Consider the following 144,179-nt stretch of genomic DNA (forward strand, 5'->3'; position numbering starts at 1 on the left):
CGTTTCCAAGGCGTTGAATAATATTTAATTTGTGAGAAATACTCAGACGTGAACGTGTTTGTGACATGATACTTTACCTGTATGCCATATGGATTCTCGTCACAACAAACCACGTTGTACTGTATTGCTGCTTTTTTTAGACTCAAATGCATTCTACTAAGTCAGCGGAGCAATGTACAATATCGGCATGGCATTGTACACGTGCTTCTCACTAGATGTCATTGTAATGCACTTTCGAATCTTTGAAAACTGGATAGAAGTTTCGTGTGCTGGCAGGAAATACGCAGCTGATGAATACATGAGACAGATTTCAGCACTTAATTTTTGTAAATTAGGTCATAAAAACATAGTAACCAATTTAACATGACATTCTTCCTCTCACGCAGTAAAAAATGGCTAAAATATTAACTTTTATTTGTGTTTTAGTTTTTAAATAGTTACAATAATAACCACACTATAATTGCATAAATAGTAAAGAAGATATAGCTTATATATTTATTTTTATTCTACCATACTGTAATACGCTAATTACATGTGACATAACTTTATTTTAATGACGTACATTAAAGTACTGCTATTCATTATTCTATTCAAACTATGATTTCCAATTAAGCATATGAAGGGCACACGGGATAAAGGGGCTCATTGCATTTTTTTTTTTTTCAGATATTGCGATATTGTCACCATATGGACATTATCATGAGGCCTTTCATTTGAGCAAGGCAATCTAGAAAGAGAATGGTTGTGAGAAATAAATCGCATCTGAAATCTTCCCGTACAAGCGAGAATATGTTTATATCACTGATTAAAAAGCTCTTTCCTAAAATTTAGAAAGTGTTGATGAGCCCCTTTTTCCGTGTACCCTTCATATGCGATATTGATTAATATCGTACGAGCAATAACCCGCAAGCCTTGAAAGCAGCAATCCAAAACGGCAGGTGAATGAATGAAATGAATGAATGAAAGAGGGGGGAAGTGGGAGGACAAACTTTAAAGGTACGTGAAAACACGTCCTTGCAAGAGGGGGGAGTAGGGGCTGTGAAAAACTGAATATGTGAGCTCCAAGCCTCTTGGCCACTTGTCTCACTTCGGGTTTCGCCGCCCCAGTCAAGGAGCGCTAGAAATTTCCAGTGGATAAGCCGAAAATGGACGTAACTGATTAGCTACAACATACGGGGGGAGGAGGGGCAGAAGTACAGCGACCTGATCCGGAGGAGAGACGCGATGGTACCAACTAGGAGGAAGAGTCATAGAAGTCTAGGCACAAAACGGTAATAGCCAGTTTGGCTGTTTGAAGAATCGAACGCATAGGGATTAATCTTAACGGCAATAGCCAATTGGCTCTTTGTTGATTTTTCTCAGATCAGGAGACCAGCCAATTGGCTCTTTGATGACTCCATTGATCTGTACAAGGGGACGATTGAATTCTGTTAGGGCCCGAGTTCGATGTGGATAATCATTAATTTTGAGCCGTCACCAATATCTGGGGAAGTGAATGCAGGTCCGTGGCCCATTTCTTTTAGGGCTCATCCCGACATTTGTCTTAACGCCTTAGGAAAACCACGGAAAAACCTTAGGCAGGATGTTCCTGTGGCTGAATGAATGAATGAGTGGGGAGAAGTGGGAGGAGAAACTTTAAAGGTACGAGAAAACACGTCCTTGCAAGGGGGGAGTTGGGGCTGTGAAAAACTGAATATGTGAGCTCCAAGCCTCTTGGCCACTTGTCTCACTTCGGGTTTCGCCGCCCCAGTGAAGGAGCGCTAGAAATTTCCAGTGGGTAAGCCGAAAATGGACGTAACTGATTAGCTACAACATACGGGGGGGGGGAGGAGGGGCAGAAGTACAGCGACCTGATCCGGAGGAGAGACGCAATGGAGGAGAAGTCTAGGCACGAAACGGTAATAGCCAGTTTGGCTGTTTGAAGATTCGAACGCGTAGGGATTAATCTTACAATAGCCAATTGGCTCTTTGATGATTTTTCTCAGATCAGGAGACCAGCCAATTGGCTCTTTGATAACTCCAGTGATCTGTACAAGGGGACGATTGAATTCTGTTAGGGCCCGAGTTCGATGTGAATAATCATTAATTTTGAGCCGTCACCAATGTCTGGGGAAGTGAATGCAGGTCCGCGGCCCATTTCTTTTAGGGCTCATCCCGACATTTGTCTTAACGCCTTAGGAAAACCACGGAAAAACCTTAGGCAGGATGAAAAACGGCAGGTGCGAGTTTTGAGAGTGACATTGATTTCTAAATGAACATTGACCCAACTTCAAACAATCCACTGGGCGCCATTTCCCAGATAAATTCCACAAACTGCACAATCAATAACATGCATTTAAAATAAAATAAATTCTTTTCATATTAATTGTAATGTTCTAATAAATTTAGTTCTTTTCCTGTGTTTTAATGTGTGTTGCTTTGAGGTTAAAAATCTCCAAACCAAAGCCCTTTTTATTTAGTTTTAAGATGTTTTTATTAAAAGTACCAGGTCTCTTGGACCCTTGCCTTTTACAAAAATATGATTATACAAATTGAAATATAAATAGCCCTAGGTTATATTAAAGAAAATTGATTAATAAGACCGTCAAAGATGGAGGTATTTGCTTGAATTTATGTTTTGCACCAAAGCCCTGCAAAAAATCAAATACTGCGTAGACGCAAAAGTATTCTATGCCTGCCATCTGTTGCACTAGTCGAGAACACGCTGAAAATACACTCATGGTCACCGTTTAATTATCAGTAAAGCAACAAGGTAAGATATTTGTTAAAGATCAAAACTTAGACATTTAATTATAGTCGAACAAAAAGAATCGTATGCATCTTGCCTGCAATGGTAATTAAGATTAATGTATGCTCGTTTCATAAACATACTCGCACCTTAATTACTATCATTATAGGCTCGTTGCATAATATACTATTATTGGCAGTACTGAAACCAGAAACCTCACACTGTGTTAGTAAAATGTCAGAAACGCGTCTGAAGTAAAGTTTAATTTAAACTCCACATATCATTGCGCATGGCCAAACTGACAAGATGTGCTAGCGTGGTACTCATTGATGTACAGCTCTGGGAGTTGTGACCGAGTAATGATTATGAGCAACGAACGATTATGAAGCATATTGTGTGATGTAAGTTGCTTTGCCTTGACTAGAGAAGGGAGTGAATTGTGATGCATCACTAGAGCGAGCGAAGAGCCACACCAGAGCAGGAGTCGTTCGTTTGAATCGATTCGCTCATATGTAAACCAACACTAATCATGGAAGTTTGGGTCTAATACTTCGCTGACTCAAAGAGATTTATTATTATCAAATGAACAAAGAAATTTTACATGTAATAAAATTACAAATGATTCCAAAGAGTACTACAGTGTCCAATGGCGTACGCAGAATTTTGTCTCTATTAAAATTGTTTACAATTTGCATTATAGGTATTTTAAATTTTGTGTATTATTATTATTTTATTACGGTATATTTATTAATATTATACTATGTTCTAATAGAACATATTAATGAATATCTCTAAAAAATCTTTGAAACGTAATGTTTTCACAGTCGTCCAATTATTAACAAATAACAAGTTAAATTTCACAAAATAGTGTTGGCTTCATTTTATTACAAGGCCGGTACTAGACGGTGGGTCTCTCTATAATAAAGATAGCATTGTTATAAATTACTCTTCAAGAAACAACCAGTCACATAATTTGAGGGAAAGAAGACAGAGAACGGACACTGGAAAGTTTTCTTTTCTCATTCGTGCTATCAGGGACTGGAATGCTCTATCTGCAGACTTACTAAAGATTTTACCAATAACCAAAAAGTATTTAAAATAGGCTTAAGGACTTTACTAATAGACGGTAGTATATTTTGTGCGAGATCGTGCGTATTTGCTTGTTTTCCGCACAGAACCAATACGCGGTAAGTGTGAAATAACACATTCAGTATTCCCAACCTAACACACATAACAATTTCCCTCTTCTTACCGCTTAAGCGCCACATTCATTTTACTGCTTTAGGCTTTTAACGTATTATTTTTAGAGACGTTTAACATAGTAATAATTATAAATTGGAAACTTACCACTACAATTTCACCTAAATTGCAATGTTAATTATTGTTTTTAAACATTTGCAAAAATTAAATAAAGTCTACTACTCCACGAAACTTATTGCATTCCTGCTACAAGTAACATTAAGGAAGCCGTGAAAAAATCAACAAGATTCCAGATGCCGATGTTATTACTGCAATATGTTATATAAATAATATTGTTAAAATATTAAAATGAAAAATAAATCATTACATAACCTTACCGTTTGTTTTAAGTTCGCATTTATAGACTGGGGGGAAAAAGACAGATGTATATCACGGCCTGCTGGAGTATAGTAAAGACAGAAAACATTTTATAGCAACAATGTTGAAGAAAGATATTTTGGTTTTCCGAAGTTGCCGTCATTAAACAGAAACCAACATGGAGATTTCATTGCAAGTAATTAGAAATTCGTCTTTCAGGTATGTAATAAACGATCTTCGCACAAAATAATGTACGGTACACGAGCGGTATGTTTGTTTTCATGTTCTCGGAAATTAAAAAAGCTCAACTACGTTTCGCTTTTTCAATCTTTTCCTCGAACATGAAAACGTCAACATACCGCTCTTGTAACGTATATTACTAATGCATACTATTTTGTTGTTTTACAAGTATAATGTGTAAGCAGAGAAACATTGCGAATCTCCAGTAATTTATTATTGGGTATGCAGTGTATTGTAGTGAAAGTGCAGTGAGCTTAAAGCAAATTCTGAGCGTTATAGTGGCAGAGACAAGAGATTGATTTATAGTAAAACATTCCTAGGAAACCTGTTACATAGTATCTTTCATCAACACAATAAATCAACATTCCAGGATCTACTGTGGATGTTTTCTGTGAAGTTTTCTATTGAAGTATGTTATCAGCATAACGTAGTACACATACGTCTCAGTAGATGACATTGCATTACACTTCTGAATCGGTTTGTATTTTTTTGGAAACTAGCTGTAAAGAGATGCTTTATGTGCAGTAAATATACAGCTACTGAACACAAGGGAGAGAATGCAATACTTAGTTTCGTAAATAAATTTATAAAGATACGGTAAATAATTTACAATTTGTAACGTAACTTTTTTAAAAATTTAATTTAATGTGATCAAAAGCATGCAAGTAATAGTGTACCTTTACATTGTTGTATACAAGTACCGGTATTACTGCTGTCGAAGTATAGGCTAGCTTTAAATGTTATTGAAGTCCTGACGCATTTAAACCTTCAGATACTCTTTTAAGTATAGCTAAATCATTACATATTGTATTAATTCACAGAGGTAATAGATCAAAGCAATGCGAACAAGTTTTGTCGGATAAGTTTTTCGATACGTCCAATAGTTTTGAGAGTACGAAATGCAAAGTTTTTCAACACTACAAAGAGTACCAGTGCTCCTTAAAGTCATGCTCTGCAGTGAGGGTGAGTGTAACTCCACACCGCAAGATTTGCGAGAGGAGAATGTAAACAATATCGTCTCATCAGATATATTTCGATTAAATTACTGTTCATACGTAACACTTAACACAGTACTTAACAATAGTGTAAACTAAATATCTTTTCCAAATTAATTTTTAATTCCTTCAAAGATAGTAACTTAAATGAAGATTGAGTTACAGAATGTGTATTCGTAGTAATGTTATTTTGAGTTTACATTTTACATTTTCCTCTCGCAAGTCTTGCGGAGGAAATGATTGGAGTTACACTCACCCCCACTGCGGAGCAATGAACTCAAGCACTCTTTGCAGCGTTACAGTACATTGCATTTCGCATTCCCAAAACTATTGGACGTATCAAAAAACTTATTTGAAAAAAGTTGTTCTCATAGACTTGATCTATTATCTCTTTGAATATTAATGTAGGCCTAATAGGTTCCCTTCCACTCTGTATATAGGTCTATATATAATTTTATTATTAGTAGTAGTAGTAGTAGTAGTATTTATTATTAATTGTATTTAATATTAATTGTGTTTATTATTAATACAAAATAATATTCATAAAAAGTTAATTTCATATGCAACAGCTGTTAAGCTTACTACAGTGAAGATTTAAAGGACATAAAGCTTATATAAAATAATTAAAATACAAAGTGCGAAATTCGGATATTTGAAAGAATTCTTAAATCACAAATTATGATATATGCAATACCAGTACTACTTAATTCGACTACGAAATATAAGTATTTCAACTCATAGCTGGTTAATTCTTATAGTAACACAACTTCCTTCACTACTAGAACCTTTGGATTTGAATGTTAACAGATGTTAAAACATTAAAAATAATTTTAGGAGTCTGGAAAGATTCTTGCCGTGAGTGGAGTTTTATCTTCATCCTATGGGGCTTCGTACTTCACCCTTGTCTTGCTTTCAGACATTCAAATAAAGAAAATCTCATCCAGAGAATTGTCATTATTGGGTGTAATTAGTTACTACTGCCACCGGGTATTTACCCATTTGCAGTATGAATAAATACATACATAGCAGAATTTGTAGTTCCCATTATTGCTTGCATTCGCTATGCCTACAAACAAAGCTCAAAGGCAGTTCACGAGAATAATTGAAGAGGTGGATTTCAACGTGTCCTAAGTCCTTCTTTTAAATTTTAACTTGCTTTATTCACGTTTTAAGCTCGAAATATGGGAAAGAAAGGGAGATGATGATGAAAGACGGGAAGTGTAATTATGATGGCGAAATGAATTGGAGGTCCAATGCCGAAAGTTACCCAGCAATTAGTTCGGAAAAAATCTCAACCAGGTAACTTGTCCCAACTAGGATTTGAACAGAGGCCCGCTCGTTTCACGGTCAAACATGACCATTGCTCCTCAACGATGGACCACTTTAAGTCTGATTCTATCTTGTTTTTAAATATTTGTGATTAGAGTCTCACCAACATATAAAGTCTGAAGTACAATTAAAATGGCCAATATTGTTCTGGAAATCACGTCACTTTGCCTACAAATATTTTAATAATACCTCAGGAGCATCACATAACGTTGGACATATTACTGATTGACGCTATCATATTTACAATGCATGTATTGAAAACGAGAATCAAGTAAAGAAGAAGTAAAGAGTTAGTGATATGCAGTAGGCCTAGTTGTAACATTAGAAACCAGCCGACATTTTCTCCGAGAACTTGTCAACCTAAATTGCCCCCATATAGTAGTTTCATCGGCTTTAATAACAGAGTAAGTCACCGGGGTAACTCAGTCGGCTAAGGCGCTTGCCTGCCAATCCGGAGTTGCGCTCGGACGCAGTTCGATTCCCGCTTGGGCAGATTACTACGTTGATTTTTTCCGAAGTTTTCCTCTGACATAAGGCTAAAATCAGGCAATGTATGGCGAATTATCAGCCTCATCTCACCAAATACCAGCTCGCTATCACCAATCCTATCGACAATAAATAACCTAGTAGTTGATACAGCGTCGTTAAATAACCAAGTAAAAATAAAATAACATCGTAGTTTAAATAAAGAGATAAACTAGAGGAGTGACTAGTTTCGTCTGTTAGCAAATGAACGACATCTCCGGGACTAATAGGCTACCTCACAATCCACGTCGTGTGCCCTTTTACACCCCTGTTCCAAGGCAGAGCAAGTCCCTTACAATGAGTATAAATTTATGAATCCCTTATTCGTAATGTAGGGATTAACCCTCCTGTAAAGCTTAGGTAGGGATAGCATGAGCCTTGTGGGACCGTTTCTAATCTTGACATATCTTACGAGCGAGCAATTTGCCATAGCGAAATGATAGATAATACAAGAGGATAAGGTGCGATTACTTCGGTGTTCAATAATCAACTCCATCTTAAATCTAAAATATCAACAAACAACCTATTAAGCCCGTGGATTACAAGTTGTTCCCGCAGGCGAGGACCATGCAAATTCGTTTAAGTAATGGAGCGACGAAGCGAACTCGAAACAGACAATAGCTTTTACGTAAAAGTTAGCATTAAAACAAAGTCTACTTCTCGAACACTGTTATCTTCTTTTTGCATTTACATGTGAGATTACGGTGACGACGAAATTGGAATCTTTCTAAAATTGTGGCAACATGCTCTATTTTGTTGAAACAGACTCGGGTTCGATTCTCGGCACTGATTTGGGAATTTATTTCCCTCTATAGGAATTGTGAATGTATTTCGAACATTGTACTTTATTGTATTCTAATAAGCGAAGTTCTTTATACTGGTCTGACCACATTACCCAGAAGTTCCGTTACTTGTGAATGGCTATTATTCGTTCATAAATAATAATCATAACAGTAAGGGTAAAACGGCACAAACTCAATGCTTGAAGAGAGATATGTAAGTAAATAGGTAGATGAGGATGCTGTTGGGTAGATTGGTAAACAGGTAGGTAGACGGGCAGAAAATAAATTACGTCTACTGGCAGATAAAAGATAGGTCAGTAGCCTACAGGAAAACAGAGAGGTAGATAGATAGGAGTAAAACAGATATGTAGATAGACAGGTAAACCTGAAATTGTAGATAGATAAATATATATGTAGATAGGTAAAAGTTAGAAAATAGGTAGATAAATAAACATATAAGAAGGTAGATAGATAAAGAAGTAGATAGATAGACAGATAAAGATATAAGTAGATAGACAAATAAAGAGGTAATATAGCTGGTAGGTAAACAGATGAAATGTTAGGTAGGTAGCTAGATTAAAAGGTAGGTAGGTATAAGAACAGGAAGGTAGGTACCTACATAAGTAAGTAGGTACAAAGATAAACAGGAAAGGGTAGAACATTAAATATGTAGGTAGATAGATAAAGGGGGGGGCAAAGGTTAATTGGGATTCCCAGGTCTATCGTCATACGAGCACAAATGTTTGATTAATTGATTGATTGATGAGGACTTAACATTATAGGCTTATACTCAACCTACTGAGCTAGGGTTTACTTTATATTCAAGATGCTTGCTGGCACTCCCACATGCCTCTCGTCCAGCCTCCTTCGCACGACGCTTACCGGTAACCATTGATCAGAAAACGCTATTGAATATGGCAATGGAATGAAGACATGTTGGCGGAATGATTTCAGTGTTTATGTTGAGAAGAAGGAATAAACCCAATTAAAACTCCAACTGAGACCTCCTCCGCCTCAAGTGTCATTATGGATTTTTCAATTTAAAATCCTAGGCCTGACCTAGACTCGAATCCGAAACCGTTGGCAGGTTGGTGGTCTAGACCACGCAGCTTCCGCACGGAATAATACAACCATTAGCTACGTCAATAAATTCGTTTAGTAGAAATCCCATTACAGAAATTACGATATGTACTGATATTTAGATTAATCCGATCAACTGATCAAATAACGAAAATAACTTATTGAAATCTGCTGATCTTTAGGTTAGGATAGGTCACGGTGGCTACGGGCGGGTTAGGACGTCCCTTTGCACGTCGACCATACTGAGGCCTATTGTGCACCCCGAAGTGTATGAGATGAATGAGGATGAGGGTGTACCAGCCCCACGGCCGCATGCGACCCCTCATCAGCTCACCCAATGGAGTCCTCCTATCCTCCCCCGCTCTAAGTTCACACCGCCAAGATGACCAAGCAGCACAGGATTAATTCCAACGGTCCTTCCAAGGTGTCGAAGCGCCCTTGGAAGTGCTCTTAAGGAATGAATCCTGACAGAGATATTGCGGAAGGGTGGGAACTCAGGAATGGTTGTAGAGAGGACGCCCTCTCCCGTAAGCGGTCGAAGACATGCGTCTTGACCTGAATATGGCTATTGAATGAGATGAGGAAGATGAATGATATGATATGAAAATCTAAATTCTTTTTCTACACGGAAAGGGAAGGGAAAATGGACCGTGGCAATGAAAAGTCCAACCCGGCATTTGCCTAAGTAACTGTGGAAAACCACGGAAAAGTCACCACAGTCAGGTTGGTCGGTCCGGGAATGTTGATCTTTAAGGGCCGTATTCATAGACATTCTTAGCGCGGACTTCCGTTGGATGATCAGCGAACTAGCGTTTTTCGTATTCATAAACCAGTGTTAGCGATATGATATGATATGATATGATATGATATGATATGATATGATATGATATGATATGATATGATATGATATGATATGATATGAATACCGTACAAGTAACCAGTCGATAGCCGGGGCTAGTTTAGCACGCTCGTAGCACGGGCTAGCAAAATGTCTATGAATAGCACCCTAAGGTGCTTGTCATTAAGACTTTCGCCAGACGGTGGAGTTGAGTCTGGCTTATATGAGACAGTAGTTCGAAGTTCGACAGGATAAATGAAATATTGCTGTCATGAAAATATACGAGTAGGCCTATATTATCTTAGCTAGAAATATGGGTGTTTTAAAATATCAATTTTAAGTAAGATACATTGGATAAATAAAAAAATGTATTAGACTTTTTGTACCCCAAATAGTATTTTCTATCACTCTTTAACGTGAAGCTATTCATTGCCTTTGTACCATGTACACCCCTGAATATAAAGGAGCTAACCGCTCACTTCCAATCCGTTCATATTGCATATTAATCTGTTTTAGTTTCGCTCGAGACTTCTGTAACAAAATGGAAATAAATTTGACAAGAACAGTATACATAAGAAGTTACACACACACCGACCACTTCTGTTAGCAAGCTGTGTATATTATTTTAACATTCCAAAGCACTGATAATGATTTTATTTAGCAAAACAGCGTTTAACGCGAGGGAACTATGAATCAGAATACCGAACGTCGAAGGAAATAAGGGTACACTTCCCTTTATCGCAGATTCAAATTTCAGCGATAATTTATTGTTGTTTGTTTCTTTTATACATTTTTTCGTTGTTACTGCGGCGGAAACAAATGGCTGTCACACGCTGGGATTGGGTTTTGGGTCGGGAGGAAAATAAAGGTCTTGTATTTGAGCTAGAGATAAAGTAGTTGTCCCTGGGGAGGATCCTCGAGAAAAGCGTACATACACTGAGACACACACACACATACACACTTGTCCTCGACTCATACTGGATTTATATCTCTACCATTATTGGCAAACTCCCTGGCCTCCGTAGGATCCCGTGACAGTTGAGTGTTAGAATCTGCATGAAATAGTGTCTGAATACTGTACCGTTAGAAATATACCCCGTCACGAATCCCAAACTTCAGTTCATGTTAAATTGACCCGTGGATTTATGTTATTCTCAATTTCAGTCTCACCCCTTAAACTTGGCAATAAATCATTTTACAGTACTTAGACCTATATCTGAAATGAATGCTTCACGTATAGGCACAGTCCACCTATTTAAAACTGAATTTTGTTAGTGAAACTAGATAAGATTCGTTATAACTTAATCACGTTAAATGTATCAAACGTATTAATACAATTTTTGCTCTATGTGTGTTTATATATGATGAACTGTAAGTAATATCATTAATTTTAAGGAGCTATTCTTTGAGACACTTCAAACAAAAATGTTTAATGCAATTTTGCTCGATTTCGCTTTCTGTTAGAGAAAAAAATTATTTTATACGAAACGGTTCATGGCGTATTATGTGAAATATACCAATATACCTTATTCAGTAAATTTAAGAGAGCAGTGCATTATGATAATAACTGATTGAAAGAATTTCAGTTTTGTCCTTCAAATGATCAGAAATTTAATCCGAATAAATGTAGGCCTAAGTTTTCGTTCTGCAAAGAAATTTTTTAATGAGCCGTTCAGAGCAGAAATGGCGTAAGTCAAAATTGGGTGACGAGGTGTAAAGTAAAAATTCTGTACAATATAGCTCAAAGTAGCAATTAATATGTCCTTCGTGCTATCCACTGACTATTAATAGTTTAAATAAATTGAATATTAATTGCCACTTTGCGCTGTATTTTACAAAATGTTTACTTCAACCCTCATTACCCATTTTTGACTTATACCACTTCTGCTCTCAATGGATCAAATGTACTACGGTGTGGTAACTCTGTAAAGGTTATTGCTTCTAGGAGAGACAGATATACGTATATTACATAGGCCAGGTACCCTGAACAGCTGGCGTGCTCGAGACGACGCGTGAGAAAACGAAAAATGTAAACATAACACACACGATTGATTTTTAAAGACGTCTCGGAAAATTTGATTTCTTGTAAGTTTATCGGTTACCACTTTGAAAATGAAAGTGGGAGGGAACTATTTCTAATTGCCTGAAGAAAATGCTTGCAGTACGACAAACGAAGTTGTTTTAAATTATTAAATTGATTTGTATAATATGAAATAAGCTTAACTTATTGTCTGTGTTCACCGAATATTTAATTGAAATTAAATCGAAAAAGTTTAAAAATATCATTATTAATTTTGTTCGTTTAACATAAAATAATGTACCGTCAACCGGGTATACTTTACACAAGGGGGGTAACTTTACACATTTCTAGAAAAAATGTTTAGATGGCCATACATTACAGATAATGTGTAGCAACTCCGTGGAACTGATTTTGTGTGACAACAGCACATGTGTGTAGTAGTCTGAAGTGTGTGTCATTATTAAAGCTGTTATACACCATTGTTGCTGGTGAATTTCACGAGGCAAGTATTTTTACTCTTTTTTCTATGTGTAAAAACTTTGTATTGTACTGAATAGTTCAGTTCATACATTCAATTGTGACTAGTATTGTATGAAATTATGAAGCTTTCGGACGCGGGAAATGACTGCCTGACCAGTTTTTCGTTACATGTGCTACCCTGCGAGAGGGAAAACAAGAATGATAACCTAATGTACCTCTGAACGGGGCAACTTTACACAGATGGACACTAATTAAAAATAACAACTCTTTTTAATGTGATGTATAATGTCACTATTAATGGTGGTAGGATCAATTCCCGTTAATGATAGGGGAAAATAAATGACTTTCAAACAGACAAGTCGTTATTTGTAGATTATTATTATCAGTACTATTATCATTATTATTATTTTAAATAATCCGTGGCACGTCAGCTCTGAAGGATCAATGCCAGTTGAATCGGTTACTGCAACTAGTAGGTAGCAGTATAGTCATGTGGTTAGCATGACGCTGTCCCTCAACCTTTGGACCGTCACCAGGTTCTGAAAAGGCTTCCTATAGCACCTCCCCAGGAAAATCACAATGTAGCAGCACATTCATGAACAGCATATAACCATTTATTGTACTGTTATTACATTTCTTTACTTTTATATAAAATATTTCATTTTCAGGAATTTACCAATATATTTTGTTCTCACTGTGCTAACTGTAGTGGGCTAATAAATTGCGAAACACATTATATTGTTCAGAAATGTTTTACCTTTCCAATCCCAGTACTTAAAACAGTTCAATGTTGGACCACATTGAACAGAATACTCGATTATAAGGCAAAGTAAATATGTGTGTAAAATAACCCCGTAAACGGGGCATCTTTACACACGTGATTATTTATTTACAAGTGTGTCATAATGCATATGTACAACCACTAGATTTTCAAATTTACTCAAATTATCCAAGAACATTCATATAAAAATTAATTTGTGTATCTAACTTGATAATCTTCAATTATTTTTACGAATAAGCAAAAAAAGTGTGTAAAGTAACCCCGGTTGACGGTACCTTATTTTTATGTTTGCCTGTAGAGTTATAAATGTTTTAAAATTTTGTTTTTATAACGTGAAATAAGTATTATTGTTGTTTTAGTTCTCTAGAACATTCAATTAAAATGGTAGTGTAGAAATATTTCTTAATCTTTTAAATTTATTTTAAGATACGCGTATCTTAGTGTCTGTGTTCTCTGAACATTTAATTAAAATTAGGTTGTAGAGTTTATTTTCAATTTCCCAAGATTCTGTATAACGTGAAATCATCAGTGTTCATTCTCCCTTTTCTAATACAGCTTAAACGCAAAAATATTAAATAATGTACAAGGAGGGACATAATAGTTTGAGGGATTCGAGTTTTTCTAAGTCAAAAAATGCCACACTACGCATGCTACGAGCCGAAACTTTTCAGTCATATCCTGAGCAGGTATTCGCTTCGATTTCGATTTTCTGTTTAAATATTACACATCTACGACGAGAATAAATTAAAACTATAGCCTCTTATGAACCGCGATGCAGATATTGAAACATTTTCGCTCCCTCAACAGTTCATGTCCCTTCCTGTTCATGGCAATGACCTTGCACGTACCTATTCAGAGCAAGTCAGGTGAAGGGTTTGTTCAGAGGAACGTAATCTTGACTTGTACTCGCTCCTGCACGATGTCATAATTTACGTATTTTAAAATGTACGTTTTTCAGGAAAACTATCCAAAATAGGCCTATAGTAAAATGGTATTTGACTTTTTTTTGTTGGTCTTTACTAAAAGAATTATCCACCAGAATTAATGACATTACTTGCGAATATATATTCCTTTAAGGGTGATGTCGTTATCTAATTTACTGTATTACTACATACTTTAGTGTTATTTTTAGCAAAAGTGGTAAAGGAGAATTAAAACCAGGGATACACTCATCATTTCCTTCATTTCAAGTAGAAACACCAATAAATTTTGCAGTAATATACTGAATTAGATCATTATCTCACCCTTAATGGAAATGTGACATTGTTTGTTTTTCCCGTATATCCTTCATATATATGCATACATACATACATTAGTGAACTAGCTTATTGTAGATTTCTACCAAAAACTATTCTGTTAGAAGTCAGATCACACCCCAACACTGTCGAATTGTATTCATGAAACTGTTTCTCTTAGTTCTATAGCCGTTATTTTAATGTACGCACGTCCCTAAGTTCAATACTGTATATAATATTTAGCAATACTGCCCATTCGACTGTCGCTGGCATATTTTCTCGTACCGACTCTGTTCAGAGTCGAATAATTTCGATGGAAAAATTGTTCCGGGACCGGGTATCGATCCCGAAACCCTTCGCTTAGCGCACGAATGCTCTACCAAGTGAGCTACCCCAGGAACTATATACGATTCTTCCCTTTATATCCACACGACTGAAATGGGCTGACAAGACGCCAGAAACCAACTTTTGAGTGCACACAGTTTTTGTGTGACTTAAATTGTGGCTTTCTGTTAACGTACCTACAGTAACATTCAAAGTATCTTAAAAGACTGCCTTGCTGCTGTTAAACAATGTTTTCAGACTGTGATTTGCCATATCGTTCCCCCTTAAGTGGTAATCATTAGATTTCGCCCATTTTCGGCTTTCCTTTCAAAATTTCCTTAGGTCCTTCATTAGAATGGCGACAAATAGAGCGAGACAAGTGACCTATCGGCTTGGATTTCACATACATTCTTTTCCATAGCCCTAAATTCCTTTACAATGACGAGCACTCGCGTGTCTTTTAGTCACTTTTCCTCTCTTTATCCTCATTCGTTTTGATTTGACTTTGGTTGGTAAGAAAAAGAGCGAAATAACAGTAATCTTTGCGTATGCTCCAGATTCGCTGTTTAAACAACTTTATTCACTACCATGACAAAAATTAATGTTTTTCTGAACAGTTTTGCATGTAAAATTTGGGCCTTTCCTGAAAGCCGTGAAATAAACTTTATCGCACACTTCATGGGCTACTATACTATATCCAGTAACATTAATAGTAATAATAGCATTCTTTTCCTATGATAAGTATTTTTGTTACGGTAAGTACAGAAATTTATGCTACAAGAAAGTAAATAATAATTTCTACGATTGGGTAAAATCTGTTTACTGTCATGTGGCATACAATATTTTATCCAATACGGCGTTTAATAAATCGTTATCACAAATATTATAATAATGAATTATTTAATATAATGTAAAGTTATCTCTTATATTCATATTACTGTTGCTAGGAATGAGTGAATAAATGTTTACAAAAGCCACTCGTCGCTATGACGTTGAGTAACTAAAACAACAAAAATACAGTGCATATATTTTATCTTTCCACGTTCCATATGTGCAGCTGCGCTGTGCATTGCCGCTTCCGCTCTACATCCGCGAGCGTGGAAAGATAAAATGTATGCACTATAATTATCCACTCCTTGTTCCTAGTGACTGTAACATAGAAGGATAACTTAATGCATTAAATATCAACATAACAACGGGATATTTTATTGGAAAGTGTTGCATAATAGTATATCATATTAGTTTGTAATATTATACTTTACTCCATGAGTCAATGTTTAGGAAAAGAGTAAAGCTCGCGTCATATTATTGACGAGTGCAATAACTTACAACATTATATACGTCTTTCATACGTTATTTTTGTATGACAGCATTATAAAACAATTAATAAAGAAGTAGGCCTACATGTCGGATTTGTAACGATGGATATATGTTTAGGAAACATTCAGTGATAACTTTATTGAATGATTGGCTAGAAATGTACTCGTTGGAAATAAATATTAAAAATTTTCCTTAAGAACTGATGAACCACTCTCTCATCTGAAAAATTCAAGGACGCAACTTTCATAATTCACTGTTTTGTAGTGATGAATTATTGTTAGTAACTATACTTCGGCATTTTGTGACTCGCGAGCCAGCCCCTGGAAAAAGATGCAAATGACAGGGAGTAGTTGATACAATACTCCCATTTACAATGGACTTGCAGTTCACTATTATGACTGAGGCCTGGCTTCATAGCATCATGCTCAAGATCACTAAAAAATCCACGCAAACATGCATTTCAGCCAGAATATAGATCCTTGTAAAAGTTTTATCAATTATTATAATTATTATGTTAAAACTTGTAACTTTCTTTTCCGTAATTTCACAATTACAGTAAACATTTATAACGATATAAATTTCGTCCGATATATCATTCACGAAGGGACACTATGAAGCAAAACAATAAATATGAAAAATGTTACGGAGCAGATTGTTGACACCACAAACCAAATAAAATTGACAGTTCCGAAAACTGTACAAGATACGGAGAAATAATACCAAGATTTACCATATTATATAATGGGTAGCTGTGATGCGGCTTAGATTTAGCAAAATGCTTCGTCGGTTTTTAGACACGCAGAAAATAATTTTATTGCTGCTTTTATGAAGAAACAAGTAATATGTTTTCCTTACAATATATTTTAAATATTTCTCGCCTATGTTCGAAATATATTACGCTGTCCCAGGATTTCAACATGTTAATAAATAATTATCTGTTATTGGGCGCAGAAATTCCCAAGTTGGCTGCTATATTTGACATTCCTTGCCGACTTTCAGAACTTCTCAACAAGTTAAATCGACAGCTTCAAGGATATAATAAAAATGTAGTTCATAATAATATTAATAATAAGCCTATATGTACGACAGCATCAATTATTTTCATACATGATACTGACATTTGGTAAAAAATTAGATATATAGCGCATAACCTTTCGTAAGCTGACCTGAAATGCACACGCTATAAGCTAAGTTGGTATGGGGTACAGCTTCCCGAGGGATAATAATATGGTATATTACATTTGAATCGTATAGATTAAAAATTCCCTATTTCCACTTTCACAAATTAAAGGATTTTGACAGTAACTGGTGGCAAATAGAGGAAATTTTCAATCTAACAGTGACTTTTAACTAATCTTTTGATTTAAATTCAATGGCATTTTGAGTTAAGCCTATATAAATAATTAGAATTCATTCTTAGCCTGCAATATTTAGGCATAACTCAATATGAACAATGGTCTTTAGGGGATTTTAAATCTATATTCAAGAGGATTAATTTTGCTTCTAAACGTCTTTGGTCTTCTGCAGTAGTTAGTTTTCCAACACCTCAACAGATGGCAGAAGTATACAGATTTTACTTTCCTGGTAACTATATAACTAATTTTTGCATGTTAATTCTTATTTTGCACAGATACAGTGATAGTAAGGCCTGAATTACAAGAAGAGATTGCGTATTTCTTAAACGACGCGTGTTTGAAAACCCACCTATAAATGTATGAAAAGTGTTAATATTTTCAAATTGTAAAACAAATTAAAATACGCTATTTGAGGTCTTTTGCAGTCAAAATCACAGTCATGTATGGCTCCATACACTGTAACGTGCAAATTAATCCGAAGAAGCCATACTGAATATATTAAACTACAAGTTGTACAGAACATTATGAATGTTCAATGTATGTGGCCTCCCTTTGTTTGCAATTACATCATTGACACGACCTGGAATGTATTCCACTAAATTTCCACAAATCTTAATTTCTTCATCGCGAAACCGAACTTGAATGAGGATCTCAGGATACAAATCATTTTTTCTTTTGTAGAACAACCTAGTTCTGCTATTTTCATTTTGCAAATTGACAAGTTCTCAATCGGATTGATGTCGCGTGAGTTGTTTGGTCAGGGGAGTACCTGGTTACAGGAACTCAAAATATTTCAGGAACGTTGAAACTGTCTTAAAAATATATAATAGTTTAATACGAAGTAAATTAGAGTACGCATCTATAGTTTGGAACCCTCACTATCACTCGCACTCGGTCATTCTAGAGAGAGTACAGAATAAAATCCTAAAACTCCTATATATGAAAAAAACATTCATGTTACAACATATTCCAATCATATGAATCCATGCTGGTTGAATTTAATGTTCCATCTCTCAGTAGTCGCAGGATAAGAGCACAACAAATGTATTTGTTCAAAACCATAAATGGCTTAATAGACAACCCTGATCTTCTACAGCTAATTAGTTTCAATATTGGTAAATCAAATTTGAGAAAGCGATCTCTCTTTTATTTACAGACAACAAAAATACTATCTCATAAAATGTCTCCACTTTTATTAATGCTTCAAACTTACAATCATCTATCAAATAAACAGGATTTAGATTTTTCGTTATCGTACAATATGTACAAGAAAAAGTTATCTAAAGCATTACTTGAAACACATGTTCTGTGTTGGTGAGTTTTTTAAATAAATTAATTGAGCCTATTGGGCCTGCTGTGTAGTGCTGTATATTGAATTTATTAACATGGTGTTGTATTTGCTCTGCAATTTGCCAATTATAGCTATGCCTACATCTTGCATTTTTGGCTGTGATGTCTGTACTTGGCTCTTTTTGATTTGTTTTTATTTGGTGTTTTTCATTTATGTCTGTATCTGTCTTTTTTATTTAGGTGGTATCTATTTGTTTTTTGTTTCCTTCTCTTTTCCATTTTTCATTTGTAATTACACTTGTATCTGTTTTACCTCTTTTTCGTGTTGTATGCAATATGTTTTTTTTATCTGTACTGTCTATTGTAATTGGGGCTTTGCCTTGCTATGGACATAAATAGATAGATAAATAAATAAATATTATTCTGGCTGGAGAACTAAGTAGTCTTTCGAGATGCATGATATTTCGCCAGGTCTTGTTGTTCCATCCGGAAATTATTTCTGCGGTAAGACTTTAGTTTCTAATATGCTAATATTCTTGGCACTATTCATCATTCCCTTGTTAGGAATTAATGATCCAGCCATTCGTGTGTAAAAATAAAACCCTAGAACATTATTTTTGGGGATCGTTTCGATGTTTGTTGGAAATGAGCTGATGAAACCTTTTCGGATCCTTTGCGGACGTAACACGGTGGCCATGATCTTCGCAATGAGATTCATCGGAAAAAATTGCCTTCTTCCAGTCATTCACTGTTTAGTTTGTATGTAATTTTGGTCATATTACATTAAGCGTTTTTTTTTTTTTTTTTTTTGCACATATCAGGGGTTAGCAGTTGCGTTTTTAATGGCTTACGAGCTTATCGCCCAACTTCCAAAAGTTTACTACGCACTGTTGTAACGTGGAATATCTATCCCAGTTGTAGCTATTGACTCGGGAGTTAAGTCGTCAGTAGATACTCTAGAATTTATTTTACTTTTCCTAACAATTAAACGGTCATCTTGCGGTGAAGTTTTCCTTTTCCTGCCATATTTACCCTTTTTTTGGGGGCATGATGAATTCCAGTCTCTCGTTATCGTTTCAATATGGAATTAACTGTAGCTAAGCCGACACCACATTCTGCAGGAATTTGCCTTTGCGTTATGGAAGTGTGTGGCTCTTCTATTATTACAACTTTGGAGCTTATTCGTGGAGGTGTAGGCCTATCCATTTCTGAAGACGTCAGAACGAACACATTGCAAAAGATATGAACTTAATACCTTCAACAATGAAAGTCTGCACGATATTGTACGATGTGAATAATTCTTTACAAAAAAAATGAACACACTAAAATAAAAAAGGACCCGCATTACAGATGAACATCTCTCTTCATAGTGAAAATTAGCCACATGTAATTTTACTCCTGATTTTGATCAGTTAATCAAACAAGCATTTTTCTTTGAATTACTGTTCAGTTTTTGTTTTGTTATACTTCATTGAGTATTGTTTTACGAACTTTGTGAAAAGAGACGAAGAAAACAAAATGAAAACAATTTAAACAATATATCAACAATAACCCCGGTGTTGAACGTTGCATTTCTTAGTTTACAGACCGCAACTAAACTACACATCACAATAATGATAAGGGGAAGCGTACCCTCCCCATTTCACCCCTTCCATTTGTGTGCTAAGCTTGTTGCATTTTGTTAGCTGTATTCGGAACGTAAATTTTGCTGATGTATGACTAATGTACGAAGTTCATAGCCAGCGGTAATTTGTGTGAGAGAAATCAGGTATGAATACAGCATCGAGCGTACCATCGAAGTCGGTTACTTTTGACGTCAATAAATGTTCAGTGTAGCCAATATATTAAACTTAAGAAAGACAAAAATTATGATTTAGTGGCAAAGAGTAATTTATAATGACTAGATCACAGTAACCGTTAAAATCTATTTAAAATAATTATGTATTTCTGGCTGATATAGAATATAACTATGCAAATAATTTGAGTATAGTTTAAATCAAATGTTGCCTAACCTGACATTCAACTTTCTTTAGACAAATGGCTGCCTCGTGTGAGTAACATGTGGAGTAGGAGTATATGCCGATGTGGGTATTTCGTCATACTTTGAGAGGATTTTATTAATTATTAATTCACAATGGGTAAGGCCAAGCGTAATAGAGTGAAGTCAAAAACTTCAAATCCTACTGGTATACCTAGTGTCCGCGATATTGAGCGTGAAGAGGATGAATTTGGTGCTGATGGAGAAGGCAATCACATGTCCAAACAAGAGTCTACCATACAGACCCTTCTTGAAATGGTATGTATTAATGACAGTGTCATATGCTTTCTATTTGTGGAGCTCGAATTCAATATGGTGCTGAATCTCATTTACTATCAATGTAGTGATGTCTTTAACATGAGCGTAAAATTACCGCTGAGCATATTCGAGGGTAACCTATCTAGGAAACTGATATTTTTTAACACCTAATTATTATGTGTTGTAATTGCATGCCAGTCTTATTTGTTATCACAGTTGTTTTCATATTAAGGGGAAATTTAAGTATACGGATTCCTCACTGACATGTATGGCATGTAAAAGTTGAAAATTATCACCTTCAGTTTTAACCTTTTTTTTCTTATGTGTGCATGTGCGTGCGTGTCAGATTAACATTTCTGACCGTTATTAGGCTATAACTTATGTATGCTTATCTAATTAAATTGTGCCGAAATTTTACTCCTCAGATTTCAGAATTGTGAATGTTAATGTAGCCTATAGTGCTGAAGGTACCAGTAAAGGACAGTATGGGTTGTTTTGAATTAGTGTAATGGAAAAATTTAGTTTTCATATTACAATTTTGTTATTATAGCCTTTATTATTGTTTGCAGTTGCAGTCTCCAAACATAGAAGAGAAAGTGATTGGACTCCAAACACTTGCTACAGCATTTGATGTCCCTGAATCAATAGAAGATGTAATGAAGCATAAAGTTGTGAAAGTTGCTGCTCCTCTGCTCTTCGATAAGAGTACCGCTGTCAGGAATGCAGCAGCAGGAGCCCTCAGGTTAGAGTTATTTTGTTTACTGTCATTAAGTACAGTCCCAGAAAAAGAAAATGGCCCGACTCTTGAAGCTCCTTACAGAGCACGATTCACACTACAACGATTTAACAACTATTTTCAACTCTGTATTATTTGAATAATATTATAGGAAGGTATTTCTTAACTAACGCAAAAAGTACGAAATTAATCAGAAAATAAGATCAAAATAATGCCTAAGAGTTATTATTAAACAAACACAATGCATACGATAATCCCGATTATGACAATTCATCGCAAACACTCTGATAGCTCTGTGCTAGCTTGCAGACTGCAAAGTTCAGGGTTCAGATACTGTTGAGGAAAGAGTTTTTTTAATTAATTATGCAGATCGGTAATTTCCAACTGGCTAGTCTGTGACATTGGAGCACGTTTCCCTTCTAGGAGCAGCATTAGTACAGCATGTGAGGGATGATAATGTTGTGTCTTTGCTATTTAAACATGTCCATCCCTTCCACAGCCACTTTCCCAACTTTGCTCGTATAGCTATACTTCCCCTCCAAAAGAGCTCGAGAGCAGAGATGTGTGATGTCACAGAACCAGCAGTTGGAAATGCCTGGTGCAGATTAATTTAGTTTACTATTCATCTACTATTAAGAATAGATCAATTTTCATCGCTTTTCAAATACCTTTCGAGTTAAGACATCAATTGATGTGAAATGAATTTTGATAACTGTCAAAGCGATCTAATGTGTATCACTGCTTTGGAGCACTGAGCATGCACAGTGCGTTGAATCTGGAACTTAAAAATTTCAGGTAGGCCATTTTTTTTTTCTGTAACTGTACTTGTAATGTATATAGATGTTATCCCTTTAGGCCTCTGTCCCAGGAATCTATAGAGTGATTTGGCGCATATGGGAGCGGAGTCTATCTGTGTTGGAGTGTATTGCAGGCAGCATCAGCTCGAGGCCATAAGGGGTAAGAAGCTCGTGGTAGAGAGTTCGGATAGAAATGATCCCCTCCCTGCAAGTGATTGGTAGCTTCGTTCAACCAGTGCTTTCCCCCGAGCGATCATTGGGCCTAGCTCTTCCTCATACCACTTGCGCAGAGTTCTTATTTCGTCTTTCTACTCTACAGATTCCGGGGACGGATCACAGTCTTTAGCACCTATTTAAATCTAATAGCAAGAAAATCTTAATTTTAGTGTACATTGCATGAATAGATTGGTTTGCAAATACGAAATTATGCAGTCTTTACAAGAATAAGGACAACTTTAATATTGGTTGCAGAAAGTTGGGTATTTTTTTCGACTGTTGGTAGAGTACAGTCACATGGCAAAAAATGTTTCATTTGTTAATGGCACCTACCATGTTAATATTACCCTAGATCATATATGTAACAGATAACGTATCACTATGTTAAACTCGCTAGCACTTTGAAGAGAACAACTGCCAGAATCGCCACTCGTCCGCCGTAAAAGAACACGAGATAGCAGTACAGTCGCTAATGCAATTCAAATGGGAATTATGACGTGACTCCTTATGTCACAACTAGATGGCAGCATAGTAAACCTGACAAAAGTTGTTAACATCAAAGCCTATAAGGCCGACCTATCTGTTACATATATGATCTAAGATATTACATACATCTTCAGACTGCTGAAAGCACAAATTCTAATAGCAGAGAAAGGACTGATTTTTAGAAAAGCTACTTACATGTTACTATCCAATATGAAGAGAAGCATGTAAAATCAGCTGTGGCTAGCCTATTATCGTGAATCGAAGTTAGAATAGCAATGGATTCCGTATCTCAAAACTTAATTACAGTATATATTTTTCCAAACATTTCCCCAAAAGGGGTAATGGAACATGTAGTGCATTGTGGGATCTACTTTTAATTCTTGTAATACATCCTCATTCTTTTTATGGTCCAGTGTCAGTTAATTTTTTACAAGTTTACATAAAATATGCCATTCATATATTGCATCACTTCTGATATAATTATGCTGTTTATAGCAGAGAATTTTCTGTCTGTTCTTTGGACGACATAATGATCTTCCATTTGGTCGGTTGTAAAATTGATGGAAATATTAAAAGGAAAAGATTTGTAATGAGAGACTAATAATTACACTCATTAGGCCTAGTACTGATCTGGGTGAAGTTGTAAAACAAATGTCAGTTTCCGCAAAAATCTCTAAATCTACATTTGGATTCTTGGAATTTTAAAAAAGCAGATTGGTTCAATTTCCAAAATGAGATAGAAGGGAGGTGTAATATACTGCTAGAATCAGAGTTCAAGTCAACAGATGAAATGAATAAAAAAAATTTGTGAAATATTATTGACAGCAGCCAAAACACATATTCCCAAAGGAAATTTAAAGAAATATAGCTACTTTTGGTCTCCATCTCTAAGTTAAAGCATGAAAGAAATATAGCAAGAGTCAAAGCCGAAAGAACCAAGTTTCCAGAAGATGTACAAGACTGGAGAAGAAAAGCAGCCGCTTAATTACAGCAAAGAAGACCAGTTTCACAAATTTTGTAGAACATATGGACTATAGGAAAGACGGAAATAAAATCTACAAATTTCTTAATAAAACAAAATGATCAAAAACTACAACAGAACCATTAAAATATAATAACAAAAGCCTAACTACAGATAGGGAAATAGCAGAATCCGTTAACAAATTTTATGCTCAGTCTCAAAGAATACCCCAAGCATACAAGAAAGAAGATAAAACTATCCAAAAAACTATCAGAGAATCTAATAAACCAAAAGATATACAAAATGATATTTTCAATCAAGATTTTAACGACACAGAACTGGATCTAGCAATAGAATAATTACAGAACAAAAAATCTCCAGGACCTGACAAGATCCACCCAGAGTTTATTAAACACCTTGGCAGGAAAGGAAAAGAAATCCTACTTAAACTGTATAACACATGTTGGAAAATGATTGTACCATCCGACTGCAAAAAAGCAATTATCATCCCGATTTTAAAGAAAAATAAACCTTAAAACAATATTAATAGCTTCAGACCAATATCTTTAACCAGCATTATTGCAAAAGTGATGGAAAGAATGGTAGCATCTAGACTTAACTGGTTCCTAGAATACTACAACCTACTTAACAGTTCACAGACCGGCTTCAGACAGAATCATAGTACAAGTGAAAATGTACTTCTACTAAGCCAAGACATCAAGGAAGCTTTCAATAGACAAGAGGATACCTTAGCAGTATTCATTGATTTTCAGTCAGCATATGGCTCAGTCTGGAGAAATAAATTAATTGAGAAGTTGCAATCAATAGGTGTGAAAAGTAACATGCTGAAATGGATAACCCAGTTTATTTCACAAAGATTTTATGCTACAAAATATAATACATACATTTCTAAATATAAAAAAACACACCTAGGACTTCAACAAGGTGCTGTTTTGAGCACAACACTCTTTAATATTTATATAAACGACCTTCCATCAATAATAAAAACTTTAGAAACCAAAATTGCTTTATTTGCTGATGACGTAGTCATTTGGACTCCAGGCTCTCCGAAACAACCTAAATTAATTAAAGACAGAATAGAAAAAGCCCTAAACAAAGTACATGAATGGAGCTCCAAAAACCTCATGACTATTAATGTAGAAAAAACAACTTATGAATTATTTACACTAAAATATAAACCAGTGACTATTAACATAAATTATAATGATAAACCACTCAAAGCAGTTGATGATGCCAAATACTTGGGCATCACTTTCGACAGAAAACTTAATTGGAAAAAACATATAACAAACATCTCAGAAAAGGTTGAAAAGAAACTGCAAATCCTGAAAAGGTTAGCTGGTGCTAAATGGGGCTGCTCAAGGAGAGTCCTTAATACAACATACAAAATTTATATTAAACCAAACCTCTTGTACTGTTCTGAAGCATTAATAACAACAGCAAATGCTAACATCAATAAACTTGAACAACTACAAAATCAGGCTCTTCGTCTAATCACTGGAGCAGTTAAATCCACACCTGTTGATGCCATGCTTGCCTTAACACGGATCCCATCAATAACAACAAAAATAGAAGAACAAGCACTGCTCCAACATGAGAAAATGTTACGACTGCTAAACTCTCAATGGACAGAAAAGAACCACCCTTCTTCAATCCTTAAAACTCATAGTAGTTTCCTAGAAAAGGTAATACAGATTATATCCAAATTGAACATTCCTAACACCAGAGAAAATTTACTCATAAGAGAAAATCCATTGGAATTATTGCAACCTACCTTCAGTTTGGAATTAACAGAGGAAATAAGTAAATCAGACACACCAAAAGAAATACAAAAACTTCTAGCACTGGAAACGATCAATACTAGATACCCTACAGAAGAATGGCTACACATATATACCGATGGATCCACCACAGAAAACCTTTCTGGAGCTGGAGTTACATGTACACATTTTTCCTTTTATCATTCTGTTGGCAGAGACACAACAAATTATGATGGTGAAATAGAGGCTATACACATTGCTCTCCGACAATTATTAAATCTTCCCTTAAATAAATATAACAAGGCAGTAATTCTTTCAGATTCTAAAGCTGCAATTCAGGGAATATGTTCAAATGCTACAGAGAAGTCGTCAAAAATAAGAGAATGCTACAAAATGTTAACACAACTCCAAAAAGTTAATAAGATTGTCCATCTCCAATGGATTCCAGCACACTGTGGAGTCATGCGGAATGAAACCGCAGACACACTTGCTTCACCAATATGTGTCCTGTGTAACGATCCAGCAGAAATGAATGAAGACCACTTGAAGACCTGTGAAGCATTAAGATCAGAAGAAACTACAGTTCAAAAGTATTGGAAAGCACGACTGCTAATGGCTTCATTGCCAGATGCAAGGCACTAGACAACAACAACAACATTTGGATTCATACAGTACTTCATATTTCATATAATAAGGAAAAAAGTAAAAATCCTCTCTGCGAAATTCAAAATATGCCTTGATTATGGAGTGATATTTTCAGTACAATCTATATGATGCAAATGACAATCCTTTCGTGGTTATAAAATACAAGTAAACTTTTCCGTTTCCCACAGTGTTATTTTAACTGATATACATTACCTACATCACATCGTTTTAAACAATGTTTTTAATCATTCTCAAATATCCATTGCATGACATCCTGACCATTTCAAAATAGATCATGTTGCCTAATTTGAAACTTATTTCGCTCTATGCTTGCATAAGTGTTCATTCTTAAAATACTAAATATTGTAATGTTCAACATATTAGATACCAAAAAGTCTTGTATTAATTTATACCACTGACTCTTGGAAAGCATATCTAAGTTAGGTAAACTGTTATTTTAATGTTGTCAAGTTATAAATTGATAAAGGCCATAAACACATTTTACTGTCTCGTTGACCAATCAGATATTTGCTTAAATATGTGCTGGTCAGACAGAAAAGCCATTCTTATCGAGAATATCACATAGGCACATATTCAAGTTCGAGGACCTATAAACTTTTGTTAATTATGCCTGGAGAGTTTATTCAATTTTTTTGTGAATAACTGAAAGAATAATGTTAAACTTTTGTTAATGATGTCTAGAGAGTTTATTTCTGTTTTTTTTTTTTTTTTTATAACTGAAAGAATAATGTTCCTTGAATCTCTCCTTTACTGTTTTTAAGCCATTTCTCCTTTAACTTGAAATTCAGTCTCTTACAATTCTTACATGAACCCATTTCATGCTGCTTAAATGCACTTTGCATATCTTATTTTACATTTTACATATATTTCGTGTTGTTTCCTATAGCCTAATATGATTAAATTTTCTCGTTTGCTGGTTTTCACTTGTACAGTATCACCACCACCACCACCACCATCATCATCATCATTGTTTGTTATCTTCATGATTTGGGTCTTCCATCTACAAAGAACTCCTCTCCTCATTCTCTTCAGCATTATAAGTCGTCTGTGGGCTTTTGGATTTTAATTCTAAGGATTTTGCATATCAGTCATTCGATATCTTCTGATTTTTTTTTTTTTTTTTAGTTATTTCTGTGTTTAAACCATTTCATTGCTTCTACAGATATTGGTCATTTAGTGCATACTTATTTCTCTACTTGTACAATTTGTGTGACAGTTTTTACTAGTTTTATTGTAACTTTTGCTAGAAATGTGGCAAATGTTCTACACATTGTTTTCTTTTCAGACATATAAATTGTGTTACTTTTATTTCGCAGGAATTTGAGTGCTTGTGGCAGCCATGAGATTTGTGATTTGCTTGTTGAGCAGGACGTGATGACGCCTCTTTCTGCACTAATTCAGAAGGTATGTAACTTATTTCAGATTTAATTTATTATTATTGTTGTTGTTATTATTATTATTATTATTATTATTATTATTATTATTATAGTTGTTGTTTTGTTCTTGATTTACTGTAGAATTATAGCGGTCTTTTTTTTTCTGTTAAAATTTTTTTCCCAGTATGTTAACCTTCTTCGAATTTGTGTTTACTTATGCATTTAATTTATTTGGAGACCAAAAGGGCAGGGAAGAGTAGAACAACAGGAAAGTTAAATTAGCTCTAAACGCACCAGTCATTAAGAGTATATACTGCATTTTTTCCAATGTATGACAAAATCCTGTATGTTCTGTACATTTCATAAAATAATCTATTTAAATTTTTATTTTATTGTCTAACGCACTAGTAGTGGCATTTAAAAATTTTCTTTTTAACTCTCTTGTTGTGGAATGTGATAGCTTGCAAATGAATTGTTGTGTTAGAATGTTATATGTTTATTCTTGGATAGAATGTATTTTTTTAATAGTCGGTTTTATGTTTTGCACAATAAATTTTTTGACCAACCAATTTCTCCAATAACAGCAGAGCTTCTTTCCCTCAAATGTGATGTTAGCTAATCACTTGTATTTTTTCCTCGTTATATCTCTATTTGTGTCGCTGGTTTTGATAAACAAGGAGATAATGAGGACCAAAAAAATTTAGTTAAAAGGAAAATATAGTGCGCTATATTTTATTAACTACAATTCTCAGACTGAGGAAGAAATATAAGTAATTAGCTAACATCACACTTGAAGGAAAGCCTGCAGATAAAAGAGACATAAGATGTCCCAGGAAAAGATGGCTGGGCGAAGCCAGAATAGGCTACAAGCTTACTTCTTGAAGTGAAGAAGAAGTTATCTCTTTATTCCGTGCACTTTAAACTTTATTCTAAGCAGACAGTAGATTTTCGGTTCCAATACTGAACGTTAGGTGTATGCAGTGGCGGCTCTTGCATATTTCTTAAGAGGAGGAAAGAAGTTAACACCACAAAATGACACCTTCTTGAGAGAAACATGCTACAAATTAACCTACATGCATACATGTAACACCAGGTAGTGTTAGGGTTGACCTTCCCTTTCGTATAGCAATAATCTGTTCTTGTAAACTGAGTTTCCTAAATTGTCCAAATATATTTTCACTTCCATTCATTGGTGGATAATTGCACAAATTAACAATTACAAGGAAATTCACAAACTCGTAGCATTTTTAGCGCACACTACAGCATCACACGTGTTGGTAGAGACTAGATACTAACATATAACCATAACCATTTTACGGAAGTGGGAATGAGAAATAATCTGTTAGGAAAGCGAGAACACTGCACCAAGTTCAGTATCACATACTTTTGAAGAATGTTAGTTCTTATAAAGTCATACTATCATTATTGCTCAAAGCTGCAGGTGGCCGATTATTTTTTTGTGTTAAAAATATTGTAGTTTGAAATACTTTAAATTTCAAATATATTTGTACAAAACTGACAACTTGGCTGTTGTCCTGTCTAGTAGACAATGAATGGAAGTGAATTTCAGGGGCCAAAAAGATCTGCGATACTAACGTAGAACTACTTCCTCTTTGTTTTATATAAATCTAACTTCAACTTTCAGATATCCTCGAAAGTTTCAAACCATGAGTAGTAGCTTATATAAAATGCAATGAATAATATATTTTGATTTATGATTTTCAAAAAGTTTATATGGTGTCTTTCATAGCTTTGCGTTAAAACTGTTTTTATTGTGCCTCTTCCTAGATGTGTTATAGTCTGGTTGAATGCAGCATCGTTAGATGGCAGCGGTAGCGAGTTTGTTGCAAGACCAGTTGGTTTCTATTTCCCGCCCATGTGCTGATTCAGAGGAGGATCTCCTCCCTTATTGTTCATTCGCTTGCTTTAAAACTCTGCTTCTTTCTCTGGTCGCTAGTGCGCTGTTGTCTATGTGTGTGAACTGCAGTGAAGGAGGAAAGGATTTGCTTTCCTCCACACAAACAATCTCGCATCTTTCTCACAGTTTTCTAGCGGCACATGAGCGCGCGTTGTTTAAAACTCGATTAACCGACGTTTTCTTAAAGCTGTGAACTTAAAAATTATCGAATCTTCCTCGAATTTCAAGGCATATGTTTCATTTGGTATTTACTTTCAAAAGAAGAAAAATGTGAGGAGGACGTTCCTCCCTTCCCTCCCCCGAGAAACCGCCACTGGGTGTATGTCAGTTGCAGGGAGGTCATTGATATCATATCCCTCTATATGCCAAGGAATGTGATATCTTGTCGCTGGGTAGGGACCAAAAATTCGCTGTCTGATTTTAAGACTAACATGACATTGCGCTGTTCAATTTGAATGTATATATGGGTAGTATTGGAGCCATGTTGGTTCTGTTGATAGAGCAAAAAAAACTTGACTGAAAATCCCAGTTTAAGATGACTTTTTGTCTTTATTTGTCGTGACTTCCTGAACGACTAAGGGAACCACTTAGCTTCTAATATTTACAATGGGATGTTGAGTCTTTTTCGGGTATGAAGTTATTGGGTTATCATCTGACCACATCATATCGTTGTATTGAGGAGCAGACAGTGTGGAAGATCTGCTTCCTATGCACCTTTATGATGCATATAAAAACCTTTATTTTAATATGTTCTTCAGTGTTGTTTTTAAGCAACGCAAAAGGCTAACAAGTAAGCTACAAACACATCAGTATTGTGTGCACTTGAATAAATGAGTCTGTTGTTAAGATATACCTGTTTCAATATAAACCATGTGGAGCAGGTTATTTGCTGATAATTAGAGAGCGGAATTTTAGGCACTAAAACCTGGCATTTTAGGCACCTAAAATAGGCTCTTAATCTCCTTTATTTAGGCTCTGTAAAATAAAAAAATAGATTTTTTTTTGGTTAAAGAATGTCACTAGATTAATCATTTATTTAATGCAAAATTCTAGGATTAAAAGAAACTTCCACACATTTCACATTTTACAAGGCTACACATGCACACACAAAATGAAGACATTCTGTCTTTAAGTTAGTGTTTTTCATTCACCAATCACATTTCCATAGTTTGCTTCACAGTAGATGATCAGCACATATTGAGGCTATTGTGTCGCTCACTACTGGTGAGAAAAAAGGAAGGGGTTGTTATCTGTCTTGGAATGTAAAAGAATGCTTATTTGGGTACAACCCAGCGAGTTTGTGTTAAATTGCTGACAGTCGGAAGAAGATATAGTAATAATAATAATAATTTGTCCCGCAGGAGTTCTTTCATATGCCAGTAAATCTACTGACTTGAGCCTGTCGCATTTAAGCACACTTAAATGCCAGTGACCTGGGTCAGAATCGAAACCACAACTCGAGCACAGAAAGCTAACACTATACCAACTATGCTATGACTGAAAGTTGGAATTTTAGGATTGAAAGATTGTAAGAATGAGAAGAGGTGGCCTGGAGGTACTTCTCTATTGTGTTGTTCACTGCTAGGAAGGAGTTGTTATCCATCTTGGAATGTAAACGGTACAGGATGTTAAGAAAAACAGTAAATAGTTACGAAAAATTATGCAAAAATTAAAAAAAAAAAAACTTAAAAATAAGTACTAACATCAAAATAGCCATTTTTAGGCATAAAAACCCCTTTATTTATACCTATATTTCCATGAAAAATGTAAATATTAAATCTCAAGCCTATATGTATCAAGGACAAAAATAGGTTTTTGCCTAAATCCCGCTCTCTACTGATAACTGACAAGCGGTCATTTTTATCCATTGATGTTAATTTTTTGGGCAAAATGCCCTTTTCATACAATATTTTTTCTTTTGTTCGTAATAATTGCTCCTATACTGAAGGAGGAGTGATGAGTCTTATGATACAAGGTGGGTAAATGTGTATTGAGTGTTATTGTTCCCTAATGTTGGACATTTGACAGTGAAGTCATTCGCATTCTTGCATTTCAATATTTTTCATAGATGACTTCATTTTAGAGGTTGGACATTCAGTGAGATATTCACGATCTATTTCTTCATTTACTGTGCATGATGGACACATGGAAAATTGAAGATTTCCTATTTCGTGTAAGTGCTTTGCCATGCAGTCTTGGCCCACTATTTATGATTTCCTTGGTGGGTCTGGTGTTATGTTTGGATTATGGCTTATCTCTTCCCATTTTTTTACCCTTTGGAGTTCTCTATGTTGTGCTTTTTCTTTTCGTTTTTACAGTACTTTTACGAATTTTTTTGTCTGAATAAAAGTGTAATTTTTCTGAGGGTCTGTAGGAGAAAGTGTTGCATCTTTTTCACTTGTATTGCTCTATCGAAGTTCTTTGGCAAACCATATGATAAAATATTTTACCAAAGGTCTGTGGTAAAAGGTGGGATTTGAAGTAGGCTATATATATTTTATCAATCATGACTTAAAATTAAGGAATGAGAATCATCAGTCTTCATCTGTACTAAAATAAAATAAAAGCTTCTATGATCATAGACAATTAGCTACAATTATTTAAAAATATTACAAATGTATATTGCTGAAAAGAAAACGGCTATGGGTTAAACCATGGATTGCAAGACGTGACTGTAATATCCATCTAAATCTATTAAAAGAGTTACATATTAAATTATTGGAGAATGGATGAAGATAATTTTCAGTTTGTCCAGAGTTGTGTGTCCTTCCTGTACAGCATTTATACTCTCTGCTATTTTTATGTACACTTCTCGTCTTTTCTTTCTGCTTTTGTAGTCGTGTGTCTTGTGTGATATAACATTTCATTTACTTCATATTCTTATATCAGCATTTTGATCGTAGTAACAGTCCAACAATATTGACGTGCCATATTGGTTTCAAGATAGTCAGATCTTTTATAAAAGATAACAAGATGCATTTATATTTTACAAAAGATCTTTTGTCAAAGAAACTTTTATAAAAGAAAACCCATTAACTGTCATGTGTTTTATAATGTATAATTTATAAAATATCTTTGACAGTATAATACCAGACTTTAGCTGTAGTATTTCCTGTAATTCCCCAATGAGCCAGTATCTATTCAAGGACTACTTCTTTACTTTGTTTTGCAAGTTGTAACAGCTGTTTAAAGAATTCTGTGGTTCTTAGGGATTTATACTTTATTTTGAAGTGTATTTTAGTAATTTAACCTATCAGAGTAACTTTTACTGGATTTCAAATAATAATAAAAAAATTGCATATAATTCGCAATTTTCGATATTTTACCGCGAATTATCGGGAGCTGACTCGACTTGTGCATATTTTGTTTCCGGTTTCGTCTGCTGGGCAGAAAACTTTATAGGACGGGAAATACCTGGCCAGTAAATTAATTTTGCCTAAAGCTCTCTCTACCAGGGATAGATTATGCTAGGTACCGTGAATCCATAATTTATGATTCGCAGCTTTACTTCTCTTTTGCACTAAATTTAGTTTTTAGTGTTGGTTCATAATTAAATATGCATAGCTCGAATTAGCTTAAAATGTTTGAATGTAGGTAAGTTATACGACATGCAGGATTCACATAATCAGTTTGGTCACTCAGATTCTTTTTTTCTTATACATGCTCGACCCCTAAATGTAGCTCACCTGCAGTACACGTACTGTTAATTATTCTTTTTTGGTTTCTCTAACAGCAGTGATGACCACGACCTTGAAATTGTGCCATGTAGAGTCACTGTCGCGCAGCGTGGAGTACCTATCTCTTTGTATTTACTTTACACAGTAGCGTTTCTTTGTTTCAATGGCAGAATGTCCTAAGTAACATGATCAGTTATCGTGTATTCAGTTTCTTTTTTATTTTTTGCATTTTGACTGCAATGTGGCTCAATGTTTGTGACAGCAATTCTTAGTAACACTTCTAACTTCTTGTCAGAAAAAATGCGGCCTTCTTTTTGACTTGAGCTGCAATTTTTAAAAGAGTTGTTCGCAGAGTTGGGTAGAACAAAGCATCGTCATTTTTGTTAGGAAAATGTTTAAGTTTAGAATATTGTAATATTTCAAGTGATCTAAAGAATACTCTCCACACAAATCTGTACTTCTCAAAATGATAGGACCTATCGTCCTGCAATTGAAGACATTTTTACAAAAACAACCCTCGTCAAAATTGCTACTTTTCAGGAGAACAATAAAAATAAATAGAACAACACATGTCAGCTGTTTCCGTACAACTGGTGTTTATCCTTGTGGCTATTGCACCTGACATGTATCATTTTTGGAGTCTATAAACATTTGAAATAGTAGCAAATGTGACCTTAACTCAATTTTATTAAAAATGACTAGGGCTGTTTCTGTAATAATGTCTTCAATTGTATCAGCTCTTGCTGTAAATTTAAATCAGCATTGTGGACATCAATCGACATGGGATTTGCGAATAATAAAGAACTATTTTCAAAAGCTTGGAAGTCTTGAAATCGATAGTAGTAGGCTTTTTTTTTCATTTCATTTATTATATTCCATAGCTCTTACATTAGCAATGAAGCTTTAAGATGTGGAACAAGTCAAAATTTTACAATGTTACAATTACAATTACAATTTTTATAAATTTTTACAATTTTGTAATTTTCTACAATTTTTTACAATATTTAGCGAGATATAGTGAGGCGAGGCGAGGTGAGGCCCGAGGATTCGCCAAAAGATTACCTGGCATTTGCCTTATGGTTGGGGAAAACCTCGGAAAAAACCCAACCAGGTAATCGGACCAAAGGAGGTGAAATGAAGTGAGGCCATAAAGGCCAAGGACTCGCCTGAACTCTCATTTCAGTTTTTCCAAAAGTTTGCAATGCTGTTCACTTTTTTAATCAGAAATATTGTTTACCGATTTCAAATACTGTGATACTGCTTAGGCCTATATATAGCTATATCAGTTCAGTAACAGGGAGGCTACTGCAGTTAATAGATAAATACAAAACGCTATGCAGCGGGTAATAGAGAACAGAAGGTTCCCAAGTCAGTTTTTTTTTTCGGGTGATTATAAAAATGTGAGAATTATTGAAACTGGATATAAATATATTTTTATTGTTGAGCATTAATAATTATTAAATTTGATAAGTGCAAAAGGGCTCTTTCGACATTCTTTCCACTTCCTGTATACACAGCCTTTTGACTACTGCTGCTTCATTGCTCCTGCTGTCTTTCAATATGTGCAGTGACGAACGTAGAAGTAGGAAGAGGGTGAGATATGCCCGGGACTCTGAATCAGGAAGGCCAACCGACTAATTGTGGCCAAAAAGTCAGATCTCCCAAGAAAGGGTATTTCACGAGGAGTCAAAAGTTTTCGATCACCTATCGCAACTATAGATTTGTGGTTAAAACAGGGATTTCGTTTTGAATATTCTCTCATATCATAATGCTAGAGAGAGAAAATATTTATAGTGTTCGTCTATTTAGTTTTTCCGATGTGTTTGTACATTGAAATAAAGTATATAGTTGTTTTCATAGCTGATCAAAAACTTTTGACCGGTAGTGGGTATATATATATATATATATATATATATATATATATATATATATATATACACACACACATACATACATACATACATACACACACACACACACGCGCGCACATGCACACACACGATGTATAATTAATGGTCGCTAACAGAAAACGCTATATTTGAGTGAAATCACTACGAAATATTAGGGTTTCAACAGTATAGTCAAACACGTAGCTTATAAGCGGAATCAGTCATAAAAACAAATGTTATCAATGTTTCTTGACTACAGCTTTCGTTTCCAGTCTGGTGGCCAGTAAGATAAGCTTTTAGTTTACAATTTTTCATTGTTATGTAGTGAATAAGCTACATTATTATTATCATTATTATTGTTATTATTATTATTATTATTATTATTATTATTATTATTATTATTATTGTGTAAGCCATTTAGTCAACCCTGCGACTTAGTATGCTTTTAATAAAAAATCTCGCGTTTCCCGTTGGCTACATTCCCTTGCTAGTAGCAAGCCCGTATCACTGCACAGTCACAATGTAAATTGCATTTATCGCATTTATGAGGATCTCAGAGGACAAATGGTGTAACTCCACCTGGGATACTTCTGTGAAAAATCAGTATTTCTACGAGTATAAGCAAATAGGTATGTTTAGAGAATATTCAGTAAAGAAAGTGCTGACTGACATCTGGGCACTATGATAATTCGTATATGTGCGAGCCTTGTCTATGGCACTATATGGACATTTTGTAGAGTAGAGCGACACAACAGTTTTTAAACCTTTGTGCCCACCGGCGTCAAGGCAGGAAATACAAGTAATACGTGTTCCATTCTTGAGTCCTTTGTATCAAGATAGCTAATTGGTGGGGTTCACTCGTATCGTAGTCATTCGACGACTTCTCATGAAACGGGTTCGAAATTATGTAATATATTTTTCAATAAAACAAAGCTGCATTCGACAGACTTTTCCAAGTACTTTTGTTTCATTTTCGCCCCACTGTTGCTGTATTTACCTGAGATTCTCAGGATTTCAGTAATTAGAATAGGCTTTTAAGTAATGCATGTATTATGAAGGCTCTTAGCTATTGAAGAGTATAATGCTAAATATTATACGTAAGTTACAATTTGAATCAGTAATTTCAGAAAGGCTTTAGTTCGAAATCATAACAGCAATCAGATATACATCAAAATGGCCTTATTCCAGGAATGCGGCCTTTTCAAATGTACTGTGAAAATTGTGCAGCTTCTGACTAGAGCCCTTTCGCCCCAGTTATCATAAAGGTTTCGCTAATCATATAATATATATCTAGCATAGAGCCATTTTTAAGCTATGAAATAGCTTGGAAGCAGGCTGTTACCAGTAACGAACGTCGTTCCACTGAGTAACATATTATCACAACTCTCGGTACAAAAGATGATAAAGTGATGGGTTTATATTAATGCATTAATAACAGTACTCATCCATTTTCTATGAGTTGCTGGACATATTGTCTGCCTGCAGTTAAGGCATAACTGGTACTTCCCTTAAGATATAATTTACGTTAATTGTATTCGCGAATACCGCTGGGAAGCACCCCGAAAACAAGAGTCTTGTTGTTTATTTTATTTTTCTACCACAACTGTAGTATGTAATATACACAATAAAGTTTTTCTGTATAAAAATACTCGTACGTTAGTGAGGTGTTGGAGGCATATGAAATGAATTTTTCTCCAATATTGTTTTACAGTGTATTAATTGTTCTTCCGCACGGTGTTCTTTATATTTCCTCACAGATAAAAATTGCATGCTTTGAGAACGAGAGAGGGATTTCCGATTTCATCAAACATTTCTTCTGTTACATACACTGCTTAACTGTTTTCCATTTTCGTGTTTGTAACAGACCGGCTTACTTTTCGTTTTATTTACAATACTGTATACTATTGGGAATAGAGATATGAACTAATTTTCTGTGATTAATATTCTTTATCCCCGATGATGACTTAGTTTTCACCTAAGTAAGTTATCATATAAGTAAGCATCATTCTAACTAGTAGTTCTCCCTGCATGATCACATTGACAGAAACTTACCAACTTTTTTTTCCCGCACAAGTGTGGTACAAAACCTGTGCACTTGAATCGCACATAACTTCATACACCAATTTTCTGAAAAGTACTATCCAGATATTTTTTGTCGCGAAGATGTGCAGTATGATTGCCGGTCTCCACTGTAATAAGGTCTGCTCGCTCTTTATTTTCAGATCAATTCAATATTAATAGTCTTCTCTGTGTTCTTTTCCCTGTAGCTTGAATTTCCGTCCTTGCTTTGCTCTCATAAAGTGTTCAATTAATTTTAAGTCTTATTGCTTGAATTTTAGACATCACGTTTGATTTGTATATAATTTATAAATTTCATAGGCCTAGTTTTTTTTTCTTCCGAATTCCAGTTAGATTTGGACGTTCGATTCGAACAATTTTGTCCTTTTGCATATCTGGGCTACATTTTAGTAGCTAATTTTATTTACTGAGACTTTAAACTCAATAATGTGTTATTACTATTATGTTTTATGCAATAAAAGTAACGTGGCAAAGGAATAACTGAACATTTTCTCAGTGTTGAACCATCACAAAAAGAATCGGTGTGTGGCTGTATCGGGAACACGGCCGCGGATTTTACGTAAACACGTCTTGCTTAAATCGATAGATCTAGACGAGTTCTCGTTTGGCACCAAATGGCACCAAACTCAGCGCGCTAGCCCATCGGAATCGCTAGATATTCCGCCCGGAAATTTTTGCCCACACCTAAAATAGTTGCCAGTCGCCGCGGGCCTCCATCTGCGTCTCGCGCATGCGTGGAGTCAACACAAAATCATGCTCGCATCGTGGTAATATACTCGATCGAACGAGGCCACATTTATTTCAATTGTGTTATTACTCACGAAGTTATAATATCGCAGTGGATCACTCTGCATACGTTAGATCGCCGTTTGGCCTGCTACCCCATGTGTCTGTCTGATTTTAAAGACGTATTAACGTCAAAATGTAATTTTTGTTCGAAAGGTATCCAAAAATATTTATATTATGCACACTTCAGATTTACGTCATCACATTTTAAGAATGAATTTCGGAGATACTTGTATAGAAATGTGGAGGGGTATTTTTAAATACAACAAAATGACAAATTTCTATTTCAGAGAAAAGTTTCCTATTATCCTAAAGAATGTGTTACAAATATCATGAATGTAGCCTTAATAGTTTCGGAGATATGAAACTTTTTGCATGAGAATGAAGCAAAAAATTAGTTAGTACGGGAAATTGCAATAACAGTTTAGTGTAATTTAAAAGCCCTGTGCACCAGGGCTTTAAAAATAGCGTCACAGCAGCTGACAAGACCATAAATGCGTATTATTTATTTATTTATTTAAATGTAATATATTTTTCACGTATCGAAGATTATTTTAAAGCAATTTTGTTTTAATTTACTGGTTTTCCACCATATTTAACCATCATTTACCCTAGAAAACCCTGTCACCAGAGCTTTAAGCATAGTGTCAAATCAGCCGACAAGGACATAAATGCGTACGGTACTAAATTTTATGTAATATATTTTTCACGTATCGAAGATTATTTTAAAGCAATTTTGTTTTAATTTACTGGTTTTACACCATATTTAACTATCATTTCCCCTTGAAAACTCTGTCACCAGAGCTTTAAAAATAGCGCCGAAGCAGCTGACAAGGGCATAAATGCGCATTAAATTCTATGTAATAGGTATATTTTTCACGTATCAAAGATTTTTTAAAAGCTCTATATATATATATATATATATATATATATATATATATATATATATATATATATATATACATTTTTTCACTGGCTTTCCGCCATATTGGACTAGTCTTTTCCTTTAACCTACTTTAAGAATACCGTAGAAAATAGAACTTTTTAAGGATACACCGAGGTGAATTTTTACTTTTCTAAACTAATAAAGATGGAATTTTGAAATTTTGTAGGCTACTCCTTATGAATTGTGTGTTTATAAAATTTCATCTAATTTGGTTTAAGAATGTATGAATTATAATTTTTATAAATTTAAATTATTTTTTCAAAAATCGCTATTATTCCCACAAAGTTTTACATTTTTTTCTGAAATTTCATTTTATTATTTTAAACCTTCCCAAAACAAAACTTACTATCCAATGCTTTAATTTATTTTACCCCTCTCCCCTCCAAAAAAAAAAAATGTATTGCCAGCACGAAAAACAACCAAAGAAATTTGCAATTCCTGCAGAAAAAATAGTATTTACAGTATAAACATGTGAGACTTAAAGAAAATACTGATAGTTTTGTTACATGCTAAAGAAGTGTCTCTCTCTCTCACACACGCACGCACACACACACATACACACACACAAATCATCCATGTAGTACACATTTTGTAGGAGAAATAGAATTTTTAGCAAAGGAAAATGTGCAAAATACAAAAACAAACAACAATGAGTCTGAAATTTAAAATGAATATAAACACGTGCATACGCCTTCAAAAATGGTCGCCGAAACATGCAATTGAAAAGGCATAAATCTAAAAATGTGTGTGTTTTTTTTTTTTGCCCAAAAATGACAAATTTTCACCTAAGTGTACCCTTACGAATATTTTTTCTAAAATTAACCGACACAAAATGTTGGAAGTGTTACTATTTGTAGTTCTGACAATACTTTATCATCTATTTATTTAGCACATACCGGAATTGCGTTTTTTCGATTCGTCTTTAGGTTATTGCTGTAATTCTTGTAACCACTCACTACCAACGACGTGCCAGGTTCTATTATTATTTTTGGTATTGTTCACAAGAATCTACAGTCTTACGCCTTGAGCAGGAAAAATGTAATTGTTTGAAACATTTGAGATAAAGGTTAATCGTAGGGAAGTGTCTCAATGCATGCTTCTCGTGAGAAGTCTAAGAATAGGCCTACTGTTTTCTTGCAATTTTTCTTCTTCCGGCTTTGAAGATGACAAATTGAAAGCTATATGTGAAAATATAGTAATTGACCCTATTCATATCATTCATCACCATATTTATATAAATTAGTTTTAATTTGACAATTTTCATATTGTTAACTTTAATTAATCAATTGCTAATTGTACAAAATTTTGTCCAATATTCTTTTGAGAAGATTAACTCCGTACGTAGATGAAATTATTGGGGATCATCAGTGTGGTTTTCGGCGTAATAGATCGACTATTGATCAGATTTTTTGTATTCGACAGATAATGGAGAAAAAATGGGAGTATAAGGGTACAGTACATCAGTTATTCATAGATTTCAAAAAGGCATATGACTCGGTTAAGAGGGAAGTATTATATGATATTCTTATTGAATTTGGTATTCCCAAGAAACTAGTTCGATTAATTAAAATGTGTCTCAGTGAAACATACAGCAGAGTCCGTATAGGTCAGTTTCTATCTGATGCTTTTCCAATTCACTGCGGGCTAAAGCAGGGAGATGCACTATCACCTTTACTTTTTAACTTCGCGCTTGAATATGCCATTAGGAAAGTTCAGGATAACAGGCATGGTTTGGAATTGAACGGGTTACATCAGCTTCTTGTCTATGCGGATGATGTGAATATGTTAGGAGAAAATACACAAACGATTAGGGAAAATGCGGAAATTTTACTTGAAGCAAGTAGAGCGATCGGTTTGGAAGTAAATCCCGAAAAGACAAAGTATATGATTATGTCTCGTGACCAGAATATTGTACGAAATGGAAATATAAAAATTGGAGATTTATCCTTCGAAGAGGTGGAAAAATTCAAATATCTTGGAGCAACAGTAACAAATATAAATGACACTCGGGAGGAAATTAAACGCAGAATAAATATGGGAAATGCGTGTTATAATTCGGTTGAGAAGCTCTTATCATCCAGTCTGCTGTTCAAAAATCTGAAAGTTAGAATTTATAAAACAGTTATATTACCGGTTCTTCTGTATGGTTGTGAAACTTGGACTCTCACTCTGAGAGAGGAACATAGGTTCAGGGTGTTTGAGAATAAGGTGCTTAGGAAAATATTTGGGGCTAAGCGGGATGAAGTTACAGGAGAATGGAGAAAGTTACACAACACAGAACTGCACGCATTGTATTCTTCACCTGACATAATTAGGAACATTAAATCCAGACGTTTGAGATGGGCAGGGCATGTAGCACGTATGGGCGAATCCAGAAATGCATATAGAGTGTTAGTTGGGAGACCGGAGGGAAAAAGACCTTTAGGGAGGCCGAGACGTAGATGGGAGGATAATATTAAAATGGATTTGAGGGAGGTGGGGTATGATGATAGAGACTGGATTAATCTTGCACAGGATAGGGACCGTTGGCGGGCTTATGTGAGGGCGGCAATGAGCCTTCGGGTTCCTTAAAAGCCATTTGTAAGTAAGTAAGTAAGCTAATTGTACACTTGTACAAGTGTAATTTATACAGAGCGCTGTGCATCACTTCAACTCCTTAAGAGAGCAGCCCCATTTAGGAATAAAGCAGTTTCTCTTAAAAATGTGAGATTAGATTTAGAAGGAATTGAAGGTAAAAAAAAAGAACTATAGTCCAATAAATGCAAATTTGAGATATTAGGCATGTGGTGAGCGTATTGTACCGACCATCTACTGAATTAGTTGTTAGTGGAAAAAACACCATATTCCTATGTTGGAGTGGAAATTTTCAGTAAACAACCATAGTTAAAAGACTTTTTTTTTCTTTTTTTTTTTTTTTTTTTTTTTTTTTTGTGAAGACATCCATTGTCAAAGACGATGGTAGCATTTACAAATATCTCATTCATATCATCTTGAAACATTTATCCATATAATTTTAAACTGACAGTATTGCTTATGTACGCGGCAAAAGCCACCTCAGAGAAAAATACTTTAGCACGTGAATTATTGTATTAGTTACGGAATCATTTTTAGGTGCAGAAGTAACCCCATGGATGAAACGTAAGCTACGAAAGTAGAAAAAAGCAGCAAAAGTAATGAAGAAAAAGAAGGCTAAAGGAGAGGCACAATTCTGGTGGAGAATATGTTGAAAAATAGCTAAACAATTGCTGTGTCTGTTCCAATAAATTTTTCCAATGAAATTGCGTTTTCTTTCTGTTAACGGCCCCTGGCGAACTTATTTTTTACGGCCGTCGTAATTGCGGTCGAGTGGCCAAAATTTGTATAAGTGCTTTTTTGACATTATTGACTTGGAGAAAGAAAAAAAATACTTTTTTATCTTCTCCCATCAGAATGTTTGCTTGTGAGACGAAATGCGAATTCCAAGTAGAATTTTGGTGTTCTTTCTCCAGTAACGTAAACATTCATACAAAAAATAATATATGGGCGAGGTACATACACCTTTACCTCTCGAGGGGAGTTGTGAGGATTGATGTCACAGTCAAAACAATGCAGAGCGTGCTGGTGGGACTCTTGGAGCAAGAAATCTCAGAGCTCATTCCACCTTCTCCCCGACCCTTGCATACCAGCGGTAGTGAAAGAGAGAGAGAGGGGACCAAAAGAAATAGCGCCATGTAATAATGCTTCCGAGATTTATGCAAAGTAAGTAAATGCATCTGCAAAAAGATTTCCTGAGACAGAAGGTAAGATGAAGATAGGAGGGGTGAAATAGGGTGTAGGTGGAGTGAGGACAAAAGGACAAGAGGTTGGGCGAGGGGGGGGGCGGAAGGAAAAGAATCTCTACCCTCCATCTTCACCCTTCTCCTTGTTTCCATAGTCTCCAGTTTCCTTCGTCTTACCTTTGCATATGTAACTTTGGGCCCTCTCGCTTTGCTTGAACCTTCCCAATCCCCAACAGTCATTAATGGATGCCCCATGGGACCCCTTGAGATCTGCTCTGCTTAACTTTAATGTGTTGGGAGTTGCTAAGGTCCCACAGCTCTGGGATTAAACTTCCCCCACCTCCACTCCACTTCCTTGTACCCACTCTTCCCCTCATTTCCCTCCTCTTCACCACTTCTCATCTGTAAAGTCAGGGATGGATTGAAGTAGGTGCCTTAAAAAGACGTGAGAGTTATGACTTGTGGTGTGACACACTTAAATCCTTGTCTCATGTTCATTCAATAATAATATTAACGATGTAGTATTGTTTTTGTTACACCTCAGTTTCTTAATTATCATTTATGGAATCTTCTTGCCCACATGCAGTATTCTTTCCGCCAGATATCGACGGCGTATTGATAAAGTGGAAAATGAACGTACTTTTACGTACAGATTTAGAGAATGATCTTTATTGAGATGTCTTATATTCCGATGATCGAGAATGTGAAAGTGGCTTTGAAATCACTGTTTAAACTTGATAATACTAAACTTTATTTATATATAGTGACATAATAGCCTATTCTATGCTTTTTTATCATTGTAGTTCTTGCTGAGTATATCATTTCTAATACAAGAATTTTATTAATGGAAAACTAATTATTACTAACTGCAGTGACCAAAACAAAATTAGTGGCTTAAATAAACTGCCAGAATAAAAGTTATGTTACATATTTTCCCTACACGCAAAATGTTACAATTCTTTATTAGTTTTTGACATGTATTTTGATCAGTAAAATGAAACAAAAATAAAATACACATATCAAAGCACATCTGCGGTTCTGTTAACATGTAACTAAAGAAAAAGACAAGGAAGGAGGGATAACTGAAATTCTGTTACATCATTGCCATACCAAAATTCCTTAAATGAAACTTGGATACGCAGAAAGAATAACAGAATCCAGTTAGCCGAAATAAAATTGTAATAACATTTGAAGGCGGAAGTATAAAGATAGAAGCTATTATTTAACGACAACATTTCTGGTAACAAAGAAAACTGGTGGCCTATATCAGAAGAATTACATTAGATCATTTAATTCAGACGTTGCAGTATAAAAATGGAGACAGAAGTAGTCTCAGTAGACCACGTAAACGATGACCGTTGTCATCAAACATGCAACAAGCGTCCGAGGAGAAGAACTTCTGAATACCGTCTATTTTAGTTTTCAACAAAATCTTACAAGGTTCAATAATTATGATGAACGAAATTAAATTCAAAATTGAATCACCCTGAAAGTATGTGCTTACAGTTCACCAGAGCCTGGGTATGTGCGCAAAAACAAGTACTCAAATGTATACATGTAAGCGCATAATTATTTGTAAAACACGCAGTAAATAATCAGTTACAATTGATATAATTGTACGGTGTAGACTAGTTATACTAACGAATTTTCTTTGCTGTTAGTATAATGAAAGTTAATTTTAAACTTCTCTTGTAAGTCTGTCGTTGAATGTTTTATACAGTGAAAATGATCTCTCTCCATAACAGGACGTCGCCAGTGATCAAATATATATATAAAAAAAGGAAAATAATAGGATTGTCATATTTATGTAAGTATCGGTATCAAGATACTTCCCCTCCCCATTTGTCATGTTTTAAAATCAAAGCGTAAACATAATGTTCATAGGAACTATGTCATTATATGTGATAACTCATACACGTAAATGCATCAGTAGGCCTAACTACACAAAATTAGGAGCTTCGTAGCTCTAAGCTTCCATAACAGTGTGTAAGTTTATGTCAAAGCGAATAATTCGGCCAATCAAAATAAAGTATGTCAACTCAAATAATTCAGTCATCCAAAAGAAAAGACTGACATGACAATGGAAAATCTGATTCGAACATTACCGTCGTATTTTCGGCTTAACTACCTTTGAAGGTGGGAATCCAGTAACATTGCAAAACCTGCGTTAGTCCATCCAACGTAAGACTCGCTCTTAACATAAACGAATATTTATTAATCCTCTCAGGTGTTCGACTCCAACTTGTTTTGTTGCAGTTTATTAACAGTAATCTCACTAGAGGTTCTGATTATCTAGAGAAAATCAGAACCCGAGTGAGATTTAAAGATTAGAAGAAATAAAGTACTCTAATACCTTCTAAGTATCACTTCTGAGATTCAGACCTGTCTTCGGACAGTTGACTAAACAACACAACAATACAATAAAATATTAATTGACTTACTAAAATTCTATTTCACTAATGTTAGCTTCACCAAAACGTTTGAACGGAGTCGCCATTTTCAGTTGACTATACGGGAAACAAATGCGATCGTAAAGCATGTTTTATAGTACCGTAAAGAATTTGCATTTTGAAATGTTGGTAAACAAAGTAACAAATTCTAGGGAAATGAACAAAACAAACAAATGCTAGGAAAGTGATAAAATTGTAGCGATAAACAGCCATGACTAGTTGAAACACGTCCTTTCGTACCGTTTTATTGGTCCAAAGTAGTATGACGTAGTAAAAATGTAATAGTCGATTTAGAATGTATTCTTCGTACTTACACACCACTGTTCGCAACATGGAATAGGCTACTGTATCCGAATAAAAAATTGACGACGCAATATAAAACAGCAAAATATCCGAGTTATTTATACATTTATCCATGACTGGTATCTAAAGTGGTCTTACTTCACCGGCATTAGCAACCTAAACAATAGCTTCATTCACAGTAGTGAATTAAAATTTTAAAATCACTCTCTCCTTGACAACCAACACATTAGTAACAATAAAATCCATACATTCATTCATTTATTTAAAACTGCTTCACAAAAAACACATTACAAAGAAAAGGTCTACAATTTAAAATTAAATTTAGATACCAATAATGAATAAAATATTGTATAACACACGAGAGTAAGCAGATTTTTCTCTCTTATACTATAAATTACTGTTTTATAATTGACAGTTTATTCGACAAATACAATATTATTTGCCGTAACAAACGTTCATTCAATAATATCACTTTTATGTACAAATTTCACATTAAGGCACATTACTGTATATGTATTGTGCATTTAAGAAAGCATAAGGGTACGCCACATCTTCACTACGAGTATAACTTGTGAAATAATTCTTACACCCAAGAAAACATGAAAAATAATAAAAAAAACTTTGTGTTCCCTTTCGCCCTGAATACTTCGGTCAGTGTACATCAAGAACGGCTCTTATTTTTGGGATAGATCAGAGTGCTCAGTCTCTCCACTATACAGAATGTAAGCAAAATATGCTGCCTCGGCAATTACACGCAAGAGATATTTTATTAATCGATCTTACCATTCGAGGAGTAATAGAATAATAACATTGGATACAGCGTTTCTCAGTATGAATGCTTAAATTCTCTTTATGTTTTAATTGCATTAAGTTTATGTTGTAGATGTAGCCTAATGACGATGATGATTTTGCCTGTATTTTAAGGCGGTAGATGTCATCAGGTCGCCAGCGTATTACTAATTCACGAACCTTAAATAAACGTCATAACTAAGGGATCACTTTCACGAGAGACTGTACAGGTATTACTTTAGCGCGGAGAGAAAGGGACGTGGGAGGGGGTCGATCCCTCAGGGAGTGAAGAGCGACAGAAAGATTTAAGGTGGCCCTTGGAATAGGAGAAAGGATGGGAGGACCATAAACTATTGTTACACTGTCATATTTATATCCAGCGCGCTTCCCCCTCCGCCCCGCTGCCCACCCACCACTGTGCTTCCCGGAGTAGTTCATCTTCTCCCGAGTCCGCGGGATCTGTTCGCGGTGTCTGTTATCTAAAGGAAATGAGGTGTGATTGGAGTCACCGTCTCATTTCCAACGACTTTTCCCATGTGGGGTTGTCTCCATTTCTTTGCCAAACAGCTAGGAAATCGTAACGGGCTCTTTGCATTTGTATCACAGTAGGGACGGGCAAACTCATCCTTCTTTAAAATAACATATTTTTTCCAGTTTCAGAGTATTTAAATTTTATGTAAAAGTATTGTCATACGGAACATGTAATTTCTAGAGTTGAGGGATTTAATCGATTAATCGATCAATTTCTATTGTTAATCGATCAAAAATATTTAATCAAATAATCGAGTCGATTAAAATTAATCGGTTGTAGTTGATATTAATTATTCTTTTGTTAATACAAACTCATACTAAAAATTCCGACAATATTTCTCTCTCGGAAATTGCTTACTTAAAAGCACGATAGTACCGTTATTTTCTAGTGTAGGGAAAATCTTTGTACAAACACTTCAGAAAGAGATGGAGATATAAGGACAGTGATCTAGTCAACCTCTACTGAAAGTTGAAACACAATGCGAAACCCTTATTAAGTTTTATGGTTTTCCAAGAAAACTTCCACCTTGTTGTCAGCTCATCTTCCTAGCATATGAAGTACATACTTTTCTGGGATTCATCCCCCTCATCCTTTGTAAAATAAATAGCCATGTATACACTGTGTGCAAGTGAGAGCATGACTATCTTCTTCTCTTTCTAAAATCTGGTAATTCGATTACAATAGGGGCCAGTCTTCTGTTTCGACCGCTGTACTTTTGCAGTTCAGTTTCTGCACTGAGTTTGTATATGAAAGTTGTGTGTTTAGTTTGATAAAGAAAAAAAAATCAGTTTTCTGTGGTTTGTGAAAAGTGTAAACTCCATCATGTCATATGAGAATTTGACAGGTAAACTCGGTGAAACGTTTGGATTTAAATTGAACGATCGTGAAGAAGTGCTTGACAGAAAAAAAAGTTTTTTTCGTGTTTAGTGATGCAGGAAACATTGTTACTAGACGTAGAGCGGCACTTAATTCTGAGCATGTGAATGCATTCACATGTTTAAAATCATGGATGAAGCAGTATTAACTAGGTGAGTCTTCATACTTTTTGTTATTTATGTTTGTCTCAAAAATTCCCGGGGAAATTGACACAATAAATTATAAGACTCGTAATAAATATGTTGGTAAGTAATTAAAATAGTTGTTTTGTAATATAACGATACAATATATACAAATTACGACATTTAATACTTATGCTTATCACCGAACACAAGTTAAATTTAACAATAATTGTGTATTACAGTATATTAAAACATTTTTTCAACTCGATCAAAACTCGATTAATCTATCGATTAATCGATTAAATTGAAATAGTTAATCGATTAAATATTTTGATCGATCAACAGTACTATTAATTGCTCTTCAGCGTCTGAAATTACAGTCAGATGGAGCCCCCGAAAACTTATTTCCTCCTTAAAAACTAACTACTTCCTTGGTCTTGTTTAAGACGCTGCAAAATTCGATTTATATAACAAAGATGATTATGCTTTCACATTTTAAATTTACGCAATGACAGTATTCGAAAGAACTATAATTTTGGGCTTTCAATCGCGTGTTAACATTTATAAATCGCAGTGTGAAGTATCGTTTACAATGACGCGACAGAGCGACGCGACATTACATAAATTATGGTCCAATAGGAAATCAGAATTTCATGACGTCACGACGCAGATCGCGACGCGACGAAAGTTGAAATTGAGTTAACTTCTACCGCGCGACGTTATCGGAATGCGTATGTGTTTTGTTTATGATGGTGTCATCTGCAACAAAATTGAATACTTTTTCAGAGGAGATGTTGAAAGAATTGGTTAAAGAATACTCTGAATTATACAGAGTGAACCTTGAACAAATGCAAATTGTCTTTCTGAAAAAGAATTTTAAAACTTTACATTTGTTAGAATCAAATTTCTGCGTATTTATTATCATAATACACTACTCTCTTATTGAACAACTACTTCTTGGTTTCATAATCGGGAAAATATTACACAATATCTGAAGAGTCAACTGTTGTTATTGGGCCATTTACTCTTTAGTTGTCTGTCCCAAACTAGAACAAATGAAGTATGCGACTCTACAGGTGTTGGGTAAATAGGACGATAAAGGACTGTTCATGTAGTCTGAAACTAGATATTATGTAGACGTTAAATCTCCACTAACTATTGGAAACTCAAAATAATTCTGGACAAAATTGTCATAAAGGAGGGGAGAATGTGTAATATTCACGAATTTGAACAATTTTATATATAGGGAAGGTCTTGTGTTTGTGCTTGTTAACTCTCCTCACTAAGTGCAGTGACAGACAAAGAAAAACAAAGAAAAAAAGTGCTGTGTTTGAGCTAATCTTTGAAGAAGTTCGTCGTGGATAATGTGGTGGATAGTTTAGAATGAAGTGTTCAATTCTGAGGCAGTCTTTCTTATCGTTCATTATGTGTCAGTCAGAATAATTCTTAATTTTCGCAGTGGTGACGGTATTTAGGGGAGAGTTGGTCAAAACGGGATACTTAACACGGAATCTTGTATATTTCCTGTTGAAGTGATAGGAAACAATACAATTTTTACTTATGAATCCACTATTCTATGTACTTTCATAATACATTTTGATTTTCACTTCTAATTATATAGCTAAAGTGGGAAAACAATTTTCTTGGAAAGTGCGCAAGTATCCCGTTTTGGCCGACTAGTTGGGTAAAACAGGATACTTATTTAAAATAAAGCAAATATTGTTAAGGAACTGAAAAAATGTATGTGTTTTTATTAAAATGCATAATAAACACACCAAAAAATGTTTTGCATCACCTCTCAACCAGACCTTCAATAAAAGATAAAAAGAAGGAAAGCTAAGGAATGAAAATGTATTTATTTTTAACAGTTGTTGATAAAAAAATAACATTTGTTGACAAAATTGTAGCAAAGATGTGGATGGCCAAATGGAAATTCAGTATTGGCTGGAGTACCAAATCTCTATCCTAGCAACTTCAATAGAGAGTAGTGCTTCCTCTTGCATTGATAATGCATGGACTCTTCGTGGCATACTGCCTACCACCACATTTATCAACTGTTGATCCATTGTGTCCCATTCTTCAACAGCAATTCTGCATATGTCTTCGAGATTGCGTGAGGGGTCAGGGCGCGCAAGAATGCTCTCTTTAGTTGAACCCAGACATGCTCAATTTGATTCATGTCTGGAGAACATGCGGGCCATTCAAACCTGGCAATTCCTTCACGATTATGGAAGTCATTGATAACAGCCGCACGATGGATTCTGGAATTATCGTCCTTAAACATCAATCCTACTCCGAAGTGCTGATTAAACGGTGCTACTATGGCTTGAAGAATGTTGTCCCTATACTGTGGAGCCCTCAGCATTCCTTGGATCGACACCAATTGTGTCCGCGACCTCACATAATGCCACTCCAAAACATCACTGACCCACTACCTTGCTGTATTTGATTGTAGGGGTGTCTGAGTCATGCAGCATTACCTGATTCTCTCCACACACGTTATCGATGATTATCTGGCGCAAGGCATATTCGGCATTCGTCCGTGAATAGAACTTTGTGCCAATTTTGTACAGTCCATTGGTGATGATTTCTTGCCCAGGTTTAAGGTTGGCCATGGTGCCTAGTTGTAAGAGTTGGACCTCGCCATGGACGTCTGGAGTGCAGTCTGCTATCATGTAATCGGTTTCATACAGTCTCATTTGGATACGCGTCTCCCTGTCGCAGTTTGAAAGTCATTGTTAATCATGCCAGCAGTATTCTCAGCGTTTCTGTTGGCAATAATTCGCAGATATCGGTCATCACATTCTGTTGTTGCACGTGGACGACCACTACGAAACATGTCGTCGACGATACCTGTGTTTCGGAAGCGATTCCAGGTTCATACCACATAATTCTGGTTCTATCCTAAGCGGCTCGCTACTTGCCTTGAAGACAGTCATTCCTGACATAGAGAAACAATCCTCACACAGTTGAAGTTCGTAATTGACCACATTACAATTGTTCAACCTCTTTAAATAAAACTGTTTTACCCTGAGTTATTCGCTGAGAGATGAGATTTCTTGCCCTTCTGTTTACATCTGTTTACTTTTTCAGTCGATTTCTAAGATAGACTTCTACTATTTCTCAACATTGTTTACGTTTTTCAGACAGTTAAAAGGATAGCTTTCAAATGTTTTTATGGATATTTCTTGAAGTGGAGAGTAAATACCACTTCTACAGGTGATGCAAAACATTTTTTGATATCTTAGTAGTACTAAAATATGTATGTGGGCTTAAATGAAGAATGTCACATTATTATACGTAAGGTCTATCCTGTTTGTTGACATTGATTCATAGTCCTATTGCAGAATTTTTCATTTACAAAAGTTACAGTAGAATTATTCGCAGTCTTTCGATTCTATACTACTGCACGCCTGATGAGCCCATTCTTGGCATTGAGTACATTTATTTCATCATCCCTCTTCAGATTTTGAATTAGAGAAGAGGTGATTACAATAAATGTACGCCTCGTCGTTGTCTTCATCCTCTTCTTCCTAACTACTGTCATTGTTGGTTGTCATAGCGAGAACATATTCAATTCAGAATTTAAAGTGAAATCCCACATATGCAATGCAAGTTGGATAAAACGGGATACTATCCCGTTTTGCCAAACCATAGGGTAACCTGTTTTGTCCGACTAGGAGTTGTAAAGGAAAACATGGCGTCACAACAAAACGGTAAAAGCTACAGCGGTTTTCTTTACAAGGAATTAAAGACTAATAATGTTTTATTTATATAAGAGACTTACCTCTTCAACCCTGCAAATTTAATCCCAGAATGTGCCAATTAAAATCAGTCGAAACAATTTAGTTAAGCAGCTGATTTTAAACTTTTCTCTACGCAACAAAAATTAACGTGTTCGTTCTGCATGTGAGCACTGCATAATGTCGCCTTCTAGTCTAAGAACAAAGTCCTCGCATCATTCGGTAAATTTCAGCACTTTCCGACGAAATAAGTCGGGTATCCCGTTTTATCATACCATCCTGTTTTATCCAACTCTCCCCTATTGCATCTACTGATCTAATGCTAATATGCTATAATCATAGCCATATTAAATTAACAATCCATGTTCTTACATTTGGCAACGTTGCTACACCAGCAAGGTCCGATTGCAGAAAGCTTTGCAGACGACACATTTACGAAATATGTTTAAATTTCGTTTTTAATGACTCCGTAGTAACTGCAAAAGCTTGTGAACGATGTCAGCATGAAAGTGATTAATGATCTGTATACATTTTATTCCACAATTACGAAATATAAACACAAAACCTGTATTTTGTGGTATGTGCAGTTGCGGTTTAGGCTATTAGTAATCAAGCTATAACTTACACATAATTTAATAAATGCAAATATTTTGGTGTATAAAAATTGCCTTAAATGTTTAAGCCTGCTTTACTCAGTAAGTATTATTCGTGCTATTGTAATTTGTACTGAGATAATTAAAGAAATCAATTAGGAATCGTTTGTTCCTTTACAGTTTTGCAATACAAATTATGGTTTTCGTTCAAATTACCTACAATCATGAACACTTTTCGTAATTCTGAGAGCGACATATGGCAACGTCGCGTCCCTTCGTCTAGTAAGCCGCGAGCCCTGGGTTCAGTATTCAGTCTTGCTTGAGCAGTTTACATTCAGGAGTACATCTTATGTGCGCAGACATTCAAATACTTGGGATGAGATATAAGGATGTTGTTGTCTAGTCAGTTGTCTGAAGACAGGTCTGAACCTCACAAGTGTTGCCAAGAAGGCACCACTTATGAGGCAACTAGGCCAGGAAGTAAAGGGATAGAGTGGCCAGTTCCTTTCTCCCTCCATTGCATACATCGCCGACTAGCTATTATTTACTGTATATATTTTATATATATTTTGATGTACCGAAGTACATATGATATTTCCATGCAGATATTCTGCGTCGTCATATGATGAAAGAGTGATGGAACGGAGAAAAATTCTCTCCGGCGCCGGGATTTGAACCCGGGTTTTCAGCTCTACGTGCTGATGCTTTATCCACTAAGCCACGCCGGATACAACCCCGACGCCGGTTAGAATCGTCTCAGATTAAGCTCCATCTCTTGGGTTCCCTCTAGTGGCCGCCCTCTCCACTATGTCATAGATGTCTATGAACGCAGGACCGAAGTCCATACATGTGTTGAGGTGCACTCGAATGAGTGACTGGTTGGCCGGGATCCGACGGTATGGGCGCCGTCTTAAATCACAAAGTGATTTATTACGCATATCATATATATTTTGATGTACCGAAGTACATATGATATTTCCATGCAGATATTCTGCGTCATCATATGATGAAAGAGTGATGGAACGGAGAAAAATTCTCTCCGGCGCCGGGATTTGAACCCGGGTCTTCAGCTCTACGTGCTGATGCTTTATCCACTAAGCCACGCCGGAGGGCGGCCACTAGAGGGAACCCAAGAGATGGAGCTTAATCTGAGACGATTCTAACCGGCGTCGGGGTTGTATCCGGCGTGGCTTAGTGGATAAAGCATCAGCACGTAGAGCTGAAAACCCGGGTTCAAATCCCGGCGCCGGAGAGAATTTTTCTCAGTTCCATCACTCTTTCATCATATTATTTACTAGTCCGACTTCAGATGCGTACAAACAATTGGACGGTGATTAGCAATAGTGATCTAAGCGCCAAAAACCTATTTCGAGATATTGACCACTGAAATAAATCTATTTTTTTTATAAAACATTTTATGGAAGAATTATTATAACATTCATACTATTACAAAAAATAGCACAAATAATACTAAAAAAGGCTAACCAATTTTTAATAAGAGACCAGCAGTTGAATTAATATTTCAAAGAAAAATAAATAAATCAATTTTATGCAATAAACGAATTTTTGCTTATAAATAGAAGCAAAATTCAGATATCGCATTCTTGATTTTTTCCGAGTTAAATTAGCCTGCCATCAACAAATTTTTTTCAAATTGTCGGTTGGTCTATTACTGCGAAACTCCGTCCAATTGTTCTTCCTCCGACACATATCGTCAAGTGAGATGTACTGCCTGATAATAGATATACATATCAGCCAGAACCTCAATCAGAGGATAATGAGGATGTTATAAACATTTAATTAAAAAGTTTGCTCAAATTTCAAAGCATTTGTGGTATCATAAAAAGATACTTAAGAAATTAAGTCAGATACATTGTTTAAATTTTAGAAAACATTTGCTGTTCCTGTTATAATGTGGTATGGCTCTGAGAACTTGGCAAGAATATAACACGTCAGAGAATGGTGAAATGTGTTTCTGCATACACAGCCAAAGATCAAGTTAGCAATGTATGTCTGCAAGATATTTAAACATGCCCCATCTGAACAATGAAATTGAAATACAGGGTGGAAGGTAAGGAAGTACATTAATTGTAGGATGTGATTCCTTAAAGTACAACGAACAAAAAGTCTAATACCATTTTGCTCGTTTTTGCGAGGTTTTTGAAGAAATAATACTTTTATGCCGACATTTCGATCGCGAATTTTACGAATACTGTTTAAAATACGGTTTAATTTCTTGTATAACAACGAAGAGAATGTTTGTTACGTTCACGTTGCAGCAGTATTTTAATTAGAAAATTCACAGATTTCGATTTAATCGATTGAAGAAACATTGAAAACATTGATTGTCGAGTCACGTACAGAAGATCTAAAAATCTGGCATCGCTGTCGGGACGGCATACAATTTGTATAGTACTCGCAACTGATCAGCTGTTATGATGTTTATACTGCGTTGGACGTGCAGCGATACAGTTTAGTTTATTTCAAAACTACGAGATGCCAGAGTTCACAAATCGTGAGTACTTAGACATGATCTAGACCGCGGAAGAAATTCGGAACAGTGAAGGACTACTGACCAGAGTTCATAATTGGACTAGAAGATGTGAAAGCTGCACGCACGCTGATGGTGGACATTTTGAACAGTACCTGTAAGATGTGAGTGGAATGTGGTTTACAGAGTTTATTACTCTTTATTTCATTATTAACACCCAGAATAAAATTAGTTATTGTAAAACAACAAACTGTAATGTTAATTACATCTTGTTCATAAAGTTACATCAGTTTTCTTTTTTCATTAATTGTAACTGAAACTTCAATCCTAAGTGTTTCCACTAATTTGGACATACTTTCCTGATTTTCACGTTATTTCTTGTTATTACTGTACGTATTTCTTGCTTACATTACAATTATTAAGCCATACTTAGTATTGAATTGTTAGGGAATTGTATTGTAAGTTGATAATTCTGTATTCATTGTTGAACTACGCCTGAACACGAGCTATTTTGTTCATTCGGGTTATTAATTTACACTTTCTGACATTAAATTACACAAACTAAACAAATAACAAGTTACGTCCCTATCCGGAGTTTTCGTAGGTCATTTTTGTGCGAAGATTTATCCCCAGATTAGCTCGCGAAGTATTGCACCGAAGCTCAGTACAATTTTTTGTTTGCTGCCGCCCTCCCCCTCACCTGCTGCAAGGTATACGGTGAAAGGTAGTTGAACTTAACCCACCCCCTTCAAGTCGCTAACCGCATGGGGTGTGGGGTACTACTTATGCGGCGCTGAGATATCTTACAATTGCCGTAAGCACTTTCGAAACACTTGTAATTATCTCACTATCCGTAAGTCCTATAATTTATTTTATTTGACAAAACTTACTCTAAATATGGCATCTGTCAATTAATGGTACTACCTTACCTTCCACCCTGTATATAAAATTAATTGGTATCCGTATATCATGCATGAACAGTAGATATTGAAAAAATAACCAGTACAATGTTGCACTTAAAAACAACGGGATTTTGAGACATTGGACGTCCAAGAAATTATGAGGTGGAACAGATTGAGCTGGCCTATCATATGGATGTTGATGTTGATAACTAATCTTATACACTACTTCAGAAAGTATTGATCTTGGAGAGACTGAGAAGTAATTTTAAAATAACGACCTAGTAATAGACCCGTCGACCGACTTCGTAGACTAGTTATGGTATAGCGCTTCGCACACTGCAAGAGTAATTACAGTTGTGATATGTGCCCTTTTAAGTGAAGTACAGAAGTTATTGATTTCCAATCTTGGAAGTTTTCTTGTTTGTTACATGCATTTGGTGCGTCATTTGTTGCAGTAAAGTCATACTCCTTTGACACTCATGTAGCGTGAATTTGTCTTTGTCGTTCGGGTTGTCGCGAGATTCACACGGGGAAATATTAAGTATCGATGTCCGAGGATGAAATCAAGTCGTAGCAGCGACGTATCTGTATGTTTCAAAACGACATTCCCTTCGAAGCCTTTAAGGCTTATCGATAGAGCTCTTTCTTTTCGTTCCAAATACTGGGCTTCGAATCTCTCTACATAAAATGCACTCGTGTAACCACAGCGCACACGATGATTCCCGAGCTATTCCGAAGTGGGACTTCGTCTCTGAACAGCGACCAATTTCCGTGTCAAAGGGTGTACAGATACGGAATTAAAATTTCGCACGACTGTTCGCAAGTAGCATATATACAGGGACTCTTGTTTACTGCGCATGCGCAGTGTGTTGTAAGCGAAAGTTTTACAATGAGTGAGCTCCAAATTTTATTTCTATATCTATACTTGTGTCTTGTATGTTTGTAATAACGGTCATTGATCTCCGACTATGGTTTCCCATTTTTGCCACTTTATTAAGTGAACATCTTGAAATGTTCCACCCACACAAAATTTAACCGTTTGTACAGCATTTGGTTTTGTTAACTGCGTTGACTAGTTCATTATAAAACAATACAAGAATTTCTCGAAGTTGAAAAATAACTCTTACTAGAAAGATTAGCTGTTTTAAAATTTTCGTTGAGTTATGCTTCCGACATGATCAATATCCAATTACAAAATCCTATGCTTCATTGGCGTACAAGATCATACATCATAGCAGACTGCTGGTTATGTGCGTTCAGAACTGCATATTGCAAGTTACTCGTGAAATGTGGATCCCTGTGGGAATTGAATGTTGGTATTATAGGTCTGGCTACCAGGCAATAATGTCATTAATATTTTGTCCAGTCTATATTCTTCATAATACTTAGTCTATATGCCTGAAACAGTTTGTAAATATTAGCTGATTTCCTCACATAATTGCATGTAGTATTAAGTTGAAGTTAAGAAATTAATTAAAAATTGATAGTGAACAATTTTCTTACGTTTCATTTCATTAAATTGTTGGGGGATCGGTGGACCCGTTGGTTCATGGTTGTTGATAAATGGGTAGTTCTTTGGTTGGTCAGTTGGTCGACTGTTTAGTTGATTGGTTGTTGATTAATAGGTGGTTGGTAGGATAGGTTTGTTGACTGGTCTCTCAATCGGCTGTTGATAGGTTGATTAGTTCAATGGTTCTGTCTCTTTTTCATTTGGTTGGTAGGTCTGTCTGTCGAATTTATCCTTTGACCAAATGATGATGATAATTGTATTCACGACTGTGGTGAAGATTATTATTATTATGCCCGCAAAATACTCGGAATAAGATTATTATTATTATTATTATTATTATTATTATTATTATTATTATTATTATTATTCCACATAGAACTAAAAGGTCACGTTGTTGATGTAAAATTGTGCAAATTTTTGGGTATGTGTCCAAAAATTGAAGACGTGATTTCCTTACTGGTATTTATTTTGTTGGTCTTATCACCATTGTGTATGTTTAGGATTACATTTTTGGAAGATTAAAAATGTGAGTATATGTTAGTTGTTTGAGAATCGATTTATTAGGCTACCAACTTACGTAAAAGTGTGAGCGAAGTCTACATCTTGTTTCTGAAATATGTGTGATTCAACGTGAAAATTTAGCTATGTATTTGACATACTGTAGTCATGAAATTGTGAAAATGTAAATGTTTTAAATCCTAAATATTGTTCATACATTACTGTATCCTTGTATGTTGTACGCTATTCCTGTCATTTCAACGTGTAGGTTAGTAAGAGAGTGCATGGTTGCAACATTTGGTAAGATGAGTTTTTCCTATTACATAATGACACTATGCCATTTCCCATAACGTAGAGTGAGAGCGACAGTTGCAGTTATGCCTTCCGTTGAACCCAATGAGTTTCCGAAATAATTTCGTTACTGTACTAGATAGTGAGAGGATGGTCATGTCTATTATCAAATACTAGATAATTAAGCCTAGTCTCTATAGCTTAATGGTTGTTACAGTTGTGTTGTGCTGGATTTATCTCTGATTAATTACTTGTCCAGCAGACTGTGTCCACAATTTCTGGTTGGCTTTGTCATTCAGATATTCACCAATCAGTTCTCTTTTCCTTGTGAGTTGGGTTTCATAAAGAGTCAAGTGAATGTAGCGTTTATGCACTTGTAGAATTTAATGAGATAGCTGATGTTTTTATTCGTTTGGTTTATAGTATGACAACAGAAGTAATAAACTAATTTTTAGAGTAACATTTTTAAATGACTTGGATGTGGTACGAGATTTCATAAATGAAGAGGTTGAGAAGAAGTAAGAAGTATTGAAAATCCATGAATGAACAGATTTGTACCTCATAAGTGACACCATTAAGACATCACTCATGAGGCAGCTAAGCCAGGAGATAATGGGGTAGGGTGGACAATTCTTTTCTCCCTTCATTGCATACATCACTGACTAGCAACATATTACACTAATCAGACTTAGGTTATATATACATATTGTTCTGCCAAATGGCAGGTATTTCACTGCAAACCCAGCATTTTCCAATCTTTCCTATTTTCAGACTTAGGATGAATACAAACAAATTGTTCTTCCTCTGTCACACATCAAGTGAAGTGTACTGTCTGATAATAAATTTACTTATTAGCCAGAATCTCAATCAGAGGTAATACAGTCTATAAAGAATGAAGTTCTTTGTAAGGAATCTTACACGTCATCAGTTTGAGACCGCCACCGTTAAAGACTTAAACACGAGTAAAATAGTGTGGAGTAAAACATACAGAAGTGTAGCTGCCGGTAAAACTCTTAAGATACAAAATAATAATAATAACAATAATAATAATAGTAATAATAATAATAATAAAATAATAATAATAATATTCATTCATTTAGTGTTCTGCCCAAGGGCAGGTCTTTCACTGCAAACCCAGCTTTCTCCAATCTCCTATTTTCTACTTTCTTCTTTGTTTCCTCATAATAATAATAATAATAATAATAATAATAATAATAATAATAATAATAATAATATTATAATAGTAATAATAATAATAATAATGATGATTTTGAAATACAGGTTAAAATGTTACGTTCTGCTATTACTTTCTACTTTCCTACTTTATAATTATAACGAGGTCAAGCCAAATCCTTCACAACTTACTCTGCAACGAAGTCGAGATTGCTAACTTTTAACTACAGTATTGTCTTGTTAGCTGTGAAAGATCGCGGAGAGCCGGTGAAGCATGTAAACCAATAGCCTTACAAAAATACTTGTTAAATTCAGATTTTAAGCTTTTTTTAAAGTTGGTTTTGTGCCGTACATTTTATATTGGCAGATGTTTTATGCGTTGAAGCCGTATTGGGCGCATAATGCTACATTGAGAATTTAGTTTTTTTGTGGGTGAGAAATGGTCCGTAAATTTAGCCTACAACCTTCATTAAGTGATAAGTTTATTTTACGTGTTACGACACGAGTCCCTCAGCCTTATTTTATTTCTAAAGCAAGCCATGCTAGAATGCTATCGCTCTTAAAATGCTGTCGACTTCTGCCAGGTTTGAACCTATGAATCGAGAATTCTAAGGCAAGTATAGTAAAACTAGACCGCTGAGGATGACTGGACAGGAGATGCAGGAAGAACGGAAATTGAGGAGAGGTGTAATGTAAACATTCAGCCTAGCAGGGTTGCCAGATGTTCCGATTTGGCGGGACATGTTCCGATTTTCATATAAAAGTCCCGAGTCCCGCTTCGATTCGAGGCGGGACGCAAAAAGTCCCTCCTTTAGAAAATTAACGTCACTTGTATAATTTTGTCTTTACCTAGTAATTCTTTTGTCCTAGGCCTAAATAATTACAACAAATTTAAATTAATTTTCTTAACAATGTTGGTTTTCATATTAAAAAAACTAATATTTTGGCAAGTGTAAGGTTTGTAACAGCTAATTCAGTTGTGAATGTGATATATCTAAACATTTAAAAAGAGACGTTCATCACAAATGCATGGCAAAGAGAATGGAAAAAGCTTGTTGAAAATGCTGAAGTCCAGTGATAAATATGTAGAAAACTTTGAGGGCCGATTGTATAAACCATTTAATCTTAGATCAGAGGTTAAATTGATCCTCGTTCTAGCTGAACTTGGAATTTTGTGTTGTATAAAGTGTAATCTGAGATTAATTTGTCTTAAACTAGAGTCAACTTTGACTGAAGAAATTTCTCCGATTAAGTTAGATGATCCAAGTTCAGTTATTTCTTTTCTGTTTGAAATATACGAGTGGCAGATTGTGCAAAAATAATAACCATTATTATTAATATTAATAGATATGGTAGATACATTTATATATATGTTTTTTTCAATTTCTTGCCTTAATACACAAACATTCTTATATTTTATAAGGCTTTATCGTGTTAAGCAGTATCAAATAACATAACCTATAATTATATTACGTTTATAACAATCATTAATTATATTAATGGCTATGATAGGTACATTCATAAATTTTCAATTAACTATATTACTAAACGAAAATTGCCGTTTTATAAAGATTTATTATGTTTAGTAGTATTAAACACCATAACATGATAACAATTTGGAGAACGGTCAATCTTCTTCTTATTGTCCGCCATGATTTACAATGCACAAAACAAACCAGTGTCTCCAACAGAGTGACGGAAAGTCGCCAAAAAGTAATTGGAAAGTCGCTAGATTTCTCATTATCAACAAAGAAAAATTCAATTTTGTCACTATGGGGTGCTAAGGTCGCTAAATCCCTAATTAAGCCATATAATAGTTAAAAGAAATTGTCGTTGAGAAAGAGTTAAAGTCGCTAAATTAGCAACACTGAACAAACCTGTACAACATGGCCCGCGCATCACATACTTCACCTGTTTATGCGATGTTGCCAAATCCTTTTCACTTGAACTTAAATTGCATTTGAACCAAGGTAATTTGATCGCAGAAAAGTTTTATGCAATAGAAGAACTCGGTTCACTTTCCGATCTTCGATCAAAGTTGATCTTTATTCAGGGAGTTTTATACAATTGGGCCTGAAAATGTATACTGTACGGTATGTTAAATTATTGGTTTGTAGCAGTAATATGCAAAGTCAAAAAATAAATATGAATTCAGGTATCAGTAAATTTTATGTCATTGTTATCAATTAATAAACATTACAATTTAAATATTTTGTCACATCTGGTGCCATCTTTTGGAATCTGTACTTTACAATTTAATAAAAAACAGCTGGAGAAATCTATGAGACAGAACTACTATTAAATCATTAAGTTAATAATTTGGCATAAGATATTATTGCTACAAGCCCTTCAGAACGCCAGAGAAACGTGATGTAACTTACAGACAGATAAATTTAATACTGTTCTATACTTGCAAACATGTACCTACAATATGTTTTTTTATTAAAATTTCATTTTGAGATTCATATTAGTTTCTTCAACTGTATATGAAGGGATATTTTTTATTCCCCCCCCCTTTTTTTTGTACAGCCATGAAAATATCAACTCTGCCCATATTCATATCATTCTTCCTTTAAGACAAAACGTAAGTACTGCACATTTTGTTGGAAAAAGAATGTCCTTCCTTGGTAGATCTAAAATCTGGCAACCCTGAGCCTGTGTGACGTCGAAACAGGTGATGTGTTTATTTAGTATAGTTCAGGAGGAGGAGGAGTAGTAAGAATTACTAGGATAACAATCTGTAGCGGAATAAGATGAGGAGAATAGGGGTGGTGCTCAGAGCCGAGCCATATTCTTAAACCTCACGTCTAGGATGCATCCGTGCTTAACATCTGGCTGGCGGCTATTCTCTCCCGGGGGAAGATGTAACCGTAGCTCACAACTCTCCATCACGCTTAGTGAGCAACACGTGGAATTTTACTGCTGTCACTTACCTTTACTTTTAAAGAACACATAGTCTAAAGTAGTTGCACATGATCATTATCGTCATTATCATCGTCATTCTTCTCCTTCTCTTCCAAGTGGAGCGTGAATGAACATTTCTACATTCGTTAAGCCGTAGCCAGTTTAGAGTTTGGAAGGATGGGGTAATGTGGTCAGCGCGACGGACGTCGCAGACGAAGCAAACACAAGAATTATGAACATGTTGTAATCTTTGCGACTGGTTGACATTGAGGTCAGTCAGTAGAAAATTGCAATAATCAAAGTGGGGCATTACTAGTGTTTCTACTAGTATTTTTTTTAGTGATAGCGGGAGAAATTTTCGAATGCTGTTTAAGGAATGTAGTATGGAAAGCACTTTTTTGATAATATGAGATAAGCAATAAACTCTCTCTGTGGTCGTCAGTCGTGTGGCTGACTCTCGAGGATAGTACCCGGCATGGATCCATGTACTTAGGCTTATCTTGACCCAAGTGCACCCTACTTTGGAAGTGATTTGTTTCAGTCCGACAGGTAGCCTGGATAGCATACGTGGATCAGATACTGACATGCGGGCCGTCCTGCCTCAGCCTTGATAGCCAGTATACCTTATTTTATTTCAAGGAGTGCAGTTCGGTGGCTCCTTTGAACACCCACTTACAGATTTATGACTTCCTACACAAACAACTGTGACAATTCCATCCTGTCCCCTCGTCCCAACATTGCACAGTTGCCACAATCCTGGTGACCCTCGAAATTATGCAGTGAAACTGACGGGATTCTTGGAATTCGGAAAAGATGCGACAACTCTGCCTCCACGTGGATTTGACGGGAGCCTGTCAATTCTTCTGAGCGAGGGTTGTGATTGGTTACTAAAAGGAGAAGACAAGATTTCCGTCACAGTAAGGAAGACATTTATTTATGGCAAGCAATTAGTAGTGGGCAGTAGAAGGTCTGTCGGCAAAGTCCTTTCTATAAAACTGCACTCTATGAAATAAAATAAGGTATATCTGATAAGCCCCAATGCCTATAGTCTTAAGCCCTTAAATCCTATATCATTATCGGAAATCCATACTACCCCATAATACAGGGTGATTCTTTCGGTTTGTGGAGGTGATTCCTGAGGTTATTTGGAACAAAACTTACAACTTACAAACTGGCTTTTAAGGAATCCTGAGATTTATTGCAAGGTTCATCCTATGCAAGATTAATTTGGAACAAAAAATGGAAATAAATTAATGAGATCACATTCATAATTACAGAATTACGGTTATTTGAAAGTGGCAAAAAAAACTTTTATTTCAGGATTTCACTAACAAAATGCAAAAAAAAAAAAAAAAAAAAAAAAAATTAAAATACAAACATTTGATTGTTTATGTATCAGTATCTTTCATTTAGAGTGGGTTTAAATTAAATTTTTTTAAAATGCCTCCCTGAATCTCAAGGCAACGGTCCGCACGGGTGTGAACCGCACGTTTGTTCCTTATTGTCGCCGCGGCATCCAGAATGCAACTCTTCGCGTGTTTATATCTTAACCTGATGTCTTTCATCCACCTCCAGATGTAGTAATGTAAGAGTGTTAATCTGGGATCTGGGATCTGGGATCATACCTAGCGCTCCATTCACTATGACGCGTTTCGAAAATGTTTTGTAACTGTAATTATGAATGTGATCCCATTAATTTATTTACATTTTTTGTTTCAAATAACCTCAGGAATCACCTCCATAAACTGGGGGAAAATTTCTGGAATCATCCTGTATATAGTACAGTATCGGGAGAAAACCACTTCTGGAACGACTGATTTGCTCACACATTCCAATTGTTGAGGCATAGATCATTTGGCGAACTTCATCTTTTTCAGAATCGTCCTACTTTTTGTTTATGTAGGATTTAATAGATGCTGTTTTTGCGATTTGGATTGACTTGTATAGCAAATGATAGGCCTAAGTGTTTTAATGTTTATTTGTAGTTACTAGAGATGAACAAAACTAACTGTCGCTCTCACTCGCTGTGTTCGTTACATTTGTCTTTCGAGTCTCGACTCGTCATTCTCGTGCGCTTCGGGTCTCGCTCATCATTCTCGAAATAGCATTTGGTCGGCGTGGAAAGATTTCGTAACTTTGAATAACATACATCATTGATATAAATAACATGTTTAAATGAGACAAAAAGACAAAACAGAACAGTATCTTAGTTATCAAAATGTTCTGGTTCTATTATATTATATTACGTGTGGTTATATAAATAGAAAAAAAATCAATTCTCAAATAAATCTCATTTGGGTACATCATAATAATATATTTTCTAAGAAACATAAAACATAAAATTAATATCGTTTTACTTGAGATTACACTTGATCTTAAACATATGAAAGAAAATCCCTAGCCTTTTAATAAATACTAGTAATTAAATAAAGACTGGGGAACGGATTATTATACATTGAAAGGTAGAGATGTTTCAAATAGGCTACTTGATTGTTTATACATAGCCTATATAACAGTTCCCAAAGTAGATAAAGGTTCAGTCAGGTATAAACAACTGTGGCGATTCAAGGCTGCCTGATTTCGGGAACTTCGGGAGTCATCAATATCGAATCTCGGAACACTCACAACCAGTCTTTACGTTCAAGAATGTGACGTAATACAACATTGTCGTGCGGCTTTTCGGCTTTGCTGGCGCTGTTAGTCTCGTTTTCTCGATCGTTGTTCATCTCTAGTAATTACGTTTCAGATGCTTTCCATATTGAATGTGATATATTTAATTCCTTATTTCTTTTATAATCAACTAATATATCCCAGATGAACTGGATTTCTTCTTTTCTTTCGTGATACTATGTAATTGTTCAGTTTTTATAGCTATTTATAACGTTCTATGTTTACTTTCATATTTTGCGTTTAAGTAAGTTTGTTTTTCCATATAAATGTCTGACTGTACTAAGTTCTGTGTCTTGCAGTTTCCCGTGTGGCACATTATAACCTGAATATTTAATGTTGCTTGGAGTTGTATTAAAAGTGCGTCGTGGCTACTGTCTCTTTGCTATTGACATCATAACAGTTGCCATTATCTTTTAAGTAACAGATTAGTACAACTGTAACAAACATAAAAAAGAATAGAAGAGAGTAGTAACGTGCGTCACATGGTTAATTTCTATTTCTAAAACGTGGGTGACTCCTCTAATTAATATTACACATGTCTCTTCATGCCTTTCGCATTTTGTTATAAACCGCAAACAGCTTTCATCATTGCCACTGTATTACGAAACACACTAACGCTTGCAGCCTTAACATTTGCAGGCTACTCATTCGGACATTTCTACTGAATCTGGTCTGTTGCCATTGTGTTCAATGTTTACTGTGAGACCCGCGCCTCTCATACTTGGAAATGGATTTGAATTGCGGTCAGGTTAATTAAAAATAATTAAATTACTCCTTATCCTAAATTGATACGATTCAACCTGTTTGTCATTTTCCAGTGGTTTTCGTATTATCTTACGACAAAATATGTCGGGATGAATTCTAGAAGAAATGGACCATGAGATTTAAGGATATACTTAAGTGAAATTTTGTCTATTTTGGCGAGAAAATTCAATTTTTCGTTTTCAACATTAAACAATTGTATGGTTCTGGAAAGTTTTCCACAATTTTTTTATGCAAATACGCCCCTTCAATCAGTTGTTTCGGACGGCCATTTTTAGAAGCTTGCACGCTCTGGTTAGCCCTTTAAACGCCCTCTCCTCTCCAAATGCTGCAATGCATTTTTCTTACTCTTTCCTTTACGGAAAATGTTACTTCAAATTTTGTACTATGCGCATGATTATTTTGTGAGGCTTCTTAAAAGTGTGCCTAACAAAACTTGGTATCTGAATTTTCTCTAAACCTCAAGTTTTTGGGGAAAATATAATTTTTCCTGCTAGACATAATAAAATTTTTACCTGTTTTTGTATCTGACTACATAAAATAATTTTTTTTTAGCTTTTGAGGAATAATCTGAAAAAAAAGTAAATGGCAAATTATATTTCAGGGAACTTGAATGTTATGTGAAGCAAGTTTTGAGACTTTTTTTTTTATATTTGTAGGAGTAGTAGTAATTTTTCAGAATAGATTTTAAATTTACAATCATTTTAATGATTCTCATAATTTTGGACCAAATGAGATGAAACTTTGTACAAAGGCTATTTATATACTGCTTTATATCTGTACCAATTTTCAAAGATATAGTCCAAACGGTTAAGAAAATTCAAATTTTACTTCCGTGTGTCTTTAATATTATCGAATTTCGAAATTGTTTGTTGTTCGCTTCCTCTGGCCTATGATACTTTGATCTTGATGGCTGTTTTCATAAGAGTCATGGTTCAATTCCTGGCTCAAGCTATACTCCGTAACCAAGTTCGAATGCAGGTTGCTATAATGATTACGCTGCTTCCCATCTCGATAGTGTTGGTGGCTGGCTGACGGGTCTGGCGGTAGTCGTGTTTATGGCTGTGCTGACACTTGAAACTGCCCTCCCCTCTTAACGTGCTTTAATACGTGCCATCCTGTTTTCGGCTTTCCCTTCAAATGTTTTACAAGTACTTAGGTCGGACGGTGCGACGGAAATGCGACAAATGGGCAGCAAGTTAGAAGCCCCATGGCCCGTTGCAAAGACGCGTTTTCGTATAGATACTTTTAGGTTTTCCTTATTCATTTTCCCTTGCATTGATTGATAACTCATTCATTCATTCCATATATAGACCTACCGGGTGGACGATCACTAAATAGGTCCTTTTCAGAGATGCATCAGGGCGGGGAATTAAACATGAAAGCCAATATCGTGGTTGTTTGTGAAGGGTTTTTGTGATGTTCAAACAAATGAAATCGAACAGATAACATTGCAGTAAGTGTTCATGTATCAGTCGTTGAGTCGCAAGGGAACAAATCGTAAGTATATGTACGTAACTACACGAAAGGTTATGTAACTTAGCGCACCACAGAGGGACATTGGTGGCTGTGCATTCTCTCCTTCCCATTTGCTTCCGACTTCTACCGTAACTTAATGCACCGTTGCCACGTCTTCCTGTCACTCTGTTACAGATTTTCAATGAAATTACAACCAAAGCGTCAATGTTACGGAACAAACCAATAATGATACTTTGGTGGTATTTGCTCTACAAAATTCCCCAACATTACCTCTCCAACGTCTCCCAGGAATACATATTCCAAAATTCAACTAAAAATGTTACTTTTCTCTAAATTCGTTCACAAAAAACCGCAATGATACTATATTAGGCTTTTATGTTTAACTCTGCCCTGATTCATGTCTCAAAAGGACCCAATTTAGTCCCCTTCTAAAACACACACGCACCTGCGCGCGCGTGTGTCGATTTGAGTCACAAAAGAAATAGTCCTCGGATCTATTCGACCTCCAGTTCTACATTTCGGACTTTTCAAAATTTTAAACGTTTCCATGGTCTTGGAGGAGGAAGAGAAGGAGAGGTCGTGTTTTATAAAACATTTCCATTACAGAAGTTATTCAGCTTCGAAATTCAATGTGGGTAAAAAATATCAAACAAATTTGCCTGTAACCCTCTACGGACTGTAAATATACGACACAGACTTAACAGTTTTACTTCTCTCGGAAGGCCGCCATCTCAGATATTCGAAATTCCTTTAAATTTAATCGTTCTCGGCCATGTCTCAATTTACGAACCTGGGATCCAGCGGCTAGAATGATGTCCTCTAGACTACACTGCGTTCCATGTCTGAGAAACAAAGTAAACATTACCGGCAGGAGAAGGGAGAAAGATAATTGCTACTCAACCAATGGCAGAGATCACATCCCACGCTTATCTTCAAGTTGGGCGGTCCGAGTTAATAGGGGGCCGGAAACAGAATAATAATAATAATAATAATAATAATAATAATAATAATAATAATAATTTAAAACGTTCTTCTATGAAAATGTAAACACACTACTATTCTACATTAAATAAAGACATAATTTGTTTTCTTTTAAATTGATACAGAATTTCATATTAGGCTACTCTGCTCCACATTCTGCTTTAGTGTTTCTCAGCCTTTTTGATTAGCTCTCCCATTTTCCTCACATTATTTTAGTGCATAAACGGCATTCCGTTAAGCCCCACTCATGAGGTACGGGGGGCAGCTCCGACATTTTGAATGGAATGATGGATTTTTTTCGTATATTCTGGCTCTCAAAAATGTTTTTCTAAAGTAGGCCTATAGTATTAAGAAATTACAGCGTGTTTGAAGTGAGGTATAGTGGGTAAAGATACTAAATAAACAAAAAAATTATTAAGTAAGCTATTATACTAATTGCTCAACTTCCATTAACATGTAAGCACTTATTAATTCTTTTGTGAAGGCTTCCTATAACATTTACCAACATCCTAGGAGAAATAGTGCCACACGCTTCACGTATTGGTTCCTTTATATTCTCTTTGCTACTGAATTTAATAAGTGGAGCTTCTTTGCTCCAAGGTATGGGAAATGTTCGGAACCTTAGTTTACGTAATAAATTTTATATAAAAAAATAAATGAATATATTATTTTTTAAATTCGTTATTTTACGACACTCTATCAACTGCTGTGATTATATAGCGTCTGAGTGAGATGAAGTGATAATGCCAGCGAAATGAGTCTGGGGTCCAGCGCCGAAAGTTACCCAGCATTTGCTCTTAATGGATTAAGGAGAAACCCAGAAGAAACCTCAACCAGGTAACTTGTCCCAACCAGGATTTGAACCCGGTCCCGTTCGTTTCACGATCAGGCATGCTAACCGTTAATCCATGATATCTTATTGATACTGGATTATTAAGCTAGGTTTATTTCTTACATATTTTCATTACTTAAGTAACTACTCTTTCTTTTGGTTTTGAGCATAGTATAGGCTATATCAGTTATCTTTAATTTGATACATGAAACGGTATTTTAATTTAATTTTAGCCCATGCTTCTTAAAGTGAGAAAACACACAAAAAGCAGACATTGAGGAAAAGAGAAATAAAATTTGCTAGTGCAGTGAAGAAACATACTGTTCTCCAACCAGGAGATCAACCGTGAAAGGAATGTGCTTACTATTGCGTCATCTATTGGAGCGAAGTAGATAGATAATATTATCGTTATAACGTCAGTTTAAAGACCATGCGCTCTCCTGCATATGTTTGGAGAGATTAAAAGACCAGGAGATTAACAGTGATCTAATTTTGTAACTAGGGTAGTATAAACATGTCTATCAATGTTATTGTTTGTGCTGTGAGAGCTAGCCAATAGAGAAACGAGTATCCACGTGTGTGACCTTATGACATCTTATGATATCAACATTCATTCACAGCATCACCCCCTGCGTTTCATTCCGGAAAGACTTTCTCGTGGTTGGAGCACAATATTCTTGTGGTTACATAAATGCAAATTGTTTGTCCTTAATTGAAACTATAGATTGTAAACTAGACTATACGTTTTTCTATAGTAGAAATATTAAGATTATAATACGGAAAGCTGAGAACTATAATTTTTCTCAAAATTGTCATTCCAAGTGTTCGTAATATCTTATAAGCTATTATTTTAAAATATAGGCTATGTAAATGACTCGATTATGGTTGCTCAAACCGGCTGTAAGTTAGGCCTATTCTTATTTCGTCACATTCGCTATGACAACTTGTGAATGCATCGTATTCTAGAAGGACGAAGGCAGAATTTGATTCTAGCCCTTGTAAGTAAGCAATTAATTCTTTCTGTGTACGGTATATGTGGCGTATTATCGGAAATTAATATCCTCCATCGAAATAGTTTTGAAAACTGTAGCCTGTGTTAAAGGCTCGTTACGCACGAGGAGTGACGTTCGGAAGCCAGACTATCGATCTTGAGCATCGCATTGTTATTCTTAACCGCTGACAGTGAATTACACTGTATATATCTGCAGTTCCATGGCTATTTATTGTCAGTGCGCTACTAGGGGTGTGTAATTTCAGCGCATCACTCATCAGTAATATTGATTCCCAAGGGTTGTAGTTATTGCACTGGGCCCCCCTTCTCTCTCCCCATATCTATCAGTGTTAGAACCGTCCCACTTCTACTCTGCTGCCCGGTATATATGCGTGGGGACGCTGTTGGTAATTTTGCAACCATCACATTAAAGTTAGGTGGGAGGGACATGGGAATGGGGAATTATTAGCAGCCTTTGGTGCCATCCTCTGTCCCCAGTTGTAATCTACCAACTCAAATTGTGATGGGCTTCATTAGTCTGCTCCGAAATGAGACTGACCAGTCCCTAGGGACGGACAGAACAGCGTGAGTGCGATGGAAAATACAGAGAGGACAAGTACAGCTAGATGCAAATGAAAATAGGTAGAGAGATGCTGCTATATAGCCCCGTGTTCATATCCGTTGTTACACAAATGTGTCCTGTGAGTTATCTACAGGTGCTCTGTTGTTTTGCTTAATTACACGGTTATTCGGGCCAAAAGAGATGTAAAATTAAATGTAATCATAAGTGTCGTGTCCGAGAGTGGCATCAGAGATATTCAGTCCTGTTCCCGTAGGAGCCGAGTGCATTAGTCGTTGCTCTGGGATTCTGGTGCTGTCAATTTCCTGTGTTTTTGTCACATTTAAAACAGCCTATTAAAAGTTCCGAATGGATTTACGAGTGCATGCGGATCCGTATCTTTGTATCCGCCTTTCCAAAAGCATCGATGTAATTCATTTAGAGTTTCGCGACTGTACGAAGATTGTGTGACCTAATTAAGCGTCCGAGATTTAATTCCCTGAAGGGTCATTAGGACATTTTCCCACAGTCAATACCTGTACGATATTCTTTCTCGTTGTAGATAAATTGAATATCCTTAAAGTGTGGTATTTTCTTCGGTTACGTGGAATAATTTGTCGAAAGCATCGATGTTTTAAGTTGTGCTAGTGTTCTGAGATTGTGTGACCTAATTAAGCGTCCGGGATTTAAATCCCTAAAGAGTCATTACGGCACTTTCCCATAGTCTTCTCTGTAAGAGAATTCTTTTTTATTGTAATGGAGCTGAATATTGTTAAAGTTTATAGTTTTATTTGTGTACATGGAATAGTTCTCTTATTTCCTTTTTCGAAAGCACATTTCTAATTGATTTAATTTGAGTTCTGCTACCGTACGGAAATTGTATGACCTAATTAAAAGTTCAAGCTGTAAAACCGTGCACTCACATTATGATAATTTCCTTTAGCCTTTTTTCAGAGAATTCTTTCTAGTTGTAAAGCAGCTGAATACGTATAAAGTACGTACAAAGATATTTTCCTGAGTACATCAGCTTCTCCATGTTAATTTATTTTGAATTTTGCTAATGTAAGAACAGTGTGATTGAAGCAAGCGTTCGAGATTAAATAGGTACCTGCGATTACTAAAAAAATTTCTTGGATGTAACCGCGAAAGAAAAAAATCTCTTGTTTACCTTAGCTGTGAATAATAATATAATAATAATAATAATAATAATAATAATAATAATAATAATAATAAATAAAGTTTATTTATGTAACAAAATTGCAATGTAGAATGAATTTCAAGACTATCATTGTACTCATAGCAGTTTTTAAAATTATTATACCAAATGAAAAACTTCTATCTTTCCGCTGTCTCTTCCTCTTTCCCTGCTCAGTCTCTTACTCTCCCTCCAACCCCTCTCTCTTTTATTGTATACTGTTAGTCCGCTATTAACTCCAGGTTCACAATGCTCAAATAGTAAATATATGTTTTGTATGTGTTCAAGAGTGTTACATGTGACATGCGTTTCATACGTAAATCCACATTGTAAATGGAGCGAATTTGATTGTGTGAGGTTTACGGGTGCATGGCCACTCCTTTCAGCCAGTTGCGTCATTGTCTTGTCATTGCTATGCGGCTCTGAAATGGAACAGCGTACGTTGATATTGAATTGGACTTGGGTCATTTATGAGACTCGTTAGAAAACCGATCAGAAAATTCTCAACGTTCTGTTGTGGGGTCAGGGAAGTTCTGATAGTTTGAAATTAGCTTTCCATGGAAATAAATTTACCAGCTAACACGCGATACGCAACAGGAGAGAACAGAAATTTGATCCGTGACAGAGGCCACATGACACCTATTTCCCTTCCGCGTTTCTCCTCCTCCCAGCGACTACGCATTCATTTTGCCGTTGAAGGATGGCGATATTTTTTGCAGCTTTCATGACTAAATTAAAAAGACAAAAAAAAGTTTTTACATACCGGTACTCAAAATATCTTTGCTAAAGCTAAATCTGCCTAATAGTTATGCAGTTTTTCTTAATATGCCGTAACATTCTTCAGAAATTAAAAATGAAATCGTTTACATTGAAGGATGACATTTTTTTCTGCACCTTTTATGACTAGATTAAAATGGCGAAAAAAGTTTCCACTAAAATGGAGCGCGAGGTAGTGACGAAGTAAGGCGTTGCGATGCGAGACGGAAGGTAGTGAGTTCGATTCTCGATGAAGTCATGGATTTTTTTCCCCCACTGATCTAGTCCTTTCGGCCGCACTATGCCCTCGGGGTTTATTCGGCCTCCAACAGAAACAAATACCGTACCAAGGTGTTTCTTTGAGTGCAAAGGCGATCAACATATAGAAATTACATCCCTACTGCTACTAAGTGCCGATTGTCTCTTAAAGCTGGAGCCTTAATCCCGTAACTCCAAGGGCTAAGTGGGACCTACAAAGGGATAACTTTGCTTTACCATTTCTAATGTAGGGATGAGCCCTAAAAGAAATGGGCCACGGACCTGCACTCACATCCCCATGACCCCGGTAATTACTCTAAATTTAATAATCATTTTACATCTATGCCATCTCGCCTATTTCATCATAGAGCCAATTGGCTGGTCTCTATTTTGAGATGATTGAACAAGACTCGTGTAATAATTCAGTGACTAGTCTCTTATATTGAGACAACTCATCCTGCTTAAGGTATTTCCGTGGTTTTCCTAAGGCGTTAAGACAAATGTCGGGATGAGCCCTATGAAAAATGGGCCACGGACCTATATGCCCTTCCCAATAATGTTTTCCAAATTCTAACAAAACGACGTAAATGCCCTGTTACATGGGCGAGGTCACTCTTATAGTCGCATTGCGAAAGGACAGAGAACCTTTCAATTTGCAGATTTAGAATTCGCGGCGTCTCTTCTGACAGCCTTCACCTGCCTTAGTCATCGAACAACAGACGACTGAGTCTTCTCGACTCCACTTCCAAAGCGAAATGGCAAAGCTCCTTTTAATGTGCAAGCTTACTCCTGCCATCCGAACAACAAACAAACGAGTCTTCTCGACTCCACCTGCACTGTGAAATGACAAAGTTCTTTTCAATGTGCAGACTTACACCGGCCATTTCTTCCTTGTCCTGTCCCGTGATTACTTTGATCACATTCCCCTCCCCTCGCCTATGTGGTCCTAAGAGGTTACGTCCATTTTCGGCTTTTCCCCTTCAAAATTTTCTAGAGCTCCTTCAGTGGAGCAGCGTACCCGGAGTGAGACAAGTGGCCAACAGGCTTGAAGCTCGCATATTCAGTTTCTTTCAGCCCCGAACCCTTTGCAAGGACGCGTTTTGCGTACCTTTTAAATCTCTCCTCCCACTTCTCTTTCAGTTCAGTTTCACCATTTCTGAAATGTCTATAAGCAATAGCAGAAGTTTGAATAATTCTTTAATATTGTCTATCTCACATACGATTTCATTTTTAATTTCTGAAGAATGTTCTAGCGTATTAAGAAAAATATTACACGCTGTTCACGAGTGTGGACACTTTTTTTTTTTTTTTTTGATAGCTGTACATCGTCGTTTAATTTTCCGTCTCTTTATTTCCATCTTATGTCCACAGCAAAGGTTAGGGGAGACTGTTGTACCTTTAGCATAGTGTACCTTTGAACATTTTTTGTTTTTTATTTTTTGCTACTACCTATAGAACTCAAACTGACGTAGATGGTAGAGAAAGCCGCTAAGTAGCTCTGGTCGTAGTTTTGGTTTGATTTATTGCAAAATGTGAGTTCTGTGAACGAAAGAATCTTTTTTAGTACCAAAAGTAAACATTTTGTTCATTGATATATGTTATCTAACATAAAACCAGATTGTATTTGTTACCATCCATCAAGTACAATGTGTTCCATATCATCTGGTGAGTAACATCTTATTTTAATTTCCATGATTTATTCGAATCTCTAGTTTTGGTAGCCATATTTGTTTAAACGTGCACGCTCTTGTGCCTTTGAACACAGAACATCTTGTACCATGGAACATGTTCCAAGGTACATAATACTATTGGTTTTTGTCTTTATTTTATTTTAAGATCATGTCACGAAGTAAGTCTGGAATTAAGAGGTCCCCGAATTGATCCGGATGCGTTGAAGAAAGCTGTTGAAGCAATTCTTGTTCCTCCAGGAAATAAAATCTAAATCAGAGAAGCCTGCTCTGGTTTATGATGGCAAACACATTTTAAATATGATTGTCAGTTCTTGCAACTATATTCCCACCTACATTATATTACATGTGTTCCAACTTCAAGAGGGTGTGTTCTAAGGTACATGAACCTGTTGTATCTTTGAACATATTACATTTTATTTTTTCCATCCTTAAGAGATGTGTAGAACAGGAAAATATATACACGAAGTTGTAAAGGAATCTTCAATAATCATTTAAAGTATTTTTTAATTTAAAAATATGATTTCCCAAAATTTAAAAAATAAAATAAAATGTGAAAAGTGTTTAAAGGTACAACAGTCTCCCCTACTCCATGTTATGCAAGTATTGCTGAAAGATAATCACTGTCACATAATGTCGCCTAATGAGAATTCGTTTTGATTTATCTCTTTTGTTAGCGGAAACTGTAGGAACTAAATTACGTTTCATAAAAATTGCAGAAAAAACAAAACTATCTCGTGAGAAAAGTACAAGTATTATTGATACATTATGTCAACTATAATATCAACGTAACACTACCTTAACTTACATCATATTAAATTACCATGGGACGTCGCATAAAGATACGTGTAATGTATCTACGAGTGTGAGTCTCTATTATTTTTCTCAATTTTACCTGACCTACCACAGTACGCAATACAAGAAATACGGTATCCATTTAGTTGAAGAAGTTTACAGTGGTAGTAAATAGGTGACGTGAAGTTCTCCTCACACACGCGCTGGTGTGTACGTGTGGAGTCCAATGTAACTACTGATCGGTGCCAAGGGGTTTCATTTACAAATAGATGAACGCCTGAAATAATTTGTCTCCTTTTGTATTAGGATTCCACCTTTGAAAGTTACTCTATCCATCCCGACTTGTTCCATTTTATTATAAGTAATAAAACTAAAACTGTCTTCGGTTTTAATTCTGTATTTATAATACAAGGAAAAATGTATTATTTCATATTTATTATTTTATACTGTTCTGTTTAATTTATTTACAATTTGTATAATATTTCCTCTTGTTTCTCTATGCAAATTTGTCTCTAATACCTTTTGATTTTCCTCGTTTAACTAGTACGTTTTAATAAATATTCATTGTGCATGGTAAAGCTAGAATCGTTACATATTTCACAATTACTAGATCAGTATTTTGATGCTATGAAGGTAATATGTTAGACGTCGCGTACAGCATTAAGTTTTAATTCCAGTCACATTTGTGGAAGACTATGCCTTCATTATGCTATGTCTATATCGGTGTATTGCTTATTTTTTTCAGTATTGTGTATATTTAGAAGTAATTTAATTTCCTGTTTTAATATCTTTTGTATAGATGCTGTTTTTTAATATAGTATAATATTTTTGTTTCTCTCTTGGCCAGTTTATTTCCCATAAGTCCATCATGAGATTAGGTTAGAATCCATTTCAGAATTACTGTTATTCTTGACTTTTCTAAAGCTTCTACATTTTTCTGACTTTCTAAACTTCTGAATGTTTAGCGCTAATGTTACTGTCTTCAGTGTCAATGAGATTAGCTGCTTTGTTGAAATTATGATATTCCTATTCATCAGATCAAAATCTATTCCAGCCAATGACAATCACGTAGCGATTGGTCGTTGCTGTGTGTAGACAGGCGATTCCTTTTTGTCATTTTTATAGAATATTATAAATATATTAGTTTCTTATAAATTTTATCCATTCATAGATTTCTCCCAAGCACATGTCCTTTATTGCAAACCCAGCATCCCGCCTTCTTCTTAGTCTCCGCATATGATCCACATATCTTAATGTTGTCTATTATCTGATATCTTCTTCTGCCCAGATCTTTCCCGTTCACCTTCCTTCCAGTGCATCCCTCAGTAGGCAGTTTCTTCGTAGCCCGCGACCAGCCAATTTCTTTTCCTCTTCCTGATCATTTTCAGCATTATTCTTTCTTTACCCACTCTTTCTAACACAACTTAATTTCTTATTTTGTCCATTTCACATTCTTCATTCTTCTCCATATCCACATTTCTAATACTTCCAGTCGTTTCTCTTCACTTCGTAGTAATGTCCATGTTTCTGCCCAGTACAGTGCAACACTCCACACAAAGCACTTCACTAGTCTCTTCCTTATTTTTTCCAAAGGTTCTCAGAAAATGTTCCTTTTCCTATTAAAAGCTTCCTTTGCCATTGATATACTCCTCGTGCTCGTGAAAGAAAAATGTATATATTTTTGTTACAGTATATTTTAGTACCGGTAGAATATAATATTAATAGTGGCTGAATGACAGTGAATATATATTGGATATCGTCGTTTTACAAGCAAAACACATTGTCAAAAATATTACTTCTGAGAAAAAGGCGTATATAATGTACAAATACAGAATTAAAATTTGGAGCGAGTAGCTCAGTTGGTAGAGCAGCTGGCTACGGACTGGAAGGTCCGGGGTTCGATCCCAGGTGGTGACAGGATTTTTTCTCGTTGCCAAACTTCCAGAACGGCCCCGAGGTTCACTCAGCCTCCTATAAAATTGAGTACCGGGTCTTTCCCGGGAGTGAAAGGCGGTCAGAGCATGGTGCCGACCACACCACCTCATTCTAGTGCCGAGGTCATGGAAAGCATGGGGCTCTACCTCCATGCCTCCCCAAGTGCCTTCATGGCATGTTATGGGGATACCTTTACTTTTTACTTGATGGGAGTCCACCCATATGTAGTCAACAATTTCGCACGACTGCTCACAAGTAGCATATGCAGGGTGTAAGGGGTATAAGTGCCGTCCTTTTCACAGTCGTCGGGGACGGTCTACAGGATTAAAAAATGTCCATACAACATAGGATCAAAACTTGATAGCTTTCCCAGAAAAAAATATTTCTTCTCTTATTTTTATTCGCGTTATACTGCTTATATCGTTAGTAAAATTACGAAAACACTTACATCAATAGGTATATCTAGCAAAGAGTTAATATTAGTTTAAATAAATATTTGTGTGTTACATTACGTTTTCGTGAAATTAAATAAAATTGCGTGCTTAAATTTGTTATTATTCTGGCGTGAGAGACGTGGCAACGTGTTCAGTAGGCAGTACTCTGCACAGACGTACGTATATGCCTAGATCATATACGTAACAGATAGGTCGGCCTTATAGGCTTTGACGTTAAAACTTTTGTCAGCAAATCAAGATTTCAGGTATAACTTCCTGTAAAGTTGATTTGAATAATTTCGAGGGAAAAATTGTTCCGGAGCCGGGTATCGAACCCGGGACCTTTGGTTTAACGTACCAACGCTCTACCACTGAACTACCCGGGAACTCTAACCGACACCGATCCAATTTTTCCCTCTATATCCACAGACCTCAAAGTGGGCTGACAACCGTCAAGCAACCAACTTCGAGTGTACACTAACTCCGTGTGACTTAAATTGTGGTTTTCTGTTAACGAACAGTGACGTGTATTATGCAAATCAAGATTTCAGGTATAACTCCCTGTAAAGTTGATTTGAATAATTTCGAGGGAAAAATTGTTCCGGAGCCGGGTATCGAACCCGGGACCTTTGGTTTAACGTACCAGCGCTCTACCACTGAGCTACCCTTTGAGGTCTGTGGATATAGAGGGAAAAATTGGATCGGTGTCGGTTAGAGTTCCCGGGTAGCTCAGTGATAGAGCGTTGGTACGTTAAACCAAAGGTCCCGGGTTCGATATCCGGCTCCGGAACAATTTTTCCCTCGAAATTATTCAACTTTTGTCAGGTTTACTACGCTGCCATCTAGTTGTTACATAAGGAGTCACATCATAATTCCCATTTGAATTGCATTAGCGACTGTACTGGCATCTCGTGTTCGTTTACGGCGGACGGGTGGCGATCCTGGCGGTCTTTCTCTTCAAAGTGCTGCCGATTTCAACATAGCGATGAGTTATTTGTTACATATATATGATCTAGGGTATATGTCAGCTGAGTTCAATCTCCCTGTACATAGGTCTACTGCCGAGCGGATGACAGTTCGGTACCAGGTATTCGATAAACAACTACATTGTCATTCACAGTTTAGAAATATCATATGTTATTAATTTATATAGCGGGTTTTCAACGATTATTAGAAATAAGGGTCTATTACCTCGTTTCGAAAATCACACAAACCGAAATTTCTTTAAAAATGATACTGCTTTATGGAAGCGAGAGAGATTAAAATGTTGCATTTAAAAAAAAAGTTCGTGTGATTTTGTGCAGTAAACAATTGTTTATTTTTTAAACGTACAATAAAAAATGGATCAATATTACCAATATTGTTAAATAAAATGGAAATTTACCATAAAGTTCTATTAATGAGATTGAACATTTGTATTTGCTGCTCGCTTTATATAAACAGCGGCCCGCCCCAGCATTAGAAAAGAGCATCTGTTTTGTACTGTTATGTCACAATCTATTATATACAGTCACGAAGCTCAATACTTAGTAAATATGCATCCATAGATAGTTGCTCACCACTAGGATCGCTAATATCGCCTCATTACAGACAATGCGAAATAGTACCGGCACAGTCTATTGTTTCTAGCACCCTCACAACTCAAGTTTCGTGACAGTATATAGTAGATTGTGGTTATGTCTGTATCCGCTTGAACTGTGCTGTGTACTTGTAAACTCCCTCCTCCCCATCCAGCAATGTTGCCAAAGCCTAATATTGTAAACTTTAGTAATTAGTTAAATATTGCAATTAGAAAAAAAATGTGAGGACATTTTTTCTTTCTTGTGACATGAACAATCATCAATTAATGGCACTTATACCCCTTACACCCTGTATACATGGTTCTTGTTTACTGCACATGCGCAGTGTGTTGTAAGCGAAACTTGCGCAATAAGAGAGCTCCAAATTTTATTTCCGTGTCTGTATGTGTATAAACTTAGAATTGGAAAATGAAATACACATAAAGAGAAACAACGTACTAAAAATATTTTGAGGATCCAGATTCGTCAAGAACTTTCAAGCGCCTTTTCCTCAGAAGTAATATATTTGATTTAATGTGTTTTGCTTGTAAACCGACGATATAGTTTCGAAATATATTTATTAAGCAAGTCAGAGATTTATGAGCAATTCTTTCATAAGTGACGCTTGCGAGGAAAAATAATAAATATTTCTATATAGTAATTACTTTCTATTTTCGCATGAATAAGTATGTTTCTCCTTCATTCATGTACTACATTACTACTATTGTATTTATATTTATGTAGTAATTAACTAATACTGATGTACGAGTAATTTTTTTAATTTGTTTTTACTTGTCATATCCGTTACATAAAATACAGATTTTTTTAAACTAAAGTAATTTTATTTCAAACCAAATTAATGAATGAAGTCTGTTATATTGAACTGCTTTATAGAAAAAAAATGATATATTATTTCTGCAGTGCCTGTGAAAAGTGACATAAGTCAGTGTCCACAAACCTTTTTTGATAATTTATTGACAACTTGGTTTATGTCGATTTGATTTTTTTCTGTATGAATTATTGTAATGGAAGAAATACTTATGTCTCTTTTTCCAAGCGAGCAGATGTTCCGTAAGTTATCCAAAAATTATCAAAAAAGATTTGTGGAAACTGACTTTTTTTCCAGGCACTGCAGATTTAGTTCTAAGTAATAACAGAGTTTGTCAGAAATACCAGTCAGTGCAATAGGCTGGTGCATATTGTTACATCTGTTACAACCTCATAAATGAAAGCAGAGAGAATACAAATTTGAATGTTTTATGATGGAAATTGACAGACGTGTAAGCATACACTTGAATTATGTTTCTGCCTTTATATAATTCTTTCAACATAATAGAACTATACATTTATTACAATAGTTGTATGAAAAAGGCGTGTAACTGTCGCATCCGTTAATGAATGAGTGTTACGTCACCTGGATATTTGATTGTAATAGTTATAATTTATAATTTTATATGAATTAACCTCATTTCATTCTAAATGTTATTTAGTTTTTGCCAACTAGCTTTCCATCGACAAATAAAAATAAGTAAAAGCACAACATTAATTGGATAACGAAAAGCGCAAATTTGAGATAACTGCTTTAATCTCCCATTCTTTGTAGTTGTTCAGATCGTTTAAGTTGTGGCCATTCATCACGCAGGCAAAAGGTAAGTATGCTGTGAACGTGTAGTAACAATGGAGGGGATCATGCGGAAGGGGGGATATCAATCACAGTAGCTGTGTTCACCGGAGCGGATAGGCGCTAACCATTTAGTCCCGCCGTGTTTTTCTATGGCTGATTTGCTACGAGGCTCCGTGAACTGAAGTTAAACTGACAAATTATAAAATGTAGTGCAATGAAGCAGTCATCTCGTGTGCGGTTAAATTTATTTCTTACTGAAGATGATATAATAGCAACTTCAAGGGGACACGGCTGTTAGGAATGGTGGTTTGCAATTGTTACATATTGTTATCAAACTTCGGACATACATTTACGAAGGACGGAGTATAATATGTAATAGGCCACCAGCGATACTTAGGGCTGCTTATTGGTTTTGGTAAATACTAATGTGTCAGCTTTAGATATCCGAAATATTGGAACATTTATTTTATAATAATATGTAATAATAATTAATTTCGAAGTTAATGTATTATTAGCCTAATTTGAGCACATGTTCGTCAGCGCAAATTAAAATGTTAGCGAGGAAGCAATGAACAACTTTACGATATGCTAAATTCACGGCACTCAGTGCTTTACAATCTTCTTCACTTCCTGTTTTGGGCTTAAGCCCGTTCCGACTTCGATATTAAAATGAACTGGCCCATCTCTCTATCACCTATTTCACTGACGCTAGATAACGAAACAGTTGGTACAGAGTCGTTAAATAACCGATTTAAGAATGTTAAGACTTTGTAATTTTGTCATTATTTTGTTTCTTAGATTTTTATTCTTGATATGTTCTCTGTAATAAATTGATCATAAGCATTGCGATATCCTAATACAGTGATGTCAAAGCAAGCTCATTTTTTTGACCTTGACGTCGTGCGCGGGCATCAAGCGCTAAGTATTGAAAGAGGAAGGGTTGTGTATATGAATAAGCAGCCTGTTGGGTTAAGAAAACAGTGGTGCACAAACTTCAAACGGAACGTGAAATTTTATGTCGTTATTTTTATATGGCTTCTTTCTGTTTGATATTATCTATATTGCCTGTAAAACAAAAGTACTAATACCAATTTCTTAATATTGCAGTTGTGTTTTTAATGTTAATAACATAATAAAGAGTTAAGAAGGAATATTCACATAAATTCCATAGCAGTACAACTATACTGTACTAAATGGATGAAACACATCATTCGTAAAGAAAGTGATATCTATAAAAAAGAGACTGAGTATGACATGATAAGTTGGAATTGATATTGATGGTACCTTTAACCTCATAAAAGTATTCAATAAACCAATCAAAACAATATTACAATACAAAGCAAAGTTACCTAGGTGCTGTATATGTTTTAAGTGTAACTAATATTCCATAACAAAACTCTTATCGCATTATGCTTTTAAGGTAATATTGGTGACCAACTTCCTATCATCAGAATATTAAATTATTTTCTCGAAATATGCTGAAGCTATAGAGCTGGCATTTTTACAACACATGGGCACGTATCTTTTGCTTATGATGTAACAGCAGTTGCTTTGTTAATTAATTTTCTTACAAATAATTTCCATGCGAATATTTTCAAAATTTTCAATACACTAACTTGAGTAATACGTATTTACGGTATATTAGATTTACGAAAACATTCTGTAAGGCTACTAAATAAATAGGCCTATATCTGAAAATTTCACTTTTCTATAAAGAAAAGTTGAGAAAATATTTCTTTTGAATAAAAAAAAACCAAACTTGTGAAAAATGAGCATTAAAATTAAAACTTACATTCTTATAATGCAGTTATACTTCTCAGACAAATCTAAAAAATAACATGGATACAGTTTTAATAAGTTCTCTTCCCTTTATGCATTGAATCAGTGCTGGCCATCCCTGAATATAGCTCGACCAAGCGGCATATACTACCTCTTTTTCTGTCTCTTTCCTTTCCGCTGTAAAGCGCTCAGGCTCTCCTGAGCTCTAAAGCGCGCGCTTGCTCCTATGGGCATCAATTGACATGACTGTCCTAATAGCTAAGCCATATTCTGTATATGAACTGGATATGCATCCTTTATTTTTCAGATTAACATAACTCCTTACGTTAAAAACAATAGATTTATATGGTTTTTAAAACAGCTTGTAAAAGTTATAGAACACAATTGGTTGGCTGTTTGTTCCGAGGGTATTTGGACACTCGTATTCTGATTCTGAATTTCCTTGTTACTTCGTGTTTTCTCACAGGTCACAATGACTGACCAGGGGCACAGACTGGGTCCGATATTAGACTCATTCGTTACCTTTTTTAAGTCGGATGTTTGTTTCAGAGATGGAGGTGTCTTGTTTCTTGACTGTCAGTCCACGCAGTTTCCCTCTGTTAGTTTCTGCTCTCAAACGCCAAGGGACTCGTTAGGAACCGCGTGTTCGGCTTTTCAGCCAAGCGTTAAGGCGCAAAATCAGCAAGAATAAAAGGTGTAGACTGCGGATTAGAAATAATGGGATTAGCTGAACCCTACAAGATTATACTCTACCCATGTCTTTACCGTATATATCCATTTTCCCACAAGGAGCGAGCAAATCGAATGCGTTGCTTGTGTATAATGTTCAGAAAATCGTAATAGATGGCAAGGTCGATCTAGCTACATGATATGAGAGTGAATTATTCAAAGTCCTGGTGGAGCATGAATGGGTATTACTGCGTGCGGGAATGGTGCTATACAATATGGCAGTTCTCAGTAGTGGAGAGGTTCACCGATCGAATCCAGAATGTCGCACTTGTTACTTGGATTTTCTACACTTAGCGCTGTACTTAGCAGTATTATGTAATCAGTTAGGCTGACTCTATGAATAAGCATGTCAATTTTCAATGACGTCAATCCTAATATAAAAATATCGGTGTGATAAAGATCAGACATATTTCCATTATAAGACTTTAATTTACGCGTTTTGCAACAATTCAGTTCATATTACTAATGGTTAGAGAACGTATTTTAAGGTGCTAAAAGTACTGTTTAGGACTTTATAAACTACATTTTAGAACTCTTAGACGTTTATAATAAATTAATAATTACTAATTGTAATTTTATTATTCATTAAATATCCCACATCAGGTACAATTTGTGTACAAAAAATGTTTATTTCCAGTGGAATCAATTCCAATTTTGAAGCAGTAGCTACACCACTGTATGCTTTTCTATATCCTCCGTGGTGAATTTTTTCCGATCGTCCCTGAGCATCCACTTGTACACGGAGAAACTTCTACGTCCCAGGACGTTATTAGCGCACATTTCATGCCTGCAACTGCTGCTGGTTCCCAAGGCAGGTTCGCAGTTGTCTTCTTCAATTAATAGCTACTAAAGATCTAATGGTTCTATAACCAGGATTTCGTGGCTGCACCGATGGTCCCTTCGATCGCCTTGGAAGTGCAGAGCTCAACAACGAAGAACGCCTAAATGAGTGGCATTCCACATTTTTGCAATTCTGTGATGAAAACGGGAGGATGGCGAAAATTTACGCAGAAGAATATCACAAAAATACCCCTTCATGTTGAATTACCTTCTTGCCGCTCTGATTGGTTGCACCTCAGGTTCGTCCAGTGTCTCAAGTACCTGTCTGTACCTCACGTTATTTCAATAGCGGACCCTCTCTCTCTATGCAGATAACGTGCACGAGAACGAAGTTTACCGTTTTGGCGTTAGAACATGGCATTTCGTTTGAGATATTCATCTACTTAGAACAGCTCAAGATGGATAAATTTTTCCGGATGAAGTGCAACAAGACTCAGGAAAGAATTTTGAGTTGAGATTCCAACATAGAAAAAGTTGAGTCGTGAATGCTCCGCCAATCGAAAACGATCGCTCATTTAACTCGCCGTAACTCGTAAAGCAGTAAAGATTTTAAAAGTAATTTTCATTCTTTCTCGACATTTCTCTCGCTTTGGCCCCCTATTTAATGTGAAAAATAAAAAAAGTTTGCCGCTTATCAACTTTGGAGATGTAAATGTCTATTCTGAACAAGGTAGTATTTTTTTCTTTTCAAAAAAAGATTTTCATTTCGAATTTTTTTTCTATGCTTTCTATAGCCATTGAGCTATGAATTAAAATAATTACAACGCGATTGATTGGCTATCATAGGAACTACAACATGATAAATGTTAAAGGAGTGGAAAATATCGTACTTGGTAACACTTTTATGAGATAATATGTTTTGTTTGCTTTGTGGTAAAAATAGTATTCCATAGATTATAATGTTTTGAATGTATTTACCAGTATGTAATTTTAAAATAACTTACAATTTAAATTTCGCCATACATGCGGCAATATTCGAAATATTAAAAAAATCCGGATTATTTTTAAAGTCTGAAACTTTTTTAATTGTCATTGCGTATGTTTCTGTTTCCCTTTTTTCAGAAAGTTTAATGGTTTCATTGTTACAAGAATGTTTCTTTTGTTCCAGTATGCTGAAGATTGGCAACCTTCAAAAAAGAAATCTGAAGATAAAATAGATGAAGTGGCAGATACATTTACTCAAGCAGTTCATTTGTTGTGGAATCTTTGGTACGTAAAACAACACTTTAATTGTTTTGGCAGATAATGGATTATAATTATGTAAATAATAATTTAATTCATAGATTTTTGTTACATTTAACTTGTACAGTTCAAACTTTAAGATCAGTCATCACGTGTTTCTTAGAGATTTTCAATAAGGACTTTTTGATCAATTTTCCATAGCGTTTCTATCTTCTGTCGATTGTTTTTTATATCTATATTGGGGTTTATGTCAAGCCCATATTTTGACGTTTGATTCATGTCACGTTGATTCAGCATTATACCAAACATAAGGACTACATACGTATAGCCAGGAATATTCATCACTTGCAATCCTAGCCTTAAAACGAGGTGCAACTATGACGTAGAATATGTTTTAAGCTTGTACCTGCATGCGATTCTGAGATTCTACGTCACTGTTGCACTTCGTTTCAAGATTAGAAATTCCCGCGCTGAACATGCCTGATTTGCACATTACATCACATTGACACTGGACAAATTTAATATCTAGCCTTAGGATAGTTTTGAATACATGGCTATGGCTTCATAATTGCGTTTAGTATATCCATCCGTTTCGAACTAAGATTAAGAACTAGAAATAAATGACGGGGAACAGCCTCTATCAGAGAGCTCAGCTTCTCTCGCTACAGTTGCTGTTGTATGTAGGCACTCATGCTGACAGCTTATAATTTTACGAGTTTGCCGTCCCTGAACTATATGAATATGAAAAATAGGGCCAATAATATTAACTTTAACCTAATTTTGTTTTCCAGTCTCGTTGAGCATAGTTATTGCAAAATGTAATTGCATATTTTTATGTGCAGGGAACTTCTGCAAAAAATGATACATGGATATTAGTCATAGGCTATTAGAATACTTGTACCATACTGTAAGATTTGTCTGTTATCACATGTTTGTGTAAACGATTGAAAATAGGACAATAAATTAGTTCTAAGTGTTGTTTTTCTGTTATCTAAAATAGAAATACACATCATTTTCAATTAAATGTAAAAGTTCTCATTGTTATTGCATTTCATTTATGCAGTTCAGTCACAACTGAGGGATAGATTGTTAAAAAATTGTGATTGACAAAACGGCTTTTGAGTATATTATCTCTAAGGATATGGAAGGAAACAGGAAGGACTTGAAAATGAAAATAATGAAAATTATTATAAATAAGCAAATGGATGGAAGAAGAAGTGAAATTAGTAGCCAAGAAAGTGTAGCAGAAGTTTTAAGACGGGATTCAATTAGTTCAGGAGAATCCGAAGCGAGGGCATTAACCACACAAGAAATGTCTGACACAGCGAGTTCAGGAAGAATAGAAGTAGGGGAGAGTTGGACAAAACGGGATACTTAACACGGAGTCTTGTATATTGCCTGTTGAAGTGATAGGAAACAATTCAATTTTTACTTATGAATCCACTATTCTATGTACTTTCATAATACATTTTGATTTTCACTTATAATGATATTATAGCTAAACTGGGAAAACAATTTTCTTGGAAAGTGCGCAAGTATCCCGTTTTGGCCGACTAGTTGGGTAAAACAGGATACTTATTTAAAATAAAGAAAATATTGTTAAGGAACTGAAAAAAGTGTGTGTTTTTATTATAATGCATAATAAACACACCAAAAAGTGTTTTGCATCACCTGTCAACCAGACCTTCAATAAAAGATAAAAAGAAGGAAAGATAAGGAATGAAAATGTATTTATTTTTAACAGTTGTTGATAAAATTATAGCAATGGTGTGGATGGCCAAATGGAAATTGAGTATTGGCTGGAGTACTTCAATAGAGAGCAGTGCTTCCTCTTGCATTGATAATGCTTGGATTCTTCGTGGCATACTGTCTAACACCACATTTATCAACTGTTGATCCATTCTATCCCATTCTTCAACAGCAACTCTGCATAGGTCTTCGATATTGCGTGAGGGGTCAGGGCGCGCAAGAATGGCTCTCTTTAGTTGAACCCAGACATGCTCAATTGGATTCATGTCTGGAGAACATGCGGGCCATTCAAACCTGGCAATTCCTTCACGATTATGAAAGTCATTGATAACAGCCGCACGATGGACTCTGGAATTATCGTCCATAAACATGAATCCTTTTGCGAAGTGCTGATTAAACGGTGCTACTATGGCTTGAAGAATGTTGTCCCTATACTGTGGAGCCCTCAGCATTCCTTGGATCGACACCAATTTTGTCCGCGACCCCACATAATGCCACCCCAAAACATCACTGACCCACTACTTTACTGCATTTGATTGTAGGGGTGTCTGAGTCGTGCAGCATTACCTGATTCTTTCCACACACGTTGTCGATGATTATCTGGCACAAGGCATATTCGGTATTCGTCCGTGAATAGAACTTTCTGCCAGTTTTGTACAGTCCATTGGTGATGATTTCTTGCCCAGGTGTAACGTTGTCCATGGTGCCTAGGTGTAAGAGTTGGGCCTCGCCATGGACGTCTGGAGTGCAGTCTGCTATAATGTAATCGGTTTCGTACAGTTTGATTGGATACGCATCTCCCTGTCGCAGTTTGAAAGTCATTGTTAATCATGGCAGCAGTATTCTCAGCGTTTCTCGTGGCAATAATTCGCAGATATCGGTCATCACATTCTGTTGTTGCACGTGGACGACCACTACGAGACATGTCGTCGACAGTACCTGGGTTTCGGAAGCGATTCCAGGTTCGTACCACATCACTCTGGTTCAATCCTAAGCAGCTCGCTACTTCCCTTGAAGACAATCCTTCCTGACATAGAGAAACAGTCCTCGCACGGTAGAAGTTCATAATTGACCGCCTTGCTATTGTTCAATCTCTTTAGAATGAAATAAAACTGTTTTACCCTGAGTTATTCGCTGAGAGATGAGATTTCTTGCACTTCTGTTTACATCTGTTTACTTTTTCAGTCGGTTTCTAGGATAGACTTATACTGTTTCTCAACATTGTTTACGTTTTTCAGACAGTTAAAAGGATAGCTTTCAAATGTTTTATGAATATTTCTTGAAGTGGACTGTAAATACCACTTCTACAGGTGATGCAAAACTTTTTTTGATGTATTAGTAGTACTAAAATATGTATGTGGGCTTAAATGAAGAATATCAAATTATTATATGTAAGGTCTATCCTGTTTGTTGACATTGATTCATAGTCCTAATGCAGAATTTTTCATTTACAAAAGCTACAGTAGAATTATTCGCAGTCTTCCGATTCTATACTACTGCACGCCTGATGAGCCCATTCTTGGCATTGAATACACTTATTTCATCATCCCCCTTCAGGTTTTGAATTAGAGAATTCGTCGTTGTCATCATCCTCTTCTTCCTAACCACTCTCATTGTTGGTTGTCATAGCGAGAACATATTCAGTTCAGAATTTAAAGTGAAATCCCACATATACAATGCAAGTTGGATAAAACGGGATACTATCCCGTTTTGCCAAACCATAGGGTAACCTGTTTTGTCCGACTAGGAGTTGTAAAGAAAAACATGGCGTCACAACAAAACGGTAAAAGCTACAGCGGTTTTCTTTACAAAGAATTAAAGACTAATAATGTCTTATTTATATAAGAGACTTACCTCTTCAATTCTGCGAATTTAATCCCAGAATGTGTCATTTAAAATCAATCGAAACAATTTAGTAAAGCAGCTGATTTTAAACTTTTCTCTACACAACAAAAATTAACGTGTTCGTTCTGCATGTGAGCACTGCATAATGTCCCCTTCTAGTCTAAGAACAAAGTCCTCGCATCATTCGGTAACTGGCAGCACTTTCCAACGAAATAAGTCGGGTATCCCGTTTTATCATACCATCCTGTTTTATCCAACTCTCCCCTAGACACGTATGACGTCATGGACGCGTATGACACGTACTGTGCTCCAACCACGAGAAAGTCTCCGCCGGATGAGACGAAGGAAGGTAATGCTGTGAATGAATGTTGATGTCATAAGATGTCATAAGGTCACACACGTGGGTACTCTTATCTCTATTGGCTAGCTCTCACAGCACAAACTATAACATTGATACAGACATATTGATACTACCCTAGTTACAAAATTAGATCGCAGTTAATCTCCTGTTCTTTTAATTTCTTCATACAGGAAATAACATATGCAGGAGAGTGCATGGTTTTTAAACTGGCGTTATAACGGTAATATTATTTATCTACTTCGTTCCAATAGATGAGGCAATAGTAAGCACATTCCTTTCATGGTTGATCTCCTGGTTGGAGAACAGTATGACGCGTGGTCGCAAATAAGTCCATCACCATGCAAGCAACAATAAATTGAAGACTGCTGACAATAGTGGAAGGGATAAGATGACGAGCAAGCTGATGGCGGGAAGAGTAGGTCATAGAAAACAGGTCAAGAAGGGTAAGGGAAGACGTTCTGAGTCGACAAGGAAGGGAAGTAAAGAAGATTTGGATAGTTCATCTACTTGTGAGGGGAAGAAAGGAGGAAGTAAGGGACCGCAAAACTTCAGTCTACGAAGTTGGTGCTTAAGGGGGGAAATGGTAAAAGAGTGGCAAAAGACATAGAAACAATTAAAAAGGTGGCAAAAGACATAGAAACGATTAAGTAAGTGTTCAAACAGTAATAGTAACTAGTAAAGTAATCGGAGGGAAATGTATGAACGAATAAGTGAGCTAGTGTTCACAGAAAAAAAAAAAAAAAAGAGATGATAAGAGGAAATTGAAGTATTTGTTAATAGGAATTGGTAGTCAAATGTTACTAATATGGGAAGTGACTACTAAGTTTAGTGTACAATTAGAGAAATTGAAATGATAAGAAGTATTTCAATGTAAGTTTACAAATGAAGGTTGAGTTGAGCATTGTCTTACAAAAATAGTGCCTAACGAAAAATTTATCGAGGGTGAAAGTGAACAAATAAACATGTGGTTCAGTGACTAATGAAGAAATAGAGGATAATAAACGTGATGATAGAAGTGAGAAGAGGTTGAAGTGATTGTAAATTGGAGATGAAAGTGAATGATTATGAATAAGTAGCGTTAGTAAAAGTTAGTATAAAAATTAGGGAAATTTTAGACAATAGGAAATACTTCAATATAAGGAAACAGTAAAAGTGGTGAAGTGATCACTAGATAGAACGGAAAGTTTTCAAGGTGAGAGGTTAGAGAGCGAATTGAGGGACTGTATTCTAGTCATATATCATATCATATATCATATCATATCATATATCATATATATCGTATCATATCATATCATATCATATCATATCATATCATATTGTATCATATCATATATCATATCAAAGTAATTCTAGTTAATTTCTGTATACTTCTGCCATAGTAAGGTTAATCGTAATAAAAACAAATTCGTGTGATAAATAGTACCACGTAGTTGGCCATCATTTTTCACCCCATTTGCTTTCAGGTTAGTCAAGTGAAGGGATACGTTGCATGTGCCATGAAAATAAGTGGAGTAAAATCATTCTTGCAGTAGTAGTGATCTCATACATTTGTTTAGATTAGGACGAAACTGAACTTCTGAAGAACAGCTTTTCACCTTGCTTGTAATGCGATGTATTGTAAATAATATTTTCAGATTATTAATATGTCTTTAATTCGACTTTCTTTCTTGCTTGTTGTTTCATAGAGATTAATTTTATTAATATTGATGTCTGTTTCAGTGAGAGCAATGGTACGGCAGTGAAGTACTTCAACAGTGGAAACTTACTGCCTGTTCTTGTGAAGTGCTTAGAAGTTGGCGTGTTCGGAGTAGATATAGCAATTGCAGTTGGTAAGTGCACATATATAGATATACTTTTATAAAAAATATTATTTTAGCAATTACAGGTATTAAAATATAAGTAATAATCCACTGCATTGGAGTACTGATAAGCATGTTTGACTGCAAAATTAGCTGGTCCGAAATCGAATCTTGGGTGAGACAAGTTGCGTAGTTGTGGTCTTTGTGGAGTTTTCTCTCAATCCATTAATAGCAAATGTGTAACTTTCGGCACCAGATCCTGGGCTCATTTTGCTGTCATCATCTTCATCCATCCTATCTACTACCATACTCACGCCATCGTATCTACCATATGGGGTGAATAGAATCTGAAGTCACCAAAAAATAGGCAGAAGCACTGTATATATATATATATATATATATATGTATGGGAGAAGTAATATTTAATATTTCATACATTACTTTTTCTTCGTCATTTTGTCCTTACTTTGCTAGTGACATTTAGAAGAGATGTAAATTTGACTTTTTCTATTACTGTTAACAAAAAAGGAAATCACAAGGTTTCGAAGATTGGCTCTATCTTTGTCTTCAGGTGATCAAAAATTAGATGAGAGGGGTTACTACTCTTTGGGACCATTACATACAGTTGACTTTGCAAAGTCAAGCAGATTTATAGTTGTTTAGGACATTATTTGGAACAGTCTATATCCTTTTTCGTTGCTATCAAAAGAAAAATTCCAATCTACACTTCTTCTAAACAATTCACCATTGCATTCGTCGTCATTTAGAAGAACACTAGTGACATGTTTCATTCTCATTCCACTATTTATTAGGTATTATTATGGAAAAATAACTACTACTATATTATTTTTCCATTCAAATCAGTGTTTATCCATATGATCCAAGAGTGATTGAATTTTTAATTTCCTTAATAATGTCTATTTTTATTTTTTACGTAGCTATTTTTCTTTAATTTCTGCATTCAATTGTTGTGGTTGAAAAATAGAATATGCAGTTTGTAATAGGAAAATAAATGTCTTTCTTCTTCTTCTTCTTCTTCTGCAGGTAATAATAGAACACATTATTAATGTATAATATTTATATAAGTTAGTTTTAAGAATGTCATATTCTCGAAACAGTAGACTATAAATCTAGGATAGCAAGGCTGTATTAATAAAAAAAAGAACCTTAACACACTTTTGCTATACGTAGCAATGAATAACCCTTGTTGCATTATAGCCTATATTTCAGGCTTAATTTGTTTGCCACTCAGAAGAATGACGTGATAATATATATTTTTGTAAGGATATTGTTATTAATAAGAAACAATATCAATTGAATTAATTTTCTTCAATTGTTTGTGCGTTTCAGCTCAGTGTCTTCATACAGTAACTGAAGATAATCCAGCTGCAGTCAGTAAACTACAGGGTTCATCTCCTGCCCTCCAGAAACTACTTGATCTAGAGGATTGTGAACCAGCTTTTCTTCTGCTAAGAACTCTGACCTGTGGTTAGTCAAGTGTTTATAAATTTTTTATAATATCATATGCATTTCTAGGTTTAGAATTTAGTAGGCGACCTCTCTGGTCATATCTATCTGGCCTGATGATGGGACCTGTATGTTTGGGGGGGGGGGGGAGAGGTGAGCAAACTTGGCTAAAATAGCCAAATATGAGTCGCAACGAACTGTTTCATTTTCCATCACAGGCTTTGCCAGATATTTCAGATAACAGATGTAAAAAATATGGTAATGTTCTTGAAAAGCTACAAGAAGAAATTAAAAAAGATTCCAAGATTTCAGAAATTTAGAGAAGTTATTCATTGTTTTTCTTTGTTTCGTTTACAAATCTTATCAAATCTCCCATCCACTACCTACTATGGAATTGTTGCTCTAATAAAATGTTGACTTCATTGTGTTTATCCTGTTCATAGGTCTAATACTTAACTTGAACTACGGCAAGGTTTCGAGTTTGTCTCCGACCATTGTAACTCAGATTATGTGCAGTCTGACAACAACATTGACTGTTAATCATCGGAAGATTCTGAACGATTTCACCAGCAGCATGCCTCTAGATGAAGCAGTAGAGATATCAAAGAAACATACAGAAATGTTGAAGTGCATCACTAACATCCAGTACCTCATTGAAGCACAGAAGATAGCCATTGAGTTGCTGGCGAATGTTTGTTCTGGAGATGGTATGTGTTAAGAGAAACAATAATGAAAATGGTTGATTTATTTGTTACTTCAGATCCTAAAAATTCGGGTGGAAAACCAATTGAAACTTCATTTGATATTCATCAATAATAATTTGCCTGTATGTTACAAACTTCAGATTTCGAAACAATTTCTAAAATTAATAGTAATTTTTATATTGTTTATAGTGAGTAAAAGAATTGCTATTTATTTTAATTATGATTATGATAATTATCTTGAAATTGAACAAAAAATCAAAACACTTAGCTGATATTCAGAAACTACTAAGGAGTATGTATTTAACTATAATATCTTAGACTAAACTGTCCAGTTATTTTCACTTGTTTTTAATATTTTCATATACTTTAATATACAGTAGATAATTACTTCAGGATGTATAAACCCTAAAACAAAATATACATTAGTTTTTTGGCTTTTTTTGTATGCCTCCCAATATCTAATAATACTGTCCCTGTTGTTTTCTATGTATAAGTTGCAGAAATGTGCTGCCAATATTAATATCTCTCACTTCTTCAGCAAAGTGGATCATAAATGAAGAGTCCACTGCAAGAATGATGGATGTCACTTTCTTGTCGAAAATGAACCAAGACTGTCAATGCATAGCTTAAGACATATAGAATGTACATAGAGAGTTATATGGCATTAACACTGATAGTCATTGTCCAGTAATGATCGGAAAATCACAGTTAAGCTTTGAGCGCTAAGCATTTCATACTTTCAATTGCTTCTCCTGCAAAATGTATTCCAAATGACATCCATCATTCTTGCAGTGGACTCTTCAAATATTTTAACATGTTTCTCTTCAAGTATGTCACAGTACAATTTCGCCAAATGGGATTGTTATAAAAATGTCCATCGGCCTCAAATGTTTCATTTATTAGCCCATAATCCTTCATGTTTCTGGACTGATAAAAGGATTATTTGCTCCCTTTTTTCCTCTTTTTTTTTTTTTTTGTAGGTAAACTGTAAATTAAATTGTTATTGAGGTTACTTAAAAAGTAACCGACACTAATTAATTAGTTTTTCATATCCAAGACCACTGACTTCCTTGTAAGACCATTACATAAATATTTTTTTTTTTTTACCATAGATATTTTCATGCCTGCAATTCCACACTTTTCACAGATGCTGATGATGATGCCATGGATCAGGATTCTTCTGGTAATAGCAGTGATGATGTACTCAGTGATTCAGGACTGCCTGAGGATGATAGTGTTTCACCATCTGAGAAATTTTCTCTCTGTGTACCATCAGAGGTATGCACATGATATAATTTTTAGATATTTTTTGTGAATCTTTACATACAATGAGAAACATGCTGCATGGATTTTATTCCGTGTAAAGTGAGTTCTTTTAGAGGAAAAATGATAAAATTTGTTTGGGATGTAATGGAAAACTTAAACTCATATTTTTTTTTTTTTCTAATTAAAATGTGATACGCACAACAGAAGTGAAACTTCGTAGTCTTTTTAAATGTGTGCAATGAGAGTCCTTAAATTTAGTCTAAATTTCACACTTTTATACTCAGTACTCTTCAGAATTTAAAAATGAAACAACTGATTTATGATAGCTGAAATAAGATGTGAAAATTGAAGGACACAAAATAAAATTCATTGTATAAATTGCTTCTCAAATATCCGATCAGCACTTTTATTAGGTTTAAAGTCTTTATATGATGAATCAATCAATCTTCTTAATGTATTCAGCTGTTTTTGTGAAAAGAACTTCCACTGTGTAATATTTTTCCTTCAGGTGCACGAAGCAGTGTTAAGTGGGCAATTGGTGGAAAAAGTTTGGGATAAAACACAGCTCCCAGCTGAAAATGTCTGTCAAATACTGAAAGAACATGATGATGGAAAGTGTGTGTTCAATAAGTAAGTTGCCAATACTTTTCATTACTTCTAAGATAACCTCTTAATTTCCAGTGGCATCTGTAACAGTTTTCTTTTCAAAGACGTATAAAATGACTTGATGTGATGCCCCAAAACTTACAAGGTTTTGATGAAAATGGACAATCAGATTTTCTGATAATGAGTGGTTTTTCATATAGGTCTACCATCTTTTTGGTCGTCCAAATGCTCTTCAGTTTTGCTTGCAGGGGCGGCTCGTCCATAAGAGCTGCGGAGCTGCAGCACTCCCTGCTTTGACAGGCCGGGAATATGTACTATTATCTTATGCATAATCTTTTTGCGCGTCGACTGTATTGGAATTGACACTGCATTCAAAGTCGTCCTGGAATCTGCAGGGTGGTCAGCTCATAGAGAGTGTGTCTTGCTTGGTCAGGGGGTAGAGAGGTGAAGGGGAGCAGAGGAAAACTGCCGCTGTTTAAAACCCATATTTCACTGCAGTGGTTGCAGAGCCAGGAAACAAGGGATTTTTCCTCTCCTCCCACACCGCTATTGTAATGCTGCGTCAAATGGATTCTCGATTCCCTTGAAACTTAATGACAAAATTTTTCTTTTCTTTTCACATACTTATTGTTGTAGAATCTTATCGAGTTAATATAACGAAATTAATATTCTCTTTTGCCTTATTATTACGTATATATCCAGCCTCCAGCAGAACCTAATATTTGCCTTAACTCAAAATGATTGCATGAGTAGAATCCTTTTGATATAGCACGTAAAATACGAAAGAGACTTCTTTTCCAGTTTTAGAAAATTGTTGACCATCAGTATATCTGAGTGTTGCTTTGGTGTGACATCTTAATACCATAACTTAACCAGTGCAAATGTGCAAGCATGAGTGTGTGTGAATTACAGAATTTTAATTTTATTTTTCCCTTGCGGAGAATATTGATGTAATGAAGTGAAATTAAAGGGTCGTCTGTTACCCGACTTAAATCTTACTTAAGCTTCATCCAGCCGAAATAGTGCATATATGTAAGGAAGTATAACAATGAAATTTACGCTAAGCATTTGTGGTTACGTGGATGTGAACAAAAAAAAAATCTGTATTTTGTTTTCCTTGCCTCCTCTTCGGTGGTGATACTGCATGGACTAGGAGTGGTGTGACAGATTTAGGACATTTGCCCCTAAAAAGCAAAATGCACGAATCTTTGCAGTCTCACCTGAAAAATGTTGTTTCATTGGCTATGTTATGCAACTCATACTGCTGTGCAATTAAATGAAACGAACAGAACAAACATTCTCAAACATAATCAAGAAGTAATAAAAAATCGTGAAATTGTTTAAAAAAAAATTGATTGTATCAAATTTTGTGGCCAATATAAACTTCCTCTTAGGGGACATGATGAAAAAACGATTCGAAGAATCCTGATGTGTTTCGTGGGTTGCTACAATTCGTGAGTAATCTAAACGAGCCTCTCAAAAATCATTTGAAACATGTCACTGTTTAAGGTTATTCTAAGACAATTCAGAATGAACTGGTAGATTGTAAGTTGAGTATCTGCCGATCTGAAATTCAGACTGAAATCGATGGTATTAGTTTTTCTTAGGGATTAGCAAATGGTCCTACAGACATCTCCCAACTAGGTCAGGAAGTTTTGGTTTTTCGATATGTAGTGCATTTATTTTTGTCCTATCAAGAAGTGAAATTTGTATGTACCGAAATCTACTGCAGCTCTCCCAATCCACAAGTTCACGAGCCGCCACTGTTTGCATGGAACAATATGCACTTTTATTGTTTTGTTTTCTAGCAGGGTATTTAGTTGATTTTCGTTATTTTGTCAGTTTCTATGTTTGTGGTGCGAAGTTTTTTAGTTTTGCACCATGTTGTTGAAGTAGAAATATTCAACTTTCCAGGATTGGAAACTAGTTTGTTGTAAAACAGATTATCTTCAGATAATAGAGCAGATTAGTGATTCCGAAACACTATGTATTTACATTTATAACACGTTGCAATATCCCCAAGTCTTTCACCACACTGAATTCCATGAAAATCTTAAATCACAGTTTCTTTATTCCTTTGTATTTTACTGTTCATGATTTTGCAAGTCCGAAGTTGTTCTTCATACTGTGGTGTTTTTATTTTCCTTTACCACCACACACCCGACAACAATGTGATTTTTATTCTTAATAATTCATCCTACAACAGTGGGTATTCCACTCAACACAGCAACACAATAGTCGTTATTGCACTCCACACGGCGAGATTGACAATACACGACGTGTATTATTGAGAAGAACAACAATGTACTCCTAATTTCCATTAATGTTCACAATGCATTATGTGCAGAACAAAACTGTCAGTTATCAGTTCACAGTTCGTTCGCCTTGGCTAGTTCTTCTAGCTCACTGTTCAAGTTCACTGCACATTGAACCCCGGTCTTCCGGCTACGGTCCACGACACGTCGAACTCGGGTCTTCCCAGTTGCGGCTCTCTGCACATCGAACCCCAGTCTTCCAGATGCTCTCAAAGGCTGGCTTCCTTACTTGCTCGAAGGCTCACTTGCAGACTGACTCACGACTTACGACGCTTCTGTCGGCACTCACCATGTTATTTATTAAACCACATGTTCTGGAGTCTTCGATTCGCATGGCTTTCAAAATCTGCGAGAGGAATACGCTTCTCGATGCTTCCCTTACTCTCTCTGCTCCATGCTGTTACCGTAGTTCTCCCCCCTTGCTCCGTACTATGCTACAGCTCCTACTGAAGCTCTAGTTTCCATTTCTCTGCGTCTTCCTTCTTGCTAGATGCACGTGCAACTCCCTGATGCGATCAGAACATTTCAGACGGGTGCCACAATACATTATGATATCTTCTGTGCTGCAGCTTTATTCAACCAGGCAGTAATGATCTGTCATCATTTTGAAATGTGCAACTACATTTATTTCGTAATTTTTTTTAATGTGGTATACTTTTGTCTATTAATTGCTTTTCATTCCGTGTAATAAAATAAGCAGAAACATAGATAAATAAGAATTAATTTTTTTAGTTTTCTTGTTTTCCTTTTAAATTCATACTCATTATTTATTGGTCACTTCATGGTGTTAAATGCAAGCAAAACTTTGCAGTTCATAATCAAATAGGAACAGGGTTACATATCAAATTGTTAGATTCATAATTTCACAAACATTTGTGTGTTGGAAATTGTATAGTAATTTGAATCGTCTTGATTATAAGTTGGTCTACGTCATATACTGACTGATGAACTTCCCCCTTCCCTGGATCAGGTTGATTGGTGCCACAAATATCAAGAGCACCAGATGCAGCATTAGCACAAATGAATCATAGAAAAGCTTCTGAGAAGTAGAGAATATGTGACATGTAACATCAAAACTGTTCATTCTTCATATACAGCATCTGTTCATAACTACTTGTGTATCATTCCCAATTTTATTATTTGTGAGCTGATGGCTTGTTGCTTCCCTACAGGTTATGCACATTGAGATGCCACGCACTTCTGTGCATGAATAACCTCCTTGCCGGTCTTGATATTCAAGATTTAAATGGCCCTAATAATGTTTATCAACTGTGGCTGAATATAGGTACACTTATTTTCAAGCAGACAGGTAAGAATACGGGTTTTCATTACACATAAACTTAGCTCTGTATTAGTCCAGTTTATTTGTTATGAGAAAGCTTTCTGCACTAAAATTTATTTAGAATTTTATTGAATAGCTAAACTGAATACTAATATTTTGAACAGTATTTCTGCCTATAAAAACATTTTAATTTCTGATTCCATATAGTTTATTGCAGAATCCTGCATAGTGTGTTCTGGGGTCTCTTTTATTTTTATTGTAATTCACTATCCTTTTGAGCTCGATAACCATTGGAGTTATTCCTTTGATGATAATATATAATGCTTCATAAGATGTAGTTCGAAAAATGGTTTAGTTATCTTGATGTTGATTCATTTCTGTACTCTTTTTAAAGTTGATGACGTTATTACATCTGTGTGTGCGTGCGTGCGTGCATGCAATAAATTTTTCATTGTCTAATGTGAGATGTCATAGAAAATTTTTATGTCATTTTGCTTTAATGAACCCATATTATGGATGTTCTATATTCTTCACGATGTTGATAAATTCTCCGTTCATATATCAGAACAAGGATTGCGTAAGGTTTAACACATTCAATTAAAGTTTTCAACATTTAGTGTGCGTATATTATTTTTGTGGTTAATCTTTTTCAGATCTAACTGATACTAGATTTTTGGAAGCAGCTACAACAGCATTGAGAGCTTCTCTGCAAAAGCTTGCTGAGGCACAGTGCAATAACCTGTTTGGACAGCTGACAGAATCAGACTTACAGGTAAAAGAAGGAGTCCTAATATCACTACATTTGTGACCGCGTATGAATGATCGAAACACACGCAAAGGTCTTTACATTTACACTTGGAACCATTCTAGTAAATAAAAAATTTAGTTTAGTTTTTAAGTTCTTCCACTCCAATCGTGTTGTTTACCATCATTTAAAGTTCAAATATTATTTATATTTTATGTCTTGCAATACTTTTTGTATAGAGACAATGTGACAGCTACGCTATTCTTATTCCTGGAGCACATTTCAGTCGCGCGGAAACTATGTGGCAACTTCTATTCATCATCTGAGTTTTTAGACTTTCAAGGTGACTGTGATTAGAATTAGACTTTTGGGTAATCCACCGTGTCTTACATTTCCAGTGTTTCAGAACTACATAGAAATCCCATCATCTGGGTAAGACCAGGGAGGTCGCCTACACTTCCAAGCTCGTTATGCCAGGCTAATCCAGACGATTGAGAAATGCTAATCATAAATTAGCCAATGATTTTCTCATCTTTGACTAATTGACATTTTATGTCTTATCATATTACTATGATGTACCGAAGTACTTAAGATATTTTCGTGCAGGAATTCTGCATTACCATATGGTGAAGAATGGGTAGAACAGAGAAATATTCTCTCTGGCACTGGGATTCGAACCCGGGTTTTCAGCTCTACTTGCTGAGGCTTTATCCACCAAGCCACACTGGATTCTAGTTCTGATGCCGGAATATATTCTGTGTACATGAGGTTAGGTCACCAAAGGGGAACAGAGAGGTAGAACTTAAACTGAGAAGGATTTAATCCGGCATTGGAAGTACAGAGCGTTCGCCTACAGGTGGGGCAGGAAAGTGGCCTGCCTGCGGTGTTGCTTGCGGGAATCGTCTATCAGTAAGCTTCTGCTTTCTATACTAATAACATGCACACGAGAATTTTTCTACATAGTACTAACCTTGTTATAAGCGATGTTGGAAGTGATGTCATCTGAATCCAAACATTTCTGGCATCTTTTAATAAAATTATTATTCACATGAATAAGTTCGTCTTCGGTAATTTTCCTAATCTCTCTTGTTATATTCTCCTTCAATTCATCTGATTTCATCAATTTTTTCTTCCGTCAATACTCTTCCTTTTCACTTGTAGCATTTAGCGACCCTGTTGTCCTTAATTTGTTAACAAGACGTCTAACAGTTTCTCTACCCGGAATTGGAGCACCCGGATATTTCACTTCAAATTGCCTACGCCCTCTCTACATGACTGTTTTCACATATGCATAATACATAAAAAAAACTCTCTGTTCAAGCGTGAATTTTGCGTTTTGCATTGTTCACAAATTTTACACACAAGAATAATATTTAACCAACTGTGTTAAGAAACTGCACTGTACGTAAAAACACTGCAACAGCTGGCTCACAACTGATAACTCGTCGACCTTGATTGTCGACGTGTCTCAACAACTGCGCGCATAAAGTGCCATATCAGCACATGACACTTTCTTGGCCCCAACCGTAGGTGAACGCTCTGTAGAATCCAGTGTGGCTTAGTGGATAAAGCATCAGCACATAGGGCTGAAAACCCAGGTTCGAGTCTCAGTGCTGGAGAGAATTTTTCTCCGTTCTACCCATTCTTCACCATTTTATGTCTTGCCAAATAGTGCTATTTAACAATACTACCCTTGTCCTACTGTAGTGTCTCATTACATTACATTTACCTCCTCTGTAGTTGATCATCGCCAGAAACAGGTCATACTGAATGATACTCAATAATATACTTTTTCTTTCATGCGACTATATTGCTAGTTAAAAATAATATTCTTTGATTTAAAGAAATTTATTTAGATCTTCCTATTACATTGAAAATTTTCCTGTTCAAAATGCACACAATAACATCAGTTGTTATCTAAATTGTCTACAGGAAACATTTTCTTCCTTTTGCTGTCTTTCCATTAAAATATGGTTTAGTGTACAATGAAGAATTCATGTATTTCTACCTGTTTGCTTTTTACAGCTTATGTTCGACACAGAAATAAAATGCCCGGATGAGAATGTAAGAGCTAACCTAATCAGAAGTATTGGCATGTTGGGTATGATTCTGACAAAATCAATAGATTCCAACAATCATGCTCTGACTTTGCTGAAGGTAAGAATAGTAGCATTGTCCATCTCTCTTTTTCTTTATTACTTGTACTTAATCTGAAGCCTGATTATTGAAATATGTTACTAGTCAGCAATGTGTGCAATGGAGGAGGAAAGGAACTGGCCACTCTGCTCCGTTATTTCCTGGCTTAGTTGCCTCATGAGTGATACCTTATTGGTGTCACTTATGAGGTTTCAACCTGTCTTTTGACAGTTGACTGAACAACAAACAACCGGTACTTAATCTATTTCGGATCAAGTAGCCAATCGGATATGAAGATTATTATAGTTAAACTCCATTTTACACCTTTCAAAGGAGCAAATCAAATATGTAAATATAGAGGTTAATGGTATATACTGTATGTACTAGTGGAATTGTTGAAACCATATAGTGATGGTTGCTAACTCTCCCATATTTCTCAGGATGCCCTTCTTGTATACTCCCTTATTATAATAATTTCTAGGATATTTCTAATTTTTATTATTAGACATAGGTATTTTATGAGTTCTGTGGCCTTTTGACGAGTTGAGAAATTTGTTTAAATAAATTAGTAGACAAGATGATTGATTGGTTGGTTGATTTTCAGGAAAAGAAAATGAGAGAAAAAAATTGGGGTGGAAGATAGAGTTCAAACCTAAGAATCTAGGCACTAATAATAAGTATTACCTTTGCTAACAGCTACGTTATTTTACCTATGAATAAATATAATAAATAGTTGGCGTATATGTATCTTCAAGGAAGGAATTGTAGGATACTATTAGCATCATGGTATATTTTATGTGTAATGTAATTATTGAATATGTATAGAATATATGAGGCGAGTTTGTAATAAATTGGAAGGAGATATTTTTGCGCTTTTTAAGAATACTTTTTGGAGAATAACCACATTTTATTTGTTACTGTGTTTCTTGATCAGAACATTGGCAAGTTCCTTCTGGAAGTATGTGTCCGGGAAACAGAACTATGGGTTGTAGCAGAGGCTGTTGACTCAATAATGGACGTATTTGGTGAGGATGAGACAGATCTTGCAGCAGTACAAATTAATCTTGTGGAGAAATTGCAGGCATTGTTACCAGCATTAAAAAGCAAGGTACGTACTAAAATAAGCATGTCATATAAAGACTGCAACATTGTTGCATGCCAACATGTAAATCAGTTGTATGTATTCCTGCTATTAGAAATAGCGTGAGATTGAACCTTCCCTGTTTCTTTGATGAAAAATTTGAAAGCTTTATCTTTTATTACACTGTTTGTATTAACTGATACCAGTAACTTTAAATCAGTTCGTCGTTCTTGGTTTTTTAGTTTAAAGATACAGAATTCCAATATGTCACGAAATAAGTTATATGATTATATGAGAGAATTTAAGAAGGCATCTTTAATTTACTGGTGATTTTTGTCTAAAATACGTTGTGTCTTCTTCCAATAAGAGAGCAACAAAGAGGTAAGTCAAATATAGATATGTAGAGTGCGCTTATCTTACAGGTATAATTTTATTATAGGGTTATTTTTTCGTATTAATTTATTTTCAGTTTCACGAAAAGAAAATTGCTTTTCTCATTTTTCGCGAAATATTACTTGCACTATCGCGTTAATTTCACTTTATTTCTATTGAAATGTTTCATAAAAAGTATTATCCAGGAATGTAAACAAACAAATAAATGCAGTAGGTACAATACTTACAATTTTTTTATCAGTACTTTGTTATTTTTCATATTATCTAGTGCTCATTGACAAATTATTTAATTCTTACTTTTTTTGTAAGAGAGCATGGCACACATTACAATAGAGCTCTCTTTCATCAGTCATCTTCTGTCATTGACTATCAGATTATACTGTAAAAATAGCCTCTCTGCATCAACTGATGAACAAGGAACCCAAATGAATTTTAACACATAATTTGCAAAGTTCAGATGCGTTAATTTTAATGCCTGAAGTGACTGGATAATTTCAATTTTTTATTGGAATTTTCGTTATTTTCCATTAAAATTATATCTTAAGAACAACGTACCGAAAAATACAAGGTGTGTTTGAAAAGTTCGTGGCCTGATACATTGATGACATTGAAAACATATCAACAATGCTGACATTGTTAGTGGTCATTTTATATTCAAGCACGAAAAATCATATTTTGTGTATTATAATTTTGAAATTAGTGCGCTGAACAGATTGGAAAAAATGTAAAATATCGAGCTCCGTGCTGTAATTAAATATTTCATAAAAAAGGGAACGAGTCCAACACAGAAATTAAATTAGACATGGATGCTATGCTGTGGGAATCTGCTTCAGTGTTTTTACTGTGAAAAAATGGGTGGCACTATTTAAACATGGTTGAGAAAATGTTGAAGACGACCTCTGTAGTGGATGTCTAATAACAGCAATAAGTGTAGAAAACATAGAAAAAATTCGCGATATGGTGTTGAATGAATGTCGACTGAAAGTGAGGAAAATTAGTGAGGTTATACATATCTCAACTGAATGGATGTGCCACATCTTAGTCAACGTCTTGGACATGTCAAAGGTCTCCTCAAGATGGGTTCTGCATTTCTCAACACTAGAGCAAAAGCACATCCAATGTCATATTTCGAGGGACTGCCTGGCTAGATTCGAAAATAAGTACGCCCAATTTTTTTACGTAGTTTGTAACCACTGATGAAACCTGGATCCACTCCTACATACCATAGACAAAACAGAGAACAGCAGTCGAAACAATGGAAGCACAGTGATTCTTTGCCCTCAAAGAAAGCAAAAGCTGTTCAATCATCTGGGAAAGTCATGGCGTCTGGTATTCTGGGATTGTAGGTTGTCTCTCTAGTAAAGGGGAGAACAATAACCGAAGAATATTATTCAAATCTCTTACAGTAACTGAAAGGAAAAATTCGCGACAAGAGGTCGGTGTTGTTTCATCACGACAATGCACCTGCTCACACTCTGCAATCGCGGTTGCTAAACTACAGTTCGAATTATTGTCGCAATCCCCCTCCTCACTCACCAGATCTCGCTCCCTCAGACTCCTTTCTTTTGCCAAAGCTTAAAACTCACTTGGCTGGGAAGAAATTTTCGTCAAATGAAGAGTTTGTCACAGAAGCTGAAGGATTTTTTGCAGACCTCGAGGTATCAGAACAATTCTAGGTTAATTTCTAAGCCAGGCTTTGAACTTTTCAAACAACCCTCGTATATATGATGAGTTTGTAATTGATTATTTGGTATTTCAGGTTCGTCTTCAGAGGAAATCTCTAGGAGACCATTATCTAGTGGTAACTACAGTTAATACAAATCTTGGTCGCTTCATCAAATATAAATCAAAGCGGGTATCTCTCATTGGTCAGATCAATGGTTACTGCAAATAAACAGATTATCAACATTATTATATTGTATTTATTATCATTTTATCATACAGAAGTATTGTTTACATTGTTGCGACATCACATATCGTATAGGGATATGTGCAATCATGAGACAGAAAATGTTTCTGTTTTTTAACCAGGAAAGAGAGGAAGAATGCATTATCTACATGTCATCAACCTTTACAATAAGGTTAAAAGGTATTTTTCAGTGTGTGCAATTAACAATCTTATGAAAACCTAATGAAATGAAAAATTCATTATCTTCTCTTTGTTGTATATGAATGTTATTTCAACATTGTTATGCATCAGAATATTTATATCTGGACAGAAGTATTTTGATTTTTAATCTTCTAAACTCCTCGTATAAAACTGAGTTAAAGAAGAAAATGTTGTTGTTGTTTCAATGCCTTGCATCTAGCAATGAAGCCATTAGCATTCGTGCTCTCCAATACTTCTGGACTACAGTGTAAGAGGAAAATGTGATATATTTTGTTGTAAGATGATTATGGAAGTTGTAAATTTTTGTAATATGTATGTTACCAATTGTTACATTAATTCTCTTTCTACCTTATAACTTGTAACTTTTGTACTACAGGATGTTAATAATATTTTTATACTCACAAATACATGAATTACAAAGTTTTTCGTTCGGATTCGTGATTTTCCAAATTATACAGTATATTAAACACTGAAAGTACAAGATTATTATAAGAGTGTGAACTTAGAATAAAATATATGATGATCGATTTCGTCTTTTTTATTTTTTTTTTCACTACTTCTGTTTCCTTCCATATGTTACCTTAGTCCCCCCCCTTCAATCTGATTTAAGTTATAATTTTTTTTTTGTATTCCTATTCCAGTTTATACTTTTTATGCAGTACACTAATAAATTATGGAGTTAGAATTAAGCTGCTATATATTTTTTTAAAATTGATTTAAAATAAATCTCTATTGATATTTCTGCAGTGTTTGTCGTTATGTGTATCAATTTTGTAAGATTGTACAGTAAAAACATATCCTTGTTAAAATCCATAGAAAGGATGTATTGAAGAGGTGCTGAATTGTTGTTGTCATTTGGTCTGAAGACAGGTCTGAACCTCACAAGTGATACCAAGAAGGCACCACTTATGAGGCAACTAGGCCAGGAGATAAGATGATTCATCCAGTTATTCTATGATGTGTATATTACAGAATGCATTCAACTGAAAGTTCTGCTGTTACATCTTCATTATGTTTGTGGTCCGTTCTTGTATATCCTGCTGTTGATTGCATGAACATTTTATTTTGTTAGCTCTTATTCTGCTTTCGTCTTTTTTCTACTTGAAGACCTAACATTCTAAATGTGCTAAGTGCCAATTTTTCACATTTGATTTTATTCAATCTAAGGGTGGAACATCCATATGAGAATATCATACTAAATTGCCTTTGTCGTAGCTCAACTGTAAGTGACTCATTTGTGTGCCAAACAGCATTATAGGTATCTCAACATGCATTTCACAGTGTGTTTTTCATCATCTCATAAAGTTGTTTTTGGCACTTAGCATATTTAGAATGTTAGGTCCTCAATTTATTGTCCATGCCTCACTTCTGTAACAAAGTACAGGTCTTGCTAAGGTGTTTGTACAGACGTATTCTAGTATACCTCTGTACTAATAAATAATTTACTTAATTATCTAGTCCTATATAATTTTAGTCAATCCAGAAAATGTTGAAGGTGCAAAAGTTTACTTATTCCCTTCCTCTGGTATCCCTTTCGTGATTTTTAGTAGTATAGTAGTATGTATTTATTTAACCTGGTAGAGATAAGGCTATGAGGCCTTCTCTTCCCCTCTACCAGGGGATTACAACTACAATATTAAGAATATAATTACAATTAATATTAAATTTACAAATGCAATAAAAATCAAAGTACTAAAAGTTTAACTGATTAATAAAGACTAGACAGTTTATTGTAGAAGTTAAGAACAAAGAAAGATTTTATTTTTATTTAAGTAAAAATTAAACTTAGAATAAAATTATATAGTGATGAAATTATTGGATATGGAATAAGAGAACTATTTACAAGAAGCCATGTCTGAACGAGTCTCAATTACTGACCAAGTGCCTAGTAAGTTTGTGTTTAAATTCAATTTTATTTCGACAGTCCCTGATTCTAGCAGGTAGCGAATTCCAGATCTTGTCAGGGCTAATGTGAAAGAGGAAGTGTGATGGGATGGTATTGTTAGTATTGTTTCATGGTGAGAGCGTGTGTTCAGATTATGGTTGGAAGAAAGGTAAGTAAAGCGAGACTTACCTTTCTTCATACCATAATTGATTCTTACGATTATAAGAGCAAAAAATGTCGACTTGAAAATTAAGAAGAAAGTTGTTTAAATCGGAAGTCATTATTCTGTTGAAAATTAAAAGCAATTTCTATTATTTCGTGATGCTGTCAATCAGCAATCTGTCTCTAAAATATTTGGATCAATCGATTGATTGATTGATTCATCAACTGTCTATTGTACAATATGCTCTATCTTCGTGGCACCTGTTAATACAGAGAGCTGTTATTGTTTAGATCAGTGGTCGTCAGCACTCGCTGAAATGTGTAAAGGGTAAGCGGTGCCATCCCGTGTGCACCATCGTGCAGCAGGAAGCGTTAGAGAGCATATCCGCTAGCAGTTATGAGTGCACCATGGTATACTGCATTTTCCGCGGGTAAGAGATGCTAGCCCCAGGGTGCTGACGACCCCTGGTTTAGATAAATAAATGAATAAATAAATAAATATACCTCAGATCAGGCCTAATTAATATTATTACGATTTTGTGCCAGAAAAAGTCTGTATTTGACAAAGGCTGTCCTTTGCTTATGCTTTTCATTAACATTGTTTATCACGCGGTTTGCTTGCTTATAATCTGACTTCCCTGACCTCTCAACATTTAAGATCAATGAAGTAATGAACTGATTAAATATTTGTTTTTCACTATTGAGTAATGTGTTAATTGACCCATAAGGATAGCAAGCACCGTATTTCGTCCTACTAATGCTGAGATTGAAATTTTAACAATGATTCCTCTTCGTGTTCTATTCTTATATAAAAATAAAGGAGACTAGTATTATAATAAGAAATGGAACAATAACAATAAACTTGCAAGGTTTGTGTATCAGGGTACGGTGAAAATTAAGAGAAGAACTCTATAATCTTATTCTTTGTGAGATCATTAACTCTCTTTGTGGAAGATTGAGTTGCATTTCATTTTGATATTAGGTTAAAAAAACTTCATTTTTTCCGTAGATATAATAAATTCTTGTTTGATTAAATATGGTTTAAGGATTTTACAGTATTCAACATTTTGCGAGATTTTTTGATTTGATTGTATTAAATCACTGATGTCGGTAGTTTGTAAAATTTTAGAAGAAACTAGATTGATTTATCATGGCTCACTGTTTTCTGTAAGCTGACTAAATGATGTAGGACAGATTTCGCGTAAAATTTTAGAAGAAACTAGATTGATCTATCATGGCTCACTGTTTTCTGTATGCTGACTAAATGATGTAGGACAGATTTCGCGTAAAATTTTAGAAGAAACTAGATTGATCTATCATGGCTCACTGTTTTCTGTATGCTGACTAAATGATGTAGGACAGATTTCGCGTAAAATTTTAGAAGAAACTAGATTGATCTATCATGGCTCACTGTTTTCTGTATGCTGACTAAATGATGTAGGACAGATTTCGCGTAAAATTTCTCACTATTTTCTGTATGCTGACTAAATGATGTAGGACAGATTTCGCGTACAATTTTAGAAGAAACTAGATTGATTTATCATGGCTCACTGTTTTCTGTATGCTGACTAAATGAGTAGGACAGATTTCGCGTAAAAGTTTAGAAGAAACTAGATTGATTTATCATGGCTCACTGTTTTCTGTATGCTGACTACATGATGTAGGACAGATTTCGCGTAAAAGTTTAGAAGAAACTAGATTGATTTATCATGGCTCACTGTTTTCTGTGTGCTGACTAAATGATGTAGGACAGATTTCGCATAATCATTATCATAGTACTGATAGTGTGCAACTAGAACCGTTAGCCAGATTAGCCCTTGTATGTATATCATAGACCTAGTAAAAAATTTAACATAACATTTCGTTATTTCTTTATCTGTAACATTGCAGCTTCTAGCTGGTCTATTATTGAAACTTCCTTCTACCATCCATAGTACAGTGGCACTTCCATTGTTTCTTTTTTGCAAGAATTCCATTCATTTATGTATATACTGCGAGTTTACATAACCTGGGTCTGTTGGACTCCTGAGTTTCTTATTGCATTATTTCTCATTATGAGTTACTCTGCCATTTGAATCCTTTCTAATTAACTATTGGCAGAGTGTTGTATGAACTATCAACAATAACAGCGTCATTGATACGGTTTTGTGTGCTTTGTTCAGCAGCTGTAATATGAAATTGTTCTTGGCGGGAAATCCAATTCCTTTTGTTCTGTTGATAATATCGTCATAATTTGTTGGATTTTATCACATGAATAAAGCTAAGAAACGTTATCCTATCAATAATGTCAAGGTCTATTGGTATGTAATATAGGATCTATTCAGGGTTTAAGCTAGAAAAGAAATAATTGTCGCAATTATTTAACGATGCTGTATGAACTACGAGGTTGTTTAGCGTCGATGAGATGACATTTGGCGAGATGCGGCCAAGGATTTGCCATAGATTACCTGACATTTGCCTTATGGTTTGGGGAAAACCTCGAAAAAAACCCAACCAGGTAATTAGCCCGAGCGGGAATCGAACCCGCGCCCGAATGCAACTCCGGATTGGCAGGCAAGCGCTTTAGCCGACTGAGCTACGCCGGTGGCTCGCAAAAATGTAGAAATGAAAAATTATATTTGTGCAAATTGCGAAATGTTTGTGCAATATTATAAATAACTGTGCAGAAAGATAAAATTAATAAAGTATGCAGAAACAGAAAGTTATGTAATTTGTTTCTTGGAGTTTTATTACTTTCAGTCCATCATACCACACTCTAGACATACTTATGTAAGTAAATCGTTAGACGTAGGTAGCCTATGTTTAGAATCAATTACTGCTGAATTTACATCACATTAAAATAAGTTATTTTATGGACACTCTAAACATTGAAATTCTTAACTAGTCGGCCCTTCAAGATTTATTGTTAGAATAATGCTTACTCTTTTTACTGAAAGGCGGTTTCTGATTCCAGTTTTTACAAGATTTATGCAACTAAACCCTCGCTCACAATTTACAGAATGCGATGGAATTATGTAAATCAATTAGAAGAATTTGTTCACTTAACTTACATGAATTGCACCAATTCTTTGAAATTAATTCCTGAACATCTATTGCTCAATACCTTTTTGAACATTGTCTATGTCATTAGCATTTCGTTTAAATTCAAATTAGTTCAAACACATAGATGTGTCAGAGATCTCTGATTTCATTTTCTCCATTATCATCTTTGTTTCTGAAGTCTGATGTGGTTCTTGCATTTTTGCACGTTTATATTAAAAGTATTTCGCATTTTTAGAAGTGGAGTAGCAAAATGCGACAAATGCGACTGTGGCTAAAAACCCTGGATCTATTACTGTAACTAAAATTTTAAAGTCATTCTTCCATTGTCGAATCAATGGCAGTGATAGTCGGCTGCTATGCGACAAATGACTCTCGATGCATTGCTAAGCAAGCGCATTTGCTGACATTTGAGAGCTCTATTCACACCAACACGTTTAGAAAATGAATGATTTACGAGGGGGGACCCAAAAATAACGGAATGTTTTTTTAATGCATTTTTATTGAACTCTACATTCACACTACTTTAGTCCCCTTCAAAGAAATTACCATGTGCATTAATGCACTTGTCTCAACGCTTTTGCCACTGCTGAAAATAGTGCAGGAACTCTTGAGGCAGATTACTGTTCAAAGCCGTTAGCATGTTTTCTTTGAGGTCACCCAGATCACTGAATTGTTTTCCTTTCAGACATTTCTTCATCCATGGAAACAAAAAAAGTCCGACGGAGCCAGATCGGGTGAGTAGGGTGGATGAGGCACAAGCACCATGTTGTTGTTTGTCAAAAACTGTCGGACCATCAGAGCTGTGTGGGCTGGAGCATTATCGTAGTAAAGCAACCAGTTTCCATTTCTCTACATTTCGAGCCGTTTTCGTCGCACACTCTCTCTTAATCTTCGTAACAAATCCAAATAGAAATGTTGGTTCACTGTTTGCCCTGGCGGAACGAACTCTTTGTGGACAATGCCATTCACATTAAAAAAACAAATCAACATAGTTTTCACATTGGATCGCACTTGATGTGCTTTCTTGGGTCGTGGTGAATTTGGTGTCTTCCACTGGCTCGATGCTTGCTTTGATTCTGGATCGTACCCATAGCACCAAGACTCATTCCCAGTCACAATTATTTTAAGAAAATTTGGATCGTTCTGGACTTAACTCTTCAAGTCACGGCAAACTCTTACGCGGTTTTCTCTTTGGTCATCTGTGAGCAAGCGAGGGACAAATTTTGCAGACACCCAACTCATATGCAAATCTTCGGTTAAAATTCGCTGGACCATCCTCTATGACAGGCTCGTTTGCTCAGCAAATTCGTCAATGGTCTTTTGATGATCTTCATCAATTGCATGTTTTCGTCATTTCTTCTTGTCGAAGGACGCCCGGGGCGTGGCATGTCTTCGGTTGACATGTTGCCAGATTTGAAATGGGAAAACCACTCGTAGACCTGTGATTTCCCCAAAGCAACATCATTAAAGGCTTGCCGAAGCATCCCAACGGTCTCGGCTGCAGTTTTCCCTAACAGAACACAAAATTTCACACACACTCTTTATTCCTTGTGGTCGGCCATCTCACTAATTGCCAAACGGTTGAAACAGGAACGCAAACAACACAGCACCACAAACAAACCATTTAACTCAGACTAACGCCAGCTCACTAACGGTCGCGGGAGACCCCAAACTAACACCACCTAACAGCACAACTCGTAACTACAAAGCATGCGCGCGCAACAGTTCGGATCCGGTTACTTTTGGGTCCACCCTCGAATAACTGAATTATGTGAGATAAGAAGGAACTTTATTAGGAAGGTATGTTCCAAACTACTTCAGGAAAATTCTCCATTAGTGGTGGTAAAACTTCATGAATCACCCTGTAGATTGCCCAATCATAAATAATACAAATTAGACGTATATCGTACTAGTATTAAATATTTTCTTTGTATATGATTAGTTCCCAGGAGTAGGCCTACTGTCTGTGGTTGATTCTTTGCGACATATTTCAAATCATTTTGAAGTGTATAAGTTGTTTGTCTGTTGAACTAATAGTAACGGGTTTTTTTTATAAATTGTTAACTGTCTAGGATCTTTTAATGCTTTCTAGTTGTGCTAATTGATGGCGTTACATTTCAACATTATGACGTTGAAACGTGTGTTAGGTTTCTGTCCAACGACAATCCTCAATAATAATATAATAATAATAATAATAATAATAATAATAATAATAATAACTGGTGCAATTTTTGTTTTGATATTTTTTTTGCTGGATTATTTTACGACGCTATATCAACATCTAGGCTATTTAGCGTCTGAATGAAATGAAGATGATAATGCCGGTGAAATGAGCCCAGGGTCCAGCTTCGGAAGTTACCCAGCATTTGCTCGTATTGGGTTGAGGGAAAACCCCGGAAAAAACCAGGTAACTTGCCCCGTCCGGGATTCGAACACGGGCCACTTGGTTTCGCGGCCAAACGCGCTGACCGTTACTCCACAGGTGTGAACTATTATTATTATTATTATTATTATTATTATTATTATTATTATTATTATTGCATTCAAATGTAATGCTATATTATGAAATTAATAGTTTTCGGTATACAGTCCATTGTTTTACATTTATATGGAAGAAAATTTACAGAGCGGAAATTCGTAAAGTTTAGTCTTCGAGGCATCCAGTTATAAAACATAAAGAAAAGTTAAATAACGTTATAATTTTTAAGTGAACTTGCATTGACTAAATATCAAAACTAAAATGGAACTTTTTGAACAGGCGAAAACAAAACAAGAGTTTTAAATTACGATACTTATGCATGGAGAATGACAGCATCCCAGATGCTCTCAATCCCATCCCTAGCACCCATCACCGATTCGACTTCATTCTGAAAACACATACACACGTGTCGTTCGGAAATTGGACCCATCTTCATCGTCAGGTGTTGACGGCATTTGTTTATTACCTGGTTTGTCATATTTGAAAGTTGTTACAAATGCATTATTATTGAATAAACAGAACATTTCAGTTGTACTCCAGTCACAATGTTCAGATAGTAGTCGAAATAGTCCAGATCACATCTTGCCAGTGTTCTATATTAAGTACTTCAGCGCGAATACAGTATCTGCCCTTGATCTTTGAGAAACCACAAAGCTAGAGGTTTCAGTTTTTTTCTTTTGCCTTCATATGGAAGATTGAGAGATAGTATTGAATTGCAGAAGAGTTAATTTTAGTGCTGCTGGGAGCTTACCTTCACCCTCTTTTATCTCAATCACATTCATCTTCATTAGCTCTAACTGGTACTGTAAAGGGTGCCCAACTTATATGCTAAGGTCACTATACAATTCTGCTTTCTGATTATTGTTTCATGCCATGACTTTTTATATCAGTTGTTACGTGATTTACTTTCTAATTTAAATAATGTTAATATTATTTTCTTGGGTTGTTGCAGACATTTGCAGCCAGTTGACTTATTTTTTGTTGTATAAAGTCGATTGTTATATCTTACTTTTCTTTTTATAATTTACTTGAATTTACTGATATAAATACGTGCTCTGACTAAAATTGTATTAATGTATACAATTATATATATGCATACACAAAACGAAGACATTCTGTCTTTAAGTTAATGTTTTTCATTCACCAGTCACATTTCCATAGTTTGCTTCACAGTAGATGATCAGCACCTATTGTGGCTATTGTGTCGCTCACTGCTGTACTTACAAATGGTGAGATAAAAGGAAGAGGTTGTTATCCGTCTTGGAATGTAAGAGAATGCTTATTCGGGTACAACCCAGCGAGTTTGTGTTAAATTGCTGACATACAGAGGAAGATATAATAATAATAATAATAATAATAATAATAATAATAATAATAATTTGTCTCACAGCAGTTATTTACATGCCAGTACATGTACTGACATGAGCCTATCGCATTTAATTACACTTAAATGCCATTGACCTGGGCCGGCTTCGAGCACAGAAGGCCAGCGCTATACCGACTATGATACCCAGGCCGACTGAAAATTGGAATTTTAGGATTGAAATATAATAAGAATGAGAAGGGGTGGCCAGGAGGTACTTCGCAATTGTGTTGTTCACTACTGGGAAGGAGTTGTTGTTATCCGTCTTGGAATGTAAACGATACAGGTTGTTAAGAAAAATTAAAAAAAAAAAAAACTTAGAAATAGGCACTAATGTCGAAATAGGCATTTTTAGGCACTATAAAACTCCTTTATTTATACCTATATTTCCATGAAAAATGTAAATATTAAATCTGAAGCCTGTATGTATCAAGGAAAGAAATAGGTTTTTGCCCAAATTCCGCTCTCTACCAATAAGATTACATTATTAAGACTTGTCTATCATTTTATAATAATTTTTATGTGTCTGTGCATTGTGAACTTAAATCTTTTATCTACTATTTACGTTGTTTATGTGTGCATTATCAACTAACATCCAAGAATAACTTATTTACAATTTATTACATCAACTATTTACCAAACCTTAGTTTATGTCAGTGGCGTATACTGGTTAAAGGGTTTGGGCTACCGCTGACCCTATTATTACACAAAATATATCTAACAATTACTTTAATTTTAATTACTATGGTAAAACTAATAATACAAAATTATTACATTATGTTATATTATAAACTTTTTCTTTTGTAATTTCCTTGGGCTACCGCCGGTAGCCCCAGTAGCCCGCAAAATACGCCCCTGGTTTATGTGTACCTCAATCTGTATTTGACGACAATATTGAACATACAATTTATAAGTTGACAAAATTATACAGTATTTCCATCTAGTTGTTGCTTGATTGGTCTATCTTTTATTTAAGAATATTGATATTGTAAGAATACGTCATTAAGGCTTGTTTATCATCTTATAATAAGTTTTATATGTTGATGCATTATGAATTCCAATCTGATAACGTATTTAGAGTCTTGTTTTACTATGTACATTATGAACGTAAATCAAATAACTTATTTACTATTTCATCTATTTACAAAACCTTAATGTATACGTGTACTTGAATCTGTATTTTAAGGATGTTCTATCTACATGTGAGTTAGTTATATTATTACATTTTTTGGTGGGTTTACCCACCCCCATTATTAAAAATATTCATTTCACTAATTAATAGAGCAATTGTTTGGAACTGTGACCAAAAAGTTATATTTAAAATGCTATTTTGCTGAGAGACATCGTTCTTCCTGACAATCACCAATATACAACTAGCCATATTAAAAATAGGTCTACTAAAGGATTCCACGTTAAGAAAAAAGCATTGGTTTTATGGGCCTTGCCCAATACATTGTACAAGCTATGTAGTAGGTAGGCGTTTCTATGGCAACTGGTCACTTGATGGAATAGCCCCATATGCTCAATGCTTTTTCCTTAACGTGAAACCCTTTATAGATTCTTAGATAAAAAGCATTTGAATACGGACTGGCACACGTTATTAATTTATTACAAGAAACCGAAGGAATAATAATAATTGATTATTATTATTATTATTATTATTATTATTCGAAATGATTTTTTACATATTAATTTTGCGAAATTATTTTGTTTACCATACGAACTGTATCATTTTATAATATGTCAATTTATTCATTGTAATACAAAAAAATCCACCGCTGTGGAGTAACGATTAGCATGCCTGACCGTGAAACGAGCGAGACCGGGTTCAAATCCCGGTTGAGACAAATTACCTGGTTGGTTTTTTTTTTTTTTTTTTTTTTTTGGAGTTTACCCTCAGCCCATTAAGAGGAAATGCTAAGTAACTTTCGGCGTTGGACCCTGGACTCATTTGATTGGCATTATCACCTTCATCTCACTCAGACGCTAGATAACCATAGCTGTTGATAAAGCGTCGTAAAATAACCAATTGAAAAATGAATAATTTCAAGGGAAAAATTGTTCCGGAGCCGGGCATCGAGCCCGGGACCTTTGGCTAAACGCGCCGATGCTCTACCAACTGAGTTACCCGGTAACTCTACCAGACACCGACTCAATTTTTCCCTTGATGTCCACAGACCTCAAAGTGGGCGGACAACCGTCAAGCAACCAACATTGAGTGCACACAAACTCTGTGTGACTTGAATTGTGGTTTTTTGTTAACGAACAGTGACGTGTATTATGCAAATCTGGCTTCACAGGGAGCTATACCTGAAAGCTAGATTTGCAATTGAAAAATATTAGAATTCACAAAGAGAATCGTCTGATTTCCTTTGGAGTGTATCGTCATTGTGTGTTATTCTTTTCAAATAGAGATCATTAATTTTTACAAGATTATTATACTTAATGTGCATAATTCTCTGATAAATGCCACTTAGATATTGAATACGAACAAAATCCGTTTAGTGGTTAGCAGAAATCGTTGTATACAGAGACAGATGTTAGGCCCAAAATATTTTTTCGGTATCAGATATGTCGAAAATGTAATTTCTGTGAAAATATAAATCGATTTTTGCGCTATGTCAGTTTCTTTTTACGGAATTTCTTTCAGTTACGAAGTAAAACTGAAGTCACCCTGTTTCCGTTAATTCCTCTCTAATACATTCATTTTATTGCTTTTTATCTCTTAAGAAGAAGTGTTAAAAATAACAAAGTGAGAGATATTGTTGGATGAAGAAATATCTTTTGATGTTGACAGATATACGATCGGAGATTGATGTAGTAACCCACGAAGCAAGCACGTGATGTAGGATTAAAGCTAGATATGTATTCGGTTAAGGTCACTAAGGTTATTTGTTAGAGATAAAGAGCACAAAGACCACATTTCTTGTGATTCGTTAACTTAACATTGGGAAAAAATTCTCATAGATATTTGTAATTAATTTGCAATAGCAGAGACATGGAAACATTTCTTAAAGTGTGAATGCACCAGCTACCGCTGTTCCTTTTTCATTGTGGTGTACAGTCTTTTCCAGTTGTAAGCAATAGCCTTTTATTTCCTTTTTTAAAATGTCTTCGTACAGATGCCTTAAAAAAACCAAATGACATGGTGCACAAGCGGATATTGTACGGTATGCCTGGAACCATTATTTCGATATAAGATATATTGAAATGCATAGCCTACTCCTATGAAAATATTGGAATAGTTATTTTAATCATTAGAATATCTCCTCTTCATACAAGGTGGGACAATGTTATTTTACCATTTTCATTAAGCCATAATTTAGATGACCATGACAATGTTTGATTGCAAGGCAGTTGAACCATGAAGAAAAAATGTCTTTTTCTTAACATTTCTCTCAGTTGCTGTCCTTTCTTTAAGTTCGTAATTCTGTATAACTTATGATCACTCGCAAAATTGTTACAGTAAAAGAAATTAAATTATTTCTGTTAACGTAAAACAATATTTTCATATTATTTTACAGATGTGACGCTATTAGTCTGTGTTTTCATATAAGAGAGTCTGTAACAAACATTATGAATTATCTCCCATCTTGCTTCCTTTTACCATCTGATGTTGAAGAAATGAATATCTTAAATTCTACATTACACCAGCAATGAAATAAATCTAATTCAAATTCCTCTTTAAGATAGATATTTAAAAATGTGGGAAATATAGTCATACTTTTTGAGTAGTTAACATTTCTTTGGATAATTTATCTTTAATCTTGTTGAAAAAATGTTTATTTACAATTCCGTATATGAAACAGGGTTCTGTTTTTTGTAATGATTTGTACGTTGAAGTATGACGCAATTGCGAGAGTGTACTTTAACCATTCCACAGTTTGCGACGCAGTTCTAAGCCGCATGTGTTGACTACTGAACCTTCGTTCTAGCTCGTAATAAAAATGAAGGTAGCTTACAATCATATTGTATTTTATTTTTAAGTTAACCTCTGCTTTGTATTCTGGATCCTAGTGGTCAGCCGTAGATGTCGGCCAGATGTCCCAGATTGTGGAATTAGTAGTAGAAGAACGATCTTTCTTGTTAAGATAAACCGTTTTGCATTTACACTCCAGGCTCATTTTTTGAGTGAATATCATAGCAGGACCTCATACAGAATTTATATCGAGACGACCAAGAAATAATAAAGCAATACAGTTAGATATAAGTGGGACCAGTGACTAATTCAATACCGTCCCCAGGGGAAGAATCTTTGGGCCTTCCAAAAAAAAAAATGGCCCAAGAGTGACTCACTGAAACTGTAACAGGCCTTGGGCCTTATACTTGTCTGGATGATGATGATGATGATGATGATGATGATGATGATGATGATGATGGTTATTGGTGTTGTGAAGATGAAAAGAATTGTCATTGTATTATACTAATTATGTATTATATTGTCTTGTATTGTAGCATTGTATTGCTTTGAATTGTATTGTATTGTATTGTATTAATTATGTTATATTCATAGCATTGTAGTAATTTTCTGTCATACTGGTTAAGTGGAAGAGAAGGCCGAACGGCCTTAACTCTGCCAGTTAAAATAAACCATTATTATTATTATTATTATTATTATTATTATTATTATGGATATAATGTTATGAAAAATAGAAAACGTGAATCATCAAAATTTATTATTATTGTATGAAATTTCTGTTAAAGAGATATAGACGTACTTAACGGGTGGGACATGGAACATCCTGTGCACTGCAATCTAATAAAGTTTTTTGTGAACCCGTGAACTATCTTAATATATAAAATTGAATGTGGGTATGTATGTATGTATGTATGTATGTATGTATGTATGTATGTATGTATGTATGTATGTATGTATGTATGTATGTATGTTCTCTATACAAATCTACACGCTTTGACCGATATGTGCCAAAGTTTGCACATTTAACCTTCATAACCAGGAGAAGAACATAGGCTACATTAAAATTGTGCAAATGGAAGTTAAATTAATTAAATATATAAAAAATAAAAATAAATAGATCAAATATTCATGTATTATATTAAAATGCAAAATCTTCTACAGTCAATTGTTCTTTATTATTGTCTGTTGTATTCAACATAGACTTTCACGAGGCCTTGGAAATTTTAACACGAAATTAAATTACATTGTTGTTACACATCATGAAGGCTAAAACTAGATAATTTAAGTATCTTTACGCAGTCCAGGACCGTATTATGAATTCCTCGATGCAGTTTTGTAGATAGTGAGCAGACTGTTTTATCCAATTGAATTCTAGAATTCTTTCAAACTACAAGGATTGCTACCACATAATTTACTTAATACTGACTAGCCATAGTAGACCTACTATTGCGAAATACTGACTCACCAAAATTATGCACTAACAAGAATTTGTGTCAAAAACTCATGCGAAATGTAATATGAGTGGCAATATTAACTGGAAAAACGAAAGATGATGATGTTTTTATCCCACGTATTGCTATTATAGCCATTCGATTTTAAGCAATTATTATAAGTTATAGCAATATTTGTGATAATATTACAATATTATAATATTGCAATAATAATATAGAGCCTATTTTACTGTTACTGTTAACCGATCTCTTATTAATAAGTTATGGTCACTAATGACTTGGCCGTTTATAGAAAAATACGATTTTCTGTTGCGGTAGTGTTCTACATTGCCTTCTCCAGGAGAGTGAATTCTGATGAGTATAGTCTCCGTTACTGCAAAACACCCTGAAATCCATGTATTTGATAGAATCCATCTGTTAAAGATTGTAGTTTGGTCTTGAAAGAAATTAAATATATTGTGGGCAGAAAGGCTTAATAATGCATAATGCCGTGGTACGATAAATATTATCATCAATCACAATGTTAAATATCTTGTTATATAAATATTAAAATATTACTTCGAAGCTTTCGGTCTGTCAGAAGCAAAATTACAACTTTAAAGTAACTCATTTATTTAATGTTAAAAGTAATGTTTTCAAATTAAAATTACAATTTATACTTTATGCTCGACCATGCCGAAATGTAGTAATTATACACCTGGTAGCAGACCTTTAATGCATGTCATTAAAGTACACCTACTCATTGAAGGTCAGGTCTTTCAGCCAATAACGACTCAGGTTACAACTGTTCAGCCAATGACAGGTCAGCTTTCTACCGTTATAAAACCGCAAGTATCGATTATTCTCGGATATGCAATCGAAAGAGAATTAGCGAAAAGTCACGGAGGCTGGAAATCCAATACTGTCGCAGAAGGTTATGTTCTGTTACTATAATAATTAGCGTTAATTGTAAATAATATTCAAATAAATTCAATTTGTCATCTCGTTTTTCAATGTCTAATTTAATTTCAATGTTATCTCTGTAGGTTCTTATGGCCTAGCAAGGTCAATGTGAACATCTGTTCCTCGGAAAAAATCAATACTTTCGCGTCTCCGCACATCTCACAACATACGGGACATTGGTCAAGGTCAGATACAAAGAAAATTAATATCAAGTTAGAAATATGGTCGAGCATAAAAAGTCGTATGAAACTCGCCTATAATGGTAATTAAGAAGCTCGTATGAAAATTATGAAACTCGCTTGCGCTCGTTTCATAAATATCCATACTCGCTTCTTAATTACCTTCATTATAGGCTCGTTGCATAATGTACTATTATATTTGTATATCGGGTTCTTAGCATTTTTTCGCCGTGATAAAAGTTTTTTCATATTTTATTATCAGTCGTCGGTAAATCGAATGGATGTAGTAACTTGTAAAAAACATCAACAAGCAGGATTTCTTTTCTTTGTCCTTCTGCGTACTTCTTCACCTGAAGAAGAAAAGATGTGTTCTATCAAGAAAAATCATGTATGAGTAGTCTATACTTAATCAGAAACGGGGAAAATTCCAATCCAAACCGCCCTTGAATGTCATCATTGCTTTCTGTCCTCCCTATCTCCTTTCAAAGCGCTAACACGAAGTTCCTCTTGCGTGCATGTCTTTATTTCGCGGTTCTAAAAATAAAGCAGAATTATTTTATTAGCCTATATTAGGTTGATCCATAAGTTCGTAGCGTCTTTGTTCATCAAAATGTGCGTTGTTAGGAGATTGTTTATCGTTTCTCATTTGTCATTTATTACTTGAAGTGTTGTGCTTGTAAATACGCCTTGAATTTTGCCGATTAGAAGAAGGTTTATGCTACGTTTGGGCTAAAAAGATGAATGTCAAGTGGGAAGGAAAAAAACGAACACTTCCGACATATTCTTCTGTTTGAGTTTAATAGAGGAGTAAAGACAGCCGTGCCGTGTACGGGAAGAACGGCATCGGAGAAAGCACTGCAAGAAAATGGCCCTGTCGTTTCAGTACACAACACCTCGTATAAAAAGTTAGTGTCTATCCACAGAAGAAGACGTTATGCGTCTTGCGGGATAAAAAGGGCGTCGTTTACTACGAATTGCTTCCCAGGAATGTAACCATAACTGCTAACATTTATGGCGAACAAGTCAGACGCTTTGCGATCGCAATTGAAGAAAAACGACCGTGAAGACTGAATGCACGCACTCCACTAACATGACGAAAGCAGCCATCCAAGAGCTTGGTTGGGAGGTGATTCCACATCCTCCATATTTTCCCGATCTTGAGCCCTCAGATTTCCACTTTTTCCTTTCTCTATCCAACAATCTTTAAGGAGGTTCTTTGATAACTAAGTTGCTTTACAAACTTGGCTTGAATTATTTAAGTTCAAACCAGCAAAGAAGAACTACCTCAGCGTTGGCATAGAGTCGTAGATAATGTAGGAGAATATATATTACTGAATAGTTTCTGTCTTCTATTCATCTCAATTAAAAATTTTGTCACAGCGGAGAAACGCTACGGACTTTTTCATCAACCCAATAAATACCCATATTTGAGTTTTAGTAAATGCTCGTAACTTTACTTGCAGTATTTTGAGTGGTGCACAATGTTCTATATTTACACAATGTATTCTGTTGTTTACTTCTTCCGTAATGCTGTTTTCAGTACTTACTGCTAATGGTTCAGCAATGACCGCAATTGGTAGAATTTATTTTTACGTGAAGAGAAAGGCAGTTTCGATATAAAAAACGTAGCACGTTCTAATTAATAAGTGCCTTTTATTTTCAGACTATCATGTTTTATTAATTTCTATATTGTTGTCGACACTTGATCTAATTTTTTTGAGAGAAAATATAAATATTAATTAGGTCTAGCACAGTTTCCATATTTGTGTCCATCTTGGGTATACGTCACTATAGTTGGAGTACTTTGGACCATCATCGGCCTCGTGATAGTGGCCGCCCTGAGGCTTGTTACGTAGACTCTCCGGCTGCGGGGAACGCAACGACCCGTACACGATCTCTTTCAGATGACCTCTTACTCTTCCGCGCACGTTGTCAGGAAATTTCTGTTCGACAATAACGTACAAGATTTAACAGTTCGTCACAGAGTATTATTTGAAAATCCACTTGCGTCACGCGCGCGCACGCACGCACACACACACACACACACAAGGTTAATAAGTTTGTCAAATTTTTAGATTACACGAAAATAAAAACATCAATTTGTTCGTAAAGAAATGGGATTTTATTAAAACACGAAAAAATTAAATATGACCACCACCGTGTTGTTCAATAAGAAATAGCCTTTCTTCTATGCTATAAACGGTATTAGTAAGCACATTCCTAGGGATGTTTTCAATGACATCCGATATTGACTGTTTCAGTTCCTCACTTGTAGTAAGTCCACTAAGAAATATATTTTCTTTTATATAACCCCATAACCAGCAGTCAGCTGGATTTATGTCTGGTGACCTAGAAGGCCAGCTGTTCGGAAAATGCCTATTAATTACACGGTCACCAAATGTGTTGCGCAATAGTGTTTTTACATTATTGTGTATGAGAGGTGGAGCGCCGTCTTGCATGGAAACAATGTTTTCGATTTCATAATTCTGTAACGCTGGTATTGCAAAGTCTTGCAACATTTGAAAATATCGCTGCCCAGTTACCGTCACTGTTTCTGTTTGTCCATTTTCAATTTATTCATAGAAATACGGTCCAATTATTATGAAATATGACGTAAAACCACACCAGACAATAATCTTGATATCATGTAAATGAAAAAACAATTGTAAAAATTATTAAAATTACTCTCCTTCTGCCGTCTGTATTGTGAACAATTATTCTTTATACAAGCGTGACACAGTTACCATAGCAACGAAACACGCTTCGATAAAAAAAAAAAACCAAACCTTCTAAAGCAGTGGTCGTCAGCACTCACTGAAATGGGTAGAGTGCATGGAGGGTAAAGAAATATGCTACGTCGTGCACAAGGGATTTTATCATTAATAATGATATTATTATTATTATTATTATTATTATTATTATTATTATTATTATTATAGGCCTATTATACTAACCACATGTCACAGTTCTGGAAAATGTTTCTCACAAGATTTGTAACAACCCAAGCGGAGCACATTTAATATGCACTTACGAAGACTTAAACAATTGAAATTCCACAACTGTAAAAGATAAATGATATGCAAATTTTGTAGTAGCAATATCAGGAACAGGTGTAATTCCTTGTAAGAAGCTCTTAAATGCCTCTATATCAGTATAGTATCATCATTATCATTATCATAATAAAATTAGCATCACCATTGAGTTCATTCATTGGACTGGAGATCGTTGTGGTGTCAATAACCTCATGCCGTCTTTTAAAAGACCGTTCCAGAGGTCGTTAATCTTCTTCGTCTGTAATTCAAAATTTGTGTTGGCCATACGTATTACTCGTTATGGTTTATCAATTGAGAGAGCAAGAGAGAGCTATGCCACAACAACCATGAAGGGAAAATAATAAGACTTTTAAGAGAAGGGCCGTATCCTAGAATTAGTTTGACTGCTCTAGCATTGGCTAGTACAATACCACATCAATGTAGTTTAGGGAAAGGGCAACAGATGGTAGGAACTGACTAAAACACACGAAATCTCATATTTCAAGACCCCTTACTTTATATACAGGGTGTTTCCGGGCTAGTGTTACAGACTTTCAGGGATGATGGGGAAGGGCACATGTATCAATTTGAGATAAGGAACCCTGATCCGGAAATGACCGAGTCGAAAGTTACAAGTAAAAATAGTTGTGTGGAAATGAAATAATTTTATTCCTCTGTACACCTTATTTATGTGTATTTATCTGTACATCTTACACATACTGTATTCATCTGACGTTGTTTACGTTGTCTACTTACATTATTCCATTCAGTGCGCTGTCTGAGGGGTGGGGACAGGAAACTACACTAAAGCAATGCAGATAGCGTAATGTGTAACGGACATGGTCGGTCCTGATATGCACGTCTGTAGACAGCAGTGTATGTGTACAAGTTGCAGTATCCAGTCGATCAGTCCTAGTAAAATGGAGGAGTACACGAGAGCGGAATAAACAGACTTGATTTTCGAATACGGATGAACCAATGGGAACAATAGACAAGCTCACAGATTGTATCGGGACAAGTATCCACGTAGGAGACATCCCGCCCATACCATTTTTCCACGACTGTTCCAAAGGTTAAGGGAAGGAGGGCACGTGGTGCCAAATTACAATTCCATTTCCACACAACTATTTTTTGCTTATAATTTTCGACTCAGTCATTTCTGGACCAGGGTTCCTTATCTCAAATTGATGCATGTGCCCTTTGCCATCATCCCTGAAAGTTTGTAACACCAGCCCGGAAACATCTGTATAATCTATATTTCCTTAGGAAAGTAGTAATTTGACGATTTAACGTTTCTTCAAAATGTCTTTATTCCTCTTCTTGTGTACGAATAATTTTATTGTCTAACTTGCTGCTTTGCGTATGAATCTTAGTTCGCCAGCTAGGCTACGAATATTGTCTTATTATTTTAATTTTTGATTATCCAGACGTCGTTTTCATGTTCAGAAGTTAGTTTTGCCGAAATGCTGTATAATTTTAGTTCTTTATACTTCTGTAAGGGAGAGTTGGGGTAGTATCGGACATTGGGTAATATCGGACAGTGCGTTTCTTTCATCTACCACCAGATGGTAGTACCTGAATAACATGGTTACGTTTCTGTATGCGACATCACAGAAACGTAACCATGTCATTCAGATATTATATTAGTAATATTTATAATTTTATTCTTTACTAGCCGTACCCGTGCGCTCCGCTGCACCCGTTAGAAATAAATATAAAAGTAATTACATAATTAAAATAGGACATTTGATCCAGGGAAGATTCGTGTTTGATAGAAAGGATAAATCGTTTAATATGTTACTTAATTTAAATTGTATTTAAATAATTAAAATGCGATCATTTTGGTCCAGAGACCACTCATTTGGTGCAATGACAATTGAGGGGTTTGGTGCAAGAACCTGATAAGTCCAGAAAAACACTTTTGGAGTAAATGCAAAAACAAAGTTTGGCATCCATTGAAGGCATGTATTTTTAGGAATTGTACAAATGTAATGGTACTGAACGATTTCTGTATGTTTTTTATTTGTTATATATGAATATCAATTTATAAAATTATAGATGTGCATTTTAAAATTAATTATATATTTATTTGGACTTATCTGGGTTTTGCACCAAACATTTAAAATCTGACATATGATATGGGAAAGACCATTATTATCTAAGTAAATATCATTAAAAACAATATATGAACAATGCAAGATCATTATTTTGTTATTAACTATTAATAATCTTACAATATCTTTTACATGTGAATCATATTATACTGCAAAAGTGCAAATTTTTGCATTTATAAAAAGTTCTGTTCAATTTTGAAATATTTAAGTGTACAAATGCCAAGAGAATAGTTACCAAACTACACTGTTTACATTCTCAATAAATTCTGTTGAACTGAATGATTAAATTATATGTATGGTTTCATGCCATATTTAAATACTTACAATAATAATAATAATAATAATAATAATAATAATAATAATAATAATAATAATAATAATAATAATAATAATCGTCGTCGTCCACACCTTTGGAGTAACAGCGTGTCTAGCCGCGAAACCAGGTGGTCCGGGTTCGATTCCCGGTTGGGACAAGTTACCTGGTTGAGGTTTTTTCCGGGGTTTTCCCTCAATCCAATAAGAGCAAATGCTGGGTAACTTTCTGTGTTGGACCCCAGACTCATTTCACTGGCATTATCACCTTCATCTCATTCAGACGCTAAATAACCTAAGCTGTTGATAAAGCGTCGTAAAATAACCTACTAAAATTAAAAAAATAATAATCATCATAAATTTATCAGAATACCAGAACGTATAAAATTGGTAATACTGTACAGAAATAAATATAGTACATTAAAATATAAAAGAAAACAGAATTTAGTAGAAAGAAATATGCATTATATAAAGATAATACCAGTAGGCCTATTCTATTTAGTAGGTTATTCAATGTTAGTAACAAGTTAATGAAAATATTGTGCGTTAACTTGATAATCAAATAGAGAAAACAGGAAATAAAATTAATTGAAATACAGCAACCACTATAAGTCTTTAACTTCTTCTTCAGAATCATCTGAGCTATGTTCACTAGCTTCATTGGCACTACCTTGAGAATGATACATTTTCTCGTAGAATCCCATGTCTGCTGAAGCAATGTACAGTATATCATTGCCAGTTTCATCACATCTTCATATTTTTAGCCCTTTAAACAGGCAATGGCCCATTGTACAATAATATCTCTGGAAACCAAGCTCTCCGTTGGTTGTTTTCTTCAGAAAACTGAACCCTGAAAAAACAGTTGCCTATTGATTTGGCTGACTTTCAATATATATTTGTGCTGGGAACTGTATTGAAATACTTTATATTGAGATTTTATATTGAAATTCTTGTTTTTATGTTTCCTTTAAACAAAGGTTTGAAATGGTATCTGAAGATCTGAACATGGTTTGTGTGACAGGAACAACTGTAAATAACGTAGATGATTTCCTGAGAAGTTATTGACATTCGTCAGGACTAATCAATCCAGTTATATGCCTTTTCTTCTTTTCAATAATGCCAAAGTCCCTGTCACATAACTTGTATGCACATGAAAAGTTACGAACCCCTGAATCTTCACCTTTTCTAGGCCTTCGTCGTTGAATAGATCTTGGTGTAATGGATGCACACAAAAGTCATCTTGTGCTTTCTTACTTAAAAGACAGTTGAACTTGGTTATTATTTCCTTTTTTTCTTCTCCGTCCAATATATCAACATATTTTCGCCTACAATTATATGCAGGGCCTATTTCACGAGCTGCATGAGACATAATAATTCACCCTTTAATCTTTTCACTTTGTCTCTGTTTATTTTCCATTTACTGGGATCACGCTTTCTTATCCTTGAATGTTCACCATTATCACTATCACTGCTTGAATTATCAGTTGACATGTTTGAAACACACAATAAACTTACAAAGCTACACTACACCTCGTTCATGCAGCCATTTTACTAAAAGGAAACAACTGCTACACTTGTGATATCATCTTTTGGTGCAAGAACCAGACAAGTCCAGGACTAGTCTGATTCTTGCTCCAAACACACCCACGGTCTCTGTTGGCAACTAAGCATATCTCATTCAGATAAGTCCACACAACTCTGGTTCTTGCACCAAAAGATGCTCACTGTCGTATTATATATCATGCATACTCTAACTCGTTTTCGACCAAAAGTGGACTTATCTGGTTTTTGCACCAAACACCTCAATTCCTTTAACATGTTTCTTAATTTTTATTTCATGCATCCATACTTTAATGAAGACTGACATATCATTTAGATTTAATGTGTATACTTTATTTTACTTGCTATATGTTTCCATTGAATTATGATAATAACTTAATTTTAACCCTTGTTTTCTACGTATTCAGTAAATGACGCTTGGGCCACTATGGTTCTGAACCCTTCATATAATTTAAATAACTTAAATTATATTATATTATATTATATTATATTATATTATATTATATTATATTATATTATATTATATTATATTATATTATATTATATTATATTATATTATATTATATTATATAAAAATGCGTTGATAACGGATGTACACCGATAAGTAAGTTTTTAATTTGTTATGGGGGCTCTTGAATCTCAGGAGGAACAAATTTTATTTTGCAACAGCGCAACATAATCTGCTTGGCTCATTACCCAATTTTTTTGCATTGCATTTAATGCATATGTATTTTATGTATTTTAACACGATTCAATTGAGCATAGTTAAAATTTGGATTATAAAATAATGGAATGCTAAGCTAACATATTATTACTGCATACTAAATAAATACACTCTTGTGGTTCGTTAATTCTCTGAGATAAACATTATTTTAAGAAATACAGGAAACGAATACACAGAATAGCCTATCAAGTTGTTTGTGCATAAGAAGCTATTTTAATCTTACCTTTATTCACTCCGAAGTTACTGTAATAACACTATAGCATTATGTCCATATAGAGAAACTACACTTTCCAATGGTGAAATAATAATTAATTACACAAATCGGTTAATTTATTTAGCTTCCGATATTACTTCATACAAACACAGAAACATTCTCTGTAGGCTATGATTCATAGCTTTCGATTGTTGTTGACCGAGGCCCCTTATAGACGAATTCATTTGTTTATTTCATTACACCGCCTTGGATGGCAGTTACTTTAATTTTGAAACTCATTTATCTCATTAAATATCAGTCCTATCAAAATTTTTCAAAGAATAAAACTTATCGGAAATGGCTTTCAAAGAAATGTTTGTTATGTAACATTTTTCACAAAAATCAATAATAAGCGAGATATTTCGATTTATTTAATTCAGACCCCCTTATAACCCCCCTTTTAAATAATGTATTTTGAATGCCATATAGCCTAAAGTCTAAGTTACAACGAACTTAATTTATATTCAAATTTTCATCGAAATCGGTTCAGCCATTATCGCGTGAAAAGGTAAAGGTAACATACAGACAGACAGACATACAAACAAAAATTTAAAAAAAGCGATTTTCGATTTCAGGGTGGTTAATTATGTATGTTAGGACCAGTTATTTGTGGAAAATCGAAAATTACCAGAAAAATTTCGGCTACAGATTTATTATTAGTATAGATATACATTTTCATTTTTGTAAAAAATAGTTCATCATAAATTTTGGTCTTGTAATATGTATTGCTACATAAAATACAAAATACCGATATATACATATTGTTGATGTAGCTCACATGCGTTTGAGCAAGCTCGTGTTCGGAGATGGTTCCTATAAATAAGAACTAAAGTGGACTTGTTTTAGGTACAAAGCACGTACGGTCAGAAGACCCGTGCATTGGATTTAAGAGATAATTGTGATAATATAACATCTGTATGTATAATATTACTCAATATCTCGTTACATAAGTAAGAACTATTTTGTACTAAATTGAACATAACAAAGCTTCAATAAAATTAAAAAACCGATGCAATTATTACAAAACGGGGATAATTACGAAAATAAAAGTACATAATTAAGTCAAGAACAGAGTATAAGTTGTAATGAATAAATAGTATATTGAAATTAAGAAAAGGAAAGGAGGAAAAATGAATATGAATACTAAATAATTTGCTTAATTGTTGTCATAAATTTATTAAACCCATAATAACCTAAGTCAGGATTTATTATCAAAATAGAGTTGTATAACCTTGGCCCGTAACTCTGGCTATGATTTATTTCAGTGGTTGTGTAACATCTAGGTTCAGCTAAAGGACATGCCAAATTTCTTCTGGTAGGATAAACATGTTGTTCTTTATATTTCAGACGATTTTTATGATAATATTTTAATAATGTATATTTAGGCCTGTATATCTGTTCAATTTGTAAAACATCAAAATCGGAATAAATCAAATTTGTTTGGGTAAAATCAATTGACTTGTTTAAGCAAATTTTATTTATCCGTTTTTGAAGCAATGTGAATGGAGAAAGTGTAAATTTTGTTGCTCCTCTCCATCCGATTGTATCATACTGGATGACAGATTGAACCAAACCTAAATAATTTCAGAGTATTTGTGGGGATGTAAGAGCGAAGAATTACAAATTTATAACTTGTTTATATAAAGAAGAAACTTGTTTATCCCACTTTAAATGCCGATCAATAATAATTCCTAAGTACCTACTTCACTTGAGTAGATTCCTTCAGAATAAGATATTTATAATATTTAATTTGTTCCAAAATAAGATTATGAGAACAAATTTTACTCCTAATGAAAGTCGGTTATATATTTCGGTAGATATACCTATTTACCTTGTATTGTGGGTCCCTATCACCACGGCATGGCGCGTTCTCAGGTTGCGGATAGAGGAGACTGCCTCCAGATATGGAGGGAGCTGCGAATATATTAAATAAGCAGTCGTAGATAGCCGATAAGGTGTGGTCCTCCAGCGTGGAGGTTGGGCGAAGGGCTAACAACCCATCACCGTAAAAAACAGCTTGTTACGAAACCTTACAATAAGCCTCAGAATAGGACTGATTCTCTGGCACGACCACAGCAAAGTTAGTTGGGAGGCCGGAGGGAAAAAGACCATTGAGGACGCGGAGACGTAGATGGGAGGATAATAAAATGGATTTGAGGGAGGTGGGATATGATGATAGAGACTGGATTAAACTTGCACAAGATAGGGACCAGGGACCGATGACGGGCTTGTGTGAGGGCGACAATGTACCTGCGGGTTCCTTAAAAGCCATTTGTAAGTAAGTAAGTAATATATAGCCTATCTATTTATGTCGTGATTTTTTCAGTTGAATTTAGTACATGTACGAAAATTTATCTTTCAAGCTTATGTTGAAATTTAGCCACGTTTATTTTAATGTCTTACTTACTTACTGGCTTTTAAGGAACCCGGAGGTTCATTGCCGCCCTCACATAAGCCCGCCATCGGTCCCTATCCTGAGCAAGATTAATCCAGTCTCTATCATCATATCCCACCTCCCTCAAATCCATTTTAATATTATCTTCCCACCTACGTCTCGGCCTCCCCAAAGATCTTTTTCCCTCCGGTCTCCCAACTAACACTCTATATGCATTTCTGGAATCGCCCATACGTGCTACATGTCCTGCCCATCTCAAACGTCTGGATTTTATGTTCCTAATTATGTCAGGTGAAGTATACAATGCGTGCAGCTCTGCGTTGTGTAACTTTCTCCATTCTCCTGTAACTTCATCCCTCTTAGCCCCAAATATTTTCCTAAGAACCTTAATCTCTGCTCCTCTCTCAAAGTGAGAGTCCAAGTTTGACAACCATACAGAACAACCGGTAATATAACTGTTTTATAAATTCTAACTTTCAGATTTTTTGACAGCAAACTAGATGACAAAAGCTTCTCAACGGAATAATAGCACGAATTTCCCATATTTGTTCTGCGTTTAATTTTTCCACCTTTTCGAAGGATAAATCTCCAATTTTTATAGTTCCATTTCGTAGAATATTCTGGTCACGAGACATAATCATATACTTAGTATTTTCGGGATTTACTTCCAACCCTATCGCTTTACCTGCTTCAACTAGAATTTCCGCGTTTTCCCTAATCGTTTGTGGATTTTCTCCTAACATATTCACGTCATCCGCATAGACAAGAAGTTGATGTAACCCGTTCAATTTCAAACCCTCTGTGTTATCCTGAACTTTCCTAATGACATATTCTAGAGCGAAGTTAAAATAAAGGTGATAGTGCATCTCCCTGCTTTAGACCGCAGTGAATTGGAAAAGCATTAGATATAAACTGGCCTATACGGACTCTGCTGTAAGTTTCACTAAGACACATTTTAATTAATCGAACTAGTTTCTTGGGAATACCAAATTGACTAAGAATATTATATAAAACTTCTCTCTTAACCGAGTCATACGCCTTTTTGAAATCTATGAATAACTGATGTACTGTACCCTTATACTCCCATTTTTTCTCCAATATCTGTCGAATATAAATGTCTATGAATTTTAATGTCTATGATATTTATTTTAATAACAGATTCATAATAATACAATCGTCAGTGAGTTTGAGTATGCGTATCATCGTTGAGAAAAACAACAACTAGCCATAGTCAGCAAGCAGTCATGGTTAAAGTGGTTCACTGAACTTCGCTTTGGCACGTGCAGTGTCACGAGTGTCAATAATTGTTTTCATTAGATTGAAAGGTGTAGGTCACAGGCTTCGGCGCTACGTCCTTTTTTGAACTATTGGGTTAATGCAAAAGTCTTTATTTCAGACTAGCCGTACCCGTGCGCTCCGTTGCACCCGTTAGAAATAAATATAAAAGTAATTACATAATTAAAATAGGACATTTGATCCAGGGAACATCCGTGTTTCATAGAAGGATAAATCGTTTATTATGTTACTTAATTTATATTGTATTAAAAAAATTAAAATGCGATCATTTTGATTCAGAGAGCACTCATTTGGCCATAAAAATTATTTTAGGAAATACAGGAAACGAATGTACAGAATAGCCTATCAAGTTTTCTGTGCATAAGAATCTATTTTAATCTTACCTGTCCTCGATTCACTCAGAAGTTACGGTAATAACATTATAGCATTATGTCCATCTAGAGAAACTACAGTTTCCAATGGTGAATTAATAATTAATTATACAAATCGGTTAATTTAGCTTCCGATATTACTTCATACAAACACAAAAACATTCTCTGTAGGCTATGTTTCATAGCTTTCGATTGTTGTCGAAGGCCCCTTATAGACGAAGTCATTTGTTTTTTATTTCATTACAGTGCCTTAGATGGCGTTGTTATTGTAATTTTGAAACTCATTTATCTCATTAAATATCAGTTCTATCAAAATTTTGCATAAAATAAAACTTATCGGAAATTTTTTTTTAAAGAAACTTTTGTTAATATTTGTATATTATTGTATATTATACTGTAATATTTTTCATGAAAATTCATAATAAGGGAGATATTTCGATTTATTTAATTCAAACCCCCTTATAACGCCCCTTTTAAATAAAATATTTTGAATGCCATATAGCCTAAATTCTAAGTTACAACGAACTTAATTTATATTCCAATTTTCATATAAATCGATTCAGCCATTATCGCGTGAAAAGTTAACAAACATCCAGACAGACAGACAGACATACAAACAAAAATTTCAAAAAAGCAATTTTCGGTTTCAGGACGGTTAATTATATATGTTAGGACCAATTATTTTGGAAAATCAAAAATTACCAGAAAAATTTCGGGTACAGATTTATTATTAGTATAGATGAATAGAAGACAGAAATTAATCAGTAATATATTCTCTTACATTATCTATGAGACTCTGCCAACGCTGGAGTTCTTTCTCGATTCCGCGTCTGAAGAAATCTGCCGGTTTTGAATTAAAGAAGTCAAGCCAGTTTTATAAAGCATCTTCCTTATCAATGGAATTCCCTTGAAGATTGTTGGATAGAGAACGGAAAAAGTGGAAATCTGAGCGCGCAAAATCCGGAGAATATGGGAGATGTGGAATTACCTCGCATCCAAGCTCCTAAATTGTTGCTTTCACTAAGAAGAAACTGCCTACTGAAGGATGCACTGAGAGGAATGGTGAACGGGAGGAAATTTCGTGGCAGAAGACATCAGAATATGATAGACAACATTAAGATACGTGGATCGTACGCGGAGACTAACAAGCAAACTTTCTCATGGGGGTAGATAAAGAAGTTATTTTTTTTCCACCATGTTAAAAATTTCAAACCAAGTTCTTATACAAATTTTGGCCACTCGAGCGCAATTACGAGGGGCATTAAAAAAAGTTTTTCTGGGGCTGTTTACTGAAAGAAAACAGTTTCATTGGAAACATTTATTGGAACAGATACAACAACGGTTGAGCTATTTTTCAACACATTCCTCACTGAAATTGATACATTTGTCATACCATGGGATCGACAGAGAAGTGCAGACAGCTGTCATACATTGTTCCGATCCCAGGCGACAGACTTCTACGATACAGAAGATACAAAAACTGATCCCACACTATGACGAAATGTCTCAATTCCGGTGGGGAATATGTTGAAAAATAGTTCAACAATTGCTGTATCTGTTCCAATAAATCTTTCCACGAAATTGTGTTTTTGTTTCTGTAAACGGCCCATGGAAACTTATTTTTACGGCCATCGTAATTGCGCTCGAGTGGCCAAAATTTTTATAAGCACTTGTTTTGACATTATTAACATGGTGAAGAAAAAAAAAACTTTCTCATCTGCCGCCATGAAAATGTTTGCTTGTAAGAGGAAGACGGAAAATAGAAAAGATTTGAGAATGCTAGGTTTGCAGTGAAAGACCTGCTTTGTGCAGAACACTGAATGAATGAATGAATGAATGAATGAATGAATGGTCATAAAAATACATTATGAGCAATAATTAAATGTTTATGGCCTATTCATATTTTTAATTTATCATTTTACGACGCTTTATCAACTACTATAGTCATCTAGCGTCCGAATGAGATGAAGGTGATAATGCCAGCGAAATGAGTCCAGGGTCCAGCGTCGCTTCTCAACTTGTTCAGATCTCGGTCTAACCAGTCACTATCCCGACGTTCATGGACTCTTCTATGTCGTTCTTCCAGCTATGATGGTCTTCGACGCTTTTTCTTTCTGGCGGTTTCCACTTTCATACTTTTTTTGGTCACCTGTTTTGATCCGATCATTCCAGACGACCACACTATGTCAGTCTCTTTTTGTCAATAATATCTCATATTATTGCTTTTAAAATTCATTATTTCTCTTATTCTATCGTTTCTGACATGTTCCAGTCTTGGTATTTGGCAGTTTCTTCTACAGTAATCCATTTCAGTGGACACCCCAGCGGTCTTTTTCCCATTCATTTAGATCCAGTGTTTCCGAGACGTAGTCGCTGATACTCTCTACGATGGTGCTTTTGGTCTTTCTTGTTATCTTGCCACTCTAAAGCAAACAATTTAATTTTCGGTTCGCTCGTTTTCCTTGTCCAATTTCATTTATTATGTCAGATTGCATCACTAAATTCAGCCCTAAATATAATATTTTAATTACATGCTATTTTTAATGTGACACGATTCTTCGCTCAAGATCAACTGCCTTCTTATCCCCTACAACTAAGATATTCGTTTTTTTTTTATTTAAAGTAGAATCTCGATTGTCCGTTTAATGGTTATTCGAAAAAAAGGATAAACCATAATTATCAATTTTAATAGACTTCAGTTTAGCTGGTACAATTTGACATGCTTTAAAATTCGGTTTCCTTTTTCTGCACTTCCCTGCAACTAAGTTCCATTTATATCTAGGTATTCTAAGTTTGCTAATTACTGATAAATATTCGAGCAAGGGGATGCAAAATTAAATTTGTATGATAATTCAAAGGGAGTGAAACTATTGAAATATATGTGTTGCTTTGAGATGTATGAAACATCGATCAGCGTTAATTTTGTTGATTCGAAAATATTCTAAGTAATTGTTGCTCTGAGATGTATGAAACATCGGCCAGCGGTAATTTTTATTGATTCGCCAAAATATTCAAAGTAATTATCGTTTTGACATGTATGAAACATCGGTCAGCGTTAATTTTAATGTTACGCCAAAATATTCAAAGTAATTATTGCTTTGACATGTATGAAACATCGGCCAGCGTTAATTTTATTGATTCGCCAAAATATTCAAAATAATTATTGCTTTGACATGTATGAAACATCGGCCAGCATTAATTTCATTGATTCACCAAAATATTGAAAGTAATTATTGCTTTGACATGTATGAAACATCGATCAGCGTTAATTTTATTGATTCCGAAATATTCTAAGTAATTATTGCTCTGAAATGTATGAAACATCGGCCAGCTGTAATTTTATTGATTCGCCAAAATATTCAAAATAATTATTGCTTTGACATGTATAAAACATCGATCAGCGTTAATTTTATTGATTCGAAAATATTCTAAGTAATTATTGCTCTGAAATGTATAAAACATCGATCAGCGTTAATTTTATTGATTCGAAAATATTCTAAGTAATTATTGCTCTGAAATGTATGAAACATCGGCCAGCGGTAATTTTTATTGATTCGCCAAAATATTCAAAATAATTATAGCTTTGATATGTATGAAACATCGGCCAGCGTTAATTTTGATTCGAAAATATTTTAAGTAATTGTTGCTCTGAAATGTATGAAACATCGGCCAGCGGTAATTTTATTGATTCGCCAAAATGTTCAAAGTAATTATGGCTTTGACATGTATGAAACATCGGCCAGCGTTAATTTTATTGATTCACCAAAGTATTCTACGTAATTGTTGCTTTGAGATATATGAAACATGGCCAGCAGTAATTCTATTGATTCACCAACATATTCTAAGAAAATGTTGTTTTGAGTCTTCTGGTTGCTGTTAGTTAAAGTTCGAGACCACCAACCTTCAAGAATTTGACTCTTTGGTATATTCCGTCCTCATCCCCTGAGTATTCTAAAATAACGCGAGATTGCGAGATATTCAAAAGTAGTATGTGGTCATTGTGGTACAAGATCACTTCTTGACACAGTAGAGATACACGAAAAGTGACGTATATACCTAACTAGTCTTTGTGACAGAGATATAAATCTTCCACTTCTCTGCCGACAAGTAATCATGCCGTAGAATATTAATTAAACGTATTCTGAATTATATAAGCTGAGAAGAATAACACAGAAAATATTTGCGAAAAATGAAGTGGCCTCACGTCAATATATTGGTCTGATTAACTTTGGAAATACTGTGACATCTGTGCCCTACACTCCGATATACGATAATTAACTGTGAACTCTGTGATGAACCGTGGTGCAGGTCAGCGCAATCGACCTGCATGTATATCTTTTTCTTCGAATTACAAGCAACCTCTACAGTGGAACACACATGCTGACATAGGCCATGTGTTTTATACTTAAGAACGCCACCGGCGTAGCTAAGTCGGTTAAGGCGCTTGCCTGCCGGTCTGAAGTTGCGCTCGGAGCGGTTTTGATCTCCACTTGGGCTGATTACCTGGTAGGGGTTTTTCCGAGGTTTTCCCCAACCGTAAGGTGAATACCAGGTAATCTATGGCGAATCCTCGACCTCATCTCGCCAAATACCATCTCACTATCACAAATCTCATCGACGCTAAATACCCTAGTAATTGATACAGCGTCGTTGAATAACCAACTAAAAAATTATACTTAAGATGCTAAAAAAACGACTTTAATAATTTTTGTAAAAGTGATTGAGGAAATTAAACTTACAGTCCATCCAGGCACCGTCGCTTTTGGAGTTGTTGGCCAAACAGTAACTGTCCTGTTGTTGGCCATACAGTAACCGTCCTATCTAATTACAGGATTTTATCTACATTGCCAGGAAACACTCCTGCGTTTTCAAATTTCTATGGACCGGAAACATATGCTTCAGTCACCTCGTTTAGAGTACAAAGACAAGTCCATGATGTACTGTTGTCTTTGTCACTGGTGAAGCTAATGTGTAAATAATAGGAAAGCTGGAAAAATCTGGTTACCTTGTATATTTTTATTCGGCAGATGTTTTTCGGCTTTTTTATCAACATTTTTTGTGACAGATCCCATAAGAAGACGATGACCGCTCATTTTCACCCCGAAACATAATGCAGGTGTAACAATATAACTTAATTATCTCAGAGCACCCTGTTAGTCAAGGATATTTCTTATATTATGAAAATTGAAAATTTCTATTTTGTCTTCCTCCATCCGCTGTTTTAGTAGGTAAATGTAGTGTCTTGTAAGCTCATTTTGTTTCATACGCCCAACTTGAAAACGGTTTCTCTTTTAATTCTGGAAATAATGACCTCAATGTTCTCTCAGTATTATCCATTTTACACAAAATTAGTATATAACACACATACGCGTACACTTTTGATTAAACTAATACTCAGCAATGCAGTGCATTCCCAGAACACCAACATAGCGCGGCGTATTATATCGCGGTTGAGGCTAGCTCCGCTTCCTGTTACTGAGCCGTAGCGAATCGATACCCCCTCCTCCCCGGCCTTCCCTCAAGCTTGCGAGTGTCGCTGCCTGTGAGCGAGGGCGTCGCGCGTCGCTACGAGGCTTCTGCCACAAGCCTTTCGCAGTGGAATGATTGCCAACAGTGAATTTAATATATGGAAGGATCGGAATGAAACCAAATGTTATGATCAGGGAAAGGATTTATATGTAAATACATATTTACTTATAAAGCTAATATAATTTATATTTTGCATTATCTTTATGTTTCACAATGTGTAGGGTTGAAAAATCCTACTTTTATTTTCCATATTTTTCCATATTTTAGAGTTTAGTACATATTTTCGTTAATTTCCATATATTTTCCATATTTCATATAAAACAGTCCATATTATATTAGGTTTAACAATAAAACAAAACAAAATTCCATTAACTTTTAAAAATACATTTCAACAATAGAGATTTAAACACATGTTCAGTAATCCCTTTAACATCAGAGTTATTTGAAAATTAGCAGTCCTATCAACAATGGGAAAGTAAGTTACAAAACTGTATTAATTTAATTTAAAATTTTTAACAGACTTCAGTTGTGCAGCTCAACAGTTAAATGCCAGTCAGAGTACACATAGGTTCAGTTTTGTAAATCATACTATAAAGACGGTAAATATGCCAAAAGTACGTCATTCAGTCAATTTAAAATCAAAACTAACAAGTTACATTTCAGAATTTAAAGAAGATGGTTTATCAACTGACAATAAAATATTATTTTGTAATTTGTGTCAGTGTGCAGTATCATCTACACAAAAGTTCCTGGTGCAACAACACATTACAACTAGTAAACATCAGGCCAACAAACAACTAAATTCCAAGCAGAGACAATTGTTTTTAACACAACCAACAACATCGAATGTAAGATCTGAGTTTAACATCGACCTGTGCCGTTCTCTCATCTCTGCTGATATTCCTCTCTACAAACTAAAGAATAAGGTCTTCAGGGAATTCCTTGAAAAATATACTCAACATACAATCCCGGATGAGTCAACACTTAGGAAGACGTATGCTCCATCCATCTACGATGAGACAATACAGAAGATAAGAGATGAAATTAAAGATAGTTCAATTTGGGTTTCCATTGATGAGACTCCCAACAAAGAAGGTAGACTTGTTGGTAATGTAGTTATCGGTTTGTTAAGTGAACAATATTCTGAACGAATTCTTTTACATTGTGATGTTCTAGAAAAGTGCAATAACAAAACTATAGTTAAACTGTTCAACGAAGCTATGGGTATCCTGTGGCCAAAGGGTATTATGTACGATAATGTGTTATTCTTTATTAGCGATGCTGCCCCTTATATGGTCAAAGCTGGACAAGCATTATCTGTTGTATATCCTAAATTGACTCATTTTACTTGTGTGGCGCATGCATTTCATCGTGTGGCAGAAGTGGTCATAGACAATTTCCCTAAAGTAGATTTGTTGATTTCATCAGTGAAAAAAGTATTTCTCAAAGCTCCCAGTAGAGTTAACGTGTTGAAAGAAATGTACCCTGAAATTCCATTGCCACCAAAGCCAATTTTAACTAGATGGGGTACATGGCTAGAAGCAGTTGAATATTATGCCGAACATATAGACTCTATTAACAATGTTCTCCTTGCATTGGACTCTGAAGATGCAGTCTCAATTGATACTGCGAAAACAGTTACCGGAGACATAAGTGTGAAGAATGACTTAGCTCACATTCAGCATACATTTTCATGCATCATAAAAACGCTCAAAAGTCTCCAAAATAGGCACCTTTCACTATCTGAAAGTTTTGAAATTATAAATAGTACTGTGGAACAACTGAATCGTGGTAGAGGTAAAGTTGCAGATGCAGTAAGAGCTAAGGTGGACACTGTACTTTCAAAAAACCCTGGATATGAAGAACTACAAAAGGTTGTTGCTGTGATGAGTGGTGAATCAACAGTGAAGATTAACTTGGACTTATCCCCAGCAGACATTGTGAAATTGAATTATGTACCAGTTACTTCTTGTGACGTCGAACGCTCTTTTAGTCAGTATAAATCTATCCTCAGAGACAATAGAAGAAGATTCACTTTTCAGCACTTGAAAGAAATGTTTGTAACCTATTGTTATGGTAACAGACAATAAAAATTGTGTTTTGTTGAAACTACATTGGAAGATAAGGTACGTCCATTATATTTTTTGTTTAGTTTGATTAAAATGTACCAATATTTAACGTACATAGTCATTTTTTTATAATTTTAAGTCCATATTTAATTCCATATTTTGGTAAAAATCCATATTTAATTCCATATTTTGGTAAAAATAACTACATATATATTTACATATTTCATATATTTTTAGTCCATATAAATCCGTTCCCTGGTTATGATACATCTTATTACGAACTTATACAGTTACTTGGGTAGACTAAGCCTCAAAAGCGTCTTAAGAGCTTCGCTACTGGTTTTTGTTTATAGATAATTTTAATTTATTTTAAGCTTTATTTTAAGTAAAGTATTTGTAGTATGTATAGCCTAGTTTGTATAGGTACATTTCAAGCATAAAGCTAGATACAGTATATAACAATTTCTTCAGTCTCACGTAGCGCTGAATGATGTTTGTTGGCAAAACCTAGGAACACTATCAAAGCCGTTCTTCTGGCAATCACACTATAGTAGAAAAGTCAATAGAGATCAGTTTGTAAATCAGTTTTCATATGCACCATCATAATTCTCTATAAATGCTAGACCAGGTGCCCTTTCTTTCATGATAGGTAACGTAAAATTTCTGAATTTAATTTACATTCATTCATTTTTGTATAGGTCTGCATTAATTTTGTCGAGAATAATTGTGATTTGTATTTTCTGTGAGATTTAGTTTCTTTGAAATTTAGTAATGTGTATCCATTTATTCTGAGGAATGTCATTTGTTCTGTGTTTAATCTTGATAAGACTCTAAATTTATTTTCTACATTGCGACGTTAAAATCGCCGAATTATACTGGACGTGTCCCACTCGCTATCGAACCGGGCATTTAATTTCCTTAATAATTCCGGCACAAATGAAGGGATTGCAATGAAATTAGAACAGGAGTATCTTCGTTGTGTAGGAAATGGAATGGAATGTGTGTCGTACTTCGCTTCGCTTTTGCTACATGGAGTAGCGGTCCGCCAGCCAGCCTGTCTATGGCCACCACGCTCGCCCGATCTGATGCCGCCTGATTATTTCGTATGGTGATATCTCAGAGAAAAAGTTTTCGAAACAAACCACGAACCAAAGACGCCTTGAAAGCAAACATTACTAAAGAAATTCAAGTGGTGACAGTGGATGTACTGGCAAGAACTTCCCACAGTATGGCGCGCCGGGTTCAATCCTGTCTGGACACAGAAGGTGCTCACTTCCAGCACATTTGATGATGTTTTCACATTTCTCACAAAACGAGGTAGGTCCGCTTCAAATTTCAGTGCAATAGCTTCATTAGTGTTAAAATCACTCAAGAAATTCCGAGTTCGAAAGCGAGTGGAAAACCTAGTACCGTCCTGCTAGTACTATACAAGTCTTTTTTTTTAAACTTCGTTATGTTTGAAAATTTTGATTCAGCATTTCTAAAACTTTAAGTTAATTTATACGAGATTCACACATTCTGTTTGCCATAAGGTTAGGCTGTCAAACTTTTGGAAATGATACAACTTCCTGAAATCTTGAAAATGTATTAGATATTCGCCATTGTACATCATAAATCATATATTTGTGATAATGGTAGACCTCGATGCTGATATAACAGAAATCATTACAAAATATCAGCGGCTACACGTATGATCGATAAGACAGTTTTTTTTGTACATCATCACTATTATCAGTTCTGCGCTGGGTGGCCTCCAAGATCGAGAACGGATCAGAATTAGTTTTCTTAATCCTTTTCGTGCAAAGCGCATTTTAGTCGATTGTCAAGAAGTCAGAAATAAATAAATGAAAATCGTAAAGTAAAATGACACACGTTTCCGTATTATATATTATAGATATTACGCAGTTTTAGGCAAGTTGTGACAAGTGGCTAATATTCCGCGTACGTTTACATATTAAGTATGTCCTGGTCTTAACTCTAGGACAGTGTCTGAGTTATAAAAATTAACTAATTTCTTCCTAGAGTATTCTCGTTCATTATACATCTCGATTTATAAACGTATTGATAATCATTACTACAATTTACTAATAATATTGACGAATTGACAAATAAATTACTAGGGTGTATTATTTTTGTCATGAAATAATAAAGGTAGAAAATATTACATAAATCACTGTGATATAATCAGTATATACTAGGGAAAGTTCTGTAAGCTTATGTACACTATCTACCAAAAAGTAATTGGGCACTGTTTTTGCCCCTTTAGAACCTCGTGGTACTACCTCCTGTTGCTATAACAGGAGCGACTCTGTCAGGCATGCTCTCCACTAGTTTGTGTGGGATATCCACTGGAATGCGTCGCCATTCCTCTTGCAACATGGCATTCAGTTGGACAATGGAAGTTGGCCCCCTGTTTCGGCGGCTACTATGCAGTGGTATCCAGACAATAATGTTCACCGGTTGGACTGGCCTGCACAGAGTCCTGATCTCAATCTCATTGAGCACCTTTGGGACGAAGTGGACCGGCAATTGAGATCTTGGGAGATGCGGCCATCTTTCACTAACCAACTGAGCGCCATGTTGCAAGAGGAATGGCGACACATTCCAGTGGATATCCTACACAAACTAGTGGAGAGCATGCCTGACAGGGTGGCTGCTGTAATAGCAAAAAGAGGTGGTACTCCGAGGTTCTAAAGGAGGAAAACAGTGCCCAATTACTTTTTGGTAGATAGTGTATATTGTAATGAGAAAAAATAAATTGCAAAAAATTACAAAATGCTCTCTGTGGCTATTCAGACGAACCCCGTTCTAATCCAGAATTTTCACTGTTCCAAGGTATCATCCCATATAATGAAATTTGGCCAAACATAAGTTGCGTGAATGAGTTGAGAGAAATGTTTCTTTTTTTTTTTTTGATACTGTTTTCTCGACTTTAAAATTTTAAGTAATTTCTTGAATAAAAAAAAATTCCTTGCACAACAGTTATTATCAGATTGGTCTGAAACGTCTCACAGAGATAAATTAAATGTTGATAAATAAAATGTAATTAGCATTCGTATGAAATATTAATATTAAGTTCCTTCGGGTTATATTCATATTGCACTTAGATTAAAATATACTATAATGGTAAATTCATGAACTAAAAATTTTGAAAACGTCGCAGGGAGCCTTTTTGTTGACGTCAATTTAAAATATATTTTAAAATATAATTTCAAAACTATTAGCCCTTATGGCGCCAAATTTTGTACAGATGATAGTATTATTGGCATGTTTATGTAGTTTAAAATTAATAAATTTTGGATGAAAATTGTAGAAGTTTTAAAAATCACATAAGCGTCCCCTAAATCTTTTACTAGCAGTCACAGAAAGAAAAAAATTGTACATCTCCTTGGAAGTACTTTAGATATAATATATGATGTTAAAGAATTCATTTTGTGTCTGTATTTGATTCTGAGATACCATATTCAGTTTTTTATTCCTCCTGTGAAATGTTAAAATGACGAGTTGGGTCCTTATTTGAATAACCGTTTCAGTCGTGACTTCACAAAATTCCAAGGCCACCGTTCAAATATTGTTGGAGGTCGTATGAGATAAAATAGACCAGGAAATTACATTCCGTAATTGAAAGTAGGATGGAAGCAAAACTACAAAATATTTTAGTATGTAATGATAGTTCCGGATCGGGTGACTATGCGGTATAGGACGTTCTATCCCTAGTATTATTTAGTATTAGTATTTATTTATTTAACCTGGTAGAGATAAGGCCGTCAG

General features: G+C 35.2%; 1 protein-coding gene and 1 non-coding gene across 2 annotated transcripts; one reads left to right on the top strand and one right to left on the bottom strand.

Annotated features, from left to right (window-relative positions):
• The first annotated feature begins 20,912 nt into the window (after positions 1-20,912).
• Positions 20,913-105,132, top strand: LOC138699708 (HEAT repeat-containing protein 3). Its single transcript, XM_069825791.1, has 14 exons — positions 20,913-21,175; positions 21,745-21,917; positions 28,135-28,222; positions 85,399-85,499; positions 91,147-91,256; positions 92,577-92,714; positions 93,137-93,400; positions 94,545-94,675; positions 95,172-95,293; positions 98,757-98,893; positions 99,520-99,638; positions 101,637-101,768; positions 102,682-102,855; positions 104,981-105,132. Exons 1-14 carry the CDS (start codon positions 21,014-21,016, stop codon positions 105,113-105,115), a joined length of 1,986 nt encoding a protein of 661 aa, XP_069681892.1. The 5' UTR covers positions 20,913-21,013; the 3' UTR covers positions 105,116-105,132.
• On the bottom strand, positions 53,693-53,764 carry TRNAY-GUA (transfer RNA tyrosine (anticodon GUA)). The gene has a single exon. It is a non-coding gene; the product is annotated as a tRNA-Tyr (tRNA).
• Positions 105,133-144,179: the final 39,047 nt, after the last annotated feature.

The sequence above is a fragment of the Periplaneta americana genome, chromosome 5 (assembly GCF_040183065.1).
Source record: "Periplaneta americana isolate PAMFEO1 chromosome 5, P.americana_PAMFEO1_priV1, whole genome shotgun sequence".
Classification (NCBI taxonomy): Eukaryota; Metazoa; Arthropoda; class Insecta; order Blattodea; family Blattidae; genus Periplaneta; species Periplaneta americana.

What these genes read in the sequence shown, in the direction of transcription:
- LOC138699708 (XM_069825791.1), top strand. Translation starts at nt 21,014, where the DNA reads ATGGGTAAGGCCAAGCGTAATAGAGTGAAGTCAAAAACTTCAAATCCT. An exon ending in TGACAGAATCAGACTTACAG is followed by an intron (nt 99,639 to 101,636) that starts GTAAAAGAAGGA and finishes TGCTTTTTACAG; the next exon opens with CTTATGTTCGACACAGAAAT. An exon ending in TACCAGCATTAAAAAGCAAG is followed by an intron (nt 102,856 to 104,980) that starts GTACGTACTAAA and finishes TTGGTATTTCAG; the next exon opens with GTTCGTCTTCAGAGGAAATC.